The sequence below is a fragment of the Xenopus laevis genome, chromosome 9_10S (assembly GCF_017654675.1).
Source record: "Xenopus laevis strain J_2021 chromosome 9_10S, Xenopus_laevis_v10.1, whole genome shotgun sequence".
Lineage (NCBI taxonomy): Eukaryota > Metazoa > Chordata > Amphibia > Anura > Pipidae > Xenopus > Xenopus laevis.
In genome coordinates, this window is record NC_054388.1 from 43,361,206 (window position 1) to 43,483,101 (window position 121,896).

Here is a 121,896-nt window from a genome sequence, read left to right on the forward strand (position 1 = left end):
GCAATCTCTATTTCTGTAGGGAAAATGCAAAGAGAGCAGGTAGTAACCCTTCCAACAGTTTCCCCTTGTATCTGTATATTCAGTTGTAAAGTTTTCAATGAAAACATAAAAACTCTATATATTAGGCATCTGTCTATTGCTGCCAACCCCTATTTCTATATGGTGAATTCCACGAGAGCAGGTAGTAACCCTTCCAACACTTTTACCCTGTCTCTCTACCTACTGTATATATTAGATACCTATCTAGTGCTACCAATTCCTGCAACAAGTTATGACATAGGCAGCCTCTTTCTACAGCACATGTTGACATATTATTAATAATGCAAAGTGGAAGCTGAATGTTAGATTCTATTTTTGATATAATCATTGAAAAGCACAGATTGAATGCTCTGCAGTGCTGGATTTTGCCAGTAGGAAATGAATATCCCAGCCAGCAGCCTGAGGCTGATCCTTTATAGACTTCTCTAGTTCTCATAAAGGAAAAAAATGATCTTCATCTGTATCATTACACCTCGCAGTGTTTGCTAAGCAGTGCCAGCGCAGCAGCTGTGTCGAAAGCCCATGAAAACAGGGTTTGTGATGCATTTTGTAAAATAATGTTTTTTTTAACTATGCCTGTCCTTGGGAGATGCACTTACACTCTCGCCTTGTGCTCTGTATACCCAAACATACCAGCCTGACACAAAATTCACTTACTGCACAGCAAAATCCAGCAATGTGGCGAATGCAAACGAATATCTCCCGTATTTATATTCTCATATATGCGCCAGATAGCGAGCAACTATGGATTGCCATTGTGCAGAGAAGAAAGTGCTGTGTATCCCCAGGGGGAACGGAGAATATTAGTCAACTTTTAGCCAGAGATTAATGCCGAGATAGAGCTAAGGATCGGAGGTATAGAGAAACAGCTCCCCCTACTGGTAATAAGAATAATAGACATTTTTATCCTGCAGATTTCATTACAGCCAGGGGAAAGCAGTTTGTATATTTTTTTAGAGTAATAAATAGTCTCTACTTCTACAAATATGTAGTTAGATTAAAGGGGAACTCCACCCAATGGATGGAAAGAAGATGTAATGCTGAGCAGCATTCCAATATTTGCAACGGTTTTTAAAGTTATTTGGAAATGTAATTGCATGTTTCCAGTTCAAGTGATTATGGAGGGTTGGTTTCTAGACCCAGTATATGGGCATCTAGGAATTTGAGCAAATAGAACCCTAACTGGCAGAATTGTGGCATAACTTAATGTAGTGGCATTCCTTAGTACCACATGGCAGTCATATTGAATGACCCACGGCCGGATTTACATAGTCTGCACCCCTAGGGCCGCTAACGTTCGTCGCCCCATCCCCTCCCCATCATTGGGTCTGGAGCACTGGGGACTGGCATATGGAAAATTTTAAAAACGATTGCGTATCCCAGTGCTTCTGAACCAATGCAGATGTAGTCAGCCCCCCAAAATCCTGCCGCCCTAGGCCCAGCCTTTGTGGCCTTTCCCTAAATCCAGGCCTGAGCAGACGTCCTAATTGGGAACCTCATCTGTCTAGGGTATGTCTATCCATAATTGCAGAGATATTTCCCAAATTGAGTTGGAGAGGTATGTGCGGGGGGGGGGCACTTCACTGAACGCATATGAGAATGAGCATGCACAAATAAGTGCTCTTGCTTGCGCTACCTAGGGGAGTAGGGGTTTGTCTAAAATGGTATATGCCTGACAACTCCCCCCCCCAGGCCCCAATCATTAGCTGATTGGTCACTGGTTAGGCAAAGGGCCCAGCCAACAAGTGGATTGGACTAATGATGTGCGGGTCAACCTGCACTCGACCCTGGGTGTTTTTAGACCACTTAAAGGTCTTTTGGGGCCTCTGTACCATGTGGCCCATGACTGCAGTAGTCCCTGTAAACCTAATGGTGGACAACAATATATGATATAATGAATTGAGATCAGCCAAGTACTGACAGTTGGTGATTAGAGATTTATAGATAGAGGCCATAATCCATTCCTCTGGAAGAGAATATCTGAAGCATCAAAGCCCTGCATAAAACTGGCCATAGACCAATAAAAGTTGCCTTCCTGACAAATATCTGACTGAATCAGACTTATGTTAGATGCTTAAAATATCCCATGAGCACCACATTAGCCAGGATTGGACCGGCCTGATTTGACCAAGTGCATGGGTGGCCAGATGGGCTATTGAACTTAGGGCCACATTTCTGCAAAGCACTAATGCTACTGTAACACCCTATTGGCGACTCCTGTGGTTCCAAGGTTGTACATTCTTACCAAACACCAGTGCAGATAAACCCTCTTTACTACTCACAACCAGCTCCCAACACTGTCTATAGCACAAGCACTCAAATATCATCCTCTGCAGAACTACAGCTCCCAGCACTATCCATAGCGTCAGTATCAGACTGGCCCCCCGGGATACCAGGGAAAACTCCCAGGTGTCAGTGGGCCCTCTTGCTCCTAAACATTTGGCTTATTTCAAGGCCATTCCCTATTTCTATGACAATAAAGAGGCTAAATAGATGGAATAATAGGTTATAGTATGTAAAGAAAAGAGAATAGGTGAAAAGAGTTTGAGTGAGGAGAGGAAGAAAATAATCTTAGAGTGGGCCCCTGGTCTAAAGGCTTTTGGGTGGGCCCCTGGTCTAAGGGTTTTTGGTGAGCCCCTGGTGTCCCAGTCCGACACTGCATAGCGTGAGCACAAAAGATGTCCAGCAAAACTTCAAACCTGCGTGGTTGAGCTTTCCAGGCTTTTGGAGTTCCCTGCATCAGCCCGCAGGGCTATCAAATTCAATGAGATAATGGATCCCATACCTGATTACTTGGTCACTAGGGACATCATTTCATTAGAGCAGAGGTTTCCAAACTGTGAGACTGGCTCAGAATAGTCAATAAGAATGCCCAGTTGGAGGTCCAATTAGAGTGGGATTTAGGGTTAATTAAGATTTGCTCCCTTACATACTCCAGGAAGACCAGACAAATGAAGGTAAATTGTGGTAATAAATTGGGGTGGAATTCTATTTACTGGATACTCCTGAAACAATAGCCCCATATATAGTTCTTAAATCACAAACCTGCAGTAAAAACAGATAGCACAGGTTGCTAATGTCTGTCTCAGGATACAGATCTCTCTGTGCCTTAGTGAAGGAGTTGAAATTCATGAATAAAGGATTATGGGTTCAATATTCCTATAAATAAACTTGCCGGCACCATGGAATAGTGATTTTATACAATATGTACAAGCTTTGTGCTTAATCCGCATCATTTATGGCTCTGGGGAACATAAAAAAAAAAAAACAGAGAGATATATGTAAGACTTGAGAATGGTTCTCTTCTTGCTTTACCCTTACTCCTTACATAATCATATAAATGGGGATTAACAGAAAATGTAACATTTCAGAGACAGTCAGACTAAAGTCAACACAGGTTTGTCTGCTTCCTCTAGACCAGTGGCATACCTCCCAACATTTGAAAAATGGAAAGATGGACAAAAAGATCTGCCACACGGATCACTGTGAAAATGTATGGCCACACCCACAAGTTACCATGTCCATTTTACAAACGTTGACAGGTTATGAACACATTTCTGGGATATTTTATATGTTATAACAGTTTTTGATAATGAAGGGCAAAATTGCCCTTTAAGCTGTGAGTTTCCCCAAGAGACCTGCTTATCTTAAATAGTCACAGCTGTATCTTTGCTTATCTTAAATTGTTTCAAATATACAAATGCAGCTGCTGAGTGTTCTGTGCTCTCTGCCAAAAAGACTCTTATTTTAATTAAGTTTCAGAAACTTTGTATATTTGTCTGGAGTCTGTGCAGGATGTGGGCTGAGCTATCAAAATTGGGACTGTCCTGCAGAAACATAGTTTCACAGGGAGGTATGCAGTAGATGATGGATCTTTGTAGCTCAAGCCCTGGTTGAACTTGGTTCATCCTTTGGTCGGTGCCTCCCTTAGCTCATAACAAGGTTACAGATATATAGAAACATTGGGGTAAAAGTCACCCTGCTATAATTCCAGGGGTACCCAGGGCTCAAATAAGCAGTTATCCCAAATCTCACCCTAACTGGCCTACAGGCTGGGCCCCCTTAGCTCCTAACAAGGTTACAGATATATTGAAACATTGGGGTAACAATTACCCTGCTGTAGTTCCAGGGGTACACAGGGCACAAATAAGCACTCACCCCAAATCTCACTCTAACTGGCCTTTAGGCTGGGCCCCCTTAGCTCCTAATAAGGTTACAGATATATTGAAACATTGGGGTAACAGTCACCCTGCTGTAGTTCCAGGGGTACCCAGGGCACAAATAAGCACTCACCCCAAATCTCACCCTAACTGGTCTTCATGCAGTGTCCCATTATCTCATAACAAGGTTAGGACTTAAGGTCCATTTTCCGGATGGGACCCAGTGCCCTAGTCCAACACTGTTTAAAGTGGACCTGTCACCCAGACACAAAAATCTGTATACTAAAAGTCCTTTTCAAATTAAACATGAAATCCAATTTCTATTTTTTACTAAAGCATTCATAGCTGTTGTGAGCTCATTTAAAAATCTCAGCTGTCAATCAAATATTGTCTGACACTCCTCTATGCCCTGGGCATAGAGGCGGGGCAGACAATTACTTTCACTTTCCATTTAGCACTTACTAGATGTCACTGCTCTCCCCACATTCCCCCGTTCTCTTTACCATTTAATTGTGTAACCAGTACATGGGGATAGACATTGGGTCCCCCATTCTGGTGCACAAACAAGATTCTGAGATGATACAAGGCTTGCCTTAATAACAGTGTCCACAAAATGGCTCCTGCCTGCTTGCTGTAATTATGAATTCCCAGACTGAAGGAAACAAGATTAAAATAATTTATATAGTGTAATTAAAGTTCATTTCGCTTGACTAATGTGATAAAATAGGATTTTGAATAATTTTTTTGGGTGACGGGTCCCCTTTAATGTGATATTTTACCTTTAGGTTACATATTAGCATAATGCATATTATAGAATTACCTATTCTTAATAACGTACACTTATTCAGACAGCAGCCTGGTTGCTTGAGTAATCTGGATCCTAGCAGTCTAGCTGCATACCACCCAATATTTTGGAAATAGAAAGAGGGTCACACCCCCTAAATACCATGTTCAATTTACAAAATTTGGCAGGTTATAAAAGTTTGAACACATTTCTGTGGTTTTTATGAGTTATTACAGTTTTACCAATGAAGGTGAATTGCCCTTTAAGCTGCAAGTCACAGTTTCCCCAAGAGACCTGATTATCTTAAATTGTTACAATTGCTTCTTTGCTTATCTTAAATGGTTACAAAAGTATCTATAAGTGCATCTGCCATATATTCTGTTCCAAAAGTCAGTTAAGTTAGAAACTTTGTATATTTTTTGGGCTGTTCAGTGCAGGAGATCAAAGAGAAAGTTGGGATATTTCAGTAACAATCCGGGACTGCGGGTTGAACTGTCAAAATCGGGACTGTCCCTCGAAAAACGGGACAGTTGGGAGGTATGTAGGTGTAATAATTTAAAGGTGAATTACCCCTGTAAATAGAAAGCAGACAAGCTAATGTTCATTGGAACATTTAAATGAAACATTAAATGCTCCAATGAACATTAAATGTTCTTTGGAGCATTTAATGTTTCTTTTAATCAACGCTTGCCGAAGGTCCCTGTTACAATTCATTTCAGAACGAGACACTGTGTTCCCAGCATATCTGAATCCTTTTTATTTCTGTAGTTCCACTACTCCTTTGTTTCTGGTTATGTCAGGAGAAATCATTATGACTGGCAGGTACAAAAATGGGGAGGTTTTCTTTTAGTGAAATCCGAGCTGTCAGCATAAAAGAGCATTTTTCTTACTTTCCTCACTTACTTTGCACTCTATGATACATTGTGTCAGAGATAATATTAAACGACACTTTATAATACTTAAACTGCTGACATTTCTGTATCAATACCCTCATTAAAATAGAGCACTAAAAAAGGGGGGTGACATATAACCCAAGGAACGGAAATGGGAGCCAAAGAAATTCCATTCTGCCTCGGGACATTATATAACGTCAATGGAACGGCACTGGGGGTCAAAGAAATTCTATTCTGACTAGAAAAAAAATTTTTTTTATAAAAAAGGTTATTGTGTATGAGCAGCGGGGGAGCATGTAATGACTTTGTGCTTCTCGGCTGCTGAGATGATTAATAAACCCAACAGACTTAAATGCAGCTCAGTTCATGAGAAATCAATTTTCTTTGTGTCTTCAAGATGCTGGCACCCACAAGAGTAACACCGGTTTGTACAATTAATAATGCATCGCTGTGATACCGCTTGCGGGTCAGAGCAATTTAATTGCATCAACAGAACAGTGGATAAGAGTTGGATGTCTGGGTCCATTTTTTAGAAGCTGCAAAATGACCTGAAGATCCAAAGTCCCAAAGAACTGAAGTCCTGAAGAGCCAAAGTCCCGAAGAGCCAAAGTCCCGAAGACCTGAAGTCACCAAGCTTCAAACAGAGCTGAGAAGCCCAGAAGTTGAAGTCCTGAAGCCGCGAAAAGAGCCAAAGTTGAAGTCCTGAAGCAGAAAAAAGACCAGAAGCCACAAAAGGCTCTGGGGCCCCAATTTTGACTAGTAAGGGGGGGTCATGGCCACCAATGTTTTTTTTAAAAACTTTTATGGGGGGCCCTGCTGCCAATTTTTTTTTAAAAAAAACAAAAACTTTTATGGGGGTCCCTGACCATCAATGGCTTTTAATAACTTGTGTGTGGGAGGGTTTACAATTTTTAGTGCTGATGTCTGTGTGGCCTTTTACTGTGGTGTGGGGTGGGTGGAATCTGGGGTGGGGCTTGGGGGCTGGGTGGGCGTGGCCTATAACATTTTGTTTTACAGGGCCTGTGATGTCTAATGGCGACCCTGAACTCAATAATAGGCATTATGCCATGTTAAAGGGCTGCCATTAGCCAACAAGATCATAAGTTAAGCTGCCAATCAGGTTTTTACAGTGATAAAAGAGAGTCTGCAGTCAGGACCACCATAAGGGGAGTACAAGGGATACGCCAGCCAGAAGACGTATAGTAAAGGAGGTGGGGCAGTGATGAAAAGGGGTGGGTCACGTGAGGGATTTTGTAGTGTAGGCTTATAGGAAGGGGGTGAGGTTTGGGTGGACGATGAGTAGGGTTTACATAGTTATACAGTAGCTGTGATGGCAGAAAAAGCAGATTGTTTCAAGCAAGGGTTGGATGTTTTTTTTGTCATGTATCATTTGTCATATACATTTTTTGTCAAAAATGTATTTAAAAATGATTTGGATGATATATTATCTGCTATGGCACCATATAAGGATAATGGTTAATACTAATTATTTTCACAAGAGGTTAAAATATATAAATATATACTGTATATTATAATCTGCCAAGAGACCAGCAGTAAGTATATATATTTAGTATACATCCAAATACCCACTGGCAGAGATTATAGTTCACTGTCTTGATAATTAGTCTGTACAACAAACCAGAAGAGAGATAGCGACACAGAACATTTCGATCGACAGATAGGCGCTTGCTGATTAGCTTATTTACTCTGGGTGCTGAGATACCACCGTACCATTAATTATAGTTACACACGACTCTTGCTGCTTCTCCTTGTCTATTAGTCCCCGCAGCGATATCCCAACTTCTCTGGCTGATTGTCACAGTGCCGCTGATTATAATTACCTTCATATCTGTGATGCACGGCCCATCCCTAGCCTGGCACTGATTCCAAACTAAAAGAAGCGAGAGGAGGAGACAGGAAAATGGGTCATGTTTTACGTTTGCTTTTTTTTACCCCGACAGATAATTGCCATCTGTTCCTAAACTATATAAGAGATGAGCCGACTCGATAAAGAATAATTTGCATATTGGCACAGAGGGTCGCTCTTGTCTCCATCAGAACTTAATTCCTCAGTTTAGTTACTGGATTAACCCTGTCAGTTGACTAGTGAATGAACAATCAGCACTACTCTGTCCCTCCTAGGCCCAAAGTGTACTACTGACAGCGATGTGTTTATGGGTCAGTCCCTCCTAGGCCCAAAGTGTACTAATAACAGTGACATGTTTAAAGGTCAGTCCCCGCCACCTTAATTACTACGTATCACATCATTAGAGATGAAGAATCAGTCTGTCTCTTTGAAACAAATGTTCATTAAAACCCTGGAGCAGAGCCACCTCTGCATTCCAAACTGGCAGAAGCCAATGAGATGCCATCAGTGCAGGCTGGCAAATAGGATGAAAGGTGTGTACTCTTGATGATAGTGTTGACACCAGACTTTTTTTTGCAAATGTACACTTATAGTCATATCATACACAAGCTATGAAGAAATTCATAAATATAGTCCTATAGAAGGTGCATCGGGATGTCACAATAAAAAACAATAACCAGGTCCCCCTTGCAACATATAATCCACACCTAGGGGTCTTAAACAAAACGTATGCTAACACATTGATGACAGGCTAAGAAATATATTGCCTCCACTGTATGAACTGTGAAAAAATTAATTGCCATGTAGCAGTAACTACAGTATTCATGTCAAGTCACTATAAGTACTAATGGGCAGCTTTAGCAACTTAAACCATGAGTCTAACACCCAAATACCGTCAGGTCTGCCTCTGTGGCTTTTTAGAGCATGGCTCAAATCCTATCACCTCGGAGTATAACCCCTATGAGTTATTAATACTTTACTTAAACATCAACATAACATTCAGCCATTATTGCACATCATATAACTGCTTCAGAGTGGCCCTCCTGAGCCCCCTCAGACACAATGGCTTATCCTGGAAATAAAATAACAGTATGCATTGTCACAATATCTAACCTTAGAACTGTTTCATACGAGGTAGACTGTACCGTAACAGTATTACTGCTTCTCAGGTGGTGTCAGCCTCACTCACCTTTGACAGTGGCATAGCTGAAAAGGAAAATCGGTTAACTACATCCAGCCATTGTATTAACCATATTCCAGTCCTGTGTTGCAGTCCCAGTTTCCTAAAGAGGTTATTCACTTGGAAGGGAAAGGAGAATTGGGATTTGGGACCAGTCGTCCCTTAACTATGTTCTCCTCCATGGTGTGTTCCAGGCTACCCCAGGAATGCAACCCCACCCAAATTATTCTGGAAACGTGTTGGGAGAGGCTAAGGCCTCCTTTTTTTCAAGTAGAAATCCCTACCTCCAGGACATGCCCTTTGCACCTGATGTGGCAAATCCCCCATGGGGTAACAAAAATCAAAAAAGCTCCACAGCCTTTTAAACTAAACCAACAATTTGAACCAACCTAACAGAGAGACCTCTCAGGGTCAACACTCCTTCAGGGCAGTAATTCCCAGCACATGCCCTATTAACAGAAACAACCCCTTACAAAGCTTATATAATAAGTTAGCAAATAAAAGGTATCACATACTCTACTTGATACTCCATATATATAACTCAGCCTGCAGCCTTGTGCTTTTATATGATCACAAAACCCCTCAATGGCATCTAATATACTTATAATTTACAGTAGGGGGTACAGTACCACTTTTAATACATGAGAGATGTATAACTCAGCCTGCAGCTTTGTGCCTTTATATGGTCACAGAACCCCTAAGTGGCTTCTAATAACCTTGTAATTTACAATTCGAGGTAGATTATCCCTTGTAATACATGAGTGATACTCAGAGTTCCCTGTATAACTCAGCCTGCAGCCTTGTTTCTTTATATGATCACAGAACTCTTTAGTGAATTCTAATATTCTTATAATTTATACTAGGCGGTGCATTACCACTTTTAATACATGAGAGATGCACATAGTTCCCTGTATAACTCAGCCTGCAGCCTTGTGCCTTTATATGGTCACAGAATCCCTCAGTGGCTTCTAATATCCTTATAATTTACAGTATGGGGTACATTATCCCTTATAATACATGAGTAATACTCAGAGTTCTCTGTATAACTCAGCCTGCAGCCTTGTGCCTTTATATGGTCACAGAATCCCTCAGTGGCTTCTAATATCCTTATCATTTACAGTAGGGGTACATCATCCCTTATAATACATGAGTGATACTCAGTGTTCCCTGTATAACTCAGCCTGCAGCCTTGTGCCTTTATATGGTCACAGAACCCCTCAGTGACTTCTAATATCCTTATAATTTACACTAGGGGTACATTATCCCTTATAATACATGAGTGATACTCAGTGTTCCCTGTATAACTCAGCCTGCAGCCTTGTGCCATTATATGGTCACAGAACCCCTTAGTGGCTTCTAATATTCTTATAATTTACAGTAGGGGTACATTATCCCTTATAATACATGAGTGATACTCAGAGCTCCTTATATAACTCAGCCTGCAGCCTTGTGCCTTTACATATACAATGTTCTTGGCACGCAATAAGCCATAACTTAATGGGGTACTGTCTTAGATATATAATATGGCAGCTCCTACACATATGTATAGATAGCAACATACTAACAAGATCAACCCTGTTTATAAAAGGGTGTCATGCTACTTATTTTGCAAGCTCAGCATGCCCCATGATTCAGTATGATCACATTCTGGGGATAAAAGTGTCTATAATTGCTGTTTGACTTCCAGGTGATATTGCTAAACATATCAGTGAATATTCTCTTATTTTAAGCACAGGGAGAACTCAAGGTAAGAAAATGGTTCCAAATAAAAAACGGGCAATGAGCCAGCCATCTATAAATGATCATTTAATGCCTCGCTGAACAGACATGTACCAATCAGGGCAGCCTGAGCTACCTGGGTATAAAAATACTGTATTCCTGTGCAACAACAGAACAATTGCCATCCCATAGGGATTTTATACTAGGATTGTTATTGCTTCTGGTAATTGGTAAAGTTTGGCCCTACACTTTGGAAAATAGAATATAGCTATATAAAAAAACAAAAAGCCGAACAGCAAATGCTACCTGCCGGTTTGCTTGTGACAGGACCCTTCATGATTGGTAGGGTCTGTCACATAGATGTCTAACAATACTTGACATTTGCTGTAGAAGGAGACACTCCAGAGCAGATGCAATGAACTCAAAAAAATGTATTGATGTTACAGCCTTCTACAGGGTTTTGTTTACAGTGCAGACCGCGGGTTGGGTTGCCTACAAGGTTATACTTCATACAAAATCAGTTACTAATGTAGACCACAGCTTTCTCCCCACTGCAGCCTCCAGGGCCTTTGTCTTACGGGAGGCACTGGCAGGAGTGTCATTAGCTGCCAGGGGCTCCCTCACCTAAGGGACTATCACCCCCGGTCTCTGATGTGTCCTCATATACATGCCCACGCTTCTTACGTAGGCCCTTCACTCACCTACTCCTGAACACTCACTTCCCTCTCTGGTGTACAATCACCTCAGGGCTCTCACCCACACTATTTCTCCTTGTTGGGACAACAGGCTGACCATGCTCACTAGCCCTCTCTATCTTTTACTACTATCCACTAGCTAGCCCTCAGAGCACCAACTTTCCCAAGGGTCTGGCGTAGGGTCGCCACCCAACCAGTATTTTACCGTGTACCTCGCAACATTTTGTAAACAGAAAGAGGACAAAAAAGAGTTGCCTTGTGCAGCCCGTTTTTTGTGACCACACCCCCTAATTACCATGTCCACTTTACAAAATTTGGCAGGTTATGAAAATGTTAACACATTTATGTGTTTTTTATGTGTTATTACTGTGGTGTTTATACAAATGGCCTGTAGATGTCACAGTGCCCAGACTTATACTGTGCATACTTCCTGACAGCTTAAAAGTGAAAGTTACTGTTGTGTAATTGCTGCATGAGAGCCTGCTAATAAAGCACTGTTATACTCTACTCATCCTCGGCTACCCAAAACATAACAATTACAGTTTTGCTTACTAGTTGTGTAAGTTGTGTAAGTTCTTATCTTATCTAATACCTTTACAAGAGTATGTTAAGTTTGTATTATGGCCTCTCTGCCAAGATCCAATTAAGTTAGAAGCTTTGTATCTTTTTGCTGGCAGTTCAGTGCAGCAGTTCAAAGAGAAAATCAGAATGAAAGAAATTGCCAATACCTGTGCTTGCAGAAAATGGGGTGCTCCCAAATTTATTCAATGGTGCTTCAAGACACTTAACAAACGATCAAACGTTTCGGGACCGCAACGTTTGATCGTTTGTTAAGTGTCTTGAAGCATCATTGAATAAATTTGGGAGCACCCCGTTTTCTGCAAGCACAGGTATTGGCAATTTCTTTCATTTGGATTCACTACTGGCGAGTGGCTAGGCCAGTGCCATATATACCTGTATCCCCTGCATTGACTTTGTGTGCAAAGAGAAAATCAGGACATATCAGTACATATCAGGGACTGCGGGTTAAGCTGTCAAAAGCAGGACTGTCCCGATCAAAACAGGAAGGTTGGGATGTATTTTTTACCGGCCTAGCTGATAAAAAACCTGCCAGGGCCGGTATTACAAATTTACCTGCAATGTAGTTACCGGTAAATTTGTAATACACTTAACAAAAGCCCTTGGCCCTCTGCTTCAAACGTACCTTTTCTTTGCCTTCTGGCCATCGTGACCTGCCCCTTTTTGCATCACGGTCCGCATCTTTTGTTCCCGCCCCCACCACTGGCCGGTAATTTTTTTAAAAAGGTGGCAACCCTAATCTGGCCACTCCTGCTTCTTGATGTTACAGGCCAAAAAGAGAGTGTCTCAGCAAGGCACTGTCTTATAGTCTTACAGATGGACTTAGCACCACTATTTACAAAATAAAAATAATTTTTTTATCCCTTTACAGGTTGCTGTAGGTTATCAGACCAGCAGATTTTGCAACGTTTATTGCATTACCCCATAAGGTGCCAGTTGGTCTTCTTGGCAAAGTCATGTGTCTTTTAGAAATGGGTATGTGTGTCAGTATAGCCTGTAAAGGGAGCATGATTGCATGTTCTCTAAAGGCAGATTTAAGCTGCAGATTCAGGTTCTTTTAGACCGATTTGGCAGCTTATCTGCCAGTGTATGGGGCCCTCCGACAGGCCTCAGGATTGATATCTGGCAAGCTTTGTTTTTCTGTGACCGCATCAGTCCTCCCTCGTACATTTCATATCCCCTTCATTGTAATGTGATCATTTGGCCCTAGGTGAATCTTACATTGTATGGCCACCTTAAGTTTTGCATAACAGGAACCTTGTCCCAATGGGAATATTTTTTCCTTGGACACATCACTTTAAGAAATGGATGGTGTTAATTAAGCATACAAGATAACAATGTTCCTTGCTGTTAAGCTAATTACTGCTCCATCGTTTACTAAGATTTCTCAAAGCTTGATCGATCTCCCCATGTTTTCCGGTCAATATGGCAATAGTGGGCGGCTTCAAAAACAAATTTGAAAGATTAATATACCAGCCTTGCCCAGACCTTGTACTCCTTGTTCATTTTCTTATTACAACGAATTTGTCAACTTGGCCAAAGGCATAGGGCTGAGAATCATACCTAGAATCTCAGCCATAAAGCAGGGCAGAACTGCTGCTTACAATGGGTATCAGAAAAGATTTGTGTCTCTGTGACAGAATACTCTGTTATACAGATAGCTAGAATCTCAGCCATAAAGCAGGGCAGGCCTGCTGCTTACAATGGGGATCAAATTAGATCTGTGCAAATGTTACAGAATGGAGTTTTACATAATTATTTATGATTCAAAAAATATTTCAAACTAGACCAGTTGTGATATGTCACTGACGTCATCAGGCTAAAAATGAAAGTTGAACTCCCCATTGAAGGAAATAGAGTATACGGTATCTCAGTTCCTGGAGCAATACAAAGCACAGATCAACTGAGCTCCTTCTAATAACACGTGTTCTACATGATCATTAACATAGCTGCCTCGTTAAGAGGAAATATGTATTTAATCAACACTTAATGAATGGCATAATGACAATTACAGAGCATATTCCCAAGGCTGCTTTATTTTGTCATTGTCTAATTCATTAGCAGCTGATCATATTTAGTTTTCTACCTTATCGTGTTACTCAGTTAATTGCTTGGGGAGCTCGATAGAGGGGGCTACATTTGGAGAGTGGGGTCTGAGGTTTGTTTAGGTATCTTAAGTGATTCAAGCGCTGCTTTCAGCTACATATAAATAGTATATAGTTGCCATAGTGACACTGAAAATAAGCACGCACCTTAACTGGCTTTCAGGCTGGGCCCCCTTAGCGCATAACAAGGTTACAGATATTTAGAAACATTGGGGTAACAGTCACCCTGCTATAGTTCCAGGGGTACCCAGGGCACAAATAATTATTCACCCCAAATCTCATCTTAACTGGCCTTTAGACTGGGCCCCCTTAGCTCATAACAAAGTTATATATATATAGAAACATTGGGGTAACAGTCACCCTGCTATAGTTCCACGGGTACCCGGGACACAAATAATCACTCACACCGAATCTCACCCTAACTGGCCTTCAGGCTGGGCCCCCTTAGCTCATAACAAGGTTACAGATATATAGAATATAGGAAAGCCAGGGTATTGGTGTATAGCTGTGATGGTTAGTGGGGTGTAGTTGGGATACATTTTGGTTGGGTCAGATACAATGAGTAGGCCAGACAGTTTCTGAGTACAATTAGGAGTTTATGGGAGATGAGAGTCAGCTGTGTTACACTGTGTGGCACTGAGACAGGCCCATGTGATGCTGCCATACACAATGTTCTGTTCTTAGTGAGATTCTTTAGCGCGTTTACCATATTAATATTCATGAGGCTCTCGATTCAAATCACAGAGACGCTTCCTTCCCTTTTCTCTCCAGAATTTCTAAAACTGCATTATCATGAGCTGAGTTTTTTCTATGAATAAATACATTACTTGGATTTTTCATGGGCCCCGCTTAATTCGTAAGTGGACCGCTAAGCTGGTTATTGTGAGCCGTCATTATAATTGAAATCTGCGTTGAACATGGTATTACAAGGGCCCCATTGCAAGACAGACATTCTCTGGTTTCTGGCACACTGCGAGTGCTGAAACTTCATCATCAATGGGAATATTTTATATTTGGCAGATCCTATGCAGCGTCATGGAACAACTATGTTAAATCAACCTGGGCCTGGGAGTCCCCTGTGGGGGCTTAAGATTAATGCGCCATATTAATAAAAAAATCTCTCTGTTTAGGCTATCAGGAAACTTAAGGAGCTGTTCCTGCTGAATTGTGCTTAGCCCAGGGGGAATACCTATGTGCCATATTTTTATAGGATAATCTCTAAACAAATTAGAAAGGATGTTTCAGGCCATTCTCCTGTAGTGGGTGGGCTTGGCATAGCTCCACTAGGTGTTTATCTATGGGAGTTGCAGAGCCTAGTTGATACATACAATTCAGGTGATTTAACTAATATTAAAGGGTATATTGTACTTATAAAGTATTTTATTAAACCCAGTTTATGACGTGAAGGGTTGCCACCTTTACTTGCAGGGCAAGTCCTTGCAGTTTTAATAATGCGGAAATGAAACGTTTTGGGGCCACATCACTTTATAAATGCGTGGCCCCGAAACATTGCATTTCCCCATTATTAAAACTGGTTGCTGAATCCTCTATAACTGTGCACCAAGTCACAAGTATTGGATGTGTTATGGGTGTGTGCGTTCTTGAGTTCGAGTCCATCCAACCAACTTTTTTATTTACCTTAAAGCTTTGGACATGGCTGCAGTGCTAACTGCTATGCAAAAATGTTCCACAAAGTTGCTATTATTGTTTTCTAACGCCAACACTTTTAACATTTGCTTTTAATAGGGAATGCAAAATAAGCAGCTATACTCTGACATCTGCTGGTTGAACATGGTATTGCAAAAGGTTTCTTGGCTAAGGGTAAGTGTTTTGAACGTGGGTGAGAGGTGGCCACTTGAAAGGTGGTGGGATCAAGGTGGGTTAAGAGAAGGCACTTTGCATATTTTGTGCTGGGACCCCACACTTGCTCCCAGTGGGAGAACCTTGGATTATGTTTTGGAAGACTCAGCAACGCTGCAGGCATATGATTGTCATTACTTCAGAAAGCCTAATGAGCTATCACCATTATATTGGTAGGCTGGTTTATAAATAAAAAAAAATAAACAAAAAAATAGTTTATATTAGCAAACCCTGCTTAACCACTAGATGGCACTAGCAGACCAGTATAATATGTACCAATTATTTTTATGCAGCGTAAGTTTTGTCTCTATGCCATAAATGGCCTGAGCAAATGAGTAAGCAGCAACTGGATTATACATGAGCTTTTCCCCTTGACTCCTGTTCTGTCAGTTATAAGTGAACCTCCCCCAGGGCAGGGAATACCAGTCACAGCAGCATCATTCCCATCTTTTGGCATTGTGCAGCCCATAGCAAAACAGATTCTAACTGGGGGCCCTTTACTTGTTGAATTGTAACTCTCATAACCATGCTATGGCCTTTAGCTGTGATGTTGAGTGTTCTATTCAGCTACAAATAAAAGGCCACAGCTTTAACAGCACTACTAGTGATACTATCTCCATTTTGTCCTAATAATTATGTCCTGGTGTCTCTGTCTTGTCCTGTTGTCTCCATTTTGCCCAAGAGTCTCCATCTTGCCCTACTATCTCCATCTTGTCGTTCTGTCTCCATCTTGTCCAACTGTCTCCATCTTGCCTTACTTTCCCTATCTTGTCCTTCTATCTCCATATTGCCCGACAGTTTCCATCTTGCCCTACATTCTCCAACCTAGGGATGCCACCCATCCAGTTTTGCTCTGGACAGCCCAGTTTTCAGAAGGGATGTCTGGGTCTGACCTGCCTGGGTCTGACCTGCCTGACCTTGTAAATAAAGAAAACCGGGTCATGATTCCCATAGGTTAAGAAGGTGACCGCCAATCCATCACCCCACCCCTCAACATTACCCTGCCCCCACGATGTTGCTTACATGCCTCCTATGACATCCGATCCTGTCCCCCTTCCGGACGGGAAAAGGTGTCAATCCTACTCCAACCTGTCCTACTGTTTCACTGTCTTTATATTGTCCTACTGTCTACATCTTGCCCAGTGCCAACCCAAGCCAGCCAGGTGTCTAGGGTTGCCACCTTTTCTGGAAAAAAATACCGGCCTTGCTATATTCTTGCAATTTTTTCCTATTAATAACATTGCCATGAAGCATCATTTTTACCGACCAGGCCGGTAAAATACCGGCCAGGTGGCAACCCTACACGTGCCCTAGGCAACCCAACTATGAATCTTGCCCTAGCCACGTGCCTTTTCCCCTAGTTCTGGCCCTGATCTTGCCCTACTGTCTCTACCTTTCTCCATCTTGCCCTACTGACTATAGTTTGCCATAATGTCTCCATTTTGTCCTACTGTCTAAATGCAACTTGAAACTGGTTTCTAGGAGAGGTTCTGACAGGGCAGCAAATCACTAGCAGGCCTGGACTGGGATTCGACGTAGGCCCCTCTGGCATTTGTCAGAATCCACAGATTGCAAGGCCAGAACTGATCATTAGAATGCCTAATTTCTAATTTTCTCTCTCTGCATAAAAGCCCTTCATGGCCTGCCTGCTCAGGGGAAGGAGAATCCATAATAGTTGGAGTAGGGAGTAACTGATCAATTGTTTTGTGCTATTATCCTGTACCTTAACAGACATTTGCCTAATGAGCAAACACCCATTACTCCTCTGACCTGTCAAGCTCAGGCTTGGGACTGTATTTCCTTAAACAAAGACTAAATAGTAAAAGTAGATAATGTATGTTTAGCAGAGTGGACCAATCAGCCGCTTGCAAATTTCAAATCTATGAAATAAGCCACTGATGATGACAGGGCAGTCAAGTTATGGGGTTTCCTACCAAGAGAGGTGAATGAATGATTCATTGATGGGGTTGAAAGGGGATATCAGCAGAGAAGGGCTTGTTTACTATACAGGAAGTCCAGTCAGACTATGGGTTTCCTTCCAAGAGAGGGGGAATTAGTGATTCATTGGTGAGAGGGAGATTTCACAATCAGCAAAGGAAGGGTTTCTTTAATGTAAGGGCAGTCAGGTTATGGGATTCCCTACCAAGGGAGGGAGAATAGTTAGGGTTTCTTTACTATAAGGGTAGACAGGTTTGCTCATTGGGTTGTTGTAATATGATTCTGTTGGAGAAATGGTGATTCTGTATTTCCGTTTGCTCTGTGAGTGTCCCAGGATTGTGGCACGTGCACGCACCTTCATGAAAAAGAGCTCTGCTTAAGAGCCAGGTAGAAGAATGCAACTGTCTACATTATAATAAGGTTAACTTCCCCTTTAAATGACTGACAATATGTCTTAGGATCTGTGTGGCCGCACCTCTGCAGGTCATGTTGTGTATAACACTTGTAATAACGTTGCTGGACGGGTGTCATTATACCCTGCTAATTGGATGCACACAGGAGAGGGGTATTTGTTAACTGGGTGACAGCTGTGCTTCCAGCAGGGAGTGACTCTAGTTCTGCACCATTTGTCTGTTCTTGGGGAGAAGAAGGAGTTAATCCATTAGGGGAGCATTAGGCTGGGAAGGAGGAGGATGATGGTCAGTTCTGTAGCAGGGAGGATCAGCTGTGCACTCACACACACGCCCAGGCTGGGGCTCTCCGAGCTCCCGACGACGTGGATGGTTGTACTTACCCAAAGTTCTACTACTTACTCCTCTGCCACAAGCATCTCACCGACCATGTAAGTAAAGCTCCCCCAAAACTTTCTAACTTACATTTTGCCCCTGTAAGTTGGGGTGGGCGTTATCAAGGATCCCTTTGACTGCTCCATGGGTAAGGGTTACCAACTCCAAGAACCCAGCAACTCCCAAAGATGGGCATAATAATTTAGTAACCCTGCATGCAAAGTCATATTCTTATATGCCCTGGGGGGTATAATGTTACTCCCCAATAATCCCTTTCCACCCTCCCTTGAATTCCTGCTTTTAATAACTATCCTTAAGGAATATATATTTAACTGTTGCGTGTGTTGGTTATAAGCTCTTGGGGACAGAGGCCTCATCACAGTATTGTCATCCATTCTCACCTTTTATCTATTTATGTCAGCACCTCTATGTGTTTACCTAAGCCTGCATGTATATATATATATACAGTGTGTGTGTGTGTGTCTATCTCAAAAACAAATAGCAGGACCAGCACTCCCTGTACATTTTGTATATTCAATTTTATTTAGCACATTGGGAGTATTGGTCCTACTATTACTTTTTTGATATATTGTATTTTTGACGATGCACCCACATTCATTTTATGAGCATCTAAGTGCACTTAACGAACGTGTGTGTGTCTGTGGAATAATATACCCCTAACTGAACTGAAGTATCACTCATGTAATACAAAAGTACCTCCTACTGTAAATTATAAGAATATTAGAAGTCAATGACTGAGTTAAACTGGGAACTTTGAGTATCACTTGTGTATTATAAAGGAATATTGTACCCCCTACTGTAAATTATAAGGATATTAGAAGTCACTGAGGGGTTATGTGACCATATAAAGGCACAAGGCTGCAGGCTGAGTTATACAGGGAACTCTGAGTATCACTCATGTATTATAAGGGATAATGTACCTCTACTGTAAATTATAAGGATATTAGAAGTCACTGAGGGGTTCTGTGACCATATAAAGGCACAAGGCTGCAGGCTGAGTTATAAAGGGAATCCTGAGTATCACACATGTATTATAGGGGTTAATGTACCCCTACTGTAAATTATAAGCATATTAAAATTCACTGAGGGGTTCTGTGACCATATCAAGGCATAAGACTTCTGGCTGAGTTATACAGGAACTCTGAGTATCACTCATGTATTATAAGGGATAACGTACCCCTGCTGTAAATTATAAGGATATTAGAAGTCACTGAGGGGTTATGTGACCATATAAAGGCACAAGGATGCAGGCTGAGCTATACAGGGAACTCTGAGTATCACTCATGTATTATAAGGTATAATGTACCCCCTACTGTAAATTATAAGGATATTAGAAGTCACTGAGGGGTTATGTGACCATATAAAGGCAAAAGACTGCAGGCTGAGTTATACAGGGAACTATAAATACCACTCATACTATACCCCCTACTGTATCAATAGGGTGTACATTTTTTTTTAAATAATACAGGTATGGGAACTGTTATTCAGAATGCTCGGGACCTGGGGTTTTCTGAAAAATGTATGTATCTTTCTATAACTTGGATGTCCATACCTTAAGTCTATAAGAAAATCATGTAAACATTAAATAAACTCATAGGCTGGTTTTGCTACCAATAAGGATTAATTATGTGTATAGCTTAGTTTGGATCAAGTACAAGGTACTGTTTTATTATTACAGCGAAAAAGGAAATGATTTTTGAAAATTTGGATTATTTGGATAAATGGAGTCTATGGGAGATGGCCTATCTGTGATTCAGTGCTTTTTGGATAATGGGTTTCCAGATAACAGATCCCATACCTGTATAAACGTTTCTTGCAAACGTCATGTGCAGAAATAACCCACTGCCGCTTTAGAGCCTCATGACTAGGTAATATTGGCCATAGTAAGTGTTTGATAGGAGATATCCGTAGAACAGTATTGTGCCCATAGCCACCCATGACCAATCCCCTTATCTGTAATTTCTCAGTAATGGATCCTTTCATTAGAGGAAATGAGGCTTTTTGAAGAGTTTATTACCAACCATCTCTAAGAGGGGTGAGGGGGGGCCTCCCTAATCTGAAAATTCTACCATTTGAGGGACAGAGGAAATGAAGATTCCGTGTGGGTTAATGACTGTGTATGAGCCCTTGGAGAGATCAATACCACAAAAAGCTTTTAAAAGGGTTTTTATTCATAGGCAACATTTCCAGTATTTTCTAATTATCTCTCCACTGTCATAATTTAGGCTCCAAAATAAATAATTCTCTTATCGTGACTCAGGCAGCCTGGAGAATAGTCTATAGGGGATCAGCTTATAAACACGCAAAGCAACTTCTCGCTGTTATTAAAGGGGAATGCCACCCAAAAACTCTGAGCACTTTGTTCTCTAATTCTGAATCTGTAGTAAAAGTAAGTTCTGAGATCAGACTGCGTGGAAGAGCAGGGGTACATGAGTTTGAAGCGTTTTGTCACCCACATGATTTCCAGCTTGTTGGTGGATAAAAAGCACTAACCCCTCCACTGACTTCCTACCTTTATGTCATTATCAGTGTTACTAATTACTCTCATGGGGTTCCGCCATCGTTAAAAGGAATAATCTTCCTGGACATAACTATCCACTGGGAGGGGATTATTTCTGCACTTTATTACCCATCATTATTGGGGAAATAAGCTATCAGTAATTAGTCACACAGTTCTAATTTCTAATTAAATCCCAGCCCTACTGTTTTTGCACTATGTGAGCATATACAGTTAATGTGAGCTGCCATGTTGTTTGTGTCGGGGGCGTGTTCTCTGTTGAGCTGGGCAGAAGAGTACTGTAACATTGCAGCGTTAGATTTGGCTGTCTGTGGAGGTAGCACCTGAAATATGAGGAAGGTGTGAAGAGTAGGGTTGCCACCCGGCTGGTAATTAGCTAGTGAAATAAGCTGAAGTAGATATTAGAATTTTACCAGTGATGTACTTGCGTGAAAATTTGTGATCCCCAGTTGTTTTGCCCCCAGTCTGCTCTTCCTGCTCCCCCTCTAACCCTCAACATCTTGTTAACCCTGCCTATTCACCCAATGGGCGCTCCTTTACAACATGGCCTCACACCTTGGCCCCTGCTCCCTCCCTTATGTGATCATTCAGCCCCTTCTCCCTGCTGGCCAGGCGAAAGGTAGATATCCTAGGGAGGAGGACATGACTAGTTGTAGGGACCTGGTGATGTCACTGCACATGCACCTAAATCCCGCTTATGTGCTCACTGCACCTATGCACAGGCCCTAGAAGCAGAATGGAACCACTGAAATAAGATTTGGACCAAGCCTTATACCTAGACAAGGAATATCCAGCATGGGGCCCTTTACAAGATGCCTAGAATCAGACGTCAGTGTATCCTGAAAGTAGAAAGGAGCTTCAGTGGGTAATGGGACAAGTTATATGGGTGTTTGTCCCCATTTCCCTATTATAGAGACTTTGAATAATTATCCTGTTCCACCAGCCTATTAGCCAATTGTTTGCTTGTTTTCTCACCGCAGGGAATAGTATTGCACAGGATGTGTAAGTGCAAAACTGCCAGGAAACAAAGAAACATTGCACCCTCACTTATTCCTGTACCCCAGTCCATTTCTTACCCACCTTTCCCCAGCAATTTTATATTACTCACACATCTAAATAGAATTATGGAAAATGCTGCAGAGTGGCGTCCCCCTGCATGGGAATTCACATGTTATAAAGTTATGTGTAAATGTCAAGCAGTATCTGGTTATATTGTTGGCCTTACTGGCTTTGACTCCTGAAACAATGATGCTGAAGTTGGTTGGGCTGTAGACCAGATATGACCCCCAGCATGCCAAAAACTGGAAACTCTTTGGTCCAGATAATTTCTTATGTAGCCTTACATCTGAGCCAAAGCTGCCAACCTGCCTGGATTTCCTTGGAGTCAGCCAGCTTTATACACTGGCCAGGTGCACCATCATGATGTAACTGGGCATGACTGGGCATAACGAGGCACGGGTGGTAGAGTTTTAGGGACATCGGCACAACCCATTAAAAAATCACCAGGACTTGACATCTCTGCCCCCAACTCAAATTCCATCAGATCCACGTCCACGTACATCTTGGCCACACACACTCTGTCCCAGCCTTGCCTCTTTTCCGACAAATATGAAAAATATGGGTGAATTGGCATTGCTGCTGCCCCCCCCCTTCATGGGGTATAGGGAGGTGTCTGGAGATGCTGTGGCACAAGGCAGCCTCATTTGCAGACCAGTGCCACACTATGGGCATGGCGTGTGTTTTGTGAATTGGTGGGGCATGTTCTAACCATAATGGGGTGTGGATGGATATGTTGGGGCATGAACCGCCATGCAATTTAGTTTTTTTTAACGTGGCCCAATACTACTTAATTTGCAATTTTGCTCCTGACCCATTTTGCACTACTTACCAACTCCGGGGGGCAGCATAAAGGACCTTGTGATATGTGCCACATGTGGGCCACCTCATTGCACATTTGCCCCAGTAATTATGCTACTAAAACACGGCATTAACTATTGCATTGGAGGTGTTACCAAAACGTCAAAGAGTCCCTTAGAGTTGGAAGTACATTACACCAATATAGAAATAACCTTTCCCAAACATCCCTAGTGCTCAGGCAATTGTCTGCCCAGGGTTGGCATATTTATTTAGCTTTGCCAACAGCCTTATTCCATCCCCCCAGAACGTGTGTGCTGCATTAGCTCTCCAGGCTCCTCCAAGCACTTGAAGCTCCGACTTATTGTTGTAATAAATGTGGCATTTGGGGTTAAACACAGTCTTTTGGAATCGGCTCAGGAACTCCATTCGCAGCCATTATGCAAAGCCTTGCAGCTCAGGGGGTGAGATCAGCAGTGCAGGGAATCATTAGGGCCCTTTTAGCTCAATTCAAAGGCCATGAGCATTGCGGTTGGATTACAAGTAACTTTACAGTGCATTTAGCAGCGACTAATGAGGAGAGTGTTTCATAGCATTACAATCTGAGGGAAATATCACCATTAACATACAGAGATACATATAATATTACTGTATGACTTGTATGGTGCTTCTTAGGTTAAAATTGTTTCCCACTTCTTCCATGATGATTTTTCCAGTTTTGAGAATAGACAGCTCCAATCAGCGACACTGCTATAATGGGACGATCTGCTGGATAAATGAAAGCATTGCAGCACAGGGTCAGACTGGACTGGCGGGACACCGGGAAAAAACCTGGTGAGCCCCTCTGGTCCAAACCCTCTATTGCAGCTCCCCCCAACCTCCCTCATGGCCCCCGGTCGTGGCTGCTAGCAGCAATAAAGTTATGAGGGGACTGGGGTATCTTTGCTGTTGGGGCTGGAGTGTGGGGGGGGGGCCCTAAGCAGCATCCATAAAAGTAACAGCATGGCAGCATGCTTTCCCAGTGAGGCATCAAATTGCACATTGTAAAGTAAGATACATAGTGTTATGCACTCAGTTGCATAGCAGATATAAATATTCCAGCCATGTTCATATCCCTCTTAATATACCTGTGTTCATCTGTGTAGCAATTTGACTTCCTAGTTGCTCATTGTGGAATTGTGCTTAGTTTTATGGAATCTCTCTGAAATAAGCAAACTTAGGGGGCTTTTCCTGCAGACCTGTGCTGAGTGGGGAACACCTGATTTTTTATTTCTCGCTGTGCAGGCTATGAGCAAATGAATGGGCTGTTCCTGCTGAATTGTCCTGAATACAGAGGAATACCTTATTTTATGGTCTCTCTCTCTGTACAGGCTATTGCTGCCATTGTTTTATGGTATCTCTCTGTACAGGCTATGCGCAAACTTAGGGAGGTGTTCCTGCTGAATTTTGCTAAGTAAATAGAATAACCTATGGCGGCATAGTTATGCGGTATCCTTTCCAGGCTAGAAGATCTGCTTATATAAGATCATTTGCATGCTTAGGGTCCCATGGGCTTATGGTGGGGTTACCACGCTCATGGTTAAATCTGTTTTTCTTCCCCATCTTAGGCAATAGTGGTTCCAAGCAAAGAATGAAAAGATGGACCTGTTGCCACACATTGCAGTCAGTGAGCCCAGCATCGCAGAGAGATCTTCTTCTCCTGAATCCAAGGACCTGGTCACAAGCAGAACTGAGAGCACCTTGTACAGCAGTTCCAGAAGCGAGTCACTTTGGACAACTGTCCCAAGAAGTGCCTGGGATATCTACCAGAAACCCATTATCATTATGTCCATTGGTGGCTCCATCTTCCTCTTGGGAATCATCCTGACCACCATCTATTTTATGAGCTATGATGGTAAGAAGTTTTCCAGTCGCAATGACACTTCACCCAACCCAAACGCTCCCATCTCCAAGATCTTTGGACCTGTAGCTTTTTCCATAGGACTGATGGTTTTGATCTTTGGGTTGGTCTGGGTTCCAATCATTAAGAAGAAGAGAAAACGGTCAGCATCACGTCTCTTTGGGTACAAGCAGACATCATTCTTCCATTTCTCAATGTAACACTAATGGATGGTGGTGGAAATGATCTCAGTGTCAACATCTGGACCTTCAAAGGGTTGGAGACTGGTGGAACACATTGTGTCATTATTGGCCAGAGCATTAATTTCTACCCTAAATAGCTATGAACATGTTGCAAAACAAACAAACTCAGGTTGATGACATCAGGATTGTGTTGTCATTAAACAGTCACCCTATAGGAGCAAAGCAAGAACAATAAACTGGCATGAATGAGAATGTTATCTATGGTCACTGCTTGCCCTTCCCACAAGCGCAAAGTGATACTTTATTTATTGAATAGAGGCAGCCAATAGAGGGATTTTATTGTCTATGTATTCTGATCAATTATGAACAGATATATATTTAAGTTTGGTGTTACTTGTACAGTACTGATAAAAGGATATCTGAAACTTGCAGTAAATAGCTTGTGCACTGTGTGTGTGTTTGTGTGTGTGTGTGTGTGTGGGAATGACAGCTCCTATATGTATAAATACAAATATACATAGAAGGAATGTTCTGGGCACTCAGTAAGCTATACCCTCATACTGTACTGTCTAAGGGAGACAATATGGCACATCCTACCCATGTATAAATAATACATATATAACATCCTCAGTTGCTGCCTGCCAACTGACCAATCACAATACAGTATGCAACATCACATGACTGAGTGCCATCTAGTTGCTGTGGCATACCATTTGTTAGAGATGCTGCCCTCCCCCCAGTAGTATAAGGAATTATGGGACTCCATGCTATGTGACCCCAGTATTTTTTCCATGGGCTGGTGTTGTTACCTAACATTTTGGCATCAACCAGTTAAATAAGACTTTACATGTCCTTGAAAAAACTTTTCAACAAATTTCAACAAATGAGGATTCTGTAAGATGCCATAGACCATGGGTCCCTTTTTTATCTGTGAGCCACATTCAAATGTAAAAAGATTTGGGAAGCAACACAAGCGGGTGCCAAATAAGGGCTGTGATTGGATATTTGTCAGCCCTTATGTGGAATGATAGTCTACAAGAGGCTCTGTTTGGCAGTACACCTTGGTTTTCTGCAACTAAAACTTGCATCCAAGCCAAAAAGAAAAATAAGCACCTCCTTTGATGCCACTGGGAGCAACATCCAAGGGGTTGGTGAGCAACATGTTGCTTCCGATCCACTGGTTGGGAATCACTGCCATTGACAGTCACTATATATATCAGGCTAGTGGGGACTGTTTGGGCCTCTGTGTTTTCAAAACACGGGCCTGCCCTGATGATGGTCTTCAGGGCAGACACTATAACTGTGGGATAGAGTATAGTAAAGCAAGAGGCTGTTGAGGGAAGGCACTATAACTGCGCCAGGGCCAGAACTAGGGGTAGGCAGAAGAGGCACATGCCTAGGGTGCAGTGGAGGGGGGGGGAGCTGGTGCATTCCCCTTCAGCTTGCCTACCCTATGTTCCGTTCCTTCTATAACTCTTCACCAGCCCATGGCTTCAGTACTTTGGCACACTTCTTCCCCTACCTGCTTGTCACCACTCCCACCCACTCCTCTCCCGACTTGGGCGCAGTAAGTGCTTGACCCGGCACTGAATGCGGCACAGTGTGTGTAGTAAGGTAGTGTCATGGGAAGGTATTGTTAACTGTGAAATATAGTGATGGGCAAATCTGTCCCATTTCGATTCGCAGAGAAATTTGCAAAACTGGAAAAATTTGTGAAATGCATTGAAGTCAATGGGTGTCAAAATTATTTTGACATGAGACAATTTTGACCCGAGTGACAATTTTTATAAGCGTGACTCTTTCGTCCTAATGCATTAAAGTCATGGGACGTCTGAATATTTCTGACGCGTGACAATTTTTATGTTTGCAACAATTTTTACATGCGCAACTCTTTTGTCCAAATACATTAAAGTCAATGGCCGTCCGAATAATTTTGATGAGCAGAATTTTGACGTGCGTCAATTTTTTTTAGTTTTGCGAAAACATTCAACGTCGGGGGAATCTGCCACAAATCCATGCCTGCCGAATAAATTGGCCCATCACTAGTGGCATAATGTATATAGTAAAGCATCTGGTAACAGACAGTTTTATAGGATCTGAGTACATTAGTAGTTACTCCACTGCAGATTTTATTTTCTGTTAATTACGGTATTTTGGGAAGAGGAGCCCTAAATTCTGGCCCAGTCCTGAGATAACGCTCTACAGACTAAGTGCAGTGTTGATCCTTCCTGCTGTTGCTGCAATCTGATTACAGAGCAATTCAAGCTTCTCCCTTCCACTTAGAGTGGAATACGTCCTATGCCAAGTACATTAGCCTCTCCCCGGCAGAAAATCCGTTGGGCACCCAGTCACCTATTGCACTTTCATCCAGCACTCATTGACCTACAGAGACTTCTTCAGTAGTTACCCATCACAGAGGTTAACGCATTCAGCACCATAAAGGGTAAGTATGGGTGTATTATCCAGAAACCCATTATTCAGAAAGTTCCAAAACAGAGCAAAGACAGCGTATTTAAAAAAGAACTCTGCCAGCTGGATAGTAGCCTTTAGAAGAAGACCAGACTTCATGCTGGGGTAAATGGAAAGATGAATTTGCCCTCAATTTTTTTTTTTTACAATACTATTATTATTATCATTTAGCAGTTAGTCCGATAGAGCCTCCTGTGCCCCAGCTCCTCTTGAAATTTAAGCAGTCAATGTTTAGTTACCCTTTAAAAGTTGTATATACTATAGGAGTACCTGCAAATGTTTTAAGCCACTTTATTGTGTGTGATATTTGGAGCTATTTTACCAATGCATCTGCCACTTCCTGGAGATGAGTGTATTGACACGATAGTGTAAACAGTGTTGTGTCACACAAAGAAAGTTTATTTCCTCACTCCAGGGTTTTCTGTTCTTTCATACTTAGCTGCTGGAGAGTGATGGGAATTGTAGTACAGTTAAAACCTTGTAATGCAGACCAAGTGATTCCAATATAATTCCCAAAAAGTTGATGACTGAAGACAATGGGGTTATATTTAGCAGCTAATATGTAGGGCACACCCAGATACTACTCAGCACAATTGCGGGGGGGGGGGTCCCATTTACTTACTAGTTCTGCCACTTCTGCTCGGCCCTCCCTTATCCTTGTTGAACTGGTTTTCCCATAAGACACACAAGGATGGCAGGTATATGCAACCTGTGTTTTAGAGCTGACTTCTAGAAATCAATGTAATTGTTTCCTATGGGGCAAGCCACACAGAATATATATATTGTATGACAGACTGCTCCTTATAACAGCTTCAAGTGTCCCTATTGGGTAAAACCTATGACACTCTTGATGCTGTTGTTAACTCTCAGCAAGGCTGCTAGGCTGATGCAGTTGTTTTAAAAAGAAAAATGCCTGTTGTTATGGAGGCATGAAGTGTAGGCAATATTTGTCCTTTAAACTGGTGCATGTGAGTGCACTCAAGAAGTCCCATCTCTTGTAACCCTGCGGCCAGGAACAAATTAAAAATGTTAATAAGCTGGACCAGTTAATGAGGCTTATAAACTTTTAATGAGGTTGTTTACTTGGAGGTTACATGAAATGTATTTACATGTGATTGTATGTTTAACCTCGAGTGAGAAAATGTTCAGGCTGCTTGGTGAGCATGGGAGGATCCATGGGACTAGTGCAAGGTAGAATTAAATAAGACCCAGATAAATTATTGCACAATAAAAAATGTTTATAAGTCAGAACTCCCTTTAGGTCTGTAGAACACTGAGTACCAGTAAAATCCAATTTATCCCAAAACACTGGGAACATTTATCTTAAAAATTAGCTTTGTTGGGGGGGGGGGAACACAAGGAATAGTAAATAGATAAGCTCAGTGCAGAAAGAAAAATGTCACGTTGGGCAGGGTGGGCGGTGCCTTCCCAAAACATGCAAATGAGGCCAGAGAAGGAAATAGCACATTAGTCAGATCTTCCAGTTGTGTGGCTGGGGCAGGTTGGCTCCTGAGCCCACAGGGATGGCTCGCCAAAGGGCAGTGGGCCGGTGCCCTGTACTCTTTCTTTTGGCCTTTGTCTTTGATGCCATGGGCATTGGCTTGATTCTGGCAGGCATATTTGCCAATTTGGAGAAGAACGGTAGGAGTTTTGGAGAGTTCCTCATCTACAGTGGGGGAATCCTGGTGTTCTTCAGCCTGCTTCTCTGGTTGGCCTGGTACTCTTTTAACCTGGAAGTGTCCATGGAGGAACTAATAAGGGACAGCCAGGACCCTCCCAGGAGGAACAATTTAGTCCAGCTGGCCAGGAAGTTCTCAGAGAGCATCTCTAAGAGGAGCAAGTGGAAAGTCTTATCTGGGGAACCCCAGCTGGGGGGACAGACCTGCACCCATAACCAATTTGGAGATCATAATGGCTACCTGGCACCCCCTGCCTTCATCAACAAAGGCTTCACAAATCAGCTGGATATCCCCACCCCTATCCAAGAGGAGAAGCTGGGAAGCCGGGAACTGAGCTCCATCAGCAGCCCATGCGACTACCCAGTGACTCAAACCACTCAGGTGATTGCTATGGACAAACTGGTTTAGGATGCCACACCCTTTAAGGTAAGATATATAATATAACCAGTCACTTATATAACTTTCTAATTATATGGGACTCTTCTGACAGCAGTGCTGCAAATTACATAATGATCTGCCCTCTGGAGTAGTGACTGTCAACCAGCTGTTCTCCTAATATTGCTGGACTATAACTCTCCATAGTTAGTGGTGGTTGTAGTTCAGCAACAACTGGAGACTGTGTAGGGGAATTAGGTTTATTTATGTGAGTGCAAGGGGGATTATTTATTTAATCAGTACAATGTGTACAGGTTGTACAGGTTTTAACCATTTGAATCGTGTTTAGGCAAGAGCAGTTGTGTGATTGCACACAGGAATTGTTGAATAGGGTTTTCTGCACTACCCCCAACAGAGAATGTTCTGGAGGAAGTCCTTGGACAGATAAGGATCTTTCAAAATCAACAAAAATTCATCAGCCTGGGACAGGTGCATGTCTGGTTTGGGGGGGGGGGGGGGGGAGAGGAAGGGCTGTGTATAATGTAGGTACCTGTACAATGTGTAGCAGACTCGGTTGGGCAAACTGGGAAAGAGACACTTTGGTAAGGCACCAATATGCAGATCTGTGCACAATTCGACCACCCACGTGTAGAGACAAATCAGGCTTATCTAATCATTTGCTAATGAACAGATCAAAGAGCAGATTTGTCAGGAGAGGACTAAATTAATGTTACCCCCCATGCAATTGGAACTTCTATCCAGCCCCATTAATAAGTGGTCTATGCTAACATTATTTTTGAGTGTCAAGCACGGCACAGGTCTGGCCAGTCGCCATTGCACTGAATGTTAAAGAGAGTTCTGCTAGGGTGGGGGTTGTTATTATCTGCTAGTGCAGGTTAAATGGCCCATAGCCCTATTAGCTTCTAGCATTCCTTATAGTATATATTTTTTAGCACAGTCCTTAGTTGAACCAGGTAATTAACTTTATAAGTGGGGGTATATACCCATATTTGTTTTCCATATTAATGAATGTGAATGTGTGCCCAGGATATTAATTATCTTTATAATAGTATTTATGCTAATGGGCAGAGTCGGACTGGCCTACCAGGATACCAGGAAAAGTCCCGGTGGGCCCAGGTGTCAGTGGCCCCTCATGCTGCTAAACATTTGGCCTATTTCATGGTGATTTCCTATAGAAGCTAAATAGATGGAATAATAGATTATAGTATGTAAAGAATAGAGACTCTAAAATAGAGGTTAAGTGAGGAGAGGAAGAATAATAATAGTACTGAGTGTGGCCCCTGGTCTAAGGTTTTTGGGTGGGCCCCTGGTGTCCCAGTCTGACACTGCTAATGGGTGTGAGCTGCCATGGCTGGATTTTGAGTGTGCTGAAATGGGAGTAAATCATATTGGGGCACAGTGGGAGCTATTTTGGTTGATGCCAATTCTTTGGTTCAGGAAGGTATTTTTTCATGGAATATGTTGCCTGGTGGGTTTGGGAAAGGCAGGACTTGCCAGACTTGTTTGACTTCAGTCTATTTATCCTTCCTTTAGATCAGAAGAGACGACAGCAATGTTCTGTTCCCATTCCAGGAAACTTGATGTTACTGATGGAAACTAGATTGTGACATTTTTGTGCATGGAGACGAGCATCTGTTTTGCCTGCATTCCAATTTCAGCTCTCGTCTACCTGAGCTGCCATACTGATCTTCAGTGTATCACATACTCCATTCCATTCCACGTGTGCTTGTTATTACACGGATTCCCCAGCAGAACCCATCTGATTGGTCACCATCATTTGCACTTTACCTTCTTTGAACTTTAAGCTTCTGCTGATGATGGATAAATAATCATGCACATGGAATTAAAGGGACCTGTAAAGTCATTTTTCAATCACACATCACCATTCAGGTTAGAATAAAAATTGGTGATTGTTATGCTGGACAAGTGGTGCACAATTGACTCTCATATCCTAATAAGGGAGGAGGTGGTAGGATATGTCTGAAATTGCACTGAAATCTGTACCCCTGTATTGTAGGCAGGTGTAGGGGCGTTCATCTAGATCATATACACCATAAAGGCGGGGTTCATAATTAGAAATGGAGGACGGGCACTGGTGCATACCGAGACTGATTGCATTGTAGATGCAAAAACTTACCAACACAGCATGCAACATAAATGTCCTACATGCCTGTCCCTTTAAAGGACCAGTAAAAGTAATGTTTTTTTGTTTTTTTAAAAAAAAAAATCTGTAACGAAAAAAACACGAACACAGTTTAAACTTTTAATTCGCAAAGCTTTTATTAAGAAATTACTTACCGATTCTCTGCATGCGCTCCTCTTCTGAAATGGCGACAGGGCGATGATCCTTCGTGTGGCGTTGAATTTCTCCTCCCTGCCTTCTGTAGGCTGCCTACACCATACCATGCAGGTGGTATTTTTTACATTTACCTCTTTGTAATGTTAGGGGTTAAATTATTAGTTCATCCATGCTGCTTACAGATCCAACTAGCTGAGGATTCTGGGAGTTAAATGAACTCATATTTATAATAAATAGCTTAATTGTTCATAAGTTGCTATGCCCCCTAGGCACCCAGCCTACATGATATCGTTTATTCTTTCCCTGGAGAGTAAGAACTGCACATTCCATGTGGAAGCTGCCATATTGCAAGTCATTGCTGTCATGCTGTTGATTTAAGAAGAACTGTTCTCCTGCCAAAGCAAGCAAGCGGAAAAAAGGAGAAGGAATATCCTTGACTGTACCTGTTAAGGCAGACAATGTAAGATTTGGAACCCACATCACTGTGCTCTATACAGCACTAGCCAATTAGAATGGGCCTATCTGTAATGTTCTAGGTTACAGATAGTTTGTGGGTTGATGTATGGCAAGTTTACTCTCTCTCTCTTTACCTTGAGGTGTGTAACTACCTGCCCCTCACCTTCCGGATGTTCTACAAACATCCCTGCCAACAGCTGTTGATAATTCTGGGAGTTGTAGTTCATAAATGTTACAAAATATTTACAGCCCTCTATACTTACTGGGAACTGTAACAGCAAAGGGCCTTCTGCTATAGCTTCACCTGTTGTTGAACTACAACTGCAATGGGAGGCTGGGAGTTGTACAGTGATCTATTCATCCTGACAGACACTGTAGAGTTACCCACAAATTGCTCGGATTGTGAATGATGCTTTTTATCCAAATTGATATTCAGGTCACTTACCACAATTGTGTTTGTCATTCTAGCCAGATGATTTTATTCTTAATGTACATAAAGGGTAAATTATATTTTTTGTAAACTATGATATTGAAAGAATTGGAAGTTTCACACATCCTGGCACAATAAAAATGTGTTTGTTTTGATTTTTTTCCTGTAAAAAAAAACATGTTCAAATTCATTTAGAGCAAAGTCATTCATATCACTGTTTTTGCCTGTGGGAGACAGTGTCAAAAAATACCCTTTATTTCTGAATAATGACAATGTGCTCCCTATAAAATACTTAACATGCCTTAATTGCAGTAATTACATTTAATTGTATATCTTTCTAAACAATGGAAACAGCAGACCATCGGCCAAAATGTGCAAAATTTTTCCGCCCTAGGCCAAGGCTTTTGTGGCCTTGCCACAAATCTGGCCTGGTTCTGGTAAAGGGAATCTATGCAGCACTTACCATGGAGAACAGAAGTACTCAAAGTCCCATGGAACAAGATGAAGGCTGGGGTTGCCAGCCTAAGGGAATCGAGGGGTTTTTGAAAATGGTCCCTGCACTGGGAGGAAGTGATTACATATCTCCATCCCTCTCCCACCTGCACAGAAAGTACCTTCCCCAGATACCCAGGGAACCCATTGTATCTACTGCACTGGGAGGACTCTCCTACCTTCCTCAAAATAACCTTCCCAGGGCTTAAGGGGTACCTGGACATAAGCCTGGACCTAATGTTGCTTTGCCCTTTTGTTACAAGACCCCTGACAGACCTACAGCAGCGGGTGCACAGCTACAGCTTAAAATGATGGTCCCACAAAAGGTTTACCTTCCATCATGGATATTTTTCTCTGCACTTTTACAGATACAGTTCAGCTACATGTTCCAGGATTTCTTGGCACACAAGGCTCGCCAACAGCAAAGAACACTGTATTTTTAGAATCCTTGTTGGGGGATTGGCTGCTGTTTCCCAGCATACCCTAGTATGCCACCCTTGACCCAGGCTAGTAACCAAGCTCCAGGTTCCACACTTAGACATCTGCAGTGTCCTATTCTGTAGAGAACAGGGAGCACCGGACAGGGAACATCGGGCAGACTCTATCAAGGTGATAGCCAATAAATCTGACTAATAAGAGCTCCTTTTAAATATTTCATTACATACTGACAGACAGCAAATTCTCTACTTTCTATGGCCCTACATCTTAAATACACCGAATGTCTCTGAAAGATTAATGAGATGGAGGAGGTATGTAATGATTGAATTGCATAGTGCAAAACACAAACAACTGCACCCATAATTAGATTGTGGGTGCAATAATTTGTGCCAGCTACCAGAGGCAAATCTATGCTTCTAGTAGCTGCTCCTTGTGCCTCATGCACCAGGTTTGATATAGTATACAGAAATCACATGTCATTATCCTGGGCTCTCCCCACCTTCGGTCGTGTTGTTCCTTAGATACCTACTTTCAACAATGCTTTCAGCTCCAGCCCATCCACAAGCCAAACAAAGTTAAAGGAGGCATCATGTTTAAAAACACAAGAATGTTCCAGTGCATTCATTTTATTAAATATAGAAGAAAAGTGCTCAAAAAAGTAGTGTTTCAGGCTGATTTCTGCAAAAATGCCACCTACCCGTCTGTTCCATTTCCTGCTGTCTCCTTTCCCAGGCTGTGCAGGGGAGCCAGCTACACTCAGTACACTGCACTGTAGCATAGGAACCAATCAGCAGTTAGCCTGACCTGATGGGGAACTGAAACCTGTCTTTGCTTGTGCGACTGCATGGTTGTCCTACTGTGCTTCTGACAGGGACCAGAGAAGATCTATAGGGAGCAGTTTTTAAAGCAAATTTAAATTTGTATCCCAAAGTAAAAAACATTTATTATTCATTATTGCCTACATAATTAGGGGTTTTTCAGGTTACAGTGACCTCAGGTAGCCCTTACTGCACAAAGAACAGTTTTTAGAATAGCTTAGAAAAGCACTATGAGCAACTCTGCATTTATTTTTTAAGGTTTACTTATCCTATAATATAGTGTTTACACTGCCCTGTAGGGGAGGATATGGTGCTGTAGGTGCCCGCACAAAGTGTTCCAGTGCCCTCTAGTGGGTAAAAATGTTTGAAATCAGGAAGAGTATTTCCCAGCAGCCTCATATGGCCCTTATTTTTTTTGGCCCTTTGGTTCCCCACATGTTGATGAACTACAATTTTCAGCATACCTTACCTGTTGATTTTATGTGGGAGTATCATGGTAGTTGAACTGGTATAAAATAAAAAGGCTTAGGGGGCCATGTATGCTTCTGCTTATTAACTGGCACTGAAAAGAGATCATACCAGACACTTAATAGAGGCAAAAATACCTGCCTAATGCTAATTTAAAAACCACTTGCATCTGGGTTTGGCTGCACTCTGTAGCACATGCAAGGCAGTGATTGCAGGTAGTACGTACAGGGCCAATTGTGCGGCACCTGTTTTTTTGCACTTTGCACATAAGCACTTTGCCTTGCACATAAGCACTTGTGTGTCTGACTCTTCAGATGAAAGGCATTTATAATTTGAACTTTATTTTCCTATAGAAGAGCTGGATGTGAGCTGTGCCCTTTCCCGTGCCTTTAAATGGTAATATTGCTGTGTATTCTATTTAATAAACAGGTTCCTCTTCTTAGCCTGGTCTTCTCCTGTCCCTCTCGCTGACACTGTCTCTGCAACTGTTTATATCAGCCTGTTTATTGGCATAATTCTGCCTGTCACTCAGGAAATGCCTCAGAATGCTTACTTACATCTGCACTATTGACTTTCTGTTGCTCCCACTAATTCTGATCGCACAGGTAGAATTTTACTCCTCAACAAATACACTGTTTGCAGAGATCAGTTGATGCAAATACCATCCATCAACCAGGGAAATTATGATAGACTGCTGTTTAAAGAGCAAATATGCCCTTTATAAATTGAGCCTATTATCTGTCATAAAGCAATAGCTCATTGTGTGCCCGGAACATTCCTTCTCTGTATATTTATATATATATATATGGGTAGGAGGTGCCATATTTTTTCTCTTCTATGTTAAAGTATGAGGGTATAGCTTATTGTGTCCCCAGAATATTCCTTATCTGTATATTTGTATTTACACATGTGGATGTGAGCAGGGCCGCTATTAGAAATCACGGGGCCCCGTACAACAAAATTTTTGGGGCCCCGCCCACACTGTCGCCCAAGCTCCACCCCATATCCCGCCCACTCCACATCGCATTTAAAAGACCACACAGACATCAGCGCTAAAAAAGTAACCCCCCCACACAAGTTATAAAAAGCTATTGATGGTCAGGGCCCCCTTATAAAAAATTGGGGTCCCAAAAAAGATACAGTTGTACGAAACAAAGATTCGTACAATTTTCGAATCGTGCATGCACCAACATTTTTCCTACATATTTTAATCTGAATTATTAATTGTAGATCGTTAGACTGAAAAGAACGAGGTCTCTGCACAAAGAATAAAATTTGCACATCTATGGCCAGCACACGGGCAGATTCGGGTAAATTTAGTCGCCTGCCGACTAATTGCCTCTTTGATTTCCGAACTTGCCTCACAAGGAAACTTCGGGCGTCTTCGGAAATCGAAGCACCGCGAGTGCATTGGCGCTGGCGTTTTCTCATTATAGCAGGTGGAAGACGGGGGAAGGCAGTTCGGGGAGATTGTCACCCCGCAGAAGAGGCGATTAGTTGCCAGGCGACTAAATCTCCCCAAATCTGCCCGTGTGCCCCTGCCCTTTGAAACATTTATAAAAATTTAAGATAAGCAAAGAAACTAATTTCTTTGAAAATTTCTGATACCTTCAGAAATTCTCTGAAATCTAATTCAATAAGAAGCTTTTTGGCAGAGACCAGAATAATCAGCACATGCACTTTGATACATATGTAACTAGCAAAGATATACTGTAATTGTATCTGAAAAGATAACACATAGAAGATCTGTGACTCGCACCTTAAGGGCTAGTCCACACGAGGAGATTCGGGGAGATTTTGTCGGCTGACGACTAATCGCTTCATCTTTTGCGCAACTATCTCCCTGAACTGCCTCAGCGTTTTTCCCCATAGGCTACAATGCAAAGTCGCCTGCGCTAATGCACACGCGGCTTTTCTATAGTCGCCTCAGTTCGGGGAGATAGTCGCGCAAAAGATGAGGCGATTAGTCGTCAGCCGACAAAATCTCCACGAATCTCCTCGTGTGGCCTTACCCTAAGGGTAATTTCACCTTCAATAGCAAAACTGTTATAATACATAAATCATGGCCCATGACTGTTGATTGTGGCTGTTGTCAGCCAGTGTATTTCTGCAGGCTGAGAGAAGCAGATCTGACCAGTGCCCGTGCTCCATTGATTTGAATCCAATCAGAAGCTGAGGTCAAGTCAGTATTTGGGCTGAGCGCACACAGGCTGATTGGATTCAAATCAATGGAGCACTGAGCAGATCTGCAAGTAAGTATTGTTATGCACAACTAAGAGATAAAAATAAAAATAAAAGTGTGTGTTGTGAGGTAAAATTTTATCACACCTGAGTTCATCATGGAGACACATAACATTGTGTAAATAAAGGAAATATAGATTAAGTTGCTGACATTTTATTCTGTTGCTCTGCACCCAGTCAGACCTGTTCTTGGCTGGATGCTGACACTCATTCCTACATGATCATACTTCTCTGCAGAGGGGATTTTTTTTCTACCAGAAGAAAAGGCCTATGAAATGCTGAAATGCTAGCGCCCCCACCTGGACAAACTGTACAGTCATTCATTAGGTATATCATCCTGCAAACTCTGCAGTAACTCTGTAGTAACATCCCTGCCAGCAGCAAATGGTTCCTAGGCCTGTCTCTTGCACCTCTTGGCTCCTGTTTGCGCATACTGCATATTGATCTCAGCATATTGTTTTCTAGATCAGAGCTGCTCAGCATGTCGGCATTTGATAAATAAACCATATCAAGCAAAGAATAAGTCATCTCTCTACTAGAAAAAAATATATATATTGGTTAAAGGAAACACATCTTTAGAAATAGTCTGTGCGCCATTTTATAGGGCCATTTCTTAGGGCTGCTATATTTTCTAAAGTACAACATCCAGGTCAGACAAAGGATTTGCCATATGCAACAATGAGATTGCCATCCAGTTGGCTGATTATAATGCAATATTAATTAATGCCCACCCTACTTTGAAGCACCACAGGGCAAGATAACATTGCCCAAGATGGAGACAACAAAATGGAGACAGGAGGACATGATGTTGACTGTAGGCCAAGACAGAGAAATAGCAAGATGATGACAGTAGAGCAAGATGGGGACAATAAGACAATTTAACCTTTCCCAAAGTGGTTCAGGAGGACAAGATGGTAATACTAGAGTAGGATGGAGATGGTAGACAGCAGGGCAAGATGGAGACAATATAACCTTTCCTAACATGGGCCAGGAACCAAGATGGCAATACTAGGGCACAATGAAATTGGCAGAGGAGATGTGACTGTAGGGCAAGATGCAGACAAGAAGACAATATAACCTTTCCCAAGATGGGCCAGGAATCAATATGGCAATAATAGGGCAAGATGGAAATTACGGAGGAAGATTGTGATTGTAGGGAAAGATGGAGACAATAAAACAATATAACCTTTCTCAAGATAGGCAAGGAGGACAAGATGGCAATATTAGGGTAAGATGGAGATGCCAAAGGAGATGTGACTGTAGGGCAAGAATGGAGGCAAGAAGACAATATAATCCTCTATTATTAAAGGGGATACAGGATACAGTGTGCCATCCCACAAAAGGTAATGCCATCCGGTTAAGGGACTTCTGTACATGTGAAACAAAAAATGTGATCTACATGCTAAAATGCCCTTGTGGATTAGCGTATATAGGCCAAACCAGCAGAGAGGTGAAAGAGCGTATAAAAGAACACAGGGGTAATATCAGGAATTTTAAAACAGGAACCCAGTCTGATACCCCTGTATCCAGACATTTCGCCTCCTATGGTCATAATCACATACAATTAAAATGGTTGGCACTGGAACATGTAAAATTACCTAAAAGAGGAGGAAATCTTTCCAAACTGTTGTTGCAACGTGAAGCGCTTTGGATAAAAAAGCTAAATACTATGTCACCCATGGGTCTTAAGACTATTGGAGTTTATCTCCTTTTCTGTAATAAGATTATCTTATGTATATCTTTCCTTTTTTCCAGGTTCTGAATAATTCCGCATTTTTTCTACTGTGGGTAAGAATATTTAGTAAAATGCATTGAGATTACTAAGTAGCAAGTATAGCTTATGATTAATACATGTTGAGCATCATACGTTTAGTTAAGTAGGCTTATATAGAGCAGTACTTTTCTAACAACTTTTTCAAGTCTTTTACATATTTAATATTTTTATAATCAAATTTTATAACTATTATCACTTTTAGTAATATTTCAGGTACACGTTGGGACTTTATTGTGTGAATCAGGCTATAGGATCTGACAGTTACAAAAGGACAATTGTAACATTGCACTATCTCTTTAAATATGGATTAAATGTTTCTTAATTACACTTGTTAACCTCTATGTCGTGTCGGGGCGGGGTAACACAACCCCTGTGGTTATTTATTTGTTTCATATTGCACTTGTATCTCACTCTTGAAAAAGGGCCTGTGACGCCCGAAACATGTTGTGTGGATAGCAATAAATTGCACATTGGCAGTCATCCTGCATAGTGTCCTTCTGTCCTCCTATTTGAATTTACATTGGTATATGCAGGTGCATGGACGGAGCACCTGAGAGACAGTTGGACTAGCTACACTACGCTTATATGTGTGTAAATTACTGATTGAAACAATATAATCCTTCCCAAGATGGGCCAGGAACCAAGATGGTAATACTAGGGCAAGATGGAAATGGTGGAGGAAGATGGTGATTGTGGGCAAGATGGAGACAATAAGACAATATAACCTTTCCTAAGATGGGTTAGAAGGCCAAGATGGCCAAGATGGCAATACTAGGGAATGATGTAGAAGATGGAGACTGTAGGGAAAGTAGGACAGGATGAGGACAAGATGGCCTTGGCCAAGATGGTAACAGTATAGAATGATGGAGAGAATAGAGCATGACGGTGAACGTAGCTCTTTATACTGGCCTGGACAGTATACATTTTATTTAGGCGTAGATTTATGAAAATGTGAGTTCAGATTTTAAAAAAGAATCCACTTTCTATTCATTCCTATGGGATTTTTGGATGCATATTTATCAAATGGTGAGTTCTACTTTTCACCCATTGATAAATATCCTTCTAAAAATCCCATAAGAATGAATAGAACATTGGTAAGATTTTAGTTATTAAAATCTAAGCTCACATTTTGATAAATTTGCCCCTGTGTATTAATATTTCCAACAGGAGATAATGGTTGCAAAGATAAGGCAGCTATTTTATTCCCACTTGAAAAGATGCAAAACTTAGCTGATAAAATACACATTTAGGGGTCTATTTATCATGCTGAGTAAAAAAGTGGAGTAAAATATTACCAATGATGTTGCTCATAGTCAGTGCCGGGCCTAATCGGTCGGGCACCCTAGGCAACCCGGCCAAGTAATTCGCCGCTCGCGCATGCGCAGAAGTGTGCGAGCGGCAAGGAAGCGCGAGTGCGCATGCGCAGAAAATGTGAGCATGCGCAGAAGACCATACACTACGTAGAACTTCAGCCACAGCTTCTGAACATAGCGGTCAGAGCTAGGGGAAGGCGTCAGAAGAGGTACGTGGCTGGCGCCCCTGTGCCTTTGTGCCCTAGGCAAGTGCCTCTTCTGCCTACCCCTAGTTCCGGCCCTGCTCATAGTAACCAATCAGATCTTTGCTTTTGTTTTTTATCTGTTGAAATCTAATTGCTGATTGGCTGCTATGGGCAACATTACCCGCAGTGGAGTAACAAATAAACAAAATAATTTTTCAGGCCCCCAAAATGTTTAGAGGTTGACTTGTTTTACCAAAACTGTATATGAATTAGGGCCTCTCCCCTATACCTCCTGGGCCCCCCTGTAGGGTCTGCTTCCTCTATAGTTACGCCCCTGATTACCGGTAATGTTTTAATCTACTTTTTACACAGCATAATAAACGGGCCCCTCACTCTGTAAACAACACCTTGGTTGCTAGGCTGACTCACCCCCAGCTATTTCCGATCAATTTGTTTTCCCAACTGCAGACATAGGAACCACAGGGCATGTACAGTTTCTCTTTTCAAGTAAGTAAGGAAGAAAGACAAATAACTACAATAAAGATACAAACTGAAGACCGATTATGAGTTGCTGATTCTATTTCCATATAATGGTAATATTTGCCACCCCTTTAATTCTTTTTGCATTAAAGGCATCCTCCATGCTACTGCTAGGATACTAAATTATAGGGCACTACCACATTTGTTTTTATAATTGCCACGAGCCATCTGCGGGCAGTAAATATAGATAATAATTTACTGGTGACAGAGCAACAAAGCAGCTTTGGACTTCAAAAAATCTGGTTTTTCAGGCTTGGAACTCTATAACCAGTCAGGTGACATTGCAGCCCACAATGTAATGACCTCGCCATGCAGTCGTATTGTTATACAAGGTGTGGACTATTCAAAGAGCATCAATTCTTGTCATGAGTCGGTAACGAACAGGAGCTGTGGGAGATGTGACTGCTTGCTTCTCAACAAATCCTCTTACTCCATTTGGCTCTTATTACATTTATACCCACAATGAAGTTTGGCAAAGTGATTGGTCGCTGCTCGTTTCTCTTCTTCTTCGGCATCATATTCGATGTTGTTGGGTTAGTTTTGCTTCTCATCGGGATATTTGCAAGCTTTACTGCCTGGGACTTTTATATATACACTGGTGCCATTATCATCGCTCTGAGTCTAGTCTTTTGGATTCTGTGGTACACTGGCAACGTGGAGATTTCCAACAAGGAACTAGAGCTCATCTTGTAGCTAATCATATTTCATTTATTATAGGGGGGGAACTGTCTCCTTTCTAACCCCAAAAAAACTAATGACACCAGAAATAGATGAACATTTGCACACTTTCACTTTATATTAATGTGATAAAATATGTGTATTATTTGGTGGCACAGGAAGAGCGTTTTTTATTTCCCCCCTTCCCAAGAAATGGTGCACAAAAGGCTAAAGAGAAGGACGAATGGCATCAAATGGCTTTGTGAAGGTAGGCATGTGAGAATGGGGTTGCCATTGTATTTGGGGGTTTAAATAGAAATATCATGGAAACAAAGATGGGGATTCATTTAATTGCAGTGTTTTTATAGAGAGAAGAATTTTAATGATGTGCCAGTTAACACAATAAAGTGTCAGATGATGTGTATAGTAAGACAATGTGGTGTTGGGGAAGGGGTTGTAACTGTGGAATGGTGTGTATACTATGTATAGTAAGGCTACTTGGTTTCAAGGTAAGGGTTGTAACTGTGGCACTGTATGTGTATGGTAAGGTGAGATAATGGCAGGAAAGGAAGTGTAACTATGGGATAATGTGTATAGTAAGGCACAATGGTGGTGGGGGGGTTGATCCAGTGACATTATTATAATGGGGACACCCTTGCCCACCTCACAAAGGGGCCCGCAAGCATTTTCTAAAGCGTGGTGCGGTGGGGTTCGGAAACATGAATTGACCCAGGGCCCTTGGGGCTGTAGTCATGCCACCAAATGTGTCTTGTCCAGACAAACAGCAAGGTGATCAGTACATAGTGGATTAGTAAGTACAGTGATGGGTTTTATTATAGAGGAAGCCGACCCCCCCCCCGACTGGGGGACCCAAAACTATAGGGGTTCAGTGGCAGTTTCAGTATACTGTATGTTTCTGTAATTTCTAGTATTGCCACTGACATAATACCTTTCAGTATTTTTTACGTTTTGCAAACTGAAATCTTCCCCTTTAAAAATGGTCTCTGGGGGACATAGAAGTTAAATAGCAGGTCAGGAGTGAGAGAATACAGGATTTCTCTGGAAGGAACCTCAGTTACATATGAATAGTAAGAGAGGGTGTAGCCTTTAGGTGCATGGGCTGGGGAGTAATATGTCAATAGATTCAACTAAATAAAAGAAACCCTGAAACAATGAAAGTTTCACTCTGCTTATTTACCCTTTAGCTGCTACATCCTGCATAAAATGTTTAACTCCTTCCTTAAAACAGTCCTGGCCACAGGGGTTATGCTGGAAAGTCTGGAACCCCCTAGGAAAAAAAACTAGTGGCTTCACTCCTTAAGAAGGCCTTCTCAATGGGCAAGTTCACCATATGAGCAGAGCACTAGGCAATCTGGCCAGTCGCATCACCCCCTACCCCAGTGTGTGCATTCGCACAAACGAGCGAGAACAGGCGCACATCCACGCTCAGGCAGACTAGGGGGTAGGCAACAGCGAAGGTACTTTCCTAGCGCCCCCAAGTTTTGTACCATAGGCACGTGCCTCTTTTGCCTACCCCTAATTCCGGCTGTGGGTGGTTGGGAGAGTATAGGTAAGACGTGGATCATTTCTGGGCACCCCTGCCCCAACAAGGGGGGATCTGATTCCAGATTAGACCCCTGTGCCTGACTGATCTGATTTTTACCCAGATACCTATTGGGAGAGCCCCCACACACAGGCCAATGAGTTGCTGAATGAATCCAGAGGGGCTGAATTGGCAACTTTTATTGGCCTGTGTATAGCCAGCTTATGCATGTACATAGCTGTCTATTATCACCCTTTTTGGTGGCCCTGTAATATAATCCTTCTCTTTAGTAAATTGGAGATCAAATTTCTACCAGTAAAAGGGCATGAAATGTAACACTCTCATGCCCAGCTCTATTCCAATGATCTCAGTCTGGATTTATTATTTTATTACTTAGAATCGTCTGATGGGATCACTTAACTTCTGGGTCTGGAAGGGAAATCTGCACATTCATCTAGTACCATCCAAAATCACTGTGCAAGGCGCACCTTTGGTTAATCTTCTGCAGGAAAGCCTTCACATCGGTCAGTTCCGCCACAGGCACAGTGTCGGACTGGCCCACCGGGATACCAGGAAAACTCCCGGCGGGCCTAGGTGTCAGTGGACCCTCTTGCTTCTAACCATTTAGCCTATTTCATGGTCATTCCCTGTTTCTTTATGGGAAAAAAAGAGGCTTAATAATGGAAGAATAGTGTATTGTAAGTAGAGATAAAAGACTATGAAAAAAAGACCCAGTTCTCCCAAACCTTCTGCTAAACTGTAAATCGATATCAAGAACAAGCTCATAGACATTTTACGTTTTTCTTTGTAGAAGGAAATGACACAAGAGCTTATTGTGCAAGACGTCTCATGGACAACACAAGTTGGACTGATGCCCTCACACTGAAGAGATTACTAATAAAAGCACATGGAAAAGACCCATCTCGCCACAAGCCGGTCTACTTTACAACATTCTCCCACAAACATTCCATTGATGTTCCTCGGGTAACCTCAGGTGTCAAGTGAGATGAAGGACTGTGATAAACCCACCAGTGGAAATGTTCCTAGATTTTAGGGGGTCTGTGTGCTTTATGGTCTACTATGCACTTTTATCTGTTTCTATTACCCTAACCTGGAATATCTCTGACATGACCTACCTCAGTCTGAAAATCTATTTATGAAGATTTTTTGACAATGAAGACCCCTAAACCATGAGTGCATTTCTGAGAATCTACATTTCCCATGTGATTTCTCCAATGGTGTTAATGACAGATATCACTTCAATTTTCAGGGTAATGTAATAAAAACAATAACCTTGTCAAGGCCTAGTAACCTATAGTAGCAACAAACAATCAGGTGTTGTAGCAAATGCTACCGCTGATTGGTTGTTATGTGTTATTAGACCAGTAGTGAACTTTGCACCTTTTTTTTTATACCCCCATGCTTATGGCAGTTTTTTTTTTTTGGGGGGGTAGATTAGAGAGGGCACTTATCCTGGCCACATTAGCAACATAGGTAGGTCTGGCATTGTCCTAGGCAGCAGACCTGTGTCCTCTATATCAACAACAAAGGACAGTCATTTTTACATTATAAGCACCAAGGGCCACCACATTTTATATCTCAGCTCTAGGCACTGGCCCATCAAGTGCTTATTTAGAAAATATGGCCCCAGAATATAATAAGTTAGATACATTGGAAATATACATCAACAATGCTGAGCCTGCACCCCCCTGGAGAATCTGCTGAATCCTAGTTTTACTGAACTGTTACACCTATAAATGGAGGACAATAAAAATACAAGACGTTTTTCTCATTGAAATCAAAGAAATTATTGAACATGTAACCACAGAAATACATATTCCTAAAGTCACTGGCCATAGAGTGTGTGTGCATGTTAGGAACCTTACACTGAATGATGATAGAGTGCTGTGTTAAGCATACGCAATGTATATATAAAGAATAATATAAATATTATTAATAAATGAAGGAAATAATCTTTGTAGTTCCTATGGCTCTCTTTGTTTCTGGCATTATTATACTCCATGTGGGGGCACTTCATATATATGCTGCTGACATGGATTGGTATCAGGAGAAGACCAACTCATGGATGTGCTGATGGTGCTACTCTCTAGAGATCTCTTTCACATTGATCCATCTGTGGAATGTTCCAAGCCATTTGTTTCTTATGTCAGATGTTCCATGTGGTGCATTTTGCACCTCATCTTGCCACCAGACTTTTCCTTTGGGCTGGGATCAGGTACAGACCAACTAATGGATGTGTTAGTAGTGCTACTCTCTACAGTTTTCTTTCACTATGGTTCATCTATGGGAGTTTCCTCTGTCTGATCTCTCATGCGGTGCATCGGATGAGTGGTGAACCGTTTTCAGGAAAACTCAGAATCCAGTTGCTTTAGATTCAATTTTACTAGATGCTGTATATCATGACCGGGATGAAAGAAAATATTAATTGTCTTCTCAGTCATCCATACCAGTACGGCCACTGCAGCATATAACTTTAGAAATAGGATTTTTCATACATTTGGGTTAGCAATGTGCGATTAAACTCCCAATGATCCACAATTTGACCACTGGTTCGGCGGATTCAGGAGGAAATTTAGCCGGCCATTACAGGTTATGGTTGGCTGCAAGTCAGACTGAGGAAGTAGACTTTAAAACTGCTCCCAAAAATTCACAAGCGCACAGATCGAGAAAATGCAAGTCCTACAATGACAACATTTTGTGGGTTAAGGTTTTGTAGGTTACTGTCGGGTGCGGGTTGAGTTTTTCCTAACCCGCACATCACTAATTTGGGTATCTGTTTTTGATCTGTATATTTTCCCTTTGCACCCAAATATCTGAATTGCATAGCTGCTTTCTGTATCACAGCCAATACAATCCATGACTGTTTCTAAAAAGCTCAACCAACAAGCAGGACTAGTATCTCTAATTGCACTAATTGAACTAATTGCATACGTTTGTCTGTGCAAGCAGCAAATAAATTCATAATCACTGTTTATTTATACACAGCCAGGAAGTTATTCATCACTTTGCAATGATTGCAATCAGAAGAGCAGATTCCGTTCAGTCTGAATTATCTTGTTGTATGGACTATTTCTCTAAATACTATATCCACACGGTCACACTAAAGAGAAAGGACACACCCACAATCAGCCAATAAGAACTCAGCTGAACTGTCCCCATGTGAATAGATATTTCTGCCAATGGGTATGTGGGAGGGGAATGAGATTCTTTAAATTCTGCAGGATGGAAAAGTTCATTAACCAGACTGGAGTAACTCACCAAACGAGTTCTTGGGCATTCCTACTAAGAGTTTCCTTTAACATAAACAAATCAGGATCACAATAAAGGGGTGTGTCTTTGTATGTGGAGAGTCTAACCAGCAGCAACACCCGGAATGGAATTAAAAATCAAGGGGAAATTAGCCCCAAAATTTATTTTTTGATTTGTTTTAGGCAAATGATTTTATATGTACAAGTATCTGTTAATTGTTATATTGTTTTTACTATCACGCCTCTATTCGGCCTGAAATGTCAAATGCTAATTGGTTGCTAATGGTGAGAGGCAATATCAGGCTAGGTCAACAGCTTTTAGTCTAAGAATGGAGACCTGCTCCCATTTGGGCCATACAATACAGTAGCTGTAGGCAGATTGAGTGGAATTATGGCAGACTGAGTGGAATAAAGGCAAGAAGGCAACAGTAGATGAAGAAGGAGATGGTAAGGCAAGTTGGTGTCAGTAACACACAATGACGTCAGTAGTATAGATGTAACAGTTGGTTAAGATGGTGACAGTAGAACATAAATGGTGACAGTTGGGCAAGATAGCAATAGTAAGGTAAGATGGCAACAGTAAAATATGATGGAGAATGTAGGACATGATAGAGATAGTAGGACAAGATGGAGCAGTAGGACAACATGGAGACAGTAGGTTAATATGGTAACAGAAGGGAAACATGGAGACAGTAGGGCAAGATGAAGGCGTATGGCAAGGATAATGAGAGAAGAAAAAGGGCACGTTAGTGAAAGTAGAACAGAATGACAACAGGTAGTAATATGGGCCTATGCTATGGCCCCTTGCCCTGACTGTACTAATACTTTATATTGGTGTGTTTTCCGCTAATTCTTAAATAGAATCTCTGATTTGTTGCAGCTTTGCTCAGCAGACAGTCACATTCCATCCCCTTGAATTATTTATCAGCAGAAATTAAATATGATTTATAGGCTTCCGGCGAGCCAACTTTCTAATGGGCGCATCATGGCTGCTCAATGTAAAGATGCCCACTCGCCTCCTCTCTGCTGATTGTCTTCAGAAATGAACTGTTCAATTAACGCTGCATTTTCTTCCATTAATGTCAATTAGCATCAAAGTGTGAGGTGCTGAATTATTCAGAGGATCTGATTGGTACAGAAGGGATCGCTTAAAGTGTGAGAGAAAGCAGGAAGGAAGGGGGGGTATAGGGCAGGGCGGGAGAAAGAGACAGGGAAGAGAGTGTGGCGCATGTACTGGCACCAATGCTTTTTTTCTCCACTCAAAATGTGACCCCTGAAGCCCCCTCTCGGCACAGATTTCAATGTCCAACCAAAACTGATTGTTCTGAACCCAAAGTGATATGTGCAATTTGCAATCTTAGCCCACTTAGCCCTAATGGCAGATTCACATAAAGCCAATCTGGACGCTTTCATCTCAGGCCCTATAAATTGCAAGGGTCTCAGCTGCTGGAAAGCAGTTTGAAGGCATGGCCAGGATATAGAATATAACATTTAATACATTTTGCAGGGCCTTCTGACTGGTGCAAATTGGTTGCCTAAACAATATCCTATTAATGTGCAAGATAAGAAACACTAATACCCCTGGACAAGGCAGCTAAAGGATCACTGTCTGTCTCTTGGGGCCATCTATTATTCTTACAAATACCTCAGTATAAATTAATGAAATACATGATGCCAAACTGCATGCAAGCATCTATTAGGAGTACACTATCCCTTTAAGACATGGAAAAAACCTGACCATGAAAGTGGACTGTACAGTAGGACATCAGGAGCGGGGGTGAGTTTGGAGTATTTAGTAAAGAGGAAAAGAAAAAAGGAAATAATCAGACTGGAAAAACTCCTGGCAGGGGAAATGAGCCCGTTTGCTTGGATTCCATTAGTGCCGATTATAGGTACTTTATTGTATTGGTTTCTCTGCCTCAAATTGTCCCCTGACTCCCACTATCCATTCTGTGTCTGTTCTACTACATCAGAGCTTCGCTGGCTGGCAGGGAATGCTGGAAGGTGTTGTCAGGTGCGATCCTTGCCATTTCACCACCTGAGATGGCCTTCCTTTGCCGGCGCTAGCGCAGAGATCGCAATTGTGCTCTCTGCACTAGAAGAGCCGAATTTCTGGGTTGAAAACGGGAAATTCGGCTCTTAGTTACCAGGGGTGGTGCTGCCACCATTGGTGGAGTGCCCCTGGGTGTAGTACTACTATAAAAGTGAAGATATTGGCTATAACAGACACAAAGTTTGACAATCAGAATTATGTGCAGTCAAAAAGACATAGATATATGAATACAAGAGGTCCTCTGCACTCAATTCATTAACAATATATTTAAAACATTGAGACATGTTGTGCGTTAAGCTACCAAAAAATGCCTTACCCTTTAAACAAAATGGATTGTTTGTCCATATATTGCAATATATTTAAATTGGCCAACTACATCAGTCATCCCTGGTTTGGCCAGTCCTACGCTCAACTTTCATCTGATTCATTAAAAATTCTATTTCTTCATTATACATTTTACACTGGGACTAAGTTTTACCAGCAACTTACTTGCTGCTTTCAAAGTAAAACTGCAAAACATGGTTGCCCTTTTATTGGCCACAAATTGTCTCAGTTTCTTAAATATTGATAATGGGTTAAGTGCAGAGGACTTCTTGCATTTGTCTGTGTGAATTTTAATGGTCACAGCCTAATTGCACCCCGCTTAATGGTTTAAGCGTTTAAAAATGATTGGTGAGCACAACTTGGCCTTGTTTGACATAGATAATCTGTTACCCCAGCAATTTGTAACCTGGAGGATCAGTGGCATGCTTATAGCCCCACCACAAAATGTCAGCATGGTCTTGTGACATCATTGTACACATTGATTTTGGACTGAGAAACTGGAAAACCTGTGGGAATAAATGCATCAAGAGTTTGGGGGGAGGGGTACTAGAGCAGTTGACAGGTATGCTATACAGCTCTATATATGCTATATGTCAGTGCCATATAATAAATAATAATAACTGCACCTTGACTAGTCTGTGCATTGGATACAGAATACTCAGTGTCTCCATCTAGTGGTGCAATATGATCAGCATCTGGGAAAAAGATTAGTGAGCTCATTAACATTTACTAGGCACCAGCACCATGAACACTAATGGGATACATTGCAGCATGCTGTGTCATTGGCTAAGTACCATCCAGCTGATCCTGTCACCACACCTTACAACATGTGCCTGTCCCTTGGGATCTTTCACAGTAGTTTGTTGGTAAACATGGCATACCTCCCAAATGTCCCGTTTTTCCCGGGACAGTCCTGGTTTTCACAGTTCAGCCCGCAGTTCTGGATTGTTACTGAAATGTCCCAACTTTCTCTTTGATCTCCTGCAAGGAACAGCCAGAAAAAGATACAAATTTTCTAAAACTTAATTGGCTTTTGGCAGAGAGCACAGAATATGTTTCAGATGCACTTAGATAATTTTGTAACAATTTAAGATAAGCAAAGAAACAATTGTAACAATTTAAGATAAGCAGGTCTCTTGGGGAAACTGTGACTTGCAGCTTAAAGAGCAAATTACCTTCATTAGTAAAACTGTAATAACACATAAAAACTAAAGAAATGTGTTCAAACTTTCATAACTTGCCAAATTTTGTAAAATAAACATGGTAATTAAGGGATATGGTCCCAAAATGGGCATAGCCAACAATGTTGCAGTGTTGTCCATATTTATATTTCCAAAATGTTGGGAGGTATGGCAGTGCAGGGGGGGAGTGAAGTGTTCAGCAGCATCAGAAATCATGGGGCCCAAAACTACAAAATTTTCTTTTTGGTCCCTGCCCACCCCCACCACAGGCTCTGCCCCAGACCGCATGCAACCCCATGCCACAGTAAAAAAGCCACACAGACATGAGTGCTAAAAACCAACACTGGTGATAAGGGGCCCCATAAAAGAATAAAAAATACATTAGTGGCCAGGGGCCCCTTAGAAGATTTTAAAAAAGCACTGGTGGCTAGGGGCCCCATAGAAGATTAAAAAGAACATTGGTGGCCAGAGGCCCCATAGAAGGTGGCCAGGGGCCCTATAGAAGATTTTTTTAGAAAAACAGTAGTGGTCAGGGGTTTAATTTGAAAAAAAAAAAGTGTACAGTGGAACTTACCTTTGGCTCCTTTCGCGGCTTTGGCTTTTGGACATCCACAGGTCATTGCCCCTAATAAAAGGTGGAGGTGCCCCTGGGGATAGTTTTGCAGGCTTGCCCCAGCTGTCTTACACTAAACCACTGCTCATAGTACTTGCTCCCCGTCCAACTGCATAGGCTTAGGCAAGAGTTACATATTAGGGATCAGATGTACCTTGCCTATGGGCACTGTGCATATACGAGGCAGGTATAAAAAGTCATGATGCCCCACATCTTCCCTTTGAAGTGGTTTGGCCCAAGTCTTCCTCCCCATGTTCTCCTCTATCCATTTTTGATGGGCAAAACTCCCCATGTGCCAAAGGCCTTAGGTGTTCAGCCCAATGTTACCTGCCTCAGCAAACCTTCTTATTTACCCTACTCACACTGTTAATTCAATCACAGGCATCTTCAGGCAGCAGTGCTGTAAATGATATCAATAATTTTTATTCCATAATGGTACTATTGCACAGAATGTTTGAGTCTAGCAAAGAACATCGTAATCTGCAGTAACTGCCAAATCTGGGTTTGAGTGGCTGTTATTTGCTGCTCAGGTTAATATTGCTGTGTGTCTGGTAGAACAGTAAAGGGGTTATGTAATAAAAGGCACTAAGTTGAGCAGTAACCCATAGCAACCAATCACTATTTAGGATTCACTGGTCACCTGTTTAAATGCAAACATCTTACTGGTTGCTATGGGTTACTGCTCCTGGGCAAATTTAGTACATATTAGGGTTAGTATCTTATACTAGTGATCTGTCCCCTACAACACATACAGAATGTTTAACTTATTAGTTATATTCGGGGGTTCACAACCAAAATAAAGATTGGCTATAAAGGCCATAAAATAAAATATAAAATATATAAACAGCTAAAAAAATTTCCTTTCCCAATCTATAATCCATGAACCTAGTATAGGAGATAAATATCAGCTTTACGTCCTACTGCAAAAACCCTTTCCTGCCATTAGAGGGCACAGCACTCCAATATATAATAACCCACAGATACTGCCCACTGCTGTACTTTATTATTGCACAGAATATTTTACATGGCAAAATTTTCCATTGACATCATCTTCACGGGACAAAGTTTTTTTTTTCACAAGGGGGAGGAAATTGTCAGCAGATTTAGGATGTTTTGATTTCCTTGTTTTTTCTCAAAGCTGCTGGAAATATTGATACAAACTCAATGGATTTGGACTACATATAATGGAACAACGAGGATTCAGTATTTTAATTTAGACCAATACCACCGCCCAATGAAGCTTTGTAGTCCAACAGAAATATGTGGCAAGAACTGGTCAAACGTAAATGTTTGCAGTAATTATCTGCATTTGACTAGTTCTTGTCACAGAACCCTTCATTAACTTCTAATATCCTTATAATTTACAGTAGGGGTAAAGTATCAGTTATAATACATGAGTGATACTCAGTTCTCTGTATAACTCAGCCTGCAGCCTTGTGCCTTTATATGGTCACAGAACCCCTCGGTGACTTCTAATTTCCTTATAATTTACAGTAGGGGGTACATTATCCCTTATAATACATGAGTGATACTCAGAGTTCCCTGTATAACTCAGCCTGCAGCCTTGTGCCTTTATATGGTCACAGAACCCCTCGGTGACTTCTAATTTCCTTATAATTTACAGTAGGGGGTACATTATCCCTTATAATACATGAGTGATACTCAGAGTTCCCTGTATAACTCAGCCTGCAGCCTTGTGCCTTTATATGGCCACAGAACCCCTCAGTGACTACTAATATCCTTATAATTTACAGTAGGGGGTACATTAGCCCTTATAATACATGAGTGATACTCAAGAGTTCCCTGTATAACTCAGCCTGCAGCCTTGTGCCTTTATATGGCCACAGAACCCCTCAGTGACTACTAATATCCTTATAATTTACAGTAGGGGGTACATTATCCCTTTTAATACATGAGTGATACTCAGTTCTCTGTATAACTCCGCCTGCAGCCTTGTGCCTTTATATCAGGGGTCTCCAAACTTTTTGCAACGAGGGCCAGATTTGGTGAGGTGAAAATGTGCGGGGGCCGACCATTCAGCTCCCCAGCAGCATCAGGCCCAATGACAGTGCAGATCTCTCGCAGGCCCGGTCCCTCGCTCCCCCGACCCCGAGCTGCTCACTATTCACAGTCACCGCCTCCATGAGCTCAGTGAGGAGCGGCACATCCCGGCGGTGCTCGGGGAGACTCAGCAGGAATTTGAGCTGCGTGATGCGGAGATCCGTGTTCTTGGGCAGCCCCTCCTCATCCAGGAGCAGTTTGTCATTACCTGCAGCGGGCCAAATAGATCGCGGGCTGCATTTGCCCTGCGGGCCGTAGTTGGACACCCCTGCTTTATATGGTCACAGAACCCCTCAGCAACCTCTAATATCCGTATCATTTACATTAGGGGCACATTATCCCTTAAAATACTCAATGTCCTATATAACTCAGACTGAAGCCTTGTGTCTTGATATGGTCACAGAACCCCTCAATTTCTTCTGATATTCTTATAATTTAAAGCAGGGGGTACATTAGCCCTTATAATACATGAGTGATACTCAGAATTCCCTGTATAACTCAGCCTGCAGCCTTTTGTAAGCCTTATGAAATGTGAAAATTTTGTTTGTAGGAAGGCTCCATCTCCTAAATTTAGAGTCTGGTTACTGGGAAAAAGTTTCTGCCTAAAACCAGGACCTTTAGATCTTAAGTCTAAAGTTGGCCATAGACGCACAGATAATATCGTATGTTCACACAATATTCGGTGTGTGTATGGTGGGAGTCGAGGTGACCGATATTGGCATAAGACTTGGATATCGGTCGGCTTGTGAGTAGAGCTGGCTGGAAAATTTTGATTGGGCACCTGAACATTGCCCATTGTTAGTGCTGAATCATCAGATACAGGTAGAATTCTATTGTTTCTACCTGTATATCTGACAATTCAGCTCTACACGTTTGTATTGAAACCAATGATCTTTCTTGGAAAGATTGTAAATTGTCACGTTAACGCTCTCCCAACTGAGCTTTTTAAGTGGGTTGAAGTGACCTTTAGCCTGACATATGATGTGGGACAAATTCCAATGGCCTAACATTGCAGTCTTTGTATTTTATTTGTTTCATGACTGGGCCCCAGTCTGAGTGGGTTCTACAATATAAGGAAGCACAGGGATGTCCAGCCTGACTACAGCTGTGTTATTACTACACTCCCAGCCTCCCCCACAGCCAAAGCAAGGCATTACTCCCAAGCTTACATGGAACACAGCAGCCCAGGGAACCAATACACCCCACAATTCTGCAGCTGCTGTTCCCACATCTTCCAACAACCATAGACGAGGGCCCACCGAACTCTGGAGCTGACTTTCCAGCTATTGTTGTTGAACTACAGCTCCCCTAATTGGAGCAGCCTCAATGCACAGCACCATGGGCGCAGCATTGACATTTGTACTCAGCTGTTACAATTACCCCTTAGAATCTGGGGGTTCGGGCAAATGCCACCCTACCCTTCCCCGTACCTATGCATTATAGGAAGGGTTGCCACTGGCTGGTATTTTACCGGCCTGTAGAGTTGCCACGTTTTCGGGGGAAAAAATACCGGCCTTCCTATATATTTATCTTTTTTCCCTATTGATAACATTGGGATCAACCATAATTTTTACCGGCCAGGCCCAGGATTAGATGGGGGGTTTGGGGCCCAGCGGGGCTATTGCCCCAGGGCCCCCCTGCTGCTCCGGAGCGGCGCATCTCTCCATACGCAAGTGGTGCCGGCTTTGTACATATGCGTGCAGTGTGACGTCAGTTTGCACGCGCGTCTCGCCGTCAGTAGGCACACGCAAAACTTTTATTTCACCGCGGCCCCCCACAAAGAGGGGTTTGCAACACTAAGAGGCAGTTCTGGGCCGGAGGGTCCCACCAAGTTTTTTCCCGGTGTCCCTCTGGCCCAATCCGACACTGGCCAGGCCTGTAAAATACCGGCCAGGTGGCAACCCTATCGGCCTGTCCGGTAAAAATGATGGTTGATCCCAATGTTATCAATAGGGAAAAAAGATAAATAAATAGGAAGGCCGGTATTGTTTTTGCAGAAAACGTGGCAACCCTACTTACAGAGGATCATTTCTATATGTATTACATAAAATCGAAGTAACTTTATTACAACAGAGTTAATTCGAGGTAACACGTGGGGAAAAAAAAAAACCACGCCCTCCGATTTTCCCGGCATGCCCCTGGAGTCTGGTTCATAGTTCTATGCGGATACGGTCGCTCCACGAACTACCGCTGGATGGAACACGTTTGTTATTATTGTTTACTCTGTCTCTGTCCTTCAGAATTAGGATACACCCCGCGGCCGCCATGCTGCTCTTAAACTCCGCCTCGCTTCTCTCTTAAACTCCGCCCCGCCCACATTGCAGGCCCTCTTTCCTCGGCCCTCCTAAGCCTACTCAAACTCCGCCCTCTGCCGTCACAGCGCAACCAAGTTTCCACCACGCCCCCTCCGCCCTTGTCAATTCTCAGCGCGTCTCAACCAAACATGAAAGCTCCGCCCTCCTCGCCTTCTCTCCCTGACATCTTCCCTGAGGCGGTCCTTCCTATTGGATACCGCTCGCTCTGCAAGTTCGGTTGCGCCTGGCCTCCCCCCCTTTTTTTTTTTTCTCCCTTTTCTCTTGCTGGCTTTACGGGGTCGGAGCCGCCGCCGGAGCTCCCGTCACCTCCGGTCCCCTCCCTCTCCCCCCGCGCGCAAGATGGCGATCGCGGTGAGCGGGGTTGCGGTGCCGGTTGTAGCCCGGCTGGAGGGCCGCGAGTTCGAGTATTTGATGAAGAAGCGCTCGGTGACCATAGGCCGCAACTCGTCGCAGGGCTGTGTAGATGTCAGCATGGGCCACTCTAGCTTCATCTCCCGACGCCATCTGGAGATTTTCACTGGCGGCAGCGGAGATGGGGACGACGCAGACGTCGGAGACTTCTACCTGCGATGTCTGGGCAAGAACGGAGTCTTCGTGGATGGGGTGTTCCAAAGGAGAGGGGCCCCACCGCTGCAACTACCCCGAGTGTGAGTCACGTGGGGGGCTGTTTGTAAGCAGAGGGGGAGGGGCTGTGACAGGAGGGGGAGGGGTCCGGGGGTAACTTGGTTGCGTCATTGCGGGGTACAAATAACTGCCCCGGGGGTTAGTTCGTGTGGCGCATTGGCTCATATTGGTCGTCATGACAATCTCATATTACGACTCATCCACAACTTTTAGAAGTTGAATAATTTCTAGCAGTATATATATATATATATATATTGCATCTTCCTTAGGCCCAGGTCTGCCTGAGATTCCTCTATTATTGGTAGACACATGGGCCGTGGGAATTTGCAGCTGTGACGTGTAGTCTTTACTGGGGGGTAGTGTATCTTGTCAGGGGGTAGCCTTGTTCTGTTGTGTCTGGCAATCCCAGTTGGGGGTTAAATGAAGACTTGTTGCCCTCTTCTGGCAAGTGTCAGCTGAGGCATGCTGGGAAGTTTGTTGGTAAACAACTGGAGGATTGGAAGTGCCACTACGTCTCGCACCCTCCTTTTATTGGTCTCTGAACGTGTTATTCCCACAAGTGTATTGATCTGGGCAAATGTAGATGTTCAGTGGGAAGGACTCCGTCATTTACTTCCCCAGGAGTTTGACTATTAATGATTTATGTGGCAGTTAGTGATGTGCCCTGCAGTTGGTCTCTGGCAGCCGGGCGGTGATTGGGCAAGGGATCATTTTATGTTTTTAAATTGGATGTTATTGACTAATACAAGGCCTGTGAGGCCCCCGAAACGTTGCCCTTTGTCTACTTGAATTGGAGCCAATAAATGCCACGAATAGAAACACATTCATCTTGTCAGTGTGCCGCAGTGCTTTGGACTCTGCATTGACTAATACAAGGGTCCCAACCTTTTTATTTATTTATTCATTCATTTTTACCTGTCAGCCTTTTTTAATTATTAAAATTTGGGGAGCAACACAAGCATGACAAAAGGTTCCTAGGGGTCGCACAATAACGGCTGCAATTGGTGATTTTGTAGTCCCGATGTGGACTGGCAGAGTTTATGCCTCCGGAAGCTTGCTGCTAAGCCAGACATCTAAAGATGAACACCCCCTTTGAGGCCACTTGGAGAAACATCAGAGGATTTGGTAAATAACATGTTTCTTGTGAGTGTCTGGTTGGAGATCACTAGAGTAAGATATCAGGTGTATGCTGGTAGTGGCTTATAGAATCAGGTAATAATAGACTGGCACTGTACTGTTCATTTTATCGCGCCAGTCATTATAAAAGTATTTGTTACACGGATGACAAATGTCATGGGGTTCGAGATGTTGGCTAAGGGGAAACTGTATATTTGGATAAGTGGGAGAGGACACTAAGCCCTTTATAGAAATGCAGTTAAAGAGAGGCCTGGTTTGTATGTAAGTCCAAAGCCACCAAAACAAACTCTTGGTGCACTTTCTTCACTACGTATACTCACTCATACTTTTATTGTGTGCATCACATGGCAAGGCTACAGAATCATAGGCCATGCTGTGTTTACAATCTCCTCTTTCACAATGCACTTCTCCCACTTCCTCATGATATCTCTGTGTATGTACATAGCATATAATAGTGCAAGAGCTGCAAAATGCAGCGTCGGCCAGCGTGGATATATATATATATATATATATATATATATATATATATATATATATATATATATAGTTCAAGAGGACCCGCACTCCTTGGTTATTGAACCAAAAATATCTTTATTTTTCAAACTTGTGCAGGATGCACAATTTTGAAAAATAAAGATATTTTTGGTTCACTAACCAAGGAGTGCGGGTCCTCTTGAACTCTACATAAATACTTTGACCCTGCACCCACGTTTATGGAAGACTGGTTCAGAGTGCAAGCGTCTGATTCAGGTCAAATACACATACACTTTTGATTTGTAAACGTAAAGAAAATACACAAAAAGGAAATACAACACCAGTTGGATAACCAGATGGAGCTATACACTGGAATATGGGACACCTGGATATTAAATAGACTTATTATTATATCATTATTACTAACTGGGCAATGGACAGAGTCCCTCCCCCCTCCTCCTATATCCTTTGCAACATGATGTTTCCTCTGGAACCAAGCGTTTCAAGCTGGGCCGCATTCATATCCATCCCTCGGCCGCAGGTTGGACACCCCTGCTGTAAGCAAATTGTAACTGAGAAAATGTTATCAATATTATAAGAAATTAAATATAATTAAATATATAAATATTCGAATTAAATATATATATATATATATATATATATATATATATATATATATATATATATATATATATATATATATATATATATATATAAATATAAATAAAGATAAACACGGAGGAGCACACCCTATAAACTTGTTTAGCAACTAGCCCGGTTGCTGGTAAATAAAGTAACATTGTAGTTGCATGGAAACAAATTCAGTCACTGCTGCCTTTGGCTAGTTGCTTCCTATTTGCCCCTTTAAGATACTCGTTCCCTCATTCTGTGCCTCAGAGTATAAAGGGCGCAGCAGCTCCTTGCCCCCGAGGGGAGTGAGAGGTGTAAGTGAAGGCTGCGTGCTGCCCATATTTAGCATTGCTGTGTTTTGGTTATGATGCTACAATCAGATAGCAGCCTGCTGAGGGGGAGGGGCCTTAATGCCATTCACATAAACACAAACTGCAGCAAGTTTTAGTAGTCCTTGACACTTTGTACACTGCTGATGAAAGGTCGCCGTGTTTTCTCTCTGTATCCGAGGGGTGGTGTTTTTCCACTTGATAGCAGGACGGTTGATGATCGTGTTTGGGACAGGCCTAGTTGCTATGCTAATGAGAAGGATTAGAGATGTTAAGGACAGTCTTACCGATGCTGCGGCGCTCGAGCAATTAGAACAAAACACTGTGGTTTCAGTGTTCAACTGTAACAAACACACCCCTAACTCCCTGCATCACCTTACATTGGCTACTGCCAGAACTGGGGGTCTATAAAGGATCCTGTGAGATGCTTGTAAAAGTAAAGCTGTTTTCTATTATACAGGTTTTTCCAGAAGTTAACCTGTTTTAATGAGTCGTCCTCAAAGCTGAATATTTCTTTGTTGTTTTTATTTATTTTTGAATTTTTACACTTTTCTACAATTTGTCACATTTACCTTTGTCCACTCAAGAAGCTTAAAATGACGTTTCTGCTGAGCATGTGCAAAGCATGCGCAATGAAAGTCGATATGTACCTAGCTTCCTCTTTGCATGCCTAGCAGACATGGCCGCCACCCAGCCCTGCTGTATAGGTATGGAAACAGGACTGTTCTGGTGAGGTCTTGGTGTGGTTGGGAAAAGGAGATGGGGTGACTGCAACAAGGGGCCCTATGCTTCAAGAAGAGGTTTAGTTCTCTTTTAATCAGATGTTAGCTTTAATTTTCTTGTAACTACACTATGCAAAACAAAATACTGATTGGTTGCTACTGGAAGCCACACAAGTACCACTGAATTAGCCCCTGTAGCAATATTGGTTAACCCTTTAGTTTTTGTTGACAAACTCCCAGCTCTGCTGACATTGTGTGCCGATAGTTTGACTTGAGCAACTGAAGGGCAGCAAGTCAGTAGGTCAGTCCAACTTTATGTAGATAATAGCGCTCTACAATATTTATATAGCCCTGAGGCTCACCAGCAGTAAGGGCAGCCTTGGCTGAGGCTTGTGGGAAATGCAGTGTTTACACCAGCTGGTTAGCAGACCTGTGGAGAGGAGAAGACCTGCTTTGTTTTCACTAGTCAGAACCGTAAATGCAGAGATTAAGTAGGAAGACAGATATATTATTTTGCAGCAAATATATTCACAATTTTAAAACCTTGGACATTTTTAATGAATGTTTGTGGTGCAGTAGCTTAGAGTTACGTTTTTGGTTTTATGTCCCCTTTAATAACTGTCATGTACCGTCCTGTATTTGTTATGCCCCCCCCCCCTTCTCTTATTTGGATTTCAAACAGTGTGAAAGTTTCATAAGCTAATTAATTATTAAACACACTGTGCTTTCGGCACTGTAAGCAGTTTTAATTTGATGGTGCGGGGGGCAGTCGTTCTTTCATCGGGTATTTTTGTCCTTGGAGATGATCCTGACAATGATACGGGCTTGGCAATGTTATGCCATCGGGCCCTGTGGCACAGCAGTGGGGTCCGTTCTCTAGGGCTCACGGTTAGGCATTCTAACAAGGAGTTAAATCTGGGTACTGCCGTGAAGATATTCTTGGCTCACATGGATCCTATTTACTTAAGAAGGATTCATCAGGGAGATTGTTTTTGTATAGACAGACTATTTCTGTACATGTTTCTATGGCAAAAGTTATTTGTAGGTATTCGGCAAAGCTGGAAAACACATATAAGTTAAAATGGTGTGAAATTTGATTTGTAACGCGTTGATTTTCACACATTTATAGCACCCTGTGCTTTTTTATTTTGACCCATGTTTCTTTATCTCTGCAACAGGCTGCAGGTAGGGTTGCCACCTTTTCTGGAAATAAATACCGGCCTTCATATATATTTATATTTTTTCCCTATTAATAACATTCAGATCAACCATTACTTTTACCGGCCAAGTGGCAACCCTAGCTGCAGGGTACATCTACTCTATTGAAATAAAGGTAAATTATACCAAGTGCTTACATTGCTGGGTGCATGAGTATGGATTAAAAGGGTTCTTCACCTTAGAGTAAAATTTTAGTATTCCGCTGAGAGTGATATTTTGAGACAATTTGCAATTGGTTTTCGGGAGATATAGTCGTGAGGAAACTTCGTGCGACTTCGGAAATCGAAGTGCCGCAAGTGCATCGGTGCAGGCGTTTTTTCATTAAATCCGGCGGAAGACACTGAGAAGCACATTAGTCGCCCCAAAGAAGAGGTGATTAGTCGCCAGACGACTAAATCTCCCAGAATCTCCAGGTGTGCCCTTACCCGTACAGAGTATTTGTTTTTAGTTGGGATCAGTGACCCTCACTTGAAAGCTGGAAAGAGTCAGAAAAAAAGGCAAGTAATGAAACAACTATAAAAACAACTTTAAAAAACTGGTCATTCTACAATATACTAAAAGTTAACTTAAAGGTGAACCACCCCTTTAATAAAACATTGTAACAACTGCATGTGCTTCTTGTGTACCTGGGGTTGTTTATTGATCTGTACTGTCATTTACCCAAGTGAAATGGCAATACTAAAACAGATGCCTATTGGATGTGTATAACCATTATTATTCCTGTTATGTGATCTTAGCTCCTCGCCGTCATGCCAGAAAGACTTCAGGTTCACAACACTGCAGCTGGATGGTTTGTTTACTCAAGCAAAAGGGCAACAGCAAATGATTTTTGTATCATGGCTCTTCTTACCCAGCACTTTTTTGTCTTGACTGAGTGGGACACAACTAAACCCTTGGGTGAAGATTTGCATTTAGTCTTTGAACTAGCGATCTTTATTAGGTTGAAGAATTGATATTGTGTTAGACTTGATCAAAAGATCCCTAATTTAGGGGAATTTGAGCTCTCTGTTTAGGGACTGCTTCTATTGCCTTCATAGCTGCCACCTTCTTATTGTGCAAGTGCTCGCCTCCAAAGATAATTTACTGCATTTAGCCTGTAATTTGGAACTCCTATTCATACACCTTTTCTGCTTTTTATGATGAAAACCATGAATTATTTCAGCTTTTGAACAGTTGAACGTTGAATATGACTCAAAACATAAGAACCATTTGCTGTCTGCAAGGCTTTCTGTGGCTTTTTCTCATAACGTCTGACTAAATACTTTTATGTCTTGGTGCTAAAATGAGTGTATTCCTGCTCCTTCTGTATTCAGTTGCCTCTTGGTGTAATTTAGGTGTTAATGGGGTAAGTGTCCTTCTGTCAAAACAATAGACTGGTCTTTAATACATTTGCATCCCAAATATTGCAATTTTTGTCAGTGTATAGATATCCTCATTCTTGTTTTGTCTTACAATGATTATAAAAGGGGTTCATCTTCCAACACTTTTTTCAGTTCAGTTGTTTTTAGATAGCTTACCAGAAATAAAGATCTTTTTTTCAATGACTGTAATTTGTGACAGTTTTCACGTTCTTCTGTCTTTCCAAAGCAATTCTGGGGGAGCAACTCTGTAAACTGTTCTAAATGATACATTTTACATTTGTTGATACATTTCTTATCTTTTGCCCTGCTGAGCAGAATCCCTGAGTTTCATTACAGGTAACTGTTTGAATTGATACAATAATTGCTAATATTCCACAGATACTGCTGAGAAATGTATAAACCAACGTAGCAAATTGGGGTTGTTTTCCGATTGTTCAACAGAAACCAACTTTTTTTCCATTGTTTTGCATCTTTTATTTTTTTTTCATTTTTCCCAAAATTTAAGTTGAATTTTCTTGTCTCTAGAGTTTGTCTGGCAGCTCAGTGATCCAGGAGCAAATTATTAACTGTTACAATTTGATTCATTTAGTTGATTCAATTACTTGATAAATTTCTCAACAGTATCTGTGAAATATAAGCAACTATTGTATTAATTCTAACAGCTGCCTTTAATAAAACTCATGGATTCTGCTCAACAGGGCTAAGGGTAAGGGCACACGCTAAGATTCGTGGAGATTTAGTCGCTCGGCGACATCGCCTCTTATTCGGGCGACTAATCTCCCCGAAAAGCCTTCCCACTGGCTAGAATCGAAATCGCCGACGGGTGGCACTAGGAGAAGATTAATCACCCAAAGAAGAGGCGATTTGGCGCCAGGCGACTAAATTTCCCCGAATCGTAGCGTGTGCCCTTACCCTAAAGATAACAAATGTATCAACTAAATGTATGTATTTAGAACAGTTAGAGTTAGCGACCCCCCTCCCCAGAGCTACTTTAGAAGGTAAAAAATTAAACTTTACACTACAATATTAGAAAAACAGTCACAGGTAGAAAGTAAAAGTAATTAGAAAACGTCCGAATGACTGAACTGAACAATTGTTTGAAAGTGAACAACTCTTTTAAAGTTTAGACTCTACACCTGAATTACCGAGATGGCAGACAAACTCCAGAGACAGTAAAATTAAACCTCGATTTTATAAAAACTGTAAAAAATAAAAGATGGAAAGCAACTGAAAAAAGTAAGAAATGTTATGCACTTATTTGAAGATCTTGTATAACCTGATGCATATTTTGTAATAAGCTTTACAGTCTGTATATTTCAGTTATTAGCGCAGAGGATCTTATTTGTCAGCATATTTGATCTGTCTAGTTAAGGTAGCCACGCACAGCAGATCAGCCATGGTTATGGAGAGCACACAAGGACTACACAATACAGCCACCTTTCTGTTGTTCTGATCATTTTGGAACCCAGTAGAAACCACCTTTCATTCAGTGTGAGTGATTGCACAAGCTGTTGGGTGCTGTTATTAGCGAGGGCATTCTGGCTTATCTTTGTACTTCTAATATGTATTTACTAGTACAGCCTGGCTTAGTTAGGGAACCCACAGAATGTACTTGTACATTTGTTTTTTTTAAGCCTGGGACACCATGCTGTTTATGTTGGGTCTCCATGTTCCCCTAAATAATGTGACATTTCTACAATTCAGCGTTGAGATTAAAGGGAGGGTCATAAGTGGTTCCAAGTGCAGTGCTTTCCCTACTGGTGTAGTGTTATACTTTACTGTTCTAGTCACATACTTATACAGTCCTATGTGAACACTCACATATATAGTAAATAATGTAGCCCATCTTTTAAAATATATAGTGAATAAAGTACCCTCTCTTATAAAGTATAATGACATTGTAAGTTACCGAGGAGTTCCATAGTGTTTTTATACATGTAATGTTGAGATGACTACTAATATCCTCATGCTTAGCAGCAGGGGTTACTTTATTTATTATAATACACAAGTTTCAGCGAGTCATGTGACAGAAACAACACCACTAAACGCCAATTATAACCAATGACATCACTAAGCACTGTTTATATAGTGCTGAAGGCTGAGTGTTTTTATACAGATCATGGAACTCCGAGGTAACTTCTAATATCCTCATATTTTGCAACAGAGGATACTTTATCTATTATAATACACATGTTTCAGTGAGTCACGTGACAGAAATGACAGGACTACTCACCGTTTACAACTGATTACATCTGATTCATCTGTTATTTGTTGAATCTTATTTACACAGCAGCTGTGTTTCGGACTCCTTCCTGGGGAACAATAGGGTCCAGTGCTGTGATTATATATGCTGCTTATCTGAAAGCTCTGTGTAGCAACAGAACATTTGCCTTGTTTACATGAATCCCAAAGTGACAAGGTACAGGAATGGACTGGAATATAAGTATAGTATATGCTTTGGTTCTGGTTAAAGAACGGTTACATCAAAAAATGAAATTGTTTTATAGTAATACAAATAATGATTGTGGAGTGGTTGCTTATCCCTAGCCTAATATTGTAAGTACCTTTAGGCCTATGGTCCATTCTCTGTCTCTGCTGTTAGTTTTGGGCTCACTGCACGAAGAAGAAGTGGTTTGCTGTATTATGTAAGCTTGCTGGGAGTTGTAGATCAGCAATGACTCCCTTTAGACTTTTTGAGCTGTTTAGTTAAATCTTTGCCAACTGTTCCCTGAGGAGGAATAAATAAGAGTCGGGGAGTTCAGAGTTGGGTAGAGATACAGTAGCTAGAATTTTAGCCATAAAGCAAGACAAGGCCGCTGCACAAGCTCAAATGTCTCAGCCTTTTAAAGTGAGACAAGAATGATGTAATTAATAGGATTAAGGCAAGGTAATGCTTGTTGCTTTAGTTCCCCGTCTGCTTCAGTAACGCAGATGGTTTAATAATTTATTTCCCCTAGTTAGGCTACAATCCTGTGAATGCTCTATCTGGGCACTACTGGGAAGATCCAACTGGGAATTTATTTGCTTAAATATTCACCAGAGGCAGATTTTGGTTTGTACTTAATTTTAGTTGGCGAAGGTGTTGATTGGACTTTGCTCTGTTTCAGTAAAGCGAAGATTTTCTCTTTAAGACTCTGATGAAAGAAGCAGTGCAAATAAGGAAATGCCAGCGCACTGGAGTATAAATATTTGTCTTTGCACTGTACAGAACACTTTGTTTTGTTTCCCCATAAGAAGCAGCGTTAACCCTTACTGCACGAAGTGTCCCTAATCTGCATTTCTTTTAGCATACACGTGCAGAAACTGCTCCTGGGTGTTTGCTATAAGACTGCTCAGTCACTAAGGTCTAGTTTTCTAGGGTTTACTCTCAGAAGGGGTGTAAAGGGTAATCTTTATTTTGTGATATTAATTAGGGAAACCATAAGGTTGATTGGTTTTTATAACATGTGCAAAGTAGTATTTCCTGTTGAACCATTCTCCTACTGCATATTTGCTTCTTCCCTGTTACTTGCCTTTACACATCTCACTGCATAATTATGTCTGCTCTTGGCTGCTGTCTGTGTGTAGGTGCTTAGAGATATACTACAAGTACAAATGCAAATGAATAGCACATTGTTTAGGCAACACAGATTTAAAGTTGTCATGATATCATTGTTCTGCCCAGAGCAGTTGCTAATGTTTTAGGCAGAAGCTATGTCAGCAGAGAGCCTTTCCCTGATACAGTGCTACGCAATATGTTGGCGCTATATAAATACATGTTAATAATAATATTAATATTGCTCTTTATAGTCTTACAAACTTTGGTTTGGATCTGGCCGAAAATTGATGCTTATACAGAACTCCTGACCCTTCCCTCTGGCAGTAAATGCATAAAGGGGATATAAACACTAAAACAACATTTTGCCAAATGGGCAAACTGTAATTCTAAGCAATTTTACAATTAAAAATATCTATATTCATTACAAATTTTTCACGGTTAAAAAGTTATTTGTAATTGTAACTGCTGTTTAAAGGAAAACTATACCTTTAAACAAAGTAGGTCTCTATAAAAATATATTGCATGAAACAGCTCATATGTAAAACCCTGCTTCGTGTAAACAAACCATTTTCATAATAATATACTTTTCTAGTAGTATGTGCCATTGGGTAATCATAAATAGAAAATTGCCATTTTAAAAAATAAGGGCCGCCCCCTGGGATCGTACGATTCACTGTGCACACAAACAAACCAAACAAACTATACTTCTTAGGTCACATGAGCCAATTAACAGACAGAGTTGTGTCTTCAACATTTCTTCCTGTTACCGTTAAGCTGGCCATAGATGCAAAGATCCGATCGTTCGAATCTTTGAACGATCGAACTTCCCCATCTCCCGACCTGCCACTAACCATTCAGATCAAATAAAGTAGTAAAAGAACAGATCAGCCGATGTTCTGCCCCTGACAGCAATCGTAAGAAAGTTATGTTAGACAAAGCTGGTGACAGTCTCCCACTGAAAACCGTATGATCGGCAATACACGCAGAGATATTATCGGCAGCCGACAGAAATCTTTTAACCTGTCCGATCGACCAAACGACAGATCTCCGTGGGACGAAAAATGTTGGGACTCTCCACACACAGTCCGAAAATCGTACGAATCCTCTATTCGTACAGTCGGATCTTTGCGTCTATGGCCAGCTTTAGAGTTGTAGCATTTCTGGTCAGGTGATCTCTGAGGCAGCACACAGACCATCATGAAATGGTGGTTCAAGGCAAGAGATGTAAAAGGGCAATATTTACTTAAATATATATACCAGTTTGGTAAGATTCTTTAATATGCCGCTTAATATGATGTAAACTATCTGTTGCTTAAGTAATCATTTTGGGGGTATAGTTTTCCTTTAAAGAAATCTCTCTGTTCTCCGCTCTAAAGGTTCAAACTTTTTTTCAGAAACTGGCTGATGAGTATAAAGCTTTCTGCTACATTGTTTCTGCTATTTACACACAAAATCTTATGAATGTGTATTAGTTTCTTACAATTCTATTTTTTTTTTATTAGACAAAACTTTGTTTGGGTTTATATTTCTGTAATCCCAAAGCAGCAGTAGTTAATGTGGCAAGCACCGACCCCAGTGCAAGTGTATCCACTATTCTGCACTTCTTCCTAATACATTTATTATTAATGAGTGGATTAGGGCTGACCCTCTCCTTCCCTTTTGTTTCCATGAAACTGCCTCGACTCAGTTTCCAAGCGTCAAGGCGAGCCACATACTGGTCTTGGCCTGCAGTTCTCTTGGCAGCCAGTCATTTTGTTTGGCTCGGGCAATCTTTGTTTCACCCAGTCAACGCAGGGAGTGTTCCTTTTAGAAATAAAGCCAGCTAGTTTATGCATTTAAGGATAAGCCTCGCTAAGAGAAGCAAAGCTTCCTATTGGAAGAGGATTACGTGATTTGGGTGTACAATTCTGTAACAATAAATTACAAAAGTCTAAAATCAGGTTCCCGATTGGGTAAATTACATGCAGTGATGTGGACTGAAAAGAGATTTATATCTATCAAGTTGGATCCTACATCCTCTTGGCTTGGGTAGAAGGCATTTATAGTTCTAGATTTGGCAAAATATTGCTGTCTCTGAGCTATACCATATAATAATGTTGTCAGTGTATTGAGCAATCAGACTGAGGAAAATTTGAAATGGTCTGACTGCTGAGAAACAGAGGTTTTTACAAGTGAGAACACAAACTGTTGAGTGTAACAGGGATGCTTCCAACTGTAGAAAGGCTTCTGATATGTTTGATCACTTACAGGCATTCTTTTGCAAAAGCCTCCAGGGACCTTTCTTAGCAACCAAGACTTCTAGTGACTCTTTCAGGGCTAAACAAGGGGTGTTATTCAGGCTTAACTTGACTGCACTTTTCATAGTTAACTGGTTGCTATGGGTTAGTGCAGCATTGATACCAATCTGTATTTCTCCCACATTCTGAGTTGCCCTCAGCCACTTTGCTGGTACATATTGTTGTGAGCATGAATGCTGTAAGATTTGCCTTCTGATGGATGGTCTCAGAGACCCACAGTTACAGTCTCTCTAGCCCCTTGCTTCCCACAGCTTAAAGAAACATCAGTGGTCTTTCAAGTGATATAATTGCCAAAATATTTGGCATAATTCTGGTTCTTGCACATATTTCCTTCTGCTTGGTCACTGGCCAAAATTGCTCATGCACTAAAGCCTATCCAGCCAACCCTGCACAATGTCCGCTCTGTAAATATGGCTCTCTGCTTCTCCCTCACCAGAATACAACTCTCTCTGCTTTAGCTGGAAAACAAGGAAGATCTCTGCAGCACCACTGGTATTTTTTCTACAGCAGTAGGGCAGTCTCTGCAGAGAACATTCTATGCTCAATAGAAACCTCCGTTTCGAAGAATATTATTGGAAAGTTAGAGCAGTACTGGTGATGTTCTGTCCTCTATTGTAAATCATGGCGGGGAGTTAATTACTATATGTCTTTCCTTCCTGCTGTGGCTTTCCCTTCTCATGTGGGCTCCTTGCGTGAGCCCATTGTGCTTCCTCTGCTCTTATCACACAGTCTGCATAGGGGAAAACCGCCGGCGCAGGTACCAAAAATAAGTCATGTTTACAAGAATCTGAGACAGAAATGTAAAGAAGCCAGTGCGATTTTATATATATATATATATATATATATATATATATATATATATATATATATATATATATATATATATATATATATATATATATATATATATATATATATACACACACACATATACATATATATCCAATATGCCAATTACACCTCTTGGCATCCAACCACAGATGTGAAAGCTGGGAGTTGATAGCCTCTATAGCATAGGTCCCCAACCTCTCTTAACCGTGATCCACAATGAAATATAAAAATAGTTGGGAAGCAACACAAGCATTAAAAAAGTCCCTGGGGGTGCCAAATGAATGTTTTGATTGGCTATTTAGTAGCCTCTATGTGGACTGGCAGCCTACAGGCTCTGTTTGGCAGTACATCTGTTTTTTATGCAACCAAAAATTGTCTCCAAGCCTGGAATTCAAAAATAAGCACCTGCTTTGAGGCCACTAAGAGCAACATCCAAGGTGTTGGTGAGCAACATGTTGCTCACTAGACACTGGTTGGGGATCACTGCTCTAGAGAATCAAAGGTTGTATATTTGATCCCAGCAAAATAACTAGGAAAATATTCTGTAATTGTGCTCTCCAATCTGCATGTACACAGAAAAGAAGATGAAAAGTGTGTGTGTATGTATATATATATATCTATATATATATATATATATCTATATATATATATATATATATCTATATATATATATATATATATATATATATATATATATATATATATATATATATATATATATACATGACCTGTATAAAAACACTCTGCCTTCGGCCTCGTGTTTTTATATGGTCATGAAACTCCTCGGTAATAATACCTTATATATATAATATATATATATATATATATATATATATATATATATATATATATATATGTGTGTGTGTGTATGTGTACAGTAAATAGTTAGCATGAGACTGTGCATGTGCAGGAGCCGTGTGTGTGTGTGTGTATAGAGAGAGATCCGATCATACGAATCCTTGATTCATACGATTTTTGGATGGTGTGTGGAGAGTCCCGACATTTTTCCCGTCGATCGGCCAGGTTAAAAGATTTCTGTTCTTTTCTACTTTATTTGATTGGAATGGTTAGTGGCAGGTCGGGAGATGGGGAAGTCCAATTGTTCGAAGACTCGAACAATCGGATCTTTGCATCTATGGCCATCTTAAGTGTAAATTATATTTAAATCTGTAGAAACCATTAAATATTTTTGTGTGATACTGCTCCTTTAAGCATGAGGGGGGGTGCAGTGGTGTTTGTAGAAAGTCCTGGCTGTGACGCTCCCACACTGATGCAAAAGAGGGGGAGGAAAGTGAGTGTGTTTCACAGAAAGTGGGTGTGAGTTCATGGAATAGCAGATCCTGCCCTGTTTTAAGAACTGAAAGTGGGATTTTGTTTTGTTTTGTGGATTGTGCCCCTGATCTAGAGCCCAGAAAATCCTCTCTAGCTGTGAAGCCAGCCCCTCACCCTTCCTGCAGCCGAGAAAATGGCTCCCGCACAGACTCGTGCTAAATAATGAGAATTCAATCTGCTTGCCTTTTAACTCGCTCTTCCTTTTCCAGTGCCAGCACTGTGATTGCTAGAAAGCAGTGCAGGGGCATGGGCAGCCTGTATAGCTGTATAGCTGCCATTCATATGCAGCACAGAATGAGGTGGCAGTCTTACAGTGCTCAAGGCAGTGTGCGCAGTTGGAATTTTCCAGCAAGTAAACATTGCTCAAACAGGAGATTTTCCCTGTGGTTTCATGGGCCGTGCAGCCCAATTCCTGGAATAGTAATACTGAATAAAGCTCTGTGTCACTGGTATGACCCACAAAGCTGTGAGACCCCTTTACCAGCTTGGGACCTACTAGCAATATGCCTTGGCCCCTTGTATTGTTAACACCTTTATTGGGCAGTTCATGGTGAACTAAAGCTTAACTGAGAAATAAGCTGGAAATGCCACCAGCTTTATACTTCTCAATGTCAGTCTGTGATGTGTATGAGGCCGAACCAGACAAATCGCGAACAGGTTAAGACAGTACAACATGAGGGTATAGCCTATTGTGTGCCCAGAACATTTTGTCTCTGTATATTTGCATTTATACATATGGGAGGGAGGCGCCATATTGTTTATATTAGACTGTAGCATCATAAATAGGCCCCTAAATGTTGCTTGTGACCACTGTTGCAATGTACCAATCTTTCAGTGCAATAGTCTGTAATAAGCATCGGATCAAAAGGCAAACTGCCCGGGGGCTGTTGTGTGAATGGGCTAGATGTTGTTTTCTTGTTGTGCCAGCTGCCTGTAACATGCAGGAATGTATGTAACCTGCTCTGTGCTGCTCAGATTACAGTCTCTACAACACTCAGTGATGTACACACTAAAGAGAGCAAAGAACCATGTGTTCCCTAACTGTCACATTAACATATAGCCCTACATAGCACTCATAGCTCTCTCTGCAACTGCTGTTTGCTCTTACTGCTCTCCCTGTATTACATGTTCACGGGCTCCCAGGGCTTGTTTTGTGAGGGGCCCCAAAGCACTTGGAAGAGATTAGCCTGGAGGCCAGCTAGGAGATGATTATATGCTGCCCTGGGTACCCCTGGAACTATAGCTGGGTGACTATTACCCCAATGTCCCTATATATCTGTAACCATGTTATGAGCTAAGGGGGCCCAGCCTGAATGCCAGTTAGGGTGAGATTTGGGGTGAGTGCTTATTTGTGCCCTGGGTACCCCTGGAACTATAGCAGGGTGACTGTTACCCCATTGTTTCTATAAATCTGTAACTTTTTTATGAGATAAGAGGTCCCAGTTCAAAGGAGAAACAAACCCCTTATTAAAAAAACCCTACCCCACATAGACCCCCCTCCCCCCAGCCTAGCTGCTACCCCGGGTTAATGCCCCTAACTTTTTACTTACCCCTCGGTGCAGATTCAGGGATCAGAGTTCACAGCAGCCATCTTCCAGGTAGGGTTGCCACCCTTTTTGTACCCGCCCCCCACCGGCCGGTTATTTTTTTCACTAAAGGTGGCAACCCTACTTCCAGGTCTTTGGTGGTAATCTGAGAATGAGACCGGCGTGGCAGCGTATGCGCAGTTGGAGAAATTTCCCTGTTTCGGGACAACTGCGCACACGCCGAATTTAACGGAAATTGCTGAGGGGTAAGTAAAAAGTTAGGGGCATTTGTTCCGGGTTAGCAGCTAGGCTGGGGGAATGGAACGGTTGTCTATGTGGGGTAGGGTTTTTTTTTAATAAGGCGTTTGTTTCTCCTTTAAAGGCCACTTAGGGTGAGATTTGGGATACAAGTTAATGCTACCTAGATGGAGACTGCTGCTCCCCCAGCAATGTATCGGGTCTGATGACTTGGGCTAGATTGCAACTGTGGTTATATCAGTTGATTTGGATGGTGAGGAAGTGTCCCTAAATGTAAGTGCGTGCCCTCCTGCAGTGCCAGCTGCCATCCCATGGAATATTTGTGTTTGTGTCCCAGATGTCACAGGCAGTTGTTTATCTTGTCACTGTGTTTCCCTGTAGTGTAAGAGAGAGAACACACAGCACTGAGACTCCATAGCAGCCAAATACATTAAAGCTTGTACAGTGGATAATCTTTCAGCATCACACGCTCTGCCAAACATCCCGGGCCTCTCATTGATAATGGAACTTAAACATGCGCTTTAACCCTGTATGTGCCACACAATGTAGAGTTCATGGCACACTGGTATAAATCCTTAATGGCAGTGGTGTGCCGTTTTTCTAATATTCGATCTGTAAGGCATGTGAAGGTTTCTTCTCGGTACTCTGGTTGCCTCCTACACCATAAATAAATACAGGTAGGTTAGTTGGCTTCTAATAAAACTGACCCTAATATGTGTGAATGTGAAAGGGACCTTAGATTGTAAGCTCTAGTGCTGGGCAATTGTAAGCAATGACACCATGAGCATGTGTGTCTGTACATTAAGGAGCAGAGGGGCTCATGCTGCACATGTTCCTACTTGCCTTTCTCTAGGGTGAGGAGCCAGACAACTAGCTCTGGGCACTTCCTATAATTATTCTCCTCACTGGTTACTGCTTTGTTTACGTTTTTATTCCCATGCTGCGGTTAGTAAAACACGCCCATTTCTTCTTAATAAGGTTCTGTATACTCCGGGTGCGGTCAGGTTGTCACATTGCTTCGTTATTTCTTGGGTAAAGCTGCCTTTACAAATGAGTAGCGCATGCCAGATTAGATTAGTTACCCGCATTTTAATGGTCATCATTAGTAAGGGTGCTGGCAGATGTAGCGATTAGTCGTCCACGATAAATATGCTCTACCACAGGCAATTAATCTCCTGAAAATAATTCCCTGCCAGCAATACTGAAAATTGCTAGTGGGAAAACATACGTGTTGCTTTGTGTTTGCAAAGTAGCGTGAAGTTGCCTCGTGAGCAGTGAAGGGGCGAATCGCATGTCGTATGATGCGGCACATCAGATTTTTTTTTTTGTGGTTTGTGTATAGAGTGTGCAATTACCAGTTCATTGACCGTAAGGTGGGATAGAGCATTCTGTCACAGTGGCACAGATCCTATCTTATACCTATCTGATGATTCAATTGATCAAATAATAAAAATAAATCCAACAGAAATTGTATTGAGATCAGTGATGTCCGAAAACAGTGTGAATGCATATCAGTGGGCACATTTGGATTTCTCATGTACTAATACTCTTGGAATAATACCACTTTCTTATTGTAAATATTGTAATATATTTACATTTCAGATGTGTGTTTGTTTTACTTTGTAAAAGTTTTTAAATAAAAATCCCTATCTGATACCAATTTTAAGCAACCTGCCCTGCAAGAGTCTTGCTATCTTTATAATGTCTTTTTGAGTAAAAACCATAGACTAAAAAACAAGCCATAGCACATTTTGAAGTAGAAAAATTAATTGCACCCGTGTAAACCTAAAGTCATGTAAGATAAATTGAAGGGATGAAGGTAACATATGGGCTGTTTATGTTAAACGGAAGCCTGCTTCACATTAAAATGACAAATAAACCACATGCTTGTATAACAGCATATTATGAACGTGTGTGTACACAGTCTATGGTGGTGCACTCTCGATATAGGCAACTGCCTGGGTGCTGGTTATAGCATAGCAAACCAAAAATAAAACCGCACTCCAAGGACTTGAAATAGTGAAAAAAGTAGAACATTTTGTTTCGGCACACCAACTCGGGCCGTCTTCAGGAGTTCGAGTTGGTGTGCCAAAACATTAAAATAAAATTTTCTAAAGCAGCACAGAAATAACTGGATATTTAGCTGGGGGCGGGTTAGATATAGATAGTGAGAGGCAGGAGCTAAGTATAGACTAAAAGGGCTAGAGGGCTGCAATTTAAGGATTAGTTCAATTTGAGCATAAAGGAAAATATATGTCTCTAAAACTGAAACAAATGAAAAGCAATTCTGATATTGTCGCTGTTAAAGGACCATTCTATAATATTGGCTATGGTATCATTATAGGACTTGTTATGCAAACACAAGAAGCCAGAGAGGGGGCATGGTTGGCAATGCACGTCTGGTCCACTGTATGGTATATGTCTCGTCACACAGTTTGGGCTGCTGTATGGTCATATTAAGTAAGGCCGTGGGCAGGTAATTTTATTTATCCACATAGAAAGAAAAAAAAAAAAGGTCAGCCATGATTGTGAGGTCTTGGCCCCAGGTGAGCACTATAAAGTCCAGTATTTATCACTTGAGCACAGTGTTGTGTTTTGGAAACATTATGCTCTCATGGATTTCCCATCCAGTCGCTTCTGGAATTTGGAGTGTTTTGTTGTGGAACATTCTAATTGGATCTGTTCAGAAGGAGAGGTGCTGTTGTGTGCACTCACCACAGCCATGCGGTTCCAGTGATTGGAATATATTATATAATCATGGAAATATTAGATTTTATTTACAAGCATCAGTAAACACTTTCCATTGCAATGACAGTAGTAGGGCAGTGGCCCTGGCTCAGTTATGATTTTGACTTTGGCATATTGGCAGAACCCTCATATCCCACTTTATTTTTAACGTGTCTTTTGCTATTTCAGCTTTGGCTGCATTAGCAGGCCCCAACTTAATCTTCTCTGACCCAATTTGTTCAATTAATGGAATTGGAATTATCTCAGTAGCACAAAGCAGAAAAGGGAACATCTCCCCTTGGGCTCTAGTGATCAGGACTGCCGTGGAGAATGAACAGCTAGACTGTCCTTGGATGCACAGGTATAGCCTTGGAGGGCTGTCTGGCCTTTAATCAGGGAATGTATCAAGGATAGTTCCTTACTATGATTTCTTGGAACGTGTACTATGATGAAGACAATAATAAATTCTGAAGCAAAGCTGACACACTAGCCAAAATTATCTGCCCAATGTCGATGCCTAGACCAGTATTGGCTGTCAGCTTGGCCTGTCCTAGCAGAGCCTGCAGCTCATTTGGCCAATGCGTGGTGATTTGTTTAGAACATTTGATATTTTAGTTGGATGAGGACCTTATCAGTCCGCAAATGACTCCCTTTATAATCGATAACTGTCATTGGCTTGGGAGCAGAGTGGTCAGGTTTATCTAAATTGGCCCATCACAATTGCCCACCACAGTGACATTGGGAAGAAATTAAAGGAAAACTATGCCCCTCACACAATGTAGGTCTCTATAAAAAAGATATTGCAGTTCATATGTTAAACCCTGCTTAATGTTAATAAACCATTTTCATAATAATATGCTTTTCTAGTAGTATGTGCCATTGGGTAATCATAAATAGAAAATTGGCATTTTAAAAAATAAGGGCCGCCCCCTGGGATCGTAGGATTCAAAGTGCACACCAACATACCAAACAAACCATACATGTTAGGTCACATGAGCCAATTAACAGACAGAGTTATGTCTTTTGCTTCAACACTTCTTCCTGTTACAGTTAAAGTTGTAGTATTTCTGGCCAGGTGATTTCTGAGGCAGCACACAGACCATCACAAAATGGTGGTTCAAGGCAAGAGATATAAAAGGGCAATATTTACTTAAATATATATTCCAGTTTGATAAGATTCTTTAATATGCCACTTAATTTGAGTATTCATGTTGGGGGTGTAGTTTTCATTTAACTTGTTTGTTGACCTCAACGCTACACTTGCCTACCACTTCACTGCCAAATTATGTAATCTTATGCTCTTTCTCAAAGAAAAGAGGACCCTTTGTCTATGTATCTGTCTGCATCTAGATCTGTGAGTTTGCATTGCAGATATGGGGATACTAAACACCCTAATTCCCCACTATAAGTACCATGCCACCCTACATATTTACTAAACACAAAGGTAACCATAACTGGTCCCCCTCAGAGACTGCTGAGGGATCTTCTTTGGGACTGCTGAGGGATCTTCTTTGGGACTGCTGAGGGATCTTCTTTGGGACTGCTGAGGGATCTTCTTTGGGACTGCTGAGGGATCTTCTTTGGGACTGCTGAGGGATCTTCTTTGGGACTGCTGAGGGATCTTCTTTGGGACTGCTGAGGGATCTTCTTTGGGACTGCTGAGGGATCTTCTTTGGGACTGCTGAGGGATCTTCTTCAGGACTGCTGAGGGAACTTCTTCAGGACTGCTGAGGGATCTTCTTCAGGACTGCTGAGGGCTCTTCTTCAGGCATTTAATAGAGGTTCTATTGGGCTATGTAGAATGCTCTGGATACCTGATTCCAGCTACATATGCATAACTCTGGCCGCCAGGCTCCTGTACATCAGTATGTAGTTGTCCTTGTATTCGCCCCCTCTATTGTGGCCCCTTAGGCTATGGACACACATGCGGCTTTAACAATCCTTTTCGTTGCAGTTTGCGCCACAGTTTTTAAAAAAGCCAACCGCTGCATAACAATGCTTAGCTGTTTCAAATTTAGGCAATGGCACTAACACAAGCGTATTAATGGGGCGGTCAGCTTTTTAAAAACCACAGCGCGGACCGCGCCAAAACCGATCGGTAAATCCGCATGCGTGTCCATAGCCTTAGTGCTGAGCACAGTAAGGAACTGTTACAGGCAATCTCAGCCTTGTTCTTCAAGCAGTTTTTCCCAGCGAGAGGTGAGCAGCAAGCTGCCTTTGTGTTCACACGGCTGGGGGAGAGCTTGGAATTCCACAAGCATTACAAGATGTGCTTTAATGAATTACCGTCTCAGCCTACAGCAGCAGATGTGGTGGGGCTCTGTGTGGCTGTACTTTCTGTTAACCCCCCCCCCTTCCTTTCTTTCTTTTGCTTTTCTGTTTCCCAGTTTCATTGTGCTTGCAGTCTTCATCCTCCCATAGAGAGCAAAGAGGGTGCAGCTATGAATTGCCCAAAGCCTGGTTTCTACAGTAACTGCCTGATTGCTTTGTGGCATGCTGACTACTTCCTTTTATATTTCCTATAGCCCTATGCTTTCTAATCAACCGTTGGCAAGTCTTTACCTACGGCATCAAGCTGCTTTGTCATTACTGCTGTGCAGCACCGTAAGTTGGATCTGAACCCTAAAACTATTATTTGTCTAATGAAAGAAAATGTCTTTTTAAGCAGCTTTCCAGTGTACATTCTTGCCTGTTTTCTCATGGATTTATTCTCTGTGCTGCTTATTCGGATACCTAAAACTGTTAAACACAAGGCAACGGACTTCTGCTGCATTATTCCAAGAGTCAAAAACCAAAGCAAAAGAGATAGACCGACGTTGCTTTTAATAATAATAATAATAATAATGGTATTTACATATAACACACCCAGATGAAATCGGTAATGAATTGATTTTGTGACGCTGCTTCGAATTCAGTTTTCTTTCATTATTTAAAACTGTTTTTGGGTGGACTTCGGTTGTAATAAATCCCTTTATACTCAAGACTTTTTTTATTGAACTGCAACTCTTGGGATAAGGGCACACGGGGAGATAAGACGCCCGCAATTTTTAAAATGGAAGTCACTGAGACAAGGCAATTGTCTTTGTGCAGGAAAGATTTTGCGTGACTTTATTCCAATCGATTTATACCCCAATGCGTTGCACTACGTTCTCCTCCCACACAAGAGCCAGAAGTAGTCTCGGCGTTCATTCCCTCAGAATGTTGTCTCCACGTCATTACGCCAGTACAAGAATTTACATACTATCACGGCTAATAATCTGTGTGTGTGTGTAACTCACTTTTAAAAATCGCAGATGACTACCGTAATCTCCCCGCGTGCCCCTACCCCAAGGGTAAGGGCACACCTGTCGATTTGGGGAAATTTAGTCGCCTGGCGAATAATCGCCTCTTCTTTGGGGCGACTAATCTCCCCGAACGGCTTCCGTCGGCTCTAATGAAAAATCTCCTGCAGCATGGCACACGCGTTGCTTCGTTTTCTGAAGTCACCTGAAGTTGATTCACGAAGAAAACTCGTTTACCAAGCTTCAGAATTGGAAGTGCCGCGTGTGCCATGCCTATTTTTCATTATAGCCAGCAGAAGACAGGGGGAAGCTGTTTGGGGAGATTAGTCGCCCCCAAAGAAGAGGCGATTAGTCGCCAGGCGACTAAATCTCCCCGAATCGCCTAGTGTGCCCTTACTCTAAAGGTGGCCATACACTATACTCGACAAACGAGTAAATCTTTCTCTCGATATGTCCACCAAAGACAAGGCAATATGAGGCTAATCCGATCGTTCTGCCCTAGGACCAAACAATCGAATTAAAGCGATGGGAATCGGCACAGACGGGATGAAGGACTGCATTAACTAGCCGATAAGGTTCTCGTTCGTGGGGAAAATCAAACCTGCCCGATATTGTTTGGAAAGGCCGTATATATGAGAGAAGATTTGTTGTTGGGCGACTAATCTCCCCGTCTGCCACCACCCGAAGGGAATTAAAACTTTTTCACCCTTCAGTTCCGTAATTTCCACGTGCATATTAAGGATGGATTCAGTTCTGGATTTAGTCAAGTTCTTTTTGAAATTTTGACTCTGCATTATACATTAGATAATTTTCAGTCATAAGTAAATGTTTCTATTGAGAGCAGTATCTGTCCTTTTTAGTCTCTACTAGTGGTTCAGACATTGGAAACAATGTAGCAGAAGCCAGATGATTGACCTGGCTGCCTGTTACAGAACCAGACAACAGAAAGGGACAGATGCTGATTTTAGTAGTTTTATGATGAGTTTCAGCTTCTTTTGTTAGGCAAAATTGTAATTTAGGCTTTATATCCCCTTTAATATTGTCCACTCCCCCAAAATGAAAATACATAATAATTATCTGCCAACAGCTGCCATGCGGCTGCTCACTGTGTGTCTGTGCGCAGGTTTGGCTACTTAACTTACATAGTTTCACCCTTTAAGTTCCAGAGACTTGTTTGTTTACATATCGCTCCATGTTGGAATGTGCCACTGTTGTGAGGGTGTACAGCCTCTCTTATTGGATCTAGTTTTGGCCTATGCTTTTCTTGTCCATTGTATGCTGGGGGTCTGTACTACCAGATCATTTGTTGAACCAAGGGCTGTGATTTGAGGATGACTTTGATATCATCACTGCTCTTGGCTTCCTGGGGGTGGGCAGATCTGTTTGCTATGCTTTAAGGTGGCCATAGACGCACTGATATCATAACTAATTATCATATGATATTCGGTGCGTGTATGGTGGGAGACAAGGCGACCGATATTGGCAGAAGACTTTGATATCGGTTGGCTCGTCGATTGGCCAGGCCAGAAAGTTTGGATCGGGCACTTTTGAAGGCACCTGAACATTGGCCATACAGGTAGAATTCTATTTAAGCTGACGATTCAGCTCTACACGTGTATTGAAACTAACAATCTTTCCTGGAAGGATCTTTTCCAGGAAAGATCGGAATTGTAACGGCTATGGCCAACGATAATTAGATAAGATTACTTTTTTTTTGTGGTCAAGGTCAATGAGAGGAACAGATGTTTGTATTGCTTTCACATTCCCTCTTGCACTCTTCTTTCTTCACGCTTGCATTTTGTGCTGACGAACATTCAAGCACCTTATTGACTGAGAAGTGTTATTTGTTAGGGAACAGTAATACTACGGCCACTGGCTCTACACTATTCACTTTCTTCTCTGTACTACACATCCTGCTCAGGATATGTCAGCCACAAAACCAAAACTATAAATTCGAAAAGTGTTAATCTTTTAAGTTGATCTTCTCGTTCTTTATATGGGTTGATCAGCCTGGAGTAGATCTGGGAAGGGACTGTGAGTGTGGGATAGCAGGTATAGTAGGGAGAGATGGTGCCTATAGTAGCAGTGGGATAATAGTTTCTGGAAAGGGACTGGGACTGAGGGATGTCAGGCAAAGTAGTGAGAGATGGTGTCTATATTAGCAGTGAGATAATGGTCTCTGGGAAGGGACTGTGGCTGTGGGATAGTAGATATAGTAGGGAGAGATGGTGCCTATAGTAACAGTGGGATAATAGTCTCTGGGAAGGGACTGTGGCTGTATGATAGCAGGTATAGTAGGGAGAGTAGGGAGAGATGGTGTCTATAGTTACAGTGGGATAATGGGAAGGGACTGTGGCTGTGGGATAGCAGGTATAGTAGGGAGAGATGGTAATATAGTAACAGTAGAATATAGTGTATACAGTGTTGGTGGGGTAGTGCTTGTTGTTGTGTCCGTGGTCTCCCCTCAGTTTTCCCCATAGCAAGTAAAATAGCCAGTTTTTACATCTGCCGCATGAAATGGCTGAGAAAAGAAACTGTACAGTTAATTCCTGTCTTGCTTCCTAGAATTGCCTGTGAAATCAGCTCATTGTTTCAGGCAGATAAACAAAACCCTTTAGTTGCCCATGTAGTGCTGCTGTGCATTCTAGGATAAGACTTATCTGGAAGCATTGCTGCAATCTTCATAATACCCTTCTATAGAAACTTTTTGTCCTGGTCCTAAGTAGACCCTGCCCATTATTAAAATTGTATATTAGCAGCAGAAATGTCTTTACATAAGAACAGTTCCCCAGACAAAAGTGAATTACAATCTCTTTTCGGTACAGTTTATATTTTTACTAATTAGCCAACTTTCTACTTTTGCAGTCAATGCAATCTCATTGTTCTATGTCAGGAATAGATTAAACTCTTTTCTCGGGCACATGAAATTTTTTGTGCCCTTATTGGGTGGATGCAGAGACTTGGGCTTTAGTCTGCCTTTAACTCACATAAACATTGACCTGTCAACATCTAGAATTGTGAATATTTAAAGAGGAATGACGGTGAGTTCTGTGACCACTAAACACTTCCTCTTGGTGCAGGAGCCTCCTACCCAGTGTTCTGTGGTTTGGGAGGAAGTAAACATTTCCGGCCTTAGGAATATAAAGCAAAACATCCCTGTTAGTTTAGGGTTATTGCTGGCAGCTCTATGCTGTTTGGTGCACAGCAGCTCCAGAGACCCTTTCTTACCTGAATTGTGGGAAGAAGAGAGCCCCTACTTCAGTTTTCCCCAACCAGTAGCTCGTGAGCAACATGTTGCTCTCCAATCCCTTGAGTGTTGCTCTCCATGTCCTCAAGCAGGGGCTTATTTTTGAATCCCAGGCTTGGAAGCAAGTTTTAATTGCATAAAATATATATAAATATAGTGTCAAGTACAGCCTCTTAAAGGCCACCAGTCCACATAGGGGCTACCAAATAGCCAATCACAGCCCTTATTTGGCACCCCAAGGGACTTTTTCATGCTTGTGTTGCACCCCAACTCTTTTTACATTTGAATGGGGCTCACAGGTAAAAAAAAAAAAAAAGTTGGCGACCCCTGCCCTACTTCCTTCTGATCTGAAAATCTGATTTTATATAATAAAATGACAAAGTTAACCCTATTTATATATCCTATTGTAGGATGGAAGCATTCTAAGGTGGGAGCAAAGAAATATATAAAGAGCAGCAAGAGATTAACACGAGCATCTTGTGGTTTAATCCGGCATCATCAGAGGAAGTGTTTAATTGCTTATTTCCTCTTATAAATCCTGGCATAAGACCATCGTTTGTTCTGAGCCTGCATTCATAGTGTAAACTAGCAAAGCCCACTGATTCTCCGAGCATTAGGGTAAATCTTTTGTTTTCTCTATATTAAAATGTTCTAAATTTGCTCAATTATCTGCAGCATGTGAAAACTCATATGTCACATGTCGTTAAATTAGAAACAAATTTCACAGGCTGCTACTGCAGAATTGTTCTTAGAAAATAGATGCCAGTGTATCTTTCTGTATGCTAGCACAAATTTAGGGGGCTGTTCCTGATGAATTGCACTTCAAACAGGGTCATAAGTGGTTATAGCCTGTACAGAAAACTATGGCAGCATAATTATTCCCCCTGTGCTAAGCAAATTCAGCAGGAACAGCACCCTAAGGCTAGGGCCACACGGGGGCAGAAAACCTGACAGCTGATTTCTGCCATACCGCAGGCAGTAACCTCCCCTCTCATCCGCACTGAATCGGCAAGAACAGACTTGGCGGATTTTGGTGAAGAACCGCAAGTCTTGAAAAGTCAATTAAGCTCATAGTCATTACAGGGATTCTACAAAATGATGGCATCATAGGTATTCCCCCTGTACTGAACACAATTCAGCAGGAACAAACTCTAAATTTGCTCATAGCCTGTACAGAGCGATACCATAAAACTATGGCTGCATAGCCTTTCCACTGTACTAAGCACAATTCAACGGGAATAGCCCCCTAAGTTTGCTCGGGCCTGTACTTAACTGTATAGTATTGGGGAATTTGAATGCAGTCATAGTCTGTAAAGACCTATACGGTTGCTATAGGCAAACTTTGGGGCTTCTGCTGAATTGTGCTTGGTACAGAAAATGTGAGATATTGTAGCCCTTAATGGGCATGTTCTATGTCTCTCAGTCCAGTATGTATTAAACATTAAATTCAAATATGGGTGCATTTTATATAGCTAGTCTAGTTCCCCTTTACTATAGCTGCAACTAAAAATAAGTCGCTGTGAGTGCCCAGAGGACCCTGATTGGTTGGCCGGGGGATGTATGGAAGTCTTTCCTAATCTTCCCACCCTTCCCATTTATATTACAACACATTTCAGCAGTAGATTCCAGTCTGTGGAAACACAACTGTCATTGTGTGAGCCCTCAAAACCTTTCTCCTTTCCCAGGAGCATGTAACCAAGCAATACGGGGGACAGCATTCTCTCTCTCCCCTTGTCGTGCTTGTGTCCTGCTCTCTGCCCAGTCTCTTTCAGCCACTGGAATCATATGCAATATCATTCTCTGGGTTGCCAACTGGTGGCCAACGACCCCCCCCTTGTGTGGCCCCCACATGAAAGTCTGCCTGCTGTGATTATATATATATATATATATATATATATATATATATATATATATATATATATATATATATATATATATATATATATATCCCAAGACATTAAGTTAAAATGGTACATACTGACCCCATATGGCCCACCATCCACATTTCATACCATCCAGTACTTAATCATAGGTGTCTTTTTAAAGGAGAATTCAACCCTTTAGCAAAAAAACCCATACCCCCACCCCATCCTCCTCCCCCTCCAGCCTAACTGTCCCCCCCCCCCCCCGGGAAAATGCTCCTAACTTTTTACTTACCCCTCGGCGTAGATTCAGGCATCAGAATTCACCGCAGCCATCTTCCAGGTCTTCATGTCTTCTTCCCACGCTTCAGCAATTTCTGTCCATTTTGACCCATGTGAAATTGCTCCAACGGCACATGTGCCATTGGAAGATGGCTGCAGTGACGAGGGGTAAGTAAAAAGTTAGGGGCATTTCCCCGGCGGGGCAGTTAGGCATAGGCTTTTTTTTGCTAAAGGGTTGAATTGGTCGGCTCGTTGATCAGGCTGGCCAAAAAACGTTGACCAGGAGCCATTCAAGGCACTCGAGCATCGCCGTTTGTTATTGCTGAAATTTAAGTGCACATCCTGCCAGCGATTTACATTTTAGCCGGCAGGATAATCTGAGTGCGTGTCTCTGCCCTTATACCACTTTAATACTGGGTTAAATGCTAAATATTTCCTTTTAAACAGCCATGACTGTGTTCTAGCCATACCCACTGCTTGAGGAAGAGTTTATGGGGCTTAATCTAAACAAACTCAGAAAGTAAAATTCACTGAAATAGAACTCCGCTGCATGTTTCAAATCAGGTTCTTGCACCGTTTTATCGGTGACTGCACCACATATATCCCTAATCTAAAGCTATGTCTAGGCTGGCCAATAGCAGGAAACACTCAAAAAATGGCTAGTGACTGATGCCATTCATCACACTGCTTGCAAACCTTGCAGATTTTCACCAGCTTTTCGGTTGGCGTCTTCCACTTTTTTCAGTAGTCAGAACCAGGCTAAGAACAGAAAGGGACAGACCAACACTAAATTGTTATATTTACAAAAATGTTATTTGGCCATTTGCCTTAGTTGTGCACAGGGATGGGAAATAGGAGAAGCTTTCAAAAGGGTTAAGTATGGAAACCGTACCCAGTTTGTTCTCTACCAGCAGACCCTTAGTTCATGGCTGTGTTTTTCCATGATAGGATTAAGCTGACCATGCAGCAACAGAAGGCATGTTATAGAGGCAGATAAATCTGTTCCTCAGCAGGAATGTTCCTTTCAGTTTGCTGCTTGCCCTCACCTGGAAGCATTTTGCAGCTTTACAGACCATGACGTTTGCATATAAAGTAGGCCCAGGGCCCAGCCACAGCGAGGATCCGGACATAGAGACTAAGGATAGTGTTGAACCTTAAGGAATCCCTCCGTGCTGGTAAATCTAGGGATTTCCGTGGCCTACAATGGCCACAGTGTTTTCCAGTCAGGGGGCCCCATGGCAAAACAGTCCCCAAGAGCCTTGAAACTGGTTTTCAAGGCAAGTGCTTGCTATACGTAGGTGGGATTTGGGGAGATCACGGGCATTGTTTCGGTGTAATGATGTGTTGCTGCACAGAATGCTGATGTGTGCAGGGCATTTTTATTTTACTTTGAGGCCTATTTTACTTATTGGCAGAGCTTTTTAACTTGGGGGACCCAGGTTCTAGTAGCCCAAATTTAGGCTGAGTATCCAAACAAGCACAAAAGTGGCCATAGCTGGTATAATCCTGTCCATTTGGCTCAATGGCCAATAAGTCAGATACTGATGAGCATTGGCCAGTGTATGACCACTAGCAATGGGTGAATGTGACCCGCCAAAAATTTGTGAAACAGGAAAATTCACCAAAATGCATTGGTCTATAAGCAAAAAATTTCGCTCACCACTAATGACCACCCTTAACACCAAACACTAGTCAAGCTTTCTAATGAGTTGCAATAGTCTATTATATTGGTGGAGCATTGTCATTTTTCTGATTATTTCTTGGTTTTGTGATGTCACAATCGTGATGTAATAACATTCCAATGCTCATCACTATGTATACGCTGCAGTACAAATCCCAGGATCATCACACGTACAAAACACAACACTAAGGAACGAACACTATGTCTACAGCACTCCAACATATAGCCACAGTGTGCATGCATGATCACAGTTCTACTAAAAAAAATGCCACAGACTTACGCACATTTTCCAGACTGCACCAGTTTACTGTATCATTCTACCAAAGGTATGTATGTATAACTTTATTTGTAAATTGCTGTTAAAGGAAAACTATATCCCCAAAATGAATACTTAAGCAACAGATCATTTATATCATATTAAGTGGCATATAAAAAAGAATCTTACCAAACTTGAATATATATTTAAGTAAATATTGCCTTTTTACATCTCTTACCTTGAACCCCTATTTCGTGATGGTCTGTGTGCTGCCTGAGATCACCTGACCAGAAATACTACAACTCTAACTGTAACAGGAAGAAGTGTGGAAGCAAAATACAGAACTGTGTGTTAATTGGCTCATGTGACCTAACAAGTATGGTTTGTTTGGTATGTTTATGTGCACCGTGAATCCTACAGTCCCAGGGGGCGGCCCTTATTTTTTAAAATGGCAGCTTTCTAATTAATATTACCCAATGGCACATACTACAAAAAAAAGTATATTATTATGAAAATGGTTTATTTACATGATGCAGAATTTTACATATGAACTGTTTTATGCAATATCTTTTTTATAGAGACCTACATTGTCCGGGGGGTATAGTTTTCCTTTAAGGAGCTGCAGCGTTGTACAGTGCATAAAAGTACGATATATATGAAAGTATACATGGGGAAGACCAATCACATAATGAAAATATACAGAGCTCATATGAGAACAAAGTGTTTAACTGCTATGTGATAAGAGACAAAGTGGTAAGGAGATCCCTGCCCCGTAGAGCTTACAGTCTAAGTAAAAACATGTGGCAGTGGTCTATATATAGGTACACAACTTTGTCCCAGAGAGGGCCTCGTGTAACCCTCCAGCTTCTCCCTGGGCTGGGGCTATAAGCAGGGAACCCAAGATTTATAGCAGTTTTTATATTGTTAGTGCCTCATTTGCCCTGGCAGTCAGCTGCTCCAAGATATGAAAATAGCCAGGGGCACTGGACCAACACTGGCAGTGGGAAGCTAGCCGGGATATCTTATCTACCAGCTAAAATAGCTCAGCAGCCTTATTGGGAAGCATACAAAACAAAGCTGCCTGCACCCAATGCACTGGATTACATAGGCATATGGTTTTTTTTGTGGGGCTGGGGGAGCAGGAATCCAGCAAATAGAATGTACCCCACAATTAGAGAGACAGGTATCTTTTAATATACTTATATACTTATTTTAAAAAAAGTAGTTTTATAGTGTCAGTATCACTTTAAAGTAATGAAAATATCTGGTAAAACTGATCTGTTCGCTTCATAAACACTAGTATAGTTCATATAAAAGCTGCTGTGTAGCAATGGCGGAAATGGGATAAAAGGCTATATGGCACAGGTTAAATAGTGGATATGCTGTGTAACCTGAGCCTTTTCTCATTTGAATGGCTGTCCCCATTGCTACACAGCAGCCTATTTTTTATAAACAATAGTAGTGTTTCTGAAGCAAACGCAGCAGTTTTACTTGTGCAGGGCAACACTGCATTATATTTTTATTACTTTAAAACACTTTCATTTTTTTTTGTTCCTTTAAAGCTGGCCATAGATGCAAAGATCCGATTGTACGAATCATCGTACGATCGGACTTTCCCATCTCCCGACCCGCCACTAACCATTCAGATCAAAGTCTTACCAGTCAGATTAGTTAAGAACAGATCAGCAATGTTCTGCCCCTGACAGCAATCGTACCATATCTATGTCCAACCAAAGCTAGTGACAGTCTCCCACTGAAAATCGTACGATCGGCAATACACGCAGAGAAATTATCGGCATCGGATCGACCAAACGACCGATCTCCGCCGGACGAAAAATGTTGGGACTCTCCACACACGGTCCGAAAATCACACGAATCCTCGATTCGTACGATCAGATCTTTGCGTCTATGGCCAGCTTAAGGCTTATCTGGTATGGTATGAATGGCACTCTGATATGGGGTTATTTGATCCCTGCTGTACTGAGGAGCAACCCTCGAAAAAAGTGGTATGGCTCATAGCCGCACTCGATGGTCTGGCAGTTTATGAATGGCTGTGATTATGAGGACACCATACATATCACTGCTTTTGGATGTATTATGGAATGATTTCATTAAAGGGATACTGTCATGGGAAGACATGTTTTTTTTTCAAAATACATCAGTTAAAGGAATTGTTCAGTGTAAAAATAAAAACTGGGTAAATGGTTAGGCTGTGCAAAATAAAAAAAATTCTAATATAGTTAATGTATAGTTAATTTTAAAATGTAACGTATAAAGGCTGGAGTGATTTGATGTATAACATGTCAGTCAGATCACTACTTCCTGCTTTTCAGCTCTCTTGGTTTACACTGACTGGTTACCCTGGTTACCAGGTAGTAACCAATCAGAGACTTGAGGGGGGGGGCACATGGGTCATATCTGTTGCTTTTGAATCTGAGCTGAATGCTGAGGATCAATTACAAACTCACTGAACAGAAATGTACCATGTGGCCCCCCTTCAAGTCGCTGACTAACTCAGACTTATAGAGCTGAAAAGCAGGAAGTTGGATTCTGGCTGTTTTATTAGACATCTGTTCACTCCAGCCTTTATACATTACATTTTTGGCTAACTAACTATATTACAAACATTTTTTATTTTGCACAGCCTATCTATTTACACAGTTTTTATTTTCACACTGAACTGTTCCTGTAAAAGTGCTGCTCCAGCAGACTTCTGCACTGAAATCTAATTCTATCTAAAAGAGCAAACAGATTTTTTTATATTCAATTTTGAGATCTGACATGGGGCTAGACATATTGTCAGTTACCCAGCTGCCCCCCAGTCATGACACTTCAGGATGGAATTACTTTCTGGCAGGCTGCTGTTTCTCCTACTCAATGTAACTGAATCAGTCTCCAGTGGGACCTGGCTTTTACTATTGAGTGCTGTTCTTAGATCTACCAGGCAGCTGTTATCTTGTGTTAGGGAGATGCTATCTGGTTACCTTCCCATTGTTCTGTTGTTAGGCTGCTGGGGGGGCTGATATCACTCCGACTTGCAGTAGTACAGCAGTAAAGAGTTACTGAAGTTTATCAGAGCACAAGTCACTTGACTGGGGGCAGCTGGGAATTTGACAATATGTCTAGCTCCATGTCAGATTTCAAAATTGAATATAAAATAATCTGTTTGCTCTTTTGAAAAATGGATTTCAGTGCAGAATTCTGCTGGAGCAGCACTATTAACTGATTCATTTTGAAAAAAACATGATTTCCCATGACCGTATCCCTTTAAATAAGATCTTAATCCTAATCGTCAAAGGTTTTGATGACACCAGGGCTACTGGATGTTCTGCTTTCATTTCACCTGATGTTATGGCGGCTGATAGCTAAGCCAAAGATTTAGGCTCATGGCACGTGGAACTTTTTCTCAGCTGGCACTTGATTGGGGAAAACGCAATAGTCCTATCAGAGCATTTAGCTGAAAAGCTCCAGTTTTGGAGCTATATGGCTTTTCCCATGTAAGTGAATAGGAGATGGCACAGGGGAGTAGTTTATTATAAACCCACCTCACCCCACATAACATGGTACTGCTGTCAGTAAAACGTTCACTTTTATTTCCTAGCCTGTAGTAAAAGGTGTGACCTACAACATTTCTGTACCCAGCACTGATTGACTGTCTGTTTCTCTTTTTTGCAGGTGCACCTTCCGGTTTCCCAGCACAAACATCAAAATCACATTTACGGCTCTGGCCAGTGACAAGAAGCAGAAGTTGGAGGCACCAGAATCCCCTGTGAAACCTGTGCAGCCCCAGATCTCTCCCCTGACAATAAACATTCCAGACAACATGGCACACCTGATCAGCCCACTACCCTCTCCCACAGGAACTATAAGGTATGTAACAGGAGGAAACTTTTCTTTCCTTATCTGTGTCAGATGGAAGACACTTTTTGGGAGTCCTGGTTTCTCCTCTTATCGGTGGTCCCATAAGAAACAAGGCAACACCATTAATACTTTATATACGAGTCAGGATTACAGTGTTCACAAGTACGCCATTATAGCCATGAAGAAGACGCTGCTTAATAATGCAGAGCTCTCCCATTGATGCTCACTTTTGCAGGCAGTAGTAAGCACAGGCATAGTTATATGCAATGCGATGGTTTAAAGGAAAACTATACCCTAAAACAAATACTGAAGCAATAGATACTTTATATCAAATTAAGTGGCATATTAAAGAATCTTATCAAACTGGTATAGATCTTGGGAAGTAAAATCTAAAATAGAATAAGGCTAGAAATGCTGTATTTTGTATACTAAACCTAAACATGAATTTACTGCACCACAAGCCTAATCAAACAAATGATTTATGCTTTCAAAGTTGGCCACAGGGGGTCACCCTCTTGTAACTTTGTTAAACATCTTTGCAAGACTAAGACTGTGCACATGCTCAGAGTGGTCTGGGCTGCTTAGGGATCATCATAAATTATCAAAACAGCACAAGTCAAATAATATCTGCCAAAAGCCGATACAGCAAGACTGATTGATATTCAGTATATACATACTGCACTGGGTCCTGTGTTGTCATGTGATCTTATGTGGATTTTGTATTGTTTAATACAAACTTTCTCCAATTCTCCAGAACCAGTGGCTGCAGCAAAAGAATCCTCCAATTTGAATCCCAGTTTTTATTTTTATCTGTTTAAATGGAGTTGGAAACAGTAAAGGGGATGTAAAGGCAAAACTAAAATCCAATACAAATCTCTACACAGTCGCCAACTGCTCTACAGGGAAACAAACAAAGCTGCTTGAGTTCTGCATGGCTGGGAAGTAAGGCTGGGGCTCCCCCTGCTGTTCATAAGTATGATTGTTTCCCTGCAGAGCAGTTAGGGATCGCCTGACAATTCATATCCATAGCAGTAAATGAAGGGAGAATGTCACTGCATACAGTCAGGTTTCTTATAAAGCAGTACACATATTAAAAGTATATTGGAGATAGGTTTTTTTTTTCATTAAAGAAAGTAAAAATGGGATTTTTATTTTTTTGCCTTTACGTGCCCTTTAAATATTAAAAATATTGCTCTTTTACATCTCTTGCCTTGAACCACCATTTGTGATGTGATGATCTGTGTGCTGCCTCGGGGATCACCTGACCAGAAATACTGCATCTTTAACTGTAACAGGAAGAAGTTTAGAAGCAAAAGACCTAACATGTATGCTTTGTTTGTGGACACCATGAATCGTAGGATCCCAGGGGGCTGCCCTTATTTTTTAAAATGGCAGTTTTCTATTTATGATGACCCAGTGGCACATACTACTAGAAAAGTATATTATTATGAAAATGGTTTATTTAACTGAAGCAGGGTTTTACATATAAGCTGGTTTATTCAATATATTTTTATAGAGCCCTACATTGAAGGGTATAGTTTTCCTTTAAATCTGATTCCTTTACTGTTAAAATCCAGTGATTTGCTGGTGGAAGATCATGTAACCCAGTCCTCTGCATATAGAGAATTGACCTGTTCTTGTTGTTTTTTTCCATACAGTGCTGCAAACTCATGCCCCTCCAGCCCACGTGGAGCAGGCTCATCTGGGTTCAGATTCGGCCGTATAATCCCCCATGACCTAATAGCAGAAGCTGCCCAATCCGAAAATGACAAAGATGCTTCGGGGGGAGACAGTCCTAAGGTAACATAACCTCAGGGTACATGCCCTACCTCCCTTTCTCTTTTCTCTCTCTAGGATGTGGGTAGATACTTTACACTAGTACATATCTTGCAGAACGCTGCATATTACACTGAGTGAATGTATAGTTGCGTTCTGAATAATAGCAGTGTGTTTGAAAAAAGGGAATAAAGCTAAAAATCCTTATAATCAATTTACACTACTGCATTGGGAAGACGGCACATTCTATTTCAAATCAAAGCATGAAGAAAAATATATACAATTTGTATTATTCTTTTACAGAAAGTTAAAGGGATACTGTCATGGGAAAAAAAAATTTTTTCAAAATGAATCAGTTAATAGTGCTGCTCCAGCAGAATTCTGCACTGAAATCCATTTCTCAAAAGAGCAAACAGATTTTTTTATATTCAATTTTGAAATCTGACATGGGGCTAGACATTTTGTCAATTTCCCAGCTGCCCCATGTCATGTGACTTGTGCTCTGATAAACTTCAATCACTCTTTACTGCTGTACTGCAAGTTGGAGTGATTATCACCCCCTCCCTTTTCCCCCCAGCAGCCAAACAAAAGAACAATGGGAAGGTAACCAGATAACAGCTCCCTAACACAAGATAACAGCTGCCTGGTAGATCTAAGAACAACACTCAATCGTAAAAACCCATGTCCCACTGAGACTCCTTCAGTTACATTGAGAAGGAGAAACAGCAGCCTGCCAAAAAGCATTACTCTCCTGAAGTGCAGGCACAAGTCACATGACATGGGGCAGCTGGGAAATTGACAAAATGTCTAGCCCCGTGTCAGATTTCAAAATTGAATATAAAAAAATCTGTTTGCTCTTTTGAGAAATGGATTTCAGTGCAGAATTCTGCTGGAGCAGCACTATTAACTGATTCATTTTGAAAAAAAAAAATTTTCCCATGACAGTATCCCTTTAAGAAAAGAGAGTATTAGGCTGTTCCAAAAATAGTAGTGTGTATTCTTCTTTACAAACTCACAGTCATTGTATAAACTGAAAAATGTTTCAAGATTTTGCTTTCCTTTGAATCACTGAACCAATATTAAGTTGTATAAGCAGTGTTTCTGAGATCTGCTGCACATCTGTGTTGCATGGAGTCCATCTTGCTTTCATCATTCCACAAAATGTTGCCCCATTTCTCTTTAGGCCACTCAATGTGTTTTTTGGAAAATTGTAAGCTCTTCAGCACATCTTTTTTTCAACAATGGGACATTGCGGGGGCTTCTTGCCGATAGCATGGCTTCACATAGGAGTCTTTTAATTGTAACCGTATCACATGTAACTTTGATCATTGGCTGAGTCTTTGCCATTTTGGCTATTTCTCTATCCATTCGAATTGTAGTTTTTGGTTTTCTTCCACGTCTTTTCAGGTTTTGGTTGCCATTTTAAAGCATTTGAGATCATTTTAGCTGAACAGCCGATCATTTTCTGCACTTCTTTATATGTTTTCCCCTCTCCAACCAACTTTTTAATCAAATTATGGTGTTCTTCTGAAAATTTTCTGGAACGACCCATTTTATTCAGAGAGAAATGCACTATAACCAGTATGCACAACATTTGCTGACTTCCTTAAGTAAGGGCCGTAATTGTCTTTTAGTGTTAGTGTTTTTTCACACAACGAATCATCTCATTAATTCAACTCCACACTGCTATTACTTGGAACATGCTATTATTATTTGGAACAATCCTCAATTAATGATTCAGTTACACCGAATTAGCAGCATGCATTTCATGACTGTTGGGTCTGTTGGTTTTCTCTTACTTTACTACACCTACTAGTAAATATAATTTCTACCAAAAACAGTGACAGATCAGCTTAGTGATGTCAAACTGCTATTATTCCGAACACAATTGTAAATATGGGGTAACTTGCAACCAAAGTGTCAGTGTATTTATTCAATGCATATTGCCGGTTCTTTGTCTCCCACAGGATGATTCAAAACCTCCTTACTCCTATGCACAGTTAATAGTCCAAGCAATTACCATGGCTCCTGACAAACAGCTCACTTTAAATGGGATCTATACTCACATAACGAAAAACTACCCATACTACAGAACAGCAGATAAAGGCTGGCAGGTAAGTTTGAGGCTATGTCTACTTCAACATTTATGTTTGCATAATTGAAACTGATTTTATTCACCTCTGGATCTGTTTGTTCTAAGTCTGGAATTTCATCTTCTTATTTTGCTCCTTTATGAAGGCTTTATGACTTGAAATCAGTTTGTTGGACTTGGCTGTAATTAACACAATGTGAATTTTTCTGTGTCCCATAGAATTCCATCCGACACAACCTTTCTTTGAACCGATACTTTATCAAAGTCCCCCGATCCCAAGAGGAGCCCGGCAAGGGTTCATTCTGGAGGATAGACCCAGCCTCAGAAAGCAAGCTAGTAGAGCAGGCGTTTAGGAAACGAAGGCCTCGAGGCGTGCCCTGTTTCAGGACTCCCCTTGGGCCGCTCTCCTCCAGGTAAGCAAGCAAGCAGATTAATCATTTTTATGTAGCTTTGCATATTTGTATGCTAGATTCTTACTGCTTGGTTGCTGCTAAACCCTTCTCTGCACATGTCATCCATTTTCATTAGAGCAAAATACAATGGCCATGTCTAGAGAAGATAAGGTTACTCCTAATCATCTGCACTGCATATGCAATTGCTTCTAGTTAGGAGCTGAACTTCCTGAAAGGTACTGCACTCGGCAGTTGACTCCACAGTGCTCTGCAGATTTACTCTGAGTTGTCTTTATGCTACTATATGTGTCTATATCGTTCGTGGTGATAATAGCCTCTGGAAAAGGACTTTGGCTATGGGATAGCAAGTAACCGTAGAGAGAGATGGTGTCTATATTAGCAGTGGGATAATGGTCCCCGGGAAGGGACTGTTACTGTAGGATAACAGGTATAGTACGGAGAGATGGTGCCTATAGTAGCAGTGGGATAATAGTCTCTGGGAAGGGACTGTGGCTTTGGCATAGCAGGTATAGTAGGGAAAGATGGTGCCTATAGTAGCAGTGAGATAATAGTCTCTGGAAAAGTACTGTAGTTGAGAAATAGCGGGTATAGTAGGGAGAGATGGTGCCCATAGTAGCAGTTGGGATAATAGTCTCTGGGATTGGACTGTCGCTGTGGGATAGTAGGTATAGTAGGGAGAGATGGTGTCTATAGTAGCAGTGGGGTTAGCCTCTGGGAAGGGACTGTGGCTGTGCAATAAAGGGTAAAGTAGGGATAGATTGTGCCTATAGTAGCAGTGGGTCAATAGTCTGGGAAGGGACTGTGGCTGTGGGATAGTAGGTATAGTAGGGACTGTGGCTGTGGGATAATAGGTATAGTAGAGAGAGATGGTGCCTATACTAGTAGTGGGATAATAGTCTCTGGGAAAGGACTGTGGTTGTGGGCTAGCAGGTATACTCGGGAGAGATGGTGCCTATAGTAGCAGTGGGGGGGGATAATAGTCTCTGGGATGGGACTATGGGATAGCAGCTATAGTAGAGAAAGATGATGCCTATAGTAGTAGTGGGATAATAGTCTCTGGGAAAGGACTGTGGCTGTGGGAAAGCAGGTATACTTGGGAGAGATGGCAGCTATAGTAGCAGTGGGATAATAGTCTCTGGGAAAGGACCGTGGCTGTGGAATAACGGGTATAGTAGGAGAGATGGTGCCTATAGTAGCAATGGGGATAATAGTCTCTGGGAAGGGAATGTGGCTGTGGAATAACGGGTTATAGTAGGGAGAGATGGTGCCTGTATATCAAGCTTTCTAGGTTTACCCACATGGCATGAAGCATTAGTCAGTGTTGTCCTATAGTCTGGCAGCTCTCCTGCTAAGTCTGTTCTGTCTTGCTGAACCTCCCACGCACATTTAGTCACTTGGTTTAATAGCACTTGCTATCTGGTAGCAGAAGGTTGTGTTACATGTTATGTGCTGAAGCTGTTGTCTAGTTATCCAGCATGTAATGGCCTTCCCAAGGCAGCATAGCTCTGTGTGGGAGATGGCCGCCAGGATAGTGAGTAATAAGTAAGGAGAGACCTTAGCTCCCTCTGCTGTCTTTTATTGGTAGTACGGGAGGGACAATAGCTATAAATGTATTCTTGTGTTGTTGAGGAAGCATGCATTTGGTCAGTGAGTTGCATATGAGCCAGTATAAATGTTTATTTTTCTCCAATCTATCACTTTGGCCACAGGAGTGCACCAGCATCTCCAAATCACGCTGGAGTTTTGTCCGCTCACTCCAGTGGTCTACAGACACCAGAAAGTTTGTCCAGGGAAGGATCCCCTATCCCTCTGGAGCCCGAGCCTAGCGCTATCCAGCCAAAGCTAGCAGTGATCCAGGAAGCACGCTTTGCACAGAGCGCTCCAGGTAAGAGTCAAATGCATGCATTGATTGGCTGTGCTGCTACATAGTCTGTTGAGTTACTATTTAGAAATGTTAATTTCAGTTTCATAGGGCACAGCCTTCTGATTGCAATATTTCCTTTTGTTCAGGGTCTCCTCTCTCCAGTCAACCAGTCCTAATCACTGTGCAAAGGCAGCTCCCCCAATCCATGAAACCCGTCACTTACACAGTGGCTGCCCCAGTGACCACTGCCACATCGCAGCAGGCAGTCATGCAGACTGTACACGTCGTGCATCAGATCCCAGCCGTTTCCGTCACAAATGTAACGGGCCTGGCCCCTATCAACACCTACACTGTCGGAGGGCAAACAATGGTCACTCAGGCTGCTCTGATGGCCCAACCAAAGTTAGAGCCTCATGAGAACGGAGACCACAAAGAGGTCAAAGGTAGGTGGGCATAGTATTCTACAGTGCCCCACGTCCAAAGCTTTTGCCTAATGAGCTTGAGATGCACTTGCTATAGACAACCGATAATGTCAAGAAAATTAAAGGGGATATGGCAAAAATGAAAATTTAATATAAGCGTCAGCATACTAAAATATGAAACTTTGTAAATTAAAAATTCTGTACCGTTTCTGAAATAATCAAGTTTATCTTCACTATTCCTCTCTCAGCATCTGTTTCTCCTCATTCTGTCTTCATTCAGGAGTTGGGTGTCAGATGAATTATCAAATATACCTTATATGGGGGCTCCTTTTGCCTAGAAGATGTATTAGAGCTCCCTCTATTAAAATCACCAGAAATGCTGTCTCTCTACATGCAGAATTTGTACAAAGGGCAGTTATTTTGTTTGTACTGGAATCGGTTATTTGAGCAAGCTCTAATACATCTGCTTGGAAAGTGAGCCCCCCCATAATATTTGAATATAAACAATATAAAATATTTCAGAAACAATGCAGAATATTTAATTGATTGTATTTAGAAAAGTTTCTTACTTCAGTATGAGGAAGCTTGTATTACATTTTCATTTTCGCAATAGTTCCCCTTTAAAGACAGAAAATGAAAGGCCGACACAAATAACTAATTCTTAGGGGGAATATTAGGGGGAGTGCAATAAACCTCTTAAAGGACCAGTAACATCAAATTTCTTTTTTTAAAAAAAAAATTCATTAGTATACAACGAAAAAAAAAAAACACAAAGATAAATGAAACTTTGAAATCAGTCTTTATTAAGAAATAACTTACCTTAACTCTGCTTGCGCTCCTCTTCAGAAAATGTGATCCATTGTGCGGCACTCTATTTCTCCTCCCTGCTTTCCTTATAGGAAATAGTCAGGGAAGAGAAATCGAGCACTGCACAATGGATCGTCACACTGTCGCCTTTTCTGAAGAGGAGCGCAAGCTGAGTTTCACCTTTAAATGTGCCACTGACCTCCCGAAAATCCTGTTAAAAGAGGACTTATCTGGCATCATCTGAAAGATAAGCCATTTTTTACCTTAAGTCCTACTGTAGAGACGTAGCGGTTCCCCCCCCCCCAGACTTCCTGAACGACAACACAGACAACTGCCAATACAGCCCCATTTGCACATGCAGTACCTGTTAATAAAATGCCAGTGCAATGGAATTGGTGGCTGCCATCTCTGGCCATTTGGCGTAATTATTCAAATTTCTGGAGCATTCACTTTTAAAGTCTGGACCAGCTCAGTTTCACATATGTCTGTTCCTGGTAGCCATGGAGCTAGAAAGGAAGTGGCCAGAGATGGCAGTTTCCAGGTGATGCTTTTGCAGGTGTGCCTTTTGTTTCCTTACTCTGCTGTTCTTTATTTTCAGTTAAAGTAGAAACTATCCCTGCTATTGGTCACCCCGCACTTACCACAGCAAGTCGCATCATACAGACCTCATCGTCGGCACCCCTCCAGACGGTTACTATAGTCCAACAGACTCCTTTAGGTCAACACCAGCTCCCAATCAAAGCAGTCACACAGAACGGGACACACGTTGTACCCATCACCACTGCCATTCAAGGGCAGGTCACAACAGGTAAGAACATATTTCTGACCAGCAGCTCTCTCCTAATACTAGCTTGCCATTAACACACAGATACAGCAAATTCAATCAGTGATGCTTTCCTCAATACTAGGGAAATCCAAAGTGGCTCATTATGAGTTCTGTAGTGGAGGAGAGTTTGCCTTTAACTAATTGCTGCCTGCTAGAAGCTGAAGAATGGTATATGTGTATATGTGGCTATTAGGTGTAACTATACAGGCAGGTTTAGTGAAGCATAACTTACCTCATATGAAATATGGGACATAATAGATGGAAATTGCACCTTTTTCATATGCAGGGTTAACTTTGCACGTATTTCTCCTTAGAGTATCGTCTTCCAAGAACATTCCTTCTCTGTATATTTGGCTTTGTGCGTTTCCAGAACATTCTTTCTCTGTATGTTAGTATTCATTTCATATTGTGAGCTGCTGTATTCCTTGCCTTGGCTGAGATCACTGCGAGCTCTAAGCAGTGTAGCAGTTCTCAGTCCAGTAAAATACACACTTCTGTATAGGTACAAATATACTGTAAGGAAAGCAAATACTAAGGGAAAGACAATGGCAGCTCACACACGCGGAAATAAACATATACAGAGAAAGCAATGTCGTTGTGAAACCTTAAACTCTCCTAATGTATTGGCTAAGAGAAACAATATGGCAGGTTCCCCCATATGCTGTGTCTTTTGGGGAGATTCTAGTTCCAGAGTTACCTGATCCGGAGCTGAATTATTCTACTTTCCTTCCCAAAAGAAGCAGTGTCAATTTTTAGTTCAGCATTGACCGCAAGCGAAAAACCCACAATTGTCTTTACTATCCAATCAAGTTTTCCTCCCGCTTCTCCTTCAAAATTTGTGTCCTGGGACAGTAACATGTCCCCTTAATAAGAGTACTGTCCAGATCTTCAGCTGAATATGTTTTTCAGCTAACTCCAGCTACTCCCTGATTGAGAGCCCATGGCAGTGGAGAGGAAATGGAACCCGAGGTAGGACTGTACATCTTTTCACTGTCTTGTTTTGTTTCTTTATGGTCTGTCCCCTTTATAAGCACCAGGTCCTTGTTAATGTATGAATCCTTGTATAAATCTGGCTGTCCGAAAATTTCACATTTGTGGTCAGCCCAGTAGATACTTAAATACTGTAATGCTGCTGCCTTCTTCTAATGGGTACAATTATGGAACTCTGTTGTATAATTGGTATAGTGGGTGCGACAAATGTGTGTCATGTTTGATTCTGCTTGTGTGTAGGGGCTCACTATGGGTGACTTGTAGCCATGCCCCCTTTTTTTCTATTAAACCTATCAGAAATAGTAAACTGGAATTATCAGCCATGTTGACAACTATTATGGCAAATCTTTTGGTCCTAAGTGCTTCCTTAGCCCATGTAGCCACATTCTATTTCTAATAGGGATGCACTGAATCCACTATTTTGGATTCAGCCAAACCCCCTAATCCTTCGCAGAAGATTCGGCCTATGCCATGCATATGCAAATTAGGGGTGGGAAGAGGAAAACTTTTTTTACTTCCTTGTTTTGTGACAAAAAGTCATTCAAAAATTCATATGCAAATTAGGACTCCGTTCGGCTGGTCAGAAGGATTCGGCGGAATCCTGCTGAAAAAGGCCAAATCCTGAAACGAATCCTGGATTCAGTGCATCCCTACTTTCTAAAGCTGATTCCCAGAATGAATATGGGTCCCTTCCAGAACACATGGGTTAAGAGAACCTTTGTATTATTATACAGTTGTATTCAGAATAATCGCAATTTGACATCACTAAGCTGATCAGTCACTGTTTTTGGTAGAAATTATGTTTCTACATGGCAAATAATTTACTAGTAGATGTAGTAGAGTAATAGAAAACCAACAGACCCAACAGTCATGAGATGCTGCTGATTCTGTGTAACTGAATCATTAATTCAGCCTTGTTCCAAATAATAATAATAGCTTGTTCCAAATAATAGCAGTGTGGAGTTCAATTAGTGAGGTCATTCGTTCTGAAAAAAAAAAACAGGTGTCATTTACGGCCCTTTTTTAAGGAAGGAAGGAGCAAATGTTGTGCATGCTGCTTATAGTGTATTTCTCTCTGAAAATCTGTGTAAAATGGCTCGTTCCAGACATTGTTCAGAAGAACAGCATACTTTGATTAAAAAGTTGATTGGAGAGGGGAAAACATATAAAGAAGTGCAGAAAATGATCGGCTGCTCAGTTAAAATGATCTCAAATGTTAAAATGGGAACCAAAACCTGAAAGACGTGGAAGAAAACGAAAAACTACCATTGCAATGGATAGAAGAATAGCCAAAATGGCAAAGACTTAGCCAATGATCAGCTCCAGGAAGACCAAAGAAGGTGTAAAGTTACCTGTGATACTGTTACAATTAGAAGACGACTATGTGAAGTCAAGCTATCGGCAAGAAGCGCCCGCAAAGTCCCATTGTTGAAAAAAAGACGTTCTGAAGAGCTTACAATTAAAATGGCGTAAAGAGAGATGGCCCAACATTTTGTGAATGATGAAAGCAAGATTGTTCTTTTTGGGTCTAGGGGCCACAGACCGTTTGTCAGACGACCCCCAAACACTGAATTCAAGTGACAGTACAGTGTGAAGACCGTGAAACATGGTGGCACAAGCATCATGATATGGGGATGTGTCTCATACTATGGTGTTGGGTCTATTTATCACATACCAGGGATCATGGATCAGTTTCAATACATCAAAATACTTGAAGAGATCATGTTGCCTTATGCTGAAGAGGAAATGCCCTTGAAATGGGAGTTTCAACAAGACAACGACCCTAAACACACCAATAAATGAGCAACATCTTGGTTTCGGACCAACAAGATTGACATTATGGAGTGGTCAGCCCAATCCCTGGACCTTAATCCAATAGAAAACTTGTGGGGTGACATCAAAAATGCTGTTTCTGAGGCAAAAGCAAGAAATGCAGAAGAATTGTGGAATGTAACAGGTGCCAGAAGTTGGTGGACTCCATACAACACAGATGTGCAGCAGATCTCAGAAACACTGGTTATACAACTAAATATTAGTTCAGTGATTCAAAGGAAAGCAAAATCTTGATATATTTTTCAATTTATACAGTGAATTCTTGACATTGCTATTTTTTTGGAACAGCCTAATATTCCCTTTTCTTCCCTTTCTGTAAAGGAATAACACAAATTTTATACGTTTCTTCGTGTTTTGATTTGGAATTTAACGTGCAGTGTTCCCAATGCAGTGTGTATGGAAATAAAAATTATTATAAGGATTTTGAGCTTCATTCAACAATTATTCTGAATACAACTGTATTTAAAATAATTTGACCCTGATTTGGGGATTTGGCTACAATGTCAATGCACTTGAACTTCTTATTTTTGTAGGCTGTTCATATTATAAGCTGCTATAATTGCTCCAACTGTTCCTTTAGTTTTTCAGGTACCAAACTGCACCTTTCTGCTCTCATGTTTATAGGGAAAGTATCACTAAATGACCATAAAGGTGGCTTGAGACACCAGCACAGTGTGAGACCATCATAATTTAAATTTGTGCTAGATTTCCTCTAGGCCAAATAATGACCAACTCTGAAGCCTGTCTTAAAGTACAACAAAGCCCTGTATAATATGACTTCTGTTACCTGTAGTTGTGCTCTGAGGCCACTATATAGCAGGGCAATGCCAAGCTAGCCGAAAAAAAAAAAACAAAGTTCAGGGGCAAGTTTGAGGGAAGTCCCAATTACTATAGTGCTGTTGTAGCTTGGAGTTTTGTGCAGTCCTTTAAAGGGGATGTTCACTTTTCAGACACTTTTTTCAGTTGTTTTCAGATAGTTCACCAGCAATAAAAACTTTTTTAATTTCTTTCCAGTTTTTATTTTTTACCGGTTTCCTAAAATTAAAGTCTAAAGTGCTCAGTGACCCAAGTGCAGATTCTGAATTGCTCCATATAATGTAACAATTGTTAATCATTTGCTATATTTAATTGATACATTTCTCATCGGTATTTGTGGAATATTAGCAACTATTGTATCAATTCTAACAGCTGTGTTTAAAGGGCATGCAAAGTCTAAAATAGAATAAGGCTAGAAATGCTGTATTTTGTATACTAAATATAAACATGAACTTACTGCACCACATGCCTAATCAGACAAATGATTTATGCTTTCAAAGTTGGCTACAGGAGGTCACCATCTTGTAACTTTGTTAAACATCTTTGCAAGACTGTGCATGTGCTCAGTGTGGTCTGGGCTGCTTAGGGATCATCATAAACAAAGCTGTTTGAGTTCTGCATGGCTGGGAAGTAAGGCGGGGGCTCCCCCTGCTGTTCATAAGTATGTTTGTTTCCCTGCTCAGCAGTTAGGGACCATCTGACAATTCCTATCCACAGCAGTAAATGAAGGGAGAACTTCACTACATACAGTCAGGTTTCTTATAAAAACAGTACACATTTTTTAATTAAAGTATATTGGAGATAGGTTTGTTTTTCATTAAAGAAAGTAAAAATGGGATTTTATTTTTTGCCTTTACATGCCCTTTAATGAAACTCAGGGATTCTGCTTAAAGGATAAGTAAACCTTTAAAATAAGTCAATGTAAAATTGATGAGTGTTATTCTAAGCACTTTTGTAATTTACATTCATTATTTAGTTTCTTTTTATTCCAAGATATTAAGGGATACATGTGCTGTTAATATGAAGGAATTTTGTTCCAACAGCACCACCTGCTGGTCAGTTTCTGACCAGTCTGACCACCAAGTAGTCAAGGAAGTTGTCAGGAGAAAGAAATAGGCTGCTCTGATGTTCTTCTGCTTAGGAAAACAATTAGAAACCTTTCTCAAATCTTTTCTAAGCAGAAGAACATCAGAGCAGCCTATTTCTTTCTCCTGACAACTTCCTTGACTACCCCTAGGCACAAAAATCTTCTCCATGTGTCTACACCCAGGCCACACAGTAGCTCTGAAACTGCTCGAGTATAGTAAGTTGGGTCTCCCCCCAAATTTTGCTTCCTTTAGGCCAGCTTGACATAAGCATGCTACATAGTGGCCTTACAGCAAAGCTGCGTTTAATAGAAGTCGTGTATGGAGGGCTTTATAGAAGTCAGGGCTTTAAAGGAGAAACAAACCCCATATTTAAAAAATATAGTCCTTCCTCACCCCCAGCTCCTTCCAGGTAACGTTTTACTTACCCCTCAGTGCCGATTCAGGGATCAGAGTTCACGGCAGCCATCTTCCGGGTCTTTGTGTCTTCTTCCGACACTTCGGAAATTTCCGTCCATTTCGGCGCAATCACAGTTGTTGTGAACCAGGAAATCGCGCCAACTGTGCATGTGCCGCTCCACCGGTCTCATTCTCCGATTACCGGAGACCTGGAAGATGGCCGCCGTGAACTGCGATCTCTGAATCTGCACCGAGGGGTAAGTAAAAAGTTAGGGGCATTTGCCCGGAGTAGCAGCTAGGCTGGGGGGGAGGGGGTCTATGTGGGGTTTGGGGTAAGTGTTTTTTAAATAAGGGTTTTGTTTCTCCTTTAATAGAAGTTGCAGACACACCAGAGAGTGTGGCAGAAACCTTATTTTTCCCTATTCTGCATATGGCACAGGGTGAGGATTTCCTTGTCTGCTGTTTACATTCTCTCCCAGCCTACACACTAAATGAGACTATTATGTTGGTTTCTCATGGCACAGGGTTGGGTATGTGTCAGTTTGCCAGTGATACTTTGCCAGTACCTAATCTATTTGGCCTGAATAAAGCACACCTGTGCTGATTAGATCAGATTCTACTTCTGTCAATGGGGAAAGTACTATTTCTAAGCCCTTTCCCTGTCCAGTCATTGCTAAATGTGAGTAAAAAGGCACTTGTAAGATGCAGAGTCTCCTTGCCTCCATACACAGGCCAGTCATCTATTGGTCTAGAGGGGCAGCTATTCATATCCCCTTCTATGTCATTCTTCTATATCTGCTGTGCACAAACTACATTTGGCAAAGACTGGTGGCTTTTTTTTCTCTGTATTTCCTGGGTGTGTGTGTGCGAGTGCGTGCGTACGTATGTACGTATGTACGGGTATGGGATCTGTTATCTGGAAACCTGTTATCCAGAAAGTTCCAAATTACAGAAAGGCCTTCTCCCATATACTGCATTATAGTAAATTAATCCAAAATTGAAAAAAAAAAATATTTCCTTATTTCTTTTTCTCTGTAATAATAACAGCGCCTTGTACTTGACCCAAACTAAGATATAATTAATCCTTATTGGAAGCAAAACCAGCCTATTGGGTTCATTTAATGTTTACATGATTTTCTAGTAGACTTAGGGCAGAGATACATGTGGACATTCAAGGAGATTAGTCGCCCAGCGACAAACCGCCTCTTCTTCGGGCGAGTAATCTCCCCGAATTGCCTTCCTGCTGGCTAGATTCTAAATCCACGGCGGGATGGCTCCTGGAGTGCTTCGTTTTCCGAAGTCGCCTGAAGAAGAGGCGATTTGTTGCTACTAAATCTCCACTTGTGTCTCTGCCCTCAAGGTATGAAGATCCAAACTACGGAAAGATCCCCAGGTCCCAAGCATTCTGGATAACCGTTCCCAGAAATGTGTTTGTATGTGTATATGTATATACAGTATGTGTATATAACATATTACACACACACACACATATATATCTCTTAAGTGCAGATAATCAGTATGGATAACTCACCTGTCATATCTGTGTCTGTCCTACAGCAGCAGCTAGCCCCCTCCATATGCTGGCCACTCACGCGTCTGCGTCTGCCTCTCTCCCAACCAAGAGACAAAATGGAGACCAGAGTGAACAGCCGGATATAAAGAGGGGGAAAACAGACGAGCGGGAAGTGTTGGCAATGACCGGCGGCCTTGACGCCCAATCAGAAGTGGCAGCGTCTAATGAACAAGAAAACCAAAAATAGGATCTGGGGCGACATTTCTTTTTCTTTCTCTTCTTCATTGGTTCTTTATCCTGTTCCTGAAAGTTACACACGTTTAAAGAAAACAGCAGCAAAAGGTGCCAAACACAGACACTGTCTTATCGATGGGGGGCCCTGTGGAAAGAGACTTTTACTAGATCAGCACTGAAATAACACAGGTGGCCTTAGAAACTTCATTTAACAACAAGAATGATATTGACACAAAATTGAATTTGTTTTTGTTCTTCTCCTGCCCTGCCCTCCTCCGCTCCTTCATTATTCTGGTTCTCCTAAAGCTGCCCGGCCCTTCCTCATTGGACAGACTGAAACAGACGGAATGTGACAGCTTTTAAAGATATTAAATCAATTTTTGTTTTTTCTTTGTTTTTTTGAGTACTGAGCACATGATCGCGGCTAGCATGGTAAACGCTTGGTGTGGACAGGTTTGGAAATCACCCGTTGTATATTCCTTCAAAGAGAGAAGCTATAACCTACATCTCACGGCAGCTAGCTTCCATGGTCCCCTTCAGAACCAGGCATCAATTTGAAAGGGGTGTACCTACCTATCGCATTGGATTTTTTTTAAAGCAGTATTTTGCTGTTTCTTATGGACCTGGCCTTTATTTAGATTTTCTCACCCTGCAAAACATTTTGGCGAAAGGGTCATACATTTCAGAGTTTTCAGCCACTCCGTGACTCGCGTGCAACAGAAACCGATTTTTTTTTTCTTTTTAAACCCAAGGAGTGCTTTTTGTTTTGCTATTTTATCTGTCCGGGTAACCATTCAATGACACACTTTGCAAATGACTTTTTTTTTTTGTTTTGTTTTGTTTTGTCCCCGTCCCGAAACCCTCCTCCCTCCCCCCGCCCCACCTTCCCCATGTTTTAGACTGATAAACGTAATCCAAAAATTTTCTAACCATGTGTGGTGGTCAGAGGCTTCTTTTTTTGGCATGCATGTAACAGATTTTATGGGAAGAAGAAAAGAAAAAGAAAAAAAAAATTATAAAAGACATTTAACAAATTGTAAACAAACCGCTATGATTTTTTTTTTTTTTTTGATCAGAGCTGCACTTATCATTGTCCCTTCTTATGTTCTCTGTGCCTCCCATCCTACTCCTCCCCTCCACCCCTCCTTCTAAAGTAAAGAAACTCGCTTAATATTGTGTATGTTTAAATGGCAGAAGACTCTGTTTAAGATCCCACTTAGAAAGGAAACAAAAATCCGGACATCAAGAAAAAAAAAAAATTACACAAAAATAAAAAAAAATCGTAAAGAAAACGTGTGGAAGCAAAATTCAATAACCATTACTGCTTTTGCCTGGACTCCCACCCTATTTCAGTGTTACCCCAATAAATGTCAGTATCATTCATCACCAATCAGTCCCCGCAGGAGCAATTGTTGTTAATTCAGCAATCCGTAAAAGACGTGATGTTTCGGCTCATTTCTGGTAAGTGGGGCCACTGGATTTGGTTCTGTTGTGCTTCAGATCATTTAGATTGCCCTGAAACACTAATGTTTGAAGCCCTGGGCTTAATGTGATTTTACGGTGTAGTCAGGCACTGCTTAAAGGAGAAGTAAAGGTACCAAAACAGTTTATTACCAATAGATTAGACACAATAGTGCAAGCTATAACACTATATTTAAACGGCTCTAGAACTTCTTTTTCTTTAGGATAGCAGCTGCCATATTATCTGAGCTTAATTAAGAAGTAGGGCAGAAATGTTGTACATTGTGTTTTGGGCTTGTGTACCAGCCCAAGGCAACCACAGCCCTTTAGCAGTAAAGATCTGTGTCTCCAAAGATGCCCCAGTAGCTCCCCATCTTCTTTTCTGCTGATTCACTGCACATGCTCTGTGCTGCTGTCACTTACTGAGCTTAGGGACCCACCCACAATATACAGTACACATAGAATAGAAATGTCACAATATAAGGCTGATTAGTAATTAATACAGATAATTACTACATGGCAGCACAGAAACCAGTGCAACTAGCATCAGAATTTAATAATCAGCCCTGTAGCATCAGCTTATATTATAGACCAACCGCATTTTCTACATTTTATAAATGTTTCAGAACACACAGGGTGTTGATACTGCCATGGAGGTGGCTTTCCCAGTCTGAAACAGATTATACAGTTAGGGGACCAACTGGACAAAAATTGAGCTTTATTAATCCTTATATCATTGTGTTCCAAAATGTTAGGTGCCACCAATGAAATAAATCTGTAACTTTTTTTTTTTTAAATCCCTTGGCCAGTGCCTTGTACATATATATGCCAGTCAGGGTTGATTCTGGCCTTTAAGCTGCCCTTCCCAAAGTCACCTGCCCCACTTCTTATTTTGCACTCCTACAGGGCCAATGAGTGGAGCTGTAATGCTAGGTCAGCGAGCACAGTTGCACTCCACATTAGAAGCATCACGTTTTGGCTCTTAAATGAGAACTGAAGCTTAACTAAAGAAGTAGCTGGAAATGTTTACATTATGTTTTGTGCTTCTGTACCAGCCCAAGGCAACCACAGCCCTTTAGCAGGGAAGATCTGTCCCCAAAGATGCCCCAGTAGCTCCCCATCTTCTTTTCTGCTGATTCACTGCACATGCTCTGTGGTGCTGTCACTTACTGAGCTTAGGGACCAACTCACAATATATAAGGGGCATATTTATGAAAGAGTCAAGTTAGAGATTGCCACAGTCTACTAGAGTGAAATTCTGCCACTCTCCATTTCTGTGGCATTGTGAAAGGCTTATTTATCAAAGGGTGAATACTCACCACTCTTAAAAAAAAAATCCCATAGCAATGAATGGAGATTGGAGGCATTTCATTCTAGCAGACTGGTGATCTCTAACCTCCCTCTTTGATAAATATACCCCTAAATGTCACAATATAAGGCTGACTAGTAAATAATACAGATAATTACTACATGGCAGCACAGAAATCGGTGCAATTAGCATCCGAATATTCAGCCCTGTATCTTCAGCTTATATTACAGGCCAACCTCTTTCTGCTTGATAATTAGTGACGACCCCTAAGATTAGCTTCTCAACAGCTGCTCAGAGCCCACTGAGCATGTGAGTGTCACGGACACTTTCCAAGATGGTGACCCCCTGTGACAAGTTAGAAGTTCTGGATCATTGCTGCTATTGACAAGCTGAAACTTTAAGTTGGTGCAATAAGTTCATTATAAAAAATTTCATTTTTAGCCATATTCATTTTTAAGGTTTAGTTCTCCTTTAAGGTTACATGGGGCACCTCTTTGCTGCCCCTGGTAACTTGTGGGGCACTGGAACCTGTGATTTCTTCACTTTCCCTTATGGCAGGAGCCTCTGATACAGGCCAAAGCCCAAGCAGGTAACTGATGTTTGCACAGTGCTGTTTTGTTCCATGGACACATCCATTTTTTTTCTTACAAAATCAACCTGGGAAAAAAAGCATAATGATTCTGTTTACTGCAAGGTGCCTAACATTTTGGCACCCCTCTAATGAAGAGGGGTTTAGTGGTCCTTTTAAGAGACAAATCCCAACTGGAAGGCAACTGGACATTTAGGGGGTTATTTACTAAACTCCGAATGCAAAAATCATTTGTGATTTTTTTTTTTTTAATAAAATCGTACTTTTAAAAAAGAAAATCAAATTTTTCCGAATTTATTAAACCCCGAGGATGGAAAAGTCCGAATCAGAAATCCGGTATATCAGACCTGTCAAGGTTGCAGATTTTTTGATGTTTGCTGGGTTTCGTACAATACCCCGAAGTTTTCGGGGCAAAAATCTTAGTTTTCGGATGAAAAATCCAAAAAAAATCCGATTTTTATTTTTTTTCCGGCAAAGCGAATTTTCCGGAAAATGGAACAATAAATAAGCGTAAAAAAAAACAGAGCAGATTTGATCGGAGTTTGTAGCCTAAAATATTGAGATAAATTCAGCCTTTGATAAATGACCCCTCTTGAAAACGTTTCACTACTCGTCCGAGTGGCTTCTTCAGTGGTAGGGAGTAGTGTGTCAGACAATAGACTTCTGCCAGTTTTAACTATAGAGACCATGTTTCCCTGAGACTCTCACATTTGATTCGTTCTTCAATAATGTGACAGTCCAGTATCACCACTGACATGGGTAGCCAGCAGCACCGGTCCTTGTATCCCTGCCTCAGCTTATGCTGTTTATCCCAGTTGGACTGAATACTGAGCCACCCATTCCTTAAAGGAACAGTAACACCAAAACATGTAAGTGTTTTAAAGTAATGAAAATATAATGTAGTGTTGCCCTGCACTGGTAAAACTGCTGTACTGCTATAGTTCATATAAACAAGCTGCTGTGTAGCAATGGCGGAAATTGAAAAAAGGCTATATGGCAAAGGTTAAATAGCGGACAACAGATAACACCATTATGTTCTACAGAGCTTTACTGCTGTGTAACCTGAGCCTTTTCTCCTTTGAATGGCTGCCCCCATTGCTACACAGCAGCTTATTTATATAAACAATAGTGGTGTTTCTGAAGCAAACACACCAGTTTTCCCAGCACAGGGCAACACTGCTTTATATTTTTATTACACTTACATTTTTTTGATGTTACTGTCCCTTTTATGAGCTGTTTATTTTCATTGTCAAGCGGAAGCAGCAAATCACAGGAATGAATTCCATAGGAATTGTGTGATGCAGTCGGAGCACAGCTGAGGTGAGAATGCATTGCGCTACACACAACCTCGATTAAATGTCATGTTTTCTTATCATGTGTGTTATTTTCTAGAAGTAAAATGCTAGAATTTCACGGAAAGGCATTTTATTTGATGGAAGTTTTATTGCAAAAGTTTGATGTGAATATTGGCCCATAGTGCATGTATCTGTCCAACTGTGGTTGTTGGAGGATGCTGGGAGTGGTAGTTTAATGTACAGGAATGGACTCATTTTGTATTTGACTTATAATCAGATGGCTAATCCAAACTACATGGCAAAACACTTGTGCTGTAACATAAAAAAGTGAGTTTACTTTGAATTAAACCTTGGCCCATTTGTTTTAAGTTGGTCAGGCTGATAAAACCTGCCAATTTAGCCCCTCCAAACTGAGGTGGCAGTTTGACACAGCTGGGGGGCCCCACCTCACTTAAAGGGATCCTGTCATCGGAAAACATGTTTTTTTCAAAACTCATCAGTTAATAGCGCTGCTCCAGCAGAATTCTGCACTGAAATCCATTTCTCAAAAGAGCAAACAGATTTTTTTATATTCAATTTTGAAATCTGACATGGGGCTAGACATTTTGTCAATTTCCCAGCTGCCCCTGGTCATGTGACTTATGCCTGCACTTTAGGAGAGAAATGCTTTCTGGCAGGCTGCTGTTTTTCCTTCTCAATGTAACTGAATGTGTCTCAGTGGGACATGGGTTTTTACTATTGAGTGTTGTTCTTAGATCTACCAGTCAGCTGTTATCTTGTGTTAGGGAGCTGCTATCTGGTTACCTTCCCATTGTTCTTTTGTTTGGCTGCTGGGGGGGAAAGGGAGGGGGGGTGATATCACTCTAACTTGCAGTACAGCAGTAAATAGTGATTGAAGTTTATCAGAGCACAAGTCACATGACTTGGGGCAGCTGGGAAAATGACAAAATGTCTAGCCCCATGTCAGATTTCAAAATTGAATATAAAAAAATCTGTTTGCTCTTTTGAGAAATGGATTTCAGTGCAGAATTCTGCTGGAGCAGCACTATTAACTGATTCATTTTGGAAAAAAAAAAAAAAATTCCCATGACAGTATCCCTTTAACAAAATGGACAGATTTTTTTTTTGGCAGGTTTGAAAAGAATCATTTATGGGAAACATTTGCACCTGGGCAGTAACCCATAGGACCAGCCATTGAATAGCATTTTTCCATTCAGCTGCAGATAGAACAGTAAAAACCAAAAGTTGTACGGGTTTCATATATCCACAAATAATTATCAGCAACAATTGTAATGGCAAAGCACGAGATGCCTAACTTTTCAGCCTGCCAGTTGTTAGAGCTGCTGGGAACTTTGAAGCCTGTAAAATTCTACTTTCTGATTGGTTAAAATATGAGCCAAAAGGGTGTTGTTATTCACCTATTCCAAATAGCTACTGTGGTTTCAGATTTGAAGAAGCCCCACTATCAAGTGCAGTGTTAATTTTAATATGCTAGAAATTCACAATGTTCTTGTTACTTAGCTCACTGTACCGAACAAGAAATTTGTAGGCTAAATAATGCTACAAACTATGTTTTGGGCTTCTGGACCAGCCCAAGACCCCCCCCCCCACAGCCCTTTAACAGGGATAATCTATGCCTCTAAGGGGCAGATTTATCAAGGGTCGAATTGAGAATTCTGTCAAATTCGACTAGGGAGTTATTTCAATTCGATTTGAGTTTCTCATAAAACTTGAATTAGATTTTCGAGATTTATCATACTCTGGCCCTTTAAGAATACTAATTTGACTCATCGCCACCTAGAATCTGACTAATTGCTGTTTAAGTCAATGGGAGAGGTTCAGGGATAAATTTGGAGTGGTTGCAGCCTTCCCGACGTTCGTTTTTTTTCTCAGATAAAAAAAAAAATTCAAATCGAATTCGATTCTCATTTTCGGGTCGATCCTATTAATTAGAGTTAGTTGGTTCAATTGGTCGAATTTCGAGTTCATGGGAGTTTATAAAGAAAAATCACGTGAATTCTAAATTCGAACTTTGATAAATGTGCCTACAAGTTTACACCAAGTAGCTTCTTTTCTACGGATTCTCAGCACATGTTCTGAGCTGTTGTAACTTATCTGAGCTGAAGCCCCACTCAGCACATACATACGTAGAATATAGAAAGCTGATTAGGGATTCACATTACATGATGACACACAGATAAGATCTCACATACCAAAATGATGACCCCTAAGCTTAGCTTTTGAGCAGCAGCCCAGAGCACACTGAGCATGTGCAGTGCCACTGACACACAAAAGATGGCATAACAAGATCCAAGATGGGGAACTGCTGGGGGCAAATTTAATGACCTGGATCCCTCAGGCTGGTACAGTAAGGTGTAAATAAGGGGACATTTTGAGCATCCTAACGTCCAGGAATCATGACACCTGTTCAGTTTGGTCACATTTTTATTAAAAAGCCATAACATATTTACAAAGTGTGCAAACAAACAGAACGGAGGATTTATATGCAAAGCAACATGCAGTGATCTACATGTAACTAAGTCCTCCTTTTAATCACTGAGCAAACTGATTTAAAAACACTCCAATATAATATCACTATTCTAATCTCAGTGCTGCTCACATATTAGATCCCTTTCTCTGGGAAAAGACTCACCAGATTAGTGTCTTAGTTACTGAAAAAAATAGCAATACCTCCTATAATTAATCGTCTAAGGGTTCCAAGGGGGATCCTGTAATGAGATGCCAGATATGGCTTTACAGAGCAACGCTTATCGTTTTGTCGTTTAATTCAGAGCCTATACAGCTTCTGCTTCAGTGGCTCCATGGATCAAGAAGACTTATTAGTGGCAGTGATTATATATAAACGTCCTCTTCACCGACCATGAGGGTAACTGCACGTTGTCTCCAAAAATCAGAACGTTAAAAACGCACGTTTTTATAACAATGATTTAATTTTAATACTAAAATGCTGTAACATAAAAAGCCTTGATGGGAGTATCCAGTCCAAACTTGTACAAAGGTTATTGTACGCTCCAGGCTGTCTTTAAGATTATTCTTCAGCAAAAATTCTGATTAGATATACATCATCTCCGTGGGAGGGTCAAAGTTTGTCATCGGTCATTTCCAAAAACTGGGCATAGACGTCCCGCGTGCACTCACCCTTCGGATTGAACTGGAATTTGTAGTAACTGCCGTCTGCACATATGGCTGAAAAAGGAGAAAACGGTAGCAATTATGGTTAGGAGATTTTAAGATAGAGCACAAGCTAAATTATTAGCCCAAAAATTAAAATATTTACAGCTTTGAATTAATCGGGGTCCTCCGTTTCAGTGCCATGACATACACCCAATTAGTATACACAACAAACATCTTCCACATCCAATGGGATCAATTTGTTTGTTCCAAGAGCCAATCAGTACCATATGGGTCGGCCGCTTTTGGCCACCTTAAAGGGATACTGTCATAGGAAAACATGGTTTTTTTCAAGACGCGTCAGTTAATAGTGCTACTCCAGCAGAATTCTGCACTGAAATCCATTTTTAAAAAGAACAAATAGATTTGTTTATATTCAATTTTGAAATCTGACATGGGACTAGACATATTGTCAATTTCCCAGCTGCCTCCAGTCATGTGACTTGTGCTCTGATAAGCTTCAGTCACTCTTTACTGCAAGTTGGAGTGAAACTACCCCCTCCCCCCAGCGTAACAACAGAACAATGTGAAGGTGACCAGATAGCAGCTCCCTGGTAGATCCAAGAACAACAAACAATAGTAAAAGCCAAGTTCCACTGAGACTGATTCAGTTACATTAAGTAGGAGAAATAATAGCCTGCCAGAAAGTAGTTCCATCCTAAAGTGCAGACACAAGTCACATAACTTGGGCCAGCTGGGAAACTGACTGTCTAGCCCCATGTCAGATTTCAAAATTGAATATAAAAAAATCTGTTTGCTCTTTTGAGAATTGGATTTCAGTGCAGAATTCTGCTGGAGCAGCACTATTAACTGATGCGTTTTGAAAAAAACCATGTTTTCCTATGACAGTATCCCTTTAACTGAAGGACACAATTTTGTTTTGTTGTTTTTATCGAAGAGCATCCAACACTATTTCAGATTATTTAGAGAGTTCTAATCTCTAAATATTTATAACGGTTATAAAAGATTCCAATGTGGCAGATTTGTTTTTTTGTGACCCTGTCTGGCATTTGATAACATCTGCTCACCACACTACATCCCCATGCAACAGCTGAAGGTTATGAACCCTTACCTATGACTGAATTGGGTTCTGTTCCAAAGGCACAAATACAAGGTGACCCGGAGGGAACCTGAAATTTAGAAAAGCTCCACTTTGAGCTGAAATACTTGGGGAGAAAGCTGGCGGAGGCCAAACTGCAAGAGAACAAAACAGAAGATAAATGTTTCATCATCAATACTTGTGATTTGGGTTTCTTCCAGAAGTATCTGGACTACAGGGAGTTAACCCTCAACTGACCTGCCCATCTCATGGCTGGGTCTCTCTCCTAGGGAGATAACTGGGTAAAAATGTTCTTACCTTGACTGTTTGTTTCTCTTTGGATCCTCGGCTGCAAATATGTGTACGGTCCCATGGTCACTGGACACACAGATCAGGGATGCGTCTTCATTGAAGTTGATACTGAAAAAGGGTAACCAAAGGGTTACTATATTTCCAGCTATTCTTTGCTTTAAATATACGCAACTGTGCTTTTCAGTGATGGTCACATTTAGACAACTTTCCACGGCATATTGCAACTGCTGGGAATTCAGCAGAAGTGAAGACACAAGGAAAACAAATCACTGGTCGATGCTGAAACATGACTGCACGCACACTGGCTCCAAAAATTTTTTTCTCCAATGTGTCAGATTAGAGTGTGGGAATTAATAGAGTGATACATGACACAAAGCTAAACGGAGCTCTGATTCCTTGTGAACTTACCAATAAATATTTGCAGCTTGTGATCCTCTCCGCAGCTCCTGAATCAAATGTCCCGATGAGGTATCAAATATTCTTATGAGAGTTCCCTGGAAAGAGTAAATATTTGCAGACAATGAGTACATGCTGTACCGAGCAGATTTACAATGGGTTAAACAACCAGGCCAACCGGAAACCTAGTAAGGGCGATACTTTAAACTTTAACTTGAGGGTCATTTCAGATGTACAATTTGCTGTCATGGAGCAGTGGCTGTAATGTCAAAAAAGTCTTAAAACACTGCAAATAACATTATTATGCCTGACCTTCTCCGATGCTGTCGCGATTCTGGTCCCTTGTAAGTTGAGTGCGATACAGCTTAGGATCCCCTCATGAGCTGGTATATCTACAGGTGGCTTCTCTGTACTGGCAAGATCAACAATCTGCACGTGCCCAGTGTGAGCCCCAGGAAATGCCAGGAGGGAATTGTTGCTGTTTGGACACAGGACACAGAGACCTAAAGAGGACAAGACATATTCCGATTAACTATGAGATAGAACACAACACAATGTATATACACAATTACCACAAAAGTGTAGTGCCAGCAAAAATTTAAGAAACTTAAGTGATCGGACTGCAAAGGTGCCCTATCAGAAAAAAGCAGAATCTCCGAAACATTAACCTTTAAAAAGCAAGCGGGACATATACAGTTGTGTTCAGAATAATAGCAGTGTGAATAAAGCTCAAAATCCTTATAATAGCTTTTATTTCCATACACGAAAATGCATTTGGAAAATGGCACATTATATTCCAAATCACAACGAAGAAAATGTATCACAGTTGTGTTATTCCTTTACAGAAAGTGAAGAAAAGGGAATATTAGGCTGTTCCAAAAAAATAAGCATTTTTGATGTCACCCCACAAGTTTTCTTTTGGATTAAGGTCCAGGGATTGGGCTGGCCACTCCATAACGTCAATTTTGTTGGTCTGGAACCAAGATGTTGCTCATTTACTGGTGTGTTTGGGGTCGTTGTCTTGTTGAAACCCCCATTTCAAGGGCATTTCCTCTTCAGCATAAGGCAACATGACCTCTTCAAGTATCTGATATATTAAATCTGATCCATGATCCCTGGTATGTGATAAATAGACCCAACACCATAGTATGAGAAACATCCCCATATCATGATACTTGTGCCGCCATGTTTCACTGTCTTCACACTGTACTGTCACTTGAATTCAGTGTTTGGGGGTCGTCTGACAAACGGTCTGTGGCCTCTAGACCCAAAAAGAACAATTTTGCTTTCGTCAGTCAACAAAATGTTGCGCCATTTCTCTTTAGGCCAGTCAATGTGTTCTTTGGCAAATTTTAAGCTTTTCAGAACGTCTTTTTTTTTTTTTTCAACAATGCGACATTGCAGGGGCTTTACATAGGCATCTTCTCATTGTAACAGTATCACAGGTAACTTTACTCCTTCTTTGATCTTCCTGGAGCTGATCATTGGCTGAGTCTTTGCCATTTTGGCTATTCTTCTATCCATTCGAATGGTAGTTTTCTGGGGGGTTTTTCCCCACGTCTTTCAGGTTTTGGTTGCTATTTTAAAGCATTTGAGATCATTTTAGCTGAGCAGCCGATCATTTTCTGTACTTCTTTATATGAATTCCCCTCTCCAATCAACTTTTTAATAAAAGCACGCTGTTCTTCTGAACAATGTCTGGAACAAGCCATTTTACTCAGATTTTCAAGAGAAATACACTATAACCAACATGCACAGCATTTGCTGCCTTCCTTCCTTAAATAAGGGCCGTAATTGTCACCTCTTTTTTCACAAAATGAATGACCTTACTAATTGAACTCCACACTGCTATTATTTAGAACAAGCTATTATTATTTGGAACAAGCTATTATTTAGAATAAGCCTCAATTAATGATACAATTCACAGAATCAGCAGCATGTCATGACTGTTGGGTCTGTTGGTTTTCTATTACTCTACTACACCTACTAGTAAATTATTTGCCACGTAGAACTGTAATTTCTACCAAAAACAGAGATTGATGGGATGTTGGACTGCTATTATTCTGAACACAACTATACAGCACACACAAGGTTCATTTCATCTCTCACCTTTAGGGTTGTAGCAGGTCTCAAAGACATGAAGCTGATGGGGATTGTGTGTGAAGGTGAACACTTTAATCATTGAATCCAGCACCACCACAATCCTGAAACACAAGGGAAACAACCCAGTTACTACACATGCATATTATTGTAATACAAGTAGCAAACAAGGCACTCTGGAAGATGCCTTAGAGCAAAAACCGTGGATTTAGCAGAGCTACTCATTTTATATAGTTGGGGTCAGTCATACATTTTAGATTCTACACTAGCAGATGTCAGTTGCTAATTGGTAATATATAGAACTTTCTGGTTGGTATTATTTATATATGAGTGAGGCCAGAAGTTAATATCTGCCTGGCAGGGAACCACATTGAGCTCTATGTATGCATTCCATGGGCAAAAGCTTAACTAGCCAGTATGGCTTGCATACATGCTTTAAAGGAACAGTATAAAAATAAAAACTGGGTAAATGAATAGGCTGTGCAAAATAAACATGTTTCTAATATAGTTAGTTAGGAAAAAATGTAATGTATAAAGGCTGGAGTGACTGGATGTCTAACATAACAGCCAGAGCACTACTTCCTGCTTTGCAGCTCTCTTGGTGTCCACTGATTGGTTACCAAGCAGTTACCAATCAGTGACTTCGGGGGGGGGGGCACATGGGTCATAACTGTTGCTTTTGAATCTGAGCTGAATGCTGAGGATCAATTACAAACTCACTGACCAGTTTTGTCCCATGTGGCCCCTTCAAGTCGCTGACTGACTCAGAGTTAGAGAGCTGAAAAGCAGGAAGTTGGATTCTGGCTGTTATATTAGACATCTAGTTACTCCAGCCTTTATACATTACATTTTTTTGCCCAACTATATTAGAAACGTTTTTTTATTTTGCACAGTCTGTTTATCCAGTTTTTATTTTTGCACTGAACTGTTCCTTTAACGAAATGACAATATAATGTAGTCCTGCACTGGTAAAACTGGTGTGTTTGCTCCAGAAACACCACTATAGTTTATATAAACAAGCTGCTGTATAGCCTTGGGGGCAGCCATTCAAGCACAGGATACACAGTAGATGACAGATAAGCTCTGAAGAATCCCATTGGAGTGTGTGTCATGTACAATTGTTATGCAGTGACACAGAGCAAGGTGAATTAATTAATAGTCTCAAATGGAAGGGCATGAGACCTGTCTCGGCGCAGCTTAACGGCCTTCACTTCGGTGGAAAATTCTATTTCAATGACTGTTTTCTTCTTCAGATCATCCCAAATCATCACTGGAATACAAAAGAAAGAGGATACATTTCCAGAGAACTGAGAGGGTGGGGGGGACACAAACTTTATTCATTTCTGTTCATGAACAACAAAGAGTTATAAGAAAAGGGTCAGTCTGGCCATGGGCATATATTCAGACACTAAAAGAAACAACCTGACATTCCTATTGTTTTAAAATATTGCAAAATAACAAACCAGCTTAAGTTTATTATGGATATAGACCAACAAAAGGTTAGAATCTCTCTGCTGTGAAACAGCAAACAGTCTACTTTATTCTTACTACTCTGGTCTAGGTCATGCTAACTGATGACTGATTTCTAGAGGCTGGAGAAAATAAAAAAAAGACGTCATACCTTTGTTGGGTGGGTATTTGGGCTTCTTCCCTCCTCCCACTAATGCCAGGTAATTGCAACGAAACAACATTTCCACATAGCTGACGCCTCCTTCTAGGAATTCTGCAGTGAATAAAGAAGCACAAAGTACATTTACATGAGACGACTGATAAGAGAACATCATACACTGATCTGCCCAACGACAATTACAAGAATCACAAAGTCTAACTGCCAATCTGCGCCTGTACAGGTTTGTCTCGTATTATTCAGACTTTAAAAAAGTTCAGAGACATTAATCAGTCTTTGGGATGGGTGAGTATTTGTTAAACAGTATTGGGTTGAGTGGGGATAATATGCCTTTCCCTGTGCCCATACTGTGCATGCTCTTCATTTTTTTGCATTAGTCCTACCCAAAATAAATACAAATGGGCTAAATGATTTCAATTGCAGGAACATGTTTATGGGTCAGTCCATCCTAAGCTCAAAGTGTACTAAAGCAGTGGGAATAAATAGTGAAAGCTGAAGTCTACAGGAACAAGAGCTCTCTGTTAGTAAAGATCCATTTCTTTGAATTTGGCTCCATAAGTCTTGTGTTTTAGCTACATCAGACACCGTACAGAAGCTTCATGTGGATTGAGCAATTTCCTTACCCTGCTTTTCTTTTTCTTTCAAGGGATCTGTATTATAAACTCGAAATCCATTCTCCATGCCGCATGCAAAGCATCCTGGGGGAAAATAAGGAATCGTAAGAAAAGCAAACAATGTCAAACAAATTGCTGCGCCAGATTCATGCAAAACTCATCTCGGTTTAGTCAGCTTCCTGCTGTGTTCAAACTGAGACAGAACAGAATGCAATGGGGTCAGAAAGAGGAAAATAGATGTATAAGGATTAGTCACGTATTACAGCATATTTAATGTCATTTTGCAATTTCCCCACATACACAAACCAACACTCGCTCTTCCAGTAGCTGCTTAGCTCATCACTATTGCACCACTTGCAAGTACAGCCTAACTTGATTCAGCCAAACACAGACCCACAATGCATTTCTGTGAGTCACAAGAAGATTCTGTGATCAGCCATGAACTGCTGCTGCTGTACAATGAAGCTACTATATAGCCATGCAATCTGTTCCTGGGTTAATGCATACTTTTATTCCTACTGCAAATGACTTTTCTACATTTGCTTTGCCTTCTCTGCATCCAATGGGATTACTTACACTATCTGCTCAGAATCCTTGGCCCACCCCGTCACCAACATCTCCAATGAAACGCAGTCATTTTTTAATTTGAATGTTTCAAATGATGGGGCTTTTGGCAGGTCCAAATTAGAGCTATGACCCAGGGACCAGTCCATAATGGAGCTCCACAGTGGTAAGTGGAAAAATTGGGCTAAACTGAGACAGTTTGTAAGGTATTGCCCAAGCTCCCAGCACTAACAGCCAAGAGCAGGGAGCTGTAGTCCAACAAAAACGGAATGGCATTACGTTGCATTAAAGGAACAGTAACAACAACAAATGAAAGTGTTTTAAAGGAATGACAATATAATGTGCTTTTGCGCTTCACTGGTAAAACAAGCGTACTTGCTTTAAAAAACACAATTATACTTTATATAAACAAGCTGCTGTGTAGCCATGGGGCAGCCATTCAAGCACAAGATACACAGTAGATAGCAGTGTAAGTTCTGAAGAATCCCATTGTATACTACAGAGCTTTTCTGTTATCTGCTTTGTGTCCTGTGCCTTTTCTCAGCTTTGAAAGGCTGCCCCCATGTCTACACAGCAGCTTGTTTACATGTATTATGGCAGTGTTTCTGCAGCAAACACACCATTGTACCAGTGCAGGGCACGAGTATATTCTATTGTCATTCCTTTAAAGCACTTTCATTTTTTTGGTTATTCCTTTAATGGTGACCTGTAAATGTGGCTCCCACACTACTAATTACAGCAGAGATGTGGTTGGTTTTAGAAGTATGTGTTCTATAGACTTTTCAACCACTAAACACAGTGTGACTGACTTCCTAGAAACTACCCCCCCCCCCAAACAAAGCTGCTATCATTAATAACTTTCCCAGCCCAAATCAATGTCTCAGTCTCCATCTTTTTCAGTAGGGACCTTAGATTATAAGCTCCACTGGTGCAGGGAGTGATGCAAACAAAGTATTTTCTCTGTAAAGTGCAGTACATAGTGTCACTGGAATATAAACCAAGACTTAAAGGGCATGTAAAGTCTAAAATAGAATACGGCTAGAAATGCTGTATTTTGTATACTAAATATAAACATGAACTTACTGCACCACAAGCCTAATCAAACAAATAATTTATGTTTTCAAAGTTGGCTACAGGGGGTCACCATCTTGTAACTTTGTTAAACATCTTTTCAAGACTAAGGCTGTGCACATGCTCAGTGTGGTCTGGGCTGCTTAGGGATCGTCATAAACAAAGCTGTTTGAGTTCTGCATGGCTGGGAAGTAAGGCGGGGGCTCCCCCTGCTGTTCATAAGTATGATTGTTTCCCTGCTCAGCAGTTAGGGACCGTCTGACAATTCCTATCCACAGCAGTAAATGAAGGGAGAACTTCACTGCATAAAGTCAGGTTTCTTATAAAAACGGTACACATTTTTTAATTAAAGTATATTGGAGATAGGTTTCTTTTTCATTAAAGAAAGTAAAAATGGGATTTCATTTTTTTGCCTTTACATGCCCTTTAAGTTGGAAATTTGATTTGATCGTATTTTTGGGCCGTGTGTGTAGTTTCCCAACATTTTCCGTGAGACTGCAATCGGTCATTCAGTTGTTCAGACAGGTTATCCACCATAATATACTTCTTTAGTTTTATATTTTGTCCAATTTGCCAAAAACTCCTACGCTGCCAGTCTGCTGTATAAACCAATGACTCCAAACCAGAAAGGGAACGCCCTGCTTACAATTTACCACTGATAAGAAAATCAATCTATATAAAAATGAATCCCACATAGATATATATTACACACAATTGAGTTTACCATTTCTCTTAATACATTCATTCTCCAAATTTTTACTTCAAGCCTATTGCTTAGGGCCTTTCTTTTTTTTCCTTCCTTTGTTTATAGAGTGCAAGCCCTTCAGGGTAGAACTCTGGTGTTCAATGGTAAGGGCCAAATTGTGGCTTTCTGAGTTCACAGCTGCAATTATAAGGCAACATGTGACATTCTATTAATTCAGTGATCCCCAACCAGTAGCTCGTGAGCAACACGTTTCTCTCCAGCCCCTTTGATGTTGCTCTCAGAGTCCTCAAAGCAGGAGCTTATTTTTGAATTCCGGGCTTGGAAGCAAGTTTTAATCGCATAAAAACCAGTTGTACTACCAATCAGAGCCTCAATGTAGGTTGACAATCCCCATGGGGCTACTAAATGGCCAATCATATACCTTATTTTGGCACCCAGGAACATTTTTCATGCTAGTGTTGCTGCCCAACTCCTTTTACTTCTGAATGTTGCTCATGGATTCAAAAGGTTGGGGGTCCCTGCATTCATTGAAAGCTCTATCACCCAGGCCTGCCTTTGAAACACTGATGATATCAGCTCTGAAACAAATCTCAATGACTTAGTTTATTAGGGAGTGTAAGTCAGTGGGAACCAGGGCCCTTCGTCTATAGCAAAGGTATTATAGTGAGTGTCAGCTCTTAAGGCAAAGCCCTACAGGCCGATTTCTTTTTTCGGATCCCCAGATGCTGCTGGACATTATATTCTGAAACCTGATTAAAGTTGTAGCCCAAACAGGGCACTAGAGCCAAACCATTTGCGTCTCCTTCACTATTAAAGGGGTTGTTCACCGTTGAGATAACTTTTAGTATGAAGTAGAGAGGGGTATTCTGAGACAATTTGCAAATTGTTTTTATTAAGGAGTTATTTCGCTTTTTATTCAGCAGCTCTTCCATTTGCATCGTAAGCAATCTGGTAACTAGGGTCCAAATTTCCCCAGCAACCATGCATTGATTTGAGACTGGAATATGAATAGGAGAGGGCGTGAACTGAAGGATCAGTAATAAAACGTAACAATACATTTGTAGCCTTACAGAGCATTTGCTTTTAAGAAGGGAGTTAGCGACGCCCATTCAAAAGATGCAAAGAGTCACAAGAAAAAGGCAAATAGCTATAAAATATAAACAAGAAACCCAATTGAAAAGTTGCTTTGAATTGGCCATTCTATAACATAATAAAAACGTTATCTTAAAGGTGAACCACCCCTTTAACACAGACATCTGACCTCCCTTCAGTAATGGTGGAACTACATCTCCCAGCATGCTCCAGAGGCGCACACACACGGCCCAGGCTACTTCTCTGTATAACACGAGTCCAAGTGAAACCCCATACATCCCTCCTGCCCGACCCTCATCCCCCAACACCGCTAACTACCCCCCACGCCCACTCTCCCCTCACCATGGTCCTGGTTGAACCCGGAGTAAAGCAGGCCGTTCCCGTGGGGGTTTGAGGGCAGCAGGTTCATGGCTGCGGCTTCCCGGTACCGGGTTTTCCGCTGTCAGGCCCCGCGACGCCCCGTTACATCATCACCCGGTGCCCGTAAAGCTCCTGCAGACTCAGCTCCAGACACTTCCGGCTTCCGTAGGCCGCGCAGCTGAGCACCCTGCGAATCGAACGCAGCGAGGGGGCGTGACATAGGTCTGCGCATGTGCGGCTGTGACTAAGTGAGAGGAGGGGATTGAAGCAGAATGGTGATTAGGAGATGTTACGTGAGGGTGGGGGAAACCACTGGCAATATGCTGGGGTCCTTAAATATTATTTGTCGTCCCAGTAAGATTGGAGTGCAGCTGGAATCATAGTCTTCATTATCACTAATGAGAAGAACTTGAGGCAAATAGGAGGTAAGCTGTTGCAGGTAGTTACTATAGTTACTAAGTAAATTGAAAAGGAGAGGGGCCACTGAGGGCCAAGAAGTGAGGGATAACACCGAATTACAGATCTTTGCAGC

At 41.5% G+C, this 121,896-nt stretch overlaps 3 protein-coding genes and 2 long non-coding RNA genes across 7 annotated transcripts; 4 read left to right on the forward strand and 1 right to left on the reverse strand.

Moving 5' to 3' along the window:
* The first annotated feature begins 18,354 nt into the window (after positions 1 to 18,354).
* Positions 18,355 to 26,844, forward strand: LOC108702841 (phosphoinositide-interacting protein). The gene is made up of 2 exons (XM_018238562.2): positions 18,355 to 18,660; positions 24,605 to 26,844. Exon 2 carries the CDS (start codon positions 24,636 to 24,638, stop codon positions 25,095 to 25,097), a length of 462 nt encoding a protein of 153 aa, XP_018094051.1. The 5' UTR covers positions 18,355 to 18,660; positions 24,605 to 24,635; the 3' UTR covers positions 25,098 to 26,844.
* Positions 26,845 to 27,015: 171 nt separating this feature from the next.
* LOC108702842 lies at positions 27,016 to 32,963 on the forward strand. Its single transcript, XR_001933379.2, has 2 exons — positions 27,016 to 29,653; positions 31,157 to 32,963. It is a non-coding gene; the product is annotated as an uncharacterized LOC108702842 (long non-coding RNA).
* Positions 32,964 to 41,775: 8,812 nt separating this feature from the next.
* LOC108702843 lies at positions 41,776 to 45,250 on the forward strand. The gene is made up of 2 exons (XR_001933380.2): positions 41,776 to 42,002; positions 44,089 to 45,250. It is a non-coding gene; the product is annotated as an uncharacterized LOC108702843 (long non-coding RNA).
* Positions 45,251 to 55,326: 10,076 nt separating this feature from the next.
* Positions 55,327 to 105,027, forward strand: foxk2.S (forkhead box K2 S homeolog). 3 transcript variants are annotated; one of them, XM_018238564.2, is made up of 10 exons: positions 55,327 to 55,740; positions 88,382 to 88,576; positions 90,226 to 90,367; positions 92,311 to 92,457; positions 92,655 to 92,848; positions 94,558 to 94,733; positions 94,859 to 95,155; positions 96,540 to 96,749; positions 97,677 to 97,736; positions 103,451 to 105,027. In XM_018238564.2, exons 1-10 carry the CDS (start codon positions 55,433 to 55,435, stop codon positions 103,648 to 103,650), a joined length of 1,929 nt encoding a protein of 642 aa, XP_018094053.1. In that variant the 5' UTR covers positions 55,327 to 55,432; the 3' UTR covers positions 103,651 to 105,027. The 3 variants fall into 3 exon arrangements, with proteins under 3 accessions (XP_018094053.1, XP_018094054.1, XP_018094052.1); XM_018238563.2 differs by having other exon boundaries at positions 55,328 to 55,740; positions 103,448 to 105,027; XM_018238565.2 differs by lacking the exon at positions 97,677 to 97,736 and having other exon boundaries at positions 103,448 to 105,027.
* A 5,696-nt stretch (positions 105,028 to 110,723) lies between these two features.
* Positions 110,724 to 121,516, reverse strand: wdr45b.S (WD repeat domain 45B S homeolog). The gene is given in 10 exon segments (NM_001094017.1): positions 110,724 to 111,498; positions 112,556 to 112,677; positions 112,841 to 112,942; positions 113,243 to 113,328; positions 113,543 to 113,733; positions 115,340 to 115,434; positions 116,513 to 116,600; positions 116,952 to 117,053; positions 117,581 to 117,655; positions 121,347 to 121,516. Coding segments are annotated over 10 exon segments (1,035 nt in total). The 5' UTR covers positions 121,414 to 121,516; the 3' UTR covers positions 110,724 to 111,391.
* Between the last annotated feature and the right edge of the window lie 380 nt (positions 121,517 to 121,896).

Coding starts and splice junctions, on each gene's coding strand:
- LOC108702841 (XM_018238562.2), top strand. CDS start 24,636: ATGGACCTGTTGCCACACATTGCAGTCAGTGAGCCCAGCATCGCAGAG.
- foxk2.S (XM_018238563.2), top strand. CDS start 55,433: ATGGCGATCGCGGTGAGCGGGGTTGCGGTGCCGGTTGTAGCCCGGCTG. Junction 55,741..88,381: donor CCGCTGCAACTACCCCGAGT/GTGAGTCACGTG, acceptor TCTTTTTTGCAG/GTGCACCTTCCGGTTTCCCA. Junction 90,368..92,310: donor CGGGGGGAGACAGTCCTAAG/GTAACATAACCT, acceptor TGTCTCCCACAG/GATGATTCAAAACCTCCTTA.